The 144,179-nt window shown below is 42.3% G+C and overlaps 4 protein-coding genes and 1 long non-coding RNA gene across 19 annotated transcripts; 1 reads left to right on the top strand and 4 right to left on the bottom strand.

The window, feature by feature from the left end:
* Positions 1-52,207: 52,207 nt before the first annotated feature.
* LOC124307035 (uncharacterized) lies at positions 52,208-52,882 on the bottom strand. The gene is made up of 3 exons (XR_006908737.1): positions 52,762-52,882; positions 52,435-52,516; positions 52,208-52,255 (listed from the first exon to the last, which is right to left on the bottom strand). It is a non-coding gene; the product is annotated as an uncharacterized LOC124307035 (long non-coding RNA).
* A 1,506-nt stretch (positions 52,883-54,388) lies between these two features.
* LOC124306948 (histone acetyltransferase Tip60) lies at positions 54,389-57,624 on the top strand. Its single transcript, XM_046768140.1, has 6 exons — positions 54,389-54,684; positions 54,787-54,844; positions 54,937-55,005; positions 55,240-56,332; positions 56,463-56,567; positions 56,628-57,624. Exons 1-6 carry the CDS (start codon positions 54,589-54,591, stop codon positions 56,677-56,679), a joined length of 1,473 nt encoding a protein of 490 aa, XP_046624096.1. The 5' UTR covers positions 54,389-54,588; the 3' UTR covers positions 56,680-57,624.
* Positions 57,625-58,686: 1,062 nt separating this feature from the next.
* LOC124306947 (uncharacterized) lies at positions 58,687-112,200 on the bottom strand. 5 transcript variants are annotated; one of them, XM_046768135.1, is made up of 22 exons: positions 112,148-112,173; positions 77,786-77,889; positions 77,562-77,625; positions 76,058-76,194; positions 74,966-75,406; positions 74,416-74,659; positions 73,824-74,166; positions 73,471-73,609; positions 73,180-73,363; positions 72,630-72,834; positions 72,438-72,549; positions 70,604-70,706; positions 69,844-70,016; positions 67,502-68,385; positions 67,125-67,359; positions 66,886-67,057; positions 66,548-66,787; positions 66,312-66,467; positions 64,963-65,120; positions 64,763-64,872; positions 64,146-64,667; positions 58,687-64,045 (listed from the first exon to the last, which is right to left on the bottom strand). In XM_046768135.1, the coding sequence occupies exons 3-22, from the start codon at positions 77,621-77,623 to the stop codon at positions 63,902-63,904; spliced, it is 4,764 nt and encodes a 1,587-aa protein (XP_046624091.1). In that variant the 5' UTR covers positions 77,624-77,625; positions 77,786-77,889; positions 112,148-112,173; the 3' UTR covers positions 58,687-63,901. The 5 variants fall into 5 exon arrangements, with proteins under 5 accessions (XP_046624091.1, XP_046624095.1, XP_046624092.1 ...); XM_046768139.1 differs by lacking the exon at positions 77,562-77,625 and adding an exon at positions 77,626-77,632 and having other exon boundaries at positions 112,148-112,165; XM_046768136.1 differs by lacking the exon at positions 77,562-77,625 and having other exon boundaries at positions 112,148-112,183.
* A 12,075-nt stretch (positions 112,201-124,275) lies between these two features.
* LOC124308192 (muscle M-line assembly protein unc-89) lies at positions 124,276-131,864 on the bottom strand. 6 transcript variants are annotated; one of them, XM_046770649.1, is made up of 8 exons: positions 131,554-131,864; positions 129,615-129,728; positions 129,279-129,456; positions 128,806-129,142; positions 128,305-128,608; positions 126,690-128,137; positions 126,086-126,613; positions 124,276-125,979 (listed from the first exon to the last, which is right to left on the bottom strand). In XM_046770649.1, exons 2-8 carry the CDS (start codon positions 129,702-129,704, stop codon positions 125,829-125,831), a joined length of 3,036 nt encoding a protein of 1,011 aa, XP_046626605.1. In that variant the 5' UTR covers positions 129,705-129,728; positions 131,554-131,864; the 3' UTR covers positions 124,276-125,828. The 6 variants fall into 6 exon arrangements, with proteins under 6 accessions (XP_046626605.1, XP_046626606.1, XP_046626610.1 ...); XM_046770651.1 differs by having other exon boundaries at positions 125,837-126,001; XM_046770652.1 differs by having other exon boundaries at positions 125,838-125,979; positions 126,072-126,613; positions 131,554-131,863.
* A 646-nt stretch (positions 131,865-132,510) lies between these two features.
* On the bottom strand, positions 132,511-143,116 carry LOC124308193 (tubulin-specific chaperone cofactor E-like protein). 6 transcript variants are annotated; one of them, XM_046770657.1, is made up of 7 exons: positions 142,941-143,116; positions 142,629-142,769; positions 135,332-136,335; positions 135,068-135,237; positions 134,784-134,892; positions 134,504-134,608; positions 132,511-134,247 (listed from the first exon to the last, which is right to left on the bottom strand). In XM_046770657.1, exons 3-7 carry the CDS (start codon positions 136,322-136,324, stop codon positions 134,095-134,097), a joined length of 1,530 nt encoding a protein of 509 aa, XP_046626613.1. In that variant the 5' UTR covers positions 136,325-136,335; positions 142,629-142,769; positions 142,941-143,116; the 3' UTR covers positions 132,511-134,094. The 6 variants fall into 6 exon arrangements, with proteins under 6 accessions (XP_046626613.1, XP_046626614.1, XP_046626612.1 ...); XM_046770658.1 differs by having other exon boundaries at positions 142,652-142,769; XM_046770656.1 differs by lacking the exon at positions 142,629-142,769.
* Positions 143,117-144,179: the final 1,063 nt, after the last annotated feature.

The raw sequence follows: 144,179 nt of genomic DNA, 5'->3' as shown, positions 1-144,179 counted from the left end.
GCACGCCATACGCGTGTAGGTATACCTGGTTATATTTCACCTCCGTATCACCCTGGACTATTTTCTATATCCGCGGCAGCGATCACCTACAACAGTTCAGCTAGTTTACTAGGCTTGCACGGCACACGCCCCTCTCCCCCCCGTCTCAGCACGTGGCTCTTCGCAGTCACGTCTGAAGGTATTGACCGGTGGCCCTCTTGGCACAGAACGGTACCAAGGCCCACCACCTCCCCATCCTGTCACGTCCCCTTCTCTTCTCTTCCTTCTCCCTCCTGTACCCTCCTCAGTCACCGCTGGCAAACCCTTGGCTATCTCTGGCTGGCACCGACTATCGAACAAACTCGAACTGACCAGTAGTCACGATATCCAAAACGGAGACTACTACAGGGTGGCACTAGCCGCCCCTGGGACGGACTCTCGATAAGGTCGAGTTCAAGCCACCCTCCGCTCTACCGTGGTTCTGTTACCGTTTTCATTATCCTCTCTCTCTCTCTCTCTCGTCCCCGGTTTTTTACACTCCGCGAAAAGTCCGAGGGTCCGGCCAACCTGACCCCATACTCGAAATCCGTCCTCCGGATACCCCTTAGGGTTCTTTTCATTGAAATTACTGGCGATTTAAAACCCCTTAGAGTGCGGAGTCGGGCTTGGATTCTCGTTTCATTAGTACGCAGGGATGCAGGATATTGAAAACCATCAAATTAACAGCTGGTCAACGAGTGTGTCGAGCTGCTTAAAATACTGAATACCATTCAATGTGCACAAGTTTTTTTTTAAATGCAAAGCGTAAGATCGATGAGAGGTAATATAATTTTCAAAGTTCGCGGGACAAATCATTAATGCTGCGTTAGTTGATTCCTCTAAAACCGTATACATGTAATGACGTATGAACGTACGTCTGTTGAAAACCGCGCACTGCGGGCATCCTATCGCGATCTAAAGACTTGACGTATCATAGTCGAGTTATTTTCTTTTTCTGAGGCTATGTGTTATAAATTTTAGAGTCTTTTCATCGATTAATCCATGGACGGTACACGAATGTTTGATCAAGTGGCGTTGAGGACCAACGAACGCTACAATGTCTGCGTATGTATACCGGCACAAGTATATACAGGTATAGCTGAGCTAATGAGCAATTATAACGCCACGGGATGTACATATATATATGTATACCTGTATAATAATGTACCGGCGTGTCCGTCGTCGTGATGTTTTTGGAACTATATCAGCTGTGAAAATTTGTTCAACAAGTGCGCGCGCAGGGTACGTGGATAGGAATTTGAATTGTAAATATCTCTAGCTTCTTTCTTAGCGCGCTTATCTCGCTCAAGGCGTCGCGAGTTCGTAGCTCGAATTCGAGACAGGTATTTTGAACTGTCAATTATTAATACCGCTTGGATAGAAGGGCTTAATTTTCACCGTTTTGAATGCCAACCGCGAATCGAGGAATCGATACAGAAATTTCGGATAACGATGAAACTTGAATGAGAAAAAAGACGGAGAAATAAGAAAGAAAGAAAAACGGATAGAGGATCGGCAAGGACGCCCTTCTTCCGACGACAGTTGCGCGAAACGAAGAGCCCGAGGGTAGTCGTGCAGGGGTCGGATTCTGGGCCCTTGGGCCCCTCTCTCCTCTCACGTAGCCGAGAAAGGGAAAAGGGGTTCGTAAAAAATGATCAGCCAGGATCTGAGATATAAAAAAGATTCGTCCCCCAGGCCGGCCGACCTGACCCAGCCGAACGTATCCTTTCCTTAGGGTAGGACGACGGCGACGAGGAGGCAAAGCTGGATACGTTTTTGCAGCTGTCCCCCATAACGTTGTCCCCCATACGGAGCCGGATGGGTGTCCGATCTCTGCAGTGCAACGACGAAATAAAAAGGATTTACCTTCTCGGGGACAAGATGAAGCGAGTGTGAAAGGTAGAGAGAGAAAGAAAGAGAGAGAGAGAGAGAGAGAGAGAGAGAGAGAGAGAGGAGTAGAAAAAACGTTTTTTCCCGGCATGCTCATCCTCGATCGTCGAGGATGCCCGACTTGCCCCCGATCTTGTGCTGGCCGAATTCACTCGAAAGGACCTGCGCCATCCTCCTTGTCCCCGTTTCGACCTGAACCTCCTGCACCTGAGATTCTTTCAGCTGGAACATCGCGACCTTAACCTGTATTTTTTTCACTCGCAAGAATCCCGATCATGCACCTTCGTGCGTGGTTTTTTTTTTCCTTCTAATTCAGGGAAAACAAACTAAGATAATTTTTTTCAAATTGTCAATATCGCGAAACCGTAATTGGGTAACGATTTTGCATAAAAATAAAAGAACAAGGATAGCCGAGCTTACAGGACTGCAAGCTTAGACCAAGGGTGGATAAATTCACGGGTCAACCAGTTACCCATTGTGCTCTCCTATTTACAAAATCTGGAAAAAACGTCCTTTGAGAGTGATCCTTCACGCTTTTAGGAGCATGTTCGCGTCAAACTGGATTATGTCACATGGTCTAGCACTCTGAACTCAAATGGCTATTATTCGTAAATTTGGGAGGAATAGAAGCAGAATCGAGAGAAAAAAAAATGAAAAAAGGAGAGAGAAACGAAAGCGGAAGAAATGTAAAAGTCTAAGAAAATTAGAGGTTGCCTGGATAATCTTCTATGGATCTTTATACACCCAGGAATCGATCCTCGGATGCGTATGAATTGCTCTATCAAGTAAATGTCCTAGAGGATTACATCACTGGCTTCGGCTAGCTGACGACAATAAGTTGAAATGGTAATTTTCAGATAAATAACCGAAAGTGATTCCGGTTTGAGGTCAGCACCTTTGCGATTGTTGACAATAAACTAACAAGAAAACACATTTTTCGTCACATGCACATGCAGCGTGAAATTTATTGTTAACAAATTTGTGATACAACGTCCTCGACTGGCTTTACGAATATAATTTAGATCATACGTCCGTTGTTTATTCGTCCCAATTTTGTAGCCAATGCCGCGAAAAATTTACTTGAAATTATTTAAACACCTGGGCTCAGAACCGAATACTAAGAAAAGTATAAGATCATAATTAGTAATTGTAGGAGATAGATTCGCGGGGTCAGGAAGGAAGTTGCACGCGGTTACGGTTTTCTTCAATTTCCTAGAACCATTCTCACCGGGGAGTCTATAAATCGTGGCGTGAATGTAATGCGCGGGGTAGAGAATTTAAAAAGAAAAAGTATAATAGGCAAAATGATAGAAAAAGAAACTCGCATATAATTTATTACGTTATTAGCAGCGGCTCGTATCAGCCCGCCCGCTATTCCCACGGTAAAAATCACTTACTAATTTATTAACGTCTCTCCAAGTTGCGGAGAAATATTATTACAGACGGACACACACGCCCATATACATATATATATATGTATGTATATGTACACAATGCATACGTTTATTTGAATAATGAAAGAAACTGCGTATTGAAGAAAACAGGCAGCCGGGTCGAAAACTTCTGCACCAGCTGTACGAGAATTTGTACCGGCTATTTCTCGTTTCGCGTATCGTGCAAACATGAGGCGGCGTTTCGTTTGGAAGCCTTTTCAGACGCTTTTGACTACGTCTTTGCGAAAAAATCGAAGGGGCCGAGAGAAAAATGATCGTATCAAATAATTGACCGTATAATAATAAAAGTACATGCAGATAAGGATCCTGCAAGGTTTGACTAATAGCGAGCGGTTACATCTTGGCAAAAAAATAAAATAAAATAAAAACGAAGTTGTTTAAAACAAATACAGCGGGGCAATCACGCGGTCACTTTGCTTCTTCGTTATCAAAGATAAGGGTGATATACGATTATTTGTCGAGATGTGAATAATTTTCACGGAAATTTTGATAACATGGCACGAATGGCTGGTCCTGCGATAGGCGAAGACGGCAAGTAACGCGGTCGAGTCGAATAATAACAGCGTGAAACGGAGTTGAGGTATGGGTATTTTTCCTAGTCCAGTTTTATTTTAATTGCGAGCCTTACGTAAGTGGCTTGTTTGAACACGTGTTATCATGAAATACAGCGGTGTTTGTACAATTGTTTGCTCTTGTGTCGCCTCTGGTGTGACCACGAGCAAAAATTCCGAGGTGACAAAACGCTCTTGGGATTTCAGAAATAAATTTATTAGGTACGTAGCAGCGGCAGCAAACGGTGTGCAGGATAACACATTTGAGATATCTCAAAGCTACTCGTCGCCTCGTCGCCAGTCTTTGTCTCTTCTTACACCGCGTCTCTCTCTCTCTCTCTCTCTCTTCTCTCGCTCTCTTTTCCTCGTCGCTGCCTCGCCACCGTTTACCGTTTTAATATTTACCTTGGATTAATAATCTCCGCGTATCCAAGACTGCTCCAATTTGGCCCTTCTTCTCAACAGCGATGTCACACACGAGTTCTTGCGCAAAGGAGAGCGGCTCGCTCCGCTCTTAAGGTTTTGCAGATAAGGACTCTTCGAGGATCAACGAGATTCAGCCCCCTGGATCGAGATGATACCGAAACCCGAGAAGAAGATCTTCGGCCGATTCATTTCGAAAATAATAAATCTAAGCCTCGTTAAGTCGCTCTTGAAAAAGCTCGTCTTCCATCTGCGTGTAAAATAATTCAAATTTATTTATTTCAAACAAACTAATAAAAACAATAGTTGCTCTCGGAAATTTTTTGACGTTCCGACATTGACTTTGTAATATTTACTGTATATGTTCAGTGCAATTTTTTCTCAAAGAATCAAGTCAAAATTCTTCAACAATTTATTATTATTTAGTTGAAATCATTTCATTTATTGAGGGGTTACATGGGTTTCGCAGGTAAAAAAAAGGCATATTTTCTTCAATTTTTTAAAAATGCGATAAACGAATTATCTTATTTAAACTTGGGGCATAAAAAGAACAATATTTTTAATAATGTTTTGTAAATTTTCATTTAAAACTTTGAAACTTCAGACGTCGAGATCTAGTTTTCAGAAACTCCGCAGAAAAAAGTGTCCTTGTGGTGGATAGAACAACTCGTGATAGTTTTATCAGAAATCAAACATTGAAATATTTTCTGTTAGTAGGTGAGTATAGTTTATATTTAAGAGAAGGATTTAAAAAAAAAATTGAAACTGGAATATTTGTATCAATTTGCGGTAAAATCTACACCATGTATTGCCTTGTAAAATGAGTTTTAATCGAAGAAAAATAAAAAACGTTCGCTCAAGTACTATTGAATTCTATCTAGAAGGAGTGAACAGAATATCAATAAAATCGGTGCATCAATTTCTGCAAAATCGTGTCCACCGACTTGAAAAATATAGCTTTGAGAAAAGAACTATATAACGCTTCTGGCCGATCTAGCCTGATCAGAGGAATTTCCAAAGGCTCTCTCTCTCTCCTAGACATTTACTCCGATTGACTTGAACCTTTGGGAAAATATTCTTGACATGTTCTACTATGAGATAAAAAAAAAATAAAAAAATTTTGAATAGGTTTTCTGAATTTTCAAAAGCCATGTAACCGCTCGACAAATTACTTTTCTTCGAATGAAGACCGAAGGTGACGAATTAGAAACGCATCTCGAGTGGCGCAAAATGCAGCGAAGGGTGCGCTTAACGTCCGACGTGTTGCGGGCCGTAAGGCTCGATGGTTGAATTTTAAAGAGGGGTTGCACCCTGACGATGTGCAACCCGGGTGCAGAAGCGAACGAATTGCATAGGAGCAGGCGAAACGGGCCCAATTTTTCGCGTTCGCAGCTTCAGCGATATTAAACAAAGAAAATGATTATTTTTCACGAAATTCCCACCGCAAATTATGTCCGCAACGAACGAAACTCGGCGTACGCGAAAGGAGCGAGGAAAGAGGGGCAGCTTGGCGTATCGCGCCTACGTCACAAGCGTACATACACTAAATAACAAAGAGTTTGCAGTAGTGAGCTACGAGTCCAAGTATTTCTATTGCGTAATATTGACTCGGGAAATATTAGTCACGTTACATCGGTGGCCCGGACGCCAGATCTAACAAAAGTCATACCTATGTCGCTGAAAGACTTTGCCGATTGCTGCTTATAGATTCCGCGTTATTAATTCATAGAATCGCGGTTGGAATTTTTTTCATTCAATCATACACTCGATGTTGTAATTATTGTTGAATCATGCTAGGAATATATTATCAAAAAATGTCCTAATCTATCGTCATTGCGTGTATATTCACTCTGAGAAGTTATTATTCTCGAGAAAAAATAAAAATACCATCCAATTTTGAATTATTTTATGCATCAATTAATAATTGAGCTACTCTGAAAGGATTAGCCGAAATTCGGCATTAAGTTATCGCACCGGTTGGCATTAGGACCGACCTGTGCCATAAGATGGATAAATTTGCATGCGAGTTGTGATGTAACAATTCGTATGTCTGTTCGATAGAAATTGATAGGAGCTCGCCATTCGTACGGCATACAACGATGATTAATAGGCGAGAATGAAGGAACAAAAAAATCCAAATGACGTCAACAGATGTTTCTGAATATATGACGTACAAGCGAACTATGCACTCCATTATCAGTAACATATAAGGCCGAGGATTTCTGACCTTATTTGCGGTATAGAAAAACATCGCTTGTTCAAATCGCGAATTCTTCTCTACCAAGCGGTAAAACCGCCAGCCGGTCATTGACTCGTTTATAAATTTATATCGCGAGTCTTTGGCTCTGTTTGAATTGACGCTTTTAATGAATTTTATCTCTGCCAGCAGTAAAAAATTCCATTCACCAAAATGCGTTCTATTTTCAACAATTTTTCACATTTTCTACATCAATGTTTTGCAAAATACGTTTATTATTGTATTAGATTATTTGTCTCGCAATTCTTAAACGATATTTAATAACTACCGTTGTCATACCTAAGATCGATGCGAAATCGATGAATTTCGTTATACAATTCTTTCTCTCTACCCGAATGAATGAATCGATGCATTTCCTTTTCTTGCTATCATCTTGTTTGTCTCGCGACAGGTAGTACCTTGAATCAATAACAATCGATGTGACAAATAAATTCCGAGAATTAGCAAAATAAAAATGGTATGCAAAATAAAAATGAGATAAACTCTGATTTGAAATTTCATCAGCCTGCCGGGTCAGCCTGGAAACGTAATCTAGCACTCTCTGGTGGAGCGATGCCGAAGCTAGTGAGGCGAAATGCTAACCCGGATGGCACATGCGCCAATGTTTAGAGGGACCTGCCCTATCGATCGGAACGCCTGACGGTCGGCGTCCTGCGGCTAACAAGCACATGTGCGAGAGAGCGGATATCTCTGTGTGCGGGATCCTGTGGCTAGGCAACCCAACTTACGCGAGATTACCTGGAGCCAATAGGAGCGAAGTCCCAAGGAGCGCCCCTCAAAGGCATATCTCAATGCGCGCCCTGAGCCGAGTCTCTCAAAGAGGATTAGAATGCCTCCTGCTCCGAGATACCTTACACGTTCTTCCCGGAGGAATAGATTATATATCTTATACGCGTACCTACCCACATGATACCGCTGCGCTCCTATAGTCTGTAAGATGTCAGGGAGCGAAATCGTCAGGGTTCCGACGACGGACGATATTCGAAAAGAAAGTAATCGCCGCGACGATTGATTGGTCGATTTCGGATTCAAAATTCATTTTTCAAGTTTACAACACCTTCGGAGTGCGGAGATTTTATCTCACCAACTATTGTGTATCTGAAAAATTAAATGTCCATTCGATTCTATGGGTTACAGATAGATAGCTTGGAAAATTTTCAGTGAAAGCATTCGTCTGTCTTACGCTTGTCTACTGATACGAGAAATTATGATTCCGAGGTACTTGAGGGCGTGAAGAACTGGGTCAATTTCCGTGTCAAATCTTGTCGGTTAGCACAACCGTGTAACAAAAATGAATAATTCGTGCCCTGATGAACGGGAATAAATCATTACGCGGAATACAGGCGAATGAAAATTTGCTAATAAAATAATCTAGATCATTTTACCCTGGATCGTTGTCAATTTTCCACCTTTAATTATACAAAAAATATACCTACAAGAGTTAAGATTTATACGTACAACGTATTCAAACATTAAAACGAAAGTATGTATATATGTATGTATATAAGATATGTATATACAACCATCGCGTGCTTACTGCAAACTCCCGAGTTCACTTTCTGTTATACTTTTCACCTAGTTGGCGATACGCCAGAAGGGAAAAGAGAAGCAAGGGGGATAAAAAGTATATGTATGAAAAAAAAAAAATAAAAAGAAAAAAAAACAAGAAATAGAAGAAGACGGTGAAACCTTCGCAAGAACTTTCCCGCTGTGTAGGTAGGCTAAACGGAAAGTCTCCCCTTTAAGACGAGTGACGTCGTCGCCGCGTATCGTTTTCACAATATCCCGTCGGGAGGTTAACTAAAATGAGTAAAGAAAGAGGAGAGAAGAAAAATAAAACAAGTACGGCCATGGAAAGTAAAATCCACCAGTTTAATCCCCTCTCGATCCCCCCGGGATGAAATTGTTCCCCATTCCGCTCGCGGTGGACGCTGGTCCTCGGACCTGCGCCCTAGCAGACGTGTGTCCGGCGGTCATTTCGCGTTCCGATTGGTGACCAGAGAAAGAGAGAGAAAGAAGGAGAAAGAGAGAGGGGGAGAGAGAGAGAGAGAGAGAGAGAGAGTCTGGGCGGACTCCGGCGAAGCCGAAGGGCTGGTTTCCGAGACATCACCTGCATTCACCCCGAAAAACACTTAATACCTTGAAGAGATTCGCACTCGAAGAGACAGGTGGCGAAATATACGGGGCAGAGAGTCCGCGCGACGCCCCGCTGCAGCATTCCGTTGACTCTAGCCAACATGGAGGGACGAGAGCTAGGGTGACCCAACCCCCCACCCCCGTCCGCCACCCCCCGACGGCGAATGGCCGAGCCGCCTAGCCGCCAAACAATCGATATATGCGCTCAAAATGGCCGCCGGCCCGCCATCCACCCCCATCCCTCCACCAGCCATACTCGTTCCCTCATACATGTCCTCCGAGGCTCGCTCTCCTCAGCGCGGAGGCCTAGCTCTCTTCTCTCCGAGCTGCGTATGTACTCGCGCCTACTCCGAGGGTCCGGAAGGAGGTGGCGGAGGATGAGGATGAGGATGAGGATGAGGATGAGGGGGGGGGGGGGGGGGGGCGAAAGTCGGTGTGCGTCGGGGCGCGTAGGCGCGAGCTTTACCGGGGTGAGCGTATCAAGTGTAGTCAACGTACCCACCTAGCTACCCCGAGGGTTGCAAGTTTAATGAATGCCGGAAAGGCTGAGAAACTTCACCTCGTATCGCGTTGTACCTTATACTTGGGTTTATATGGGTTTTCTGTGTACAGGGTCGCGTGTGGGCGAACAAGAGAGAAATGGAATCGGTGAGAGGAGAGGTGGATACGCCTGTTTGCGGGTTAGTCAAATTTCTGAGACGATTGGGAATTGAAACTGAGCTTAGAGCCAACGAAGCATCGAGCATAGCTCTTCTCTATACTCTGGAGAATTAACCGACAATGGGAAAAATGGCAGCACCCGTGACCCGGGTGAATTTAAGGGCACTCTGAACGCTACCCAAATTGTAGTATCGCCCTCTTCTTCTTACTCTTCCTCTTCTTCTTTTTCTTCTTATTCCGATTCTGATCCTTGTTATCATTCTTCTTTTTCTCGTCGTCGTTGTTACACCGAGCATCCATCCGAACAACACAATTATTTTGTACGTCGTTATTTCACGGTTTGCATGACCTAGGCAATGCGGCGATCTTGTTCTCACCGAGTCTCTTGTAATCTTCAACTTCCGCCCGCGTTTCTGCAAGCCCGAGAAGTAAACTCGGTTTCTGTAGATTTTTTTTTTTTAACTCGATTGTATACTTACTTCTTGAGGTACAAATTTACACAAAAACACATTGCACCCGTAGCTGGCACAAGTACCCGATACCTCGGGTAGGCAGATAAAAAGTACGAATGTCACGAAATCCGCCACTAATAAGTTTGAATACTTTTCTAACACACTTCGCGACAATTGTAATTTTTTTCCATACGTGATTTCGAGAAGGAAAATTGAAAATATATGATTCGTAAATTTCAGCCAAAAATCGTCTATATGCACAAGACTTGACTGTACATTAAATGAATTTTAAACAAAAGTATGTTACATATCCTAGGATATTTTTAAAAATGAAAACATGAACAGATTGTCATAGATTTCATATTCTTGTTAAACGATTAAAGAAGTCATGAGGCGCGAAGACGTGACTGTAGAACATCGAACTTGACGCTTGAAAGAAACAAATTTACCTAACATTGCGTCGAATAAAATCAGAGCTAGACATTGGGGGTAATTAATCGGTAGTTGGCTGCTCGGTGAAATGTCAGTGAATTTTTACAAGGGGTTATTAAAATATGTAACGGCGTTATCAAAGGAGGCGGAAGAAAGAGAAAGTGGGGAGCGTCGGCTTTAAGAGGGAAGTTTTCTTAAGTGTTCTTAATTAGAAGAGACCTGTTGCTTCGGAAAAAACCAGGTCACGGCCGACGCCGCTCAGGACGCCACCACCAGCATCGGTGCCGGCGCCTTATATATTCTCCATCCCTCAACCGACGCGAAACCACCCCAGACTTACAAGAGTCATTATTTTCTTCTTCTTATTAAGATTCCATGGAATATTTAACAGGTTATACTTTACGCCGCGCTACGGCGTATTATTTCCCGTAGTAAACGATGAAAGAAGTCTTCTCTTCTCCCCCTTGCTCCTCCCCCTATAACTTGAATGAACCTCCGAAACGTACTCGGTTCTACTAAATCGCATCCTAAAATTTGAATCTTCTCATTGACTGTAGCATCCGAGTTTACAGTGGAAGATGTCACCTCATACGTTTCTTTTCGTATCGCTGAAACTGTAATATGACGGTATCGACAATTTGCAGATCATGAAAGACATTCGAAAAGAAACTCTACTCCAAGTGCAGTTAAGAGATCGAATTGCGTTGTTACGGATTATGCACAGGGAAGAATCTTCGCTCCACTGTACCAACGCGCATCCGGAATGCAACGGTGTTCGGATACTGTGTGTACAAATAGAAAACGTCGCACAGCTGTTTCCGTTCTAGATTTTGAGAGAGAGAGAGAGAGAGAGAGAGAGAGATAGAGCTGGTGCAAGAATATAGCGAAAGAGAATAAGTAAAAAGATAGAAGAGAGGAGAGAGAGAGAAATGCAAATGTAAGTATTACCCAAGCCGATGGCGCTGATGTGCAGCAGGCGAATTAAGTATAACCAGTGCAGTAGTCGTATTGTAACGGTTTTCCGTGACCTCCATCGGAAAAAAAAATTTGAATATCGATTCCTATTGAACGAGCGATCGAAGGGTCGGAGAATTCCTTTTGAGGGCAGAAGGGTTGCGATTTGAATATTCAAGGGGTAACTAGGTATCTTGGAACCCCGTCCGTCCCCATTTTTTATTTGTATACTTCGCCGGGCATTGTTAGCTCCCGGAAAACCTAACACCCATTTTCAACCCTCGACCCATTCGGCCCATTATTGACGTAATCAATGTTATTGTAAACGCATTCGATTCCATTCTGCACGAACAGCTACGGGACAGACAGTCTTCGGGACTTCCCTGTGCGAACGGTTGAATTAGCGTCTCGTTTAACGCGAGTTGAAACACCGAAAACGTGGAAAAAAAATTACCGAAACGAAAATTAAAAAATTACACTCGAACGTCACGGATCCAAAAAAGCAGATGCAGGTCAGAGCCAAGCCGATGGAATGAGCGTGCCTTTTCGAAGTCGACGAGAGTGAGGAACGATTTTACGATTGGGGACGTCGACCGGTCCGTCGGGCGTTGAAGAGTCCTAGAAAATAACGCGCGCTATCTCAAAATCAACCCCGCATAGAGAGTAGGGCCACTCGAAGATAAAAATCAAATTCTATACGACGAAAGGTGCGAAAGTGGTCCGCATGGGTGACCTTATTGTCAGGCCCACTGACGTCTTAACTAAGTCCTCTGCATGGAAAGCGGCGTTGCGGCATTTCGAAGGGTTGCGGGTTGAGTCCAGTGCCGATCCTCCACGCAACATTTTCCATCCGTTATAAACGCGGCCCAAATAACCCCTTTCGCCGTCTACTCGACGCCTGACAAAAACAACCTTATCGCCTCGGGCTATCTGCCTCCCTCCTCCACCCTTCCGCCTGTACCGCGACGCCGTTAAAAATCCAATTCAATCATCAAATGAACCGAGGTTTCGCGTGTACTTTATATATATCATCCGAGACTCGGCGCGGCCGTAAAACAGATCCCGCGGATATCCTACGGTTGTGCAAAAATTTATACCCAATTCAAATCACGCCCCGAAAATAGCGCGATATTAAATTAAGCCAGGGGTTGAAGAAAAACAGAGCTTTTATTATTCCGATCTGCGCAGTACACCGCAGAAGGTAATGCAAAATCTGAAAATCGCAGATTCCGATGCAACAAACCGGCTGCGTTTTGTCAGCAGAAACGTTCTTGTAAGCTACAGGTGCATACAAGGGTGATTCCAGTTTGTATTTTGAGTCGCGAATCCAGGATTGCCGCGGTATAAATCCGAGCGCGATTAAATCATAATATATATATATAGTCGAGCTGGCACCGACAAGCCTTTCAATTTGTCTGGATTATTGTTTGCTCGGTGGCTGAACCTGCCCGCTTTTCACACCGGTATCTGAAAGGACTGAAATCGTCCTGGTTTTTTTTTATCACCAATGGAAAACAATCGTATCCGATAAAATTATACAATTAGCTTTATGAATTGTCTGCGTTTGATGTTTGACGTCAATTTGATTTCAAGCCTTATAAAAATCGTAGCGACACGCAGAGAACGAACTAGGACGGAGTCCGACTGGCATATCGGCACCTGCTGAGTCTGAAATGGATTTCAAAAAACGGCAATAGAGCCGGAGGATGTAAGTGATAGGTAACCGCAATCCAACAAGGACTGTCAAGCAATAAAATGAAGAGGGAACCGAACCTCGTGTAAACGATCGTTTAACAAATGGTACTTTTCGAAAGATCATCAATTATCCAGTATAGTGCATGGTTTGGCGGCCAGCGCTAACGTCCATTTCCTTACAAAATTGGCATTAAGGTGATAAAGCAAGCCCTTCGAAATGCTCCAGGACTCGCGATCGGCACGAGACCCCCAAGTCTGGGCCCCCTTCCCCTCCACGTCCGGCCCAGGTAGACTCGCTTCGATTCGCGTTTTCCATACGCTCTGCACCTCCGTCATTTCTGAAGGCCCCACCTGGGCCCCGAAATGCGTGAGTTTCGCTCGCACCGTATTGGTGCGGCCCCGCCACGCACACGCATACATTAACGTGTCCCGCGTCACGCGTCTTTTATATTCAGGAATATTTTAACCCTTTAGTTAGTCGACGATTTGGCAGTGTGACGGCAGCAGCTTGCTTCAACACGGATATAATCTGCGGACTTCTGGTGTAGTCGAGGTAAGATTTTTCTCTTACAATTAGTCGCGATCGCGTCGCTCTGCAATTTTCACAAATCCGTGTGATAAAAGTTGTTGCAAAATTTCCGAACATCTCGTTTAAAAAAGTATCTGTAGATATGCCGATGAATTATGTACAGACACTCGTGCAAAAAAGATTTCGAAAATTCGGTACCAGTTTTCACGGTTTAGATCGTTTAATTTCATATTATCAGTTTTTTAAAGTGATATAGAAATTTTGCGACAACAAACAAATAAATCTGTCCGTACTCGTACAGAGAATTTCAACCATACCTCTTGATCGCAATTTTTACTAATCGCAGCGTCAAATGATTTTGGGTATCTTCTAGGGAATCAAACCTTACCACAGGGAATTTATACGATAACTATACTTTAGTAGGTATTTTATACGCTGGGTACCAGCGCACATTGGGTAATTTTCATAAATACCGGCACAAATTACAGAGTAGGTATACACGCGGCGTGCTTACATCATCCGTTCTGAAATTCAGGATTGAACATATTTAGAAATCCTTGTAAACGTTATAACTGCAAAATTTGTACTATTTACCATAAAAAATTAGCCTGCATTCTCAGGACTCCGCACAATATAATACTAATCTGAAAAACAAAATTCTCTCGTGTATCCAAGATCGTAAAATGTGCATTAATATACGGATACATATAATTTATGTAAATATTGTCTGTTTCGTGTGAAATTCAGACCGAGTGACTTACGTGCATGTACATTACAAGACTCGAGAGTATTCGGGCATTTCGAGCGACTTAAAAGTGATCGTCAAGTCAAAATATATTCAACTACAAGATGGCAATGAGAATTCCGACGCGTCGGCGAGTCGTACGATCGACAAGGAATGTGTATAGGGAATAAAAATGGCGTCGCAGAATATATACAACGAATGAATATTGCTCGTCGAATACAAGCATTCGTATATGTATAAAAGTATGTTCAAACGATATACACGTATACGTATAACAGATATAGCAATAAAGTAATGCGAAAACGACATTAAGGAAAGGCGCCGTCCGTAATAACCGTCTTGTAAGTTACTACCGCCACCTCCCTCGTATACAGCGGCGATCGCGTTGAAAATGGAGGCGTTATAGTTGTAAAATTTAACATCGTGCTTTGGTGCCCGGCGTTAAACTATCCTGAAAATCCCTTATTACCACGTATAAACCGTTTTATTTATTGCTAGACTTGTGGAAACTACCTAACATTGACGAGTCGCGCTTCTGCACCCTGGATTTTTCGCGCTGAGCCGTCTTTATGCAAGTAAAATATATCCGGACGCTAGCTACCGGAACTTGTATGCGAGAATGGAAATTGAAGTTAAGAGTGGAGAGAAAATTTTTACAACTTCGATATAACGCATCGCTGCTTGTAGAAGTCTGCATATCGTCTTTCATAAAATACGTGATCGTTTGTCATGTATAAATATAGATATATTCAGCGAGTATTGCGAGTGATGAAAAATTGACGGAGAAATATTAACGACGATGATGACGGTAATGGATAAATCTGCAGCGGTGATTGTCATCGTTGCACAATATACGTAGCTACAGAAGGACGTTTGTATTCCGCAATGAAAAATCCACCCAACGTAGCGTCGCGACGGCCGTCGGCAGCTAGTCAAAATGGCGATTATACACCCGCGAAATGAAAACTCGTGTCCGACCCCTTTTAAGGTTTAAACACCGCGCCCTCTTTGTGCCGAGTGAACTTCTGCTTTACCAGAGAATCGGACGTCCCGCGGCGAGCCAGTTGACCACTGGGCAGTGCTACTTGACCGTGAGTAAGTTGATTTGACGAGAGTGAATTTGACCGGAAATTACAAGTTGCGCCTGGTGCGAGCGCCAATGGTGGAGAAAACTCGATTAGAGCAGAATGGCGACGATGGGAAAGGGGCGTTTTGGCAAAGTCTCGTTTTAAGTATAACAATCCTACCAAACATCGATTGATCGAGAAAGGCGAAAGAGAATCGAGGAACGTGTTTTTCAAACTTTTGAACTAACCGACCACCAGCGTCACATTTTCTGCTATCTACGTACAACAATTTTCATTAATGGGTTTCCAGTGGTCCGCAATCTATTTGGAATCAAAACTGCAACGAGTTTTCTCTTTACAGGAGTTTGATGTGTCTATGATCAAGGTATCGTTTGTTTCTCCTGTCACTTGCGTGGCTAGTCATAGGCGCATAATATTTGCTTAGAAAGGAAACCCTGTCCGGTTTTGGTTCCAAAAAAAAAAAAAAAAAAAAAAATAGCGAGCCTCTGGAAACTCCCTTTATACCTACTCCTTGTAAGTACCTTTATACTTCGATCCCGAGGCCATAAGAGGAACGGAAAACAAATCAGTTGGTTAATAATCGCTCCGCATATATGCGCTGTAAGACGAAACGGCGATAAATTATCATCATCCCTTCTCGGTTTATACAAGGTCTATAAGGCTGGACGCGTGCCACGGGGAGGAGTGATGCAACCGCGTTCGGGTCGGCCGGGTCGGCGAGAAGTGAAAAATCCGGTTCGCCGGTCAACCAGGGGTCATTTGGGTCCGTGCCCCGACTAGGTGCCGGGTCGAGGGTCAGTCCAAACAACACTTTTCGGTCAGGCGAACGTCGGGGATGGTTCCTTATGATTTATGGGCTGCTACTTTGTACTTTTCGGGGTGCGGAACGACGACGGTTTAATTCGCCGATGAGCGGTGTGATGAAACCGCGGAGGATCAGTCGATGATTTTTTTCTTTTTTCTTTTTTTTTTCGTGCCACGACAATGACAATTAATACATCTCGGGGAAAGCGAAGCCCGGGTGGCCGAGTTTACTCGCGTTCGCAAGAAGATCGCCGTGCGGCTAGAAACGCTGCTTCAGGTGTTGCGGTAAGAAACCGTTGCGTCAAGCTGCGGAGGACAAGCCGCCTAGACAAGCCCTTAATTAAAACGCCCAGCCGTGGCTCGCCTGATGCTCGTCCCGTAGCCGAGTGTCCCGGGGCTTGGAACAAAGTTTCCGCATTGCCAAATTACACGACGCCGCAAATTTCTCAGTTTCAAATGTTCGAGTGAAATGTAATCGCGCGGTAAATTACACGCTGCATTTCCTTATACCTCTGTTAATAGATAATGCAGAGTTCGAAACTACAAGGTAATGATTACGGTAAATGACGATTACGTAAAAATAGATTCAGTTTAATTTATTTTCAAGTTACTTTTTGCTTTAGTTATTGTTCAATCTGAACGGGAATTTTATACGCCACAATCGTTTGGTACCAAATAAAAATATTTATTCGTACGTTTGGAGTAAATATTTAATTACAGTGATGCTATAAAAATGCAGTAAGTTTGAATTGTTTCTTCTACGTACCTCCCGCGTTTTTACATCACAATTAATGATGTAACGAATATTCCCATTCACAAAAAACGTGGGGAATATTTTGCGAATGTGACTGTCGCAAATACTTCAACTTTTGGTTGTAAAAATTATGAAAATAATATTAAATAAGACAAAAAACATTAGTTTGATAATGAACTTCTGTTATAAAGGTTTGTCTTCGCGTTTGAATCCCACTATAACCTCAAAATTAATTTGCTTCTGCTATCAATTTGTCGATAAACAATCAAACAAACAATAAGCTTGGTTCAGATCAGCTCGGCAACTTCTGGAATAAAATACAAACGGAGCTAATGTGTGCATGCGACTTGCACGGTGCACCTGTCAGTCAATCAATTGTCAACTTTTAGCCATAGACAAATGGAGCCAAATTTAAAAACGTATAATCGCCTTCGCATTCGCGAATAAATGGAATGGAAAAAATTTGCAAGCCTGTTGCAAGGGTTAAAAAATATTCATCAACGTCATGAAAATCGTAAAAGTCCTCGATTCATACGCCGCGTTGTTTTTATATTCCGAACAAACGTTTGATCTCCAATTTTTTCCGGATACCAACATCAATCAATTAATTCCATACGGCAATTGTAACCGATCCTGACACGACATGTCGCGGGTAATTGTCAATTCTCTTAAGAATGGTTGAATAAAGGGTAAAGGGCCGACGACGGTAAGTCGACGTAAATTGGCATCAGGCACCTTCCGGCAACGGCTATGGCAGCGGGATATATCCGAACTGCAGAAGACGCTAACGATAAGTCGCTGGCAAGCAATTCAAAGTCTCAACCTCTGCGTGTGTCCGTATCCGTGTATCGAGGTGTGGGTGCACCTCGCATACCGTCAAGCCGGCAGAAGCCTGGATCCCGAGCTGTACGCGCGGCTCGTGTATTCAAGGCGAAGTAAAGGGACCCGTAAGGGAGGACCGCCGAGACGCTGGCTGTCATCCCGGCGTGTGTGAGTCGGCGGGGGTGTACCTTGTGCCACGTATTTATATATCAACGGGGAGGATGTACGGCAGGGTGGTTTTCGCATGCCCCTCGAACGTAGCGAGGGCGCGAAGACGCTCGCGAAAGTCGAACAAGTCGCCCTGCGGAGGCTGAATGATGATACAAGGGAGAAATCACGATTTTTGCATTCTCTCGAAGTATCAGGAAAACTTGAAAAGGACAGATTGCCGTGAAACTCGCCGCTTGTTTATCGGTAACGTGGGTAAAGCTCAAAACGTTACCTATGTAGCTACGGTTGCCTGTCGGACGGCGTTCAGCGGAGCAGTTTCACGGAAAACTCTGGACTCGTATCTACCCTTCGCCAAAATCTCGCGGCGCCCGGCGAACGTAACTTCGAAACTGCTTCGCTGGGTAGGTACAGTCCTTATTGACTGGCAGTGTCGGGCTCCGGGGGATGTAAGGCCCTTCCCAAGTGCGCCCGGCGAACCTCGCTCTACAAGGTTGCCTAGGCAACTTCAAATTAATTTCAAACATAGAAGGAAACAATACTCGCGTATATGCCTCACACTGCCGCCTTCTCCTTACTCCGTGTAGCGAGCAAACACGCATACGGAAACAGATCGGCGAGTCAACAGGCGGTATACAAAAGCCCCGGGCTATGCTCGGTTAATTATGTTCAATCATAATTGTACGCAATGGATTGCAAAAATGTGTTAAAAGATATTTCGATGATAAATCATTCGCTCAATGCTGCAATTCAAATTGCGCCACTGTGCGTGGGAAAATTTTATTGTTCCATAAGAAATGCTGAAAAGCATCTTCCTCACTCTTAATTTTTGGCGAACGAACGTTACAATTAGTACAAAGAAAACTGTATTCAAGCTTCGTAGTGTTGGAATACAAATTTGATCGCGCATCAAATGCACTCTGTAAACAAGATTAATATACAGGGTTATAAGACACGTAGTTTATACGCGCAAAACATTACGTTGTGATAATCGGTGTGGTTGAGTGGCGCGAGCTGGGGTTGATTAATCGTTCCTTCGTCGTTTTTAGCTGAAATTAACGTCTTCACAATTCGACGCGACTGACTCGAGGTGTGAGTAATTTTTCAACCACGGTGATGTATTCATCGTCGTAACCTATACACCTAAAAATTTTTCAATTAATTTTGTCGTCACGATTCGAGGGTATGGGGTCAAAATAACGCTCTCATTCAATCCCGTTCAAATTTCAGTATAGAATTTTGGCGTTTTATAATTATCGATCGTTTCGCGAGGTGTGCCAGGAGTATAAACCAAAGGGCGATTCCCGGGAGAATTAGGAGCGAAGGTTAGGTACAAGGTGGAGGAAGTTTCGTTTGACGGTTTCAGAGGTCATGTAACACCATCGAGATACTTCCAAGGAGGATGATTTCCAGCCACTAGGATAGGAAATCCTCCCCCCCCCTCCCCCCCGTCTCGACAAGCCCAGATGGTAACCATGACGACGACCACCACGTGACGTCACCACCCACCATTCCTGAAACAAATGAAGCCTGCCCGCTCTCTCCCTCTCGCGCTCTCTCTCTCTCTCTGTCTCTCTTTCTCTCTCTCCTCTCCGCGTTCTCGCCTTATTCGAGAGAGATTCCACTGTACGTTGCATACGCGCAGTGTATAAGGTGTAAACGTACAGACGGCAAGACGCACACAGGCGAATTCGCGAACTGAAGAAGGAAGGAGCGACCAGCCCTGGCAAAGGACCGTCGGTTTCTCCCCAAGGGGTGAACTCTGGGAAACTATTGCGTGTCTTCGGTCCTCCCCGACGTGTCGCGTGACACAGGAACTAAGCTTTGCGTGTTGGTGCACGCGAGTCTTCGGCACGTATGCGAGAGCGGCTACGTGACGCCAAGACGTTTCAGTTAGTAAGAAATATGGACAGTTTCGAGATGAGACAGTCCCGCGGCTCCGCCATCAACAATCTCCCGACAAGAATTCAATTTCTTACGGTCAAATTGCTGCACGCAAGCGTTGAGATTCCTTTTGCGGGGAAAAGCTCTATCACTTTTGAAAATTTACAAACCTACAGCACATGCCATTTTTACTGGATTTCAGCTCGAGGGAGCCGAAAAGCGATACGATTCAAACGGCAAGACGTCTCGGACGCGTATCGGGCCGTGTATAAGCCCGAGTATGGCTTCGTCGTCCTTTTACGATCGGCAATCGAACCGTACGTTCTACGGGGCTTCCTCGTAATATAGTTACGTGATTTCATATTCGATACCGATGAGATTGAATCGCCCATGTTAAGCGAAGGCCCTCGACCGTTTTACCCGCTAATGGGAAAACTAATTGTCTTTGAATGAAAATTGAACTCACTTCGCGGAACTTCTTTGCCCTTATTTATTTAACGTAAGTAAATCGTTTTGTTGTTTGAGCAAAACGCCACATCAATTTACATAAAGTATAATTTCTTTCGGAGAAAAATTTACTTTGCTAAATCGATAAAATGTTGTTTTTTTTTTTTTACGAGAAAAAAATTTCTTAAAATATTTTTTTTTCAGGCGGTAAAGGAATTTATTTAATTACATTTCACAAAATCAAACAAAACTGAGTTTACTTTCTATACATTTTTGTTTGGGATTGAAAGAAGAGATTTTTGTTATCTTGTAACAAATACCTTCGTTTCTTTGAGTGTACTTTGTGATCAAGAACACTTTCGTTGAATGAACAAATATTCAAATCACTCGCGAGTAAAATATTCATCAATTTTTTGAACCTGCACACGGATAATAGACCATGATCAGATCATGGAAAAGTATATATAATTAAATGAGAAAACGTCGTTCACTTGTATCGTAGCAGTCACAATTTCAAATTCCTACTCTTTTCGCGAACCTGCAAAAATATTTTTACCGAGCACAGCATGCAGCGCTGATCGTATATTAATAAATTTCATGGTGAAAAATGACTTTGAGGTGGTTGACACGGCGGGATCAAAGTGTCGCGCGAATGTTATAGAACTCGCATTATCCCCCCAAATTGGTTATTTTCGGTAAATACTATTTTGAAAAGCCAATAATGCTGTTTTTTTCTCATTGTGTGATTTTTTTCCGCCGCGTTTTTTTTTCCTCACCGCGCCCTTTCCGTCACAGAGAAAAAGAGAAAGAGAGAGAGAGACTCGGGCTCTCTTTCTACCCTTTCAACAGACGTAATCCCGAAAACGACACAGGTGAAGCTTTTTTCAAAAAATCACCCCGAATCGCGTCAAAGGGCTTACCTGCCGATCCCCTGCACCATAGCCCCCCCATAACGCAGTTCGCAGACTCCACGCGTATAATACTTAGGTACCGATCTTCGTGTTCGCCCCAAAAAGTCGAGGGGAAACCACCGACCGGCAGGTATAAAAAAATAACCAAAGTCTAGTCTACTCCACCGTTTCGAGTGACACCGAGTGTGTACTAGGAAAACAGTTACGATCTGATCATCCTCGTTCGGAAACTCGGTGAATCCACCGATGTGACTCTGCGCCAGGTGGTTTTTCTTCCTCTCTCTCCCTCTCTCTCTGTATCTTCGCTCTCTTTCGTTTTTTATAAATTGACTCCATGGCATTGTGCGTTGTAGAAATCGCACTGCAGGTATTATCTCGGGAATGTTTTATACGTATGTGTTGTATACATATGTATGTACATATGTATATATATATATGTATGTATATAGTATACATACCACGGCACTTATTAGACTTTTTTCAAGACTCTAAAGAGTTTACCGCGGTGAAGTGATGGAAGCAAAAGCTTCGCGAAGGTCAAAGAAAAAGTCGGAATGAAAAGTGTGCAGGAATAAAATTGAGAGAAGATGAAGCGAAATAGGAAAAGGAGGTGTGGGAGGAAAAAAAAAAAAAATAAAGGAACAAGAATAATGAGGAGAAAAAAAAGTTGGTAAAGTTTTAACTCTTTCGTCGAGCGTCGTTCTCTTTAAAGTTGGGGGAGGGGTAGAGGAAGCTGCCGGCTGCTGGGCCGCCTTTTAAAAAGGAACAAAAGAACGTCGACACGTCTTAAACGAACGCGCTACTTGTTGCTCAGGGGCGTGTTGCCCCCCCCCCCCGTGCCCTGGTCGGAGGGCGCAGGGTGAAAAAGGGGGTGAAGAACTGTTTCCCTTTTGTTTTTATCGTCAGGCTCGCGAGCCGTGGCGCGGTGCGGAAATCGCAATTAAAAATGTAGTTCAAGGTTCAAGACTTTGCACGGCGGCGGGCGGGACGAGTGGAAAGGGGAAGAGGCGGAAAAAAGTTTCCTTCCGAATATGAATGTGAGGGAAGGAAAGCTTTCGCGGTTCGTGCGAAACGGAAAACCACGAGCAGGCGGGGCGGCGTACCTAAGGAGTATAAAAATTCCGAAGAGCATGGTCCTTAAAAAAAAAAAAATAAGGGTTGCCTAACAAGGAACGTTAATCTGATTGTCAGGCCCCAGTGCGTGACGGGATAAAATTTAAGCCTTTTATCTGCCGCAAGTTCCACGAGACGGAGTTACGTGTAATACCAGTAAACGTTTTTTAACTCCACCGCTTATTTTTACGTAGTAGTAATCGCGCGTGATAAGATAGGTAAAAATCGAGAGTGACAGATTGTTTTTATTTTTATTCATTCTCTTCGTACACGTGATTGGCTCGAATTGTATTAAATTCGGAATGAAACGTGGGACGAAAGGGTAACGGGAGCCAGGGAACAAGGATGATGTAGATCGGGGTAAAAAAGGGAAAGAAGAGATCGAAACGCTTCGATGCATCGGGATATGAATTTATAATTTTCACGCAACACGTGACAGCTCGTTCTGCATTGAATCCGAGGCTCGATCTCGCGTCGTATAAATCAAAATCAGACGCATTGTTGAGGAGAGAGAAGAGGGAAAAATAGTAGAAAAGAAAATGCGACCGAAGGCAACAAAACGGCGGACGCGCGGCCTCAGGTATAAATTTTTTGATATAGAGACACAGGGAGACGAGGTTTGCAGCATATACATACATACATATGTATGTTGGCCTATGGTACAATGTATTCAAATCGAAAAAAAGGGTTCGGCGAGCGGGTATGATGGGTTAAAAATGCGACAGACTGGTTAACGAAGCGCGGTGGTCCATTCAATATTTCAATGGGATGCTGAGCCGATACCGTACACGCTAACTAGATGGATAACCGTAGCCACGCATATGTTCACCTCGTAAAAAAGCGAACCCTGTACGTGCCACGTAGGTATTCTTCTATAGGTCATATGCGTGCATACACGTGAATTTCTTTTTTTTTTTTTTTTTCATCAAAAAAATATCCCTATACTCAAATCCGCGGTTACAACAACTGCGGTAACTTTTCGTGTGTCACCGGGGATCGTTCGTCGTTTTGCGTTTTGCAAAGCGAGGGAACGAGAGAGAGACGGATAGAAAGATAGATGGATGGATGGATATGTATGTGTACTTATGTCTGTAGTAATATCAGACAATGTACCTAGCCACAGAGAATTGCAAAAAAAAAACAAAAAATACATAAATAAAAGTAAATATTACAAAATAAAAATTACTCTGTGACTAGCAGAGATGGGCAGCACGATGTAATACGCTGCTTGAGAGTAAATTAAACTAGACTAAATCGAGAGAAATAAAAGAAGTAAGAGAGCTTAACACTGGGTGTTCTCAGTGTCCGGAAGATGAAGTAAGAGAGAGAGAGAGAGAGAGAGAGAGAGAGAGAGAGAGAGAGAGAGAGAGAGAGAGAGACGCGTGAAAAAGAATATAAAAATTTCTCCTACGTTTAATCACAAACAGCTGTAATCTTCTCCACAATACTTGACATATTTTTTATGCCAAAAATTACACGTGCTCTTTTCTTATATAACATCACTCGAATTTAATTTAACCTTTTTTCTAGGCTCCCTTTCGCAGACATTTTTTAATCGTTGACAAGGAACAGGATACGGAATAATTAGCAAAGAAAAATCGAACGCCGATTTTCTTGCCGCTTCAAACTAACGTTGAATAAAGTCTGAACAACTTAAAAATGTGAAACAAATAGAATATTTTACGGTACACGCGACGTCAACGTTTCGCGGAGTCGTTTGAGTGAGTGCGAATATCAATGTTCCGACTTGTAGATGAGTATATGTAAGGTGAGACGACGCAGAGAATTTCAATCCGAACTGTATTACTTGCCGAACCGATCTTCAAATGTAAAAACACATTTCGACGATTCCACGATATTTTTGCTTTCTTTAACCTTTCTACATTTCTATATCAGTGCACTTTGCATGTCAGTGTTTTGATATTCAAGGAATTAGATTTTTTCGGTTTGAAAATTCGATATTTCGATCTTTTTATCGCGTGGGCATTCCACTTTTCGATCTCCACCCTTTAACCTGGATTCACGGCTTGACTGTGATGTCGTAATTTCGCTGTCGAGAATGAGGATTAGCCACGGTGTTTATAACCGTGAAATAAAACAACCCTTTCGCGTCTTAGTCCTCTAAATTTAAGCCCTGCTTCGTACGAGGCTTCTTCGCTTCGGGAAGAGGACGAACAATGTAAGCCGGATGAAAGATGTGAGCCGCTGCAGGGATCGAGACTGCCGTAGGGCTATACGAATTTTCTGATCGAATGACACGCGAGGGTCGAAGAATCGTAGGTATATCGCGAAGAATCGGGTGGGTAAAATCGGTGAAGAAAACGCGGGGCGAGAGCTCGCTGCACTGCATCATCTTCCGAAAGGGTTGCGTGTGCAAGCGGGGCTTTCGAAGGGTCTTGGGAAAGGGTTACACTGCATCCGAAGGCAGGTCCATTGACAAAAGAGGCGCCGTGAGCAAAGTAGGTAATTCCAGGTCCACCCCGGCGAAAACCTTCGTCTCGAATTTCCAACCCCCTTCGGATCCTTCGTTTGTTATTAGGAGGATGCGTGCTCACTATTTCGTTGCGGTTCCGTGCCTGCGTACGCGCCGCATGCGGCAGCGGGACGCGGAATTCGAATATATCAGTTATTCGCTGACTGGGTCCGTGGGAATCGCTTCGGGCCAAATTTTGAATAAATCAATTCTCGTTCACACTCTTCGATTTGCTTGCTGCTGCATTTGACTGTAGGATTACGGATGTCAAATTACCCGGAAAAGTTACCCTACTTTATGCGAAGGTTCGGCATGAATATAGTGAAGAAAAGATGAATGAAAAATGTATATATAATACAATACATATGTGTAATACGACACCGCGATGTCGTCGGACGGTTATTAATCGAGCATGCAAAGATTTCCCAGAGAGACAATTGACTCGGAATGGCGGATTTGAATATACCTAAGATTTAGTCGAGTTAGTTTATCTCAATTACGCGTTACTCGACTAAAATTCGTTTCACCCCCCCACCCCCCTTCGGGGGATTGAAATTCTTCCTCGTTTACCGTCTCGGATTTAACTCAAAGGTTTCCGATAGCGATCCTGACCTCGAGCAAGGTGAAAAAAGTTGAGCTCGTCGTGAAAAAAAGGAGAATAAGAAGCTGAATAAGAATAAGGAAGAAGTGAAGAAAGGAAAAAAGTAGGTTGGCGGGTTAATGAACTCGGGGAAAATTGTTGTCAGAGAGCGAGAGCGGGTGAGAGAAAGTGAAAATAAAGAGGTGATGAAGTAAGAAAGAGTAGGGGATGAAGAACCGGGGGGGGGAAGAGAGCGAAGAGGGAGGAGTGTGCTATTCGTTTGGAAATAAAGATACAAATAAGCATCCAAAGTTCGTTAACCTAAAGACCCTGCCGGATGCGACCCTGGCCCAGAAACAAAAGCGAAGAGAGAAAAAGAGAGAGAGAGAGAGAGAGAGAGAGAGAGAGAGAGAGAGAGAGAGAGGCAGGAGCTTGTGAATAATTCAACGTCGCACGGGGAAAATGAGGAAAGAATTTACCGGAAAACTTTCCCTTAAGAATTTTACTTCCCCTTGCGCCGCGTACATCCGATGTCTGTATATAATATCGTATAACCCGCACGCCTCCGGCAAATCCAAACTTTAAACTCGCCGGCAAGAAAGTAACTTGCGAATTACTTTCGCTCATTACACATCTAGTTGAGTATTATAGTATGATTTACAATTAGGTATAATTCAATATCAAATGTCTCGCGGTGATCGAGAGAAGATCGTACATTCACAGTTGTTTCTTTTTCGAAATAACCAGAATCAAAAGAATTTCTTCCTCTGTCCCTTCATCTTCTTCTCTATCTCGAATTCTTGCCGCTTGGTATATTATATATATTTTATATATATATATATATATATATGTATGCATGCTATATACAGCAACGCGAAGGCGCCGTCGAGTCTGAGTTGGTGCCTCTTAATTTTATAGCCATGAAACTTTTACGACATTTTAAAACAGAGACTCCGGAAGCTGTACTCTCGGATGCCCAAGACCTACCGCAAAGACGGTGGCTGGTATAGGGCGAGGAAAAGGGGTTTCATTTCGACAAGTGAGAGAGGGAAAGAGAGAGAGAGAGTGAGAGAAAAAGAGTGATCGAGTGAGAAGGAGATGGAAAAAGAGAGCGAACGTGGGGGGAGGGGCACGTGCTTTCGAGAAACAAAAGAGCGCGGGGGCAAATTACGGATTCAAGCGGGGTCTTTTCGTCTCCCTCGGCCTCTCTCTCTTTCTCCCTTTTGTCTTTTCATGTTTATTTCTTTGTTTTATCCGCATTGCCCCCATTGTTTTAACGGAAGCCAACGGCTTTGTGGGAACTCGCGGTATTGTTTCTGCTGACCGTTATTATTATTATCAATATTATTATTATTATTATTATTATTTATTTCATTTCTTTTCATTTTTCTAGTTCATTTTTATTACTATTGTTTTTTTTCTCTTCTTTTTTTCATTCACGCATTATTATTCGAATCGACCAACGGTCCAACTCGGAAAGGGATAAAAAAAAAGAGCGAATAAAATAGGGAGTCGCTGTCGGGTGTCGATTCAACGGGAATTAATCCCTGCCGACATTCGTGGGACGTTTATACATACATATATACATATACGCGTAGATAAATGTATGTACCTACGTAAAATGACGTGCAGCATGCGAGCGCGAAAAAAAATGATATTCAACCAATTTAAGGGATGTTGGAGAAGCTGCGAGGATCTCCCGAATCTTTCCTACGGGAATCTTATATGATAAAAATACATCTCTGCCACGAGATCGCGTCGTCGCATAGTTCTGACGATAATTTGGTTAATATTCAGTGAAACGGTCGTCGGAAGGTAAGCGAAACTGGTGCAGATTATGGAAAGTAGAAGACTCTGTAAAACTTTGATACGTGACGTGAAAAACGCAACTCCCGAGTTGGCACTTACGCTTGAATGCATGCATGCACAATATACGCACCAGCTACGTACCTGTGCAACAAAACTGCAACGTATCCGTAACGATATTGCGCGTTTGCACACGTAAATACGGAGTTACACGACCTACTCGTTTTACGGTTAGCGTTTAGGTTTAGGTTCCACGTAAAGAAGATAGGATTTTTTCAAAATCTATTATAAAAACGTCCCTGCTGTTTCCTGCCGAATGAGGAAAATTCTCTCCACAACACAATGCACGTACATCGAAACCTAGACGCGTGTACACGCGAATTATTTTATACATTTTACAATTATATGTGATTGTAATAAAGCTCGTTTAACCCTGTATACAAAGATATCAGTGTTTGTAACACGATCGTCACTTATGTACATGTACGGTATCTCTTTGCGAGAAATGGAAGAAAATTGTAAAGTGGTTATGTACGTAGGAGAGGTTTATCCGTCCGAAAAGTATGTTTCACCTCATTTCGCAAAAGCGAAAGCTATAATGGAAAAGCCGAAGAAAAAAATGAGAAGAATAAAGGTAGAAAATAAAAAGAGAAAATTCAGAATCAACCCTTAACCGTGAACGAGGAAAGTTCCTTTGTTTCACGCAAAGGAGGCTTGAAGGAAAATGAAATCACAAGACGCGTGACGCGCGTTTCTTCCAGCTTCTTTCTACAGCGTTTTTTGCCTCTCTTCTCTTCATATATACAGCCGGAAAGGAAAATGGTTTGATAAACTTTTCTTTAAATACATTTACACGTCGCACATCCCTGCATGCGTACCATCCATCGAAATACGCATGTATACATGATCTATACGTAATAGACGTAAGTATTTTCCGCTGCACAGACGCACGTGCGCGCGGAAAATTACGGGGGTGGAAGAAAAAAAAAAAAAAAAAAAACGCGATTCAAACCCGCCGGGACGGACGGGTGCCTTATTCTAAGACGATTTTCAATTTTCGATGAATTTCCCCGAATTCGGTAAGAGTGTTTGGGGTAGCCGGCTTCCATCCCCTGGCGGATGCAGGCTGCTGGGGGGATTTGCGGCGAGGGAGAGGGAGGGAGAGGAAGGGGGTGGGCAAGGGGATAGGGGGGGGGGGGGAGGACAAGGCGCGACCGCGACGCTCCAGGTGGTTACAGGGGGTTAAGACAGCGTGTGTGGGCGGAGGCGTGGCCTCGGGCTGTCCGCTGGCCAATCAGCTTCCTCGCCGGCCACCCCCAACCTCCGCGAACGGTCCGCAACCCGCGATTTTCCCCCCAGCATACATATTGATCTCGTGGTCGCGGCGGGACCTGCCACTCGCTCGCGTCTCTCTCTCTCTTTCTGTCTCTCTCTCTCTCTCGTTCTCCATCTCTCTCGGGCTCTCCTCTCGCCGTTGTTTCTCCACGCGTGTGACTCCGGATGGCAGAAGGTCGTATCTGACCACAGCGTCAAACGTACCAGAGGAAATTTGAGCCCTGCACCACAAGCATCCAGCACGAGCCTTTTGTTTTTCACATTTTATTCGAAAAGACCCCGATTTTTACCCGGCGGGTTGGCTCGAGGACGACGACGAGTCGTACAAGTTAGAACGACGCCTCGGCTTGCAGGGTAAGCTTTGAAAAGCACCGTGAGACGGGATGTAAAACTGGTCGAACCCCGCGTCGCACTCTGAAAAGTGACGCGCGGAACCCGCGTTTCCTCGTAAATCAAAGCTTGAGGGCTTTCAAAACTGATGAAAAAATTATTCTCGCATACAATGCGATTTAGCGTGAGCAATACGCGCTTTCTTTGTCAATGAATTCCGTCGGAGGGTTAAGAACGAAGAGCTAACTTCTTTAGATGTCACGTAATTTTATCAGACACGTCTTTATACAGCGTTAAACTAATTTGACAGTAGTATCAAGTATCTTTGAAAGGATATTCACTTAACATAACAAGGAAAAAAAATTCGTCGTCCGTGATTCTTTGATACCACGAAATAATTAAGTTGTAGCATTCGACGGCAGAAAATGTGTCTCGATTACTTCTACAAGGCAGTGAGTAATTTCTTCTAATCGTTCGGAGGATTGTCAATTTTGTCGAATTATTTAATATTAATATCTATAACAGTATCGTTCTTTTTTGACACGATTACATTGTACGAAGGAATTTCGTAAAATTGTAAAGAGTAAAGCTTACTTCGATAATTTCTAGGTACTTCATAAAAGTATCGATCATGAAGAATTTCTTCGAGAGTTGATTTCATTCGGTCAAATGAAATTCAATTATTTCGTAAAATGAGATAACCACGTCAGCGGGAGGTCAACCAGACATTCTTTTTTTTGTACAGAGTGTAAGACAAAGATTCTTCAACCCAATTGGCAGCGAAATAATTGCCAGTCCCGTAATATAAATCAAAAAAATTGAAAAAAAAAAAATGAAAATAAAAATAACAGGTATATTACGATACGTGTATCGTAAGTATAATACACCACGTAGGCATTGGAAGTTGTTTGCAGAGCAGAGCTAACATTTCCCGCGCATGAATGCGCGCATATTTTACACGTGTAACGATTATCATCTCGAAGATTGAAGCAGCTATATTATTCACGGGTAAAACATATTTGCCAAAGAAATGTTCCAGCTTTGTACACCGACACGAGGGCCGAGACAAGACGAGAGACGCGATATCGTGTAGCGAACGCATACATTATACGTGCATAATACGCATACATGGATTTGTGATGTGTTATACATGCGCGAATGTATATCTTATGAAAAAAACAATTCTCGACGAAACTTCATTCCTGGATGCGTACGAAAATTTTACCCCTACAACTAAATATGTATGCCGTGTGCGTTTCGCAGCTACCACTTTACGCTGCGCATAACTCGCAAAATCTTCTAACAATAAACGTGGAAGAGAATTCGCGTTATGAGTACGCCTCTGTTTCATGTGTAGAATGTGGATCGACGTGCCTAGAGAATCACCCGATCGAACAGGGCCAGTTAATTGTTATGTAATAGAACAAATGGAACGAGATGTGTGGGAAGAAAATTGTATTGAAATTATAGCCGCAGGTGAGGATAAATATACCTAGAAATTATCGAACTAAGCTTTACTGTTTACAATTTTATGAAATTCCTTCGTACAATATAATCATGCCAAAATAATGATACTATTATAGATATTGGTATTAAATAATTGGACAAAAGTGATAATGCTCTGAAAGATTCGTTGAAATTGCTTACGATGTACGGTGAGGAGTAACAATGCATTCGAGTACATCGATACGTGTTTCATGAGTATCATTAAGAGTGAGAAGAAGAATAAAAAAAAAACCGCAACCACGAAGTAATTACTGTGATAAATTGGAGTGCATGGCTGAAGAAATAGATGTCATATGAAATATACGTAAAAGAACTTATATAGGATTTACGAACGACGCGAGGAAAAAAAAAAAAAAAAAGTTCAGACAAAGCTTACGGGAAAAATGTTATCACACTGCACATTCCCATACAGTTAAGTAGATGTACTTGTAGGATAAAATCACTGGGAATAATAAAGTAAAGAACGCAAAAGAAAATAACTTTCTACAACGTACGTTTCGTGACTGGATGCAAATAAGTGCACTGCGCGTAAGTGTACATAACACACGTGCATGTGTTTGCGTCGAAGATCTTTAGCATAAGAAAGTTAAACTTACAGGAATATGCACGGAGAGTGCAAGGTAAATAGAAAAAGGAAAAGAGAGATGAGAAAGAACGAGAGAGAAAGGAAGGGGAAGGTCGGAAAATTCAGACCAAAGATTTTCATTCATAATTAGAGGAAGTGAGAGAGAGAGAGAGAGAGAGTGAGCAGAAAAAACAAAGGGCGAAAACAGAGGAGTAGTTATATAAATATATACATTAAATATATACATTTATATAACTATACACAGGTGTATGTATAGGTACGATATACGTGGCAATGCGAATACCTATGTACGTTATACACCTCGGTGTAGTATAGTAGTACTACGGTGGCGTAGTAAGAAGAAAGAATGAATGAAGAAAGTGGCGGAAGTCTGCAGAGTGGGGGGGATTACTCAATGAATAAGAGCGGCAACCTCGACGTGGCGCTAGCTGAGGCGGGGACAGGGGATCCTTAAAGACTTTCGCCATTCTGTTAATTTTCTTCTTAAAGTGGGTTAAATTATTTTATGAGTTCCTTCTCGCGCGCTCCGCCGAGTCTTTCCTTCCTTCCCACCAGCTTCTTACACACCCCCTCGTCCCACTTCTCACAGCTCCACCCTCCTTATACCGGCATCGAGAATACACGCGCACACCTGCAAACCTTCGTCTCTCCCCCCTCCCTTTCCTGGGGGTGAAAAAAAAAAATAAAAAAATTTCCATATTTTCTTTTCGACCCGCCGTCTTTTCTCAAGGAAACCCTGAAATAAGAGAGTGATAAGGACGAAGAAGAGGGAATAAGAACGGAAGCAGAGGGTACGCTGCTCAAGGTAAAGAGGGGGGGGAGGGGGAGAGGGATTTGCCGAGACAGTGTTATCGCGGTGTACTTTCAATTAGCGTCCTCAGGCGTTTAACGGGTGTCGCCTATTTGCGCGAGACCTCACTCTGCACTCTATGTCTCTCTTTCTCTCTTTCAAATTGAACGCCACCGCTACCGGATAACCTCAGATCGTGTCTCGACGTTATCTTTATTTTATCACACCAGTCGCGTATTCTTATTTTTCTGCCGCTTATACTTTCTCTCATTTCCCTGCATATTTCTATACATGATATATACAACGTATATTTCGCTTCTCGAAACTCGATGTACATAAATAATTGGCAAAGCGAATAGCCATGTATACGTGTGAAACCTGATCAGCAACGAAAGATTATGTATAATAACGTGTGAGAATTATTTCAGTACAACGAGTATTTTCAATTGTATTTCTGTAAAAGGAATACGCAGAATGAAAGCAATCGTTCTACAAATGTGTAGAAGACGTATAATTCGAAACGAAACCCTTGTAAATTGATACAAAAGTATCGTAAACAGTAATTTCCAAGTTTTGAAACGAAACGGACGCGGGCGCATTGAAGTATAAAATTAGTAAAGCCTGTTAAATCTCATCCGAACGCCGTACCTACATTGTAATATGAATTAATTTTTATATCCTTCCAATTTGTTTTTTTCATTTTTTTTTATCTATCAGCCGCCATGGCACGTCACCGGCTGGTGAATGCGAATCAAAAATAGCCAGCACAATATACATATATAACGTATTGTAACAAACTTGAAAATTCGTGGCCAGTATCGTCGGTCACATCTCGAGCTAGAAGATGACGGGATGGACGGATCCCGGATTGGTCGGGTCCGTGACTGGCCAATGGCGTTTCACCCCCGCGGCGAGGGTGGGTAACCATGGCAACCGACCAACACACACGCATGCATGGCCACAGACACAGGTAAATATATACATATATATGTATGTACGTGTATACATATATATATATATAACACACACGCGGGTGTCTCCCCCTTGGACAACCCCAATCGATCGAGGTATGCCTTGGCCGGACGAAACTCACCCCCCGCCTCCGTTCGCCTCACCCCCTCAACCGACCCGCCATCCCCCCAACCGACCGGCGCAAGCACCCCCGCCTGGCCTCTTATTTCAATGGGGGTTGAATGTGACAGAGTACCGCCGCCCCCGAGGGTCTCCAGCCCGACGAAAGTGCGGCGGCCCCCCTCCGCCCCCTACCGTCCCTCCTCGGCCACTTCCACATCCACATCCACATCCCCCGAATGCTGGCAGGGTAACGAGAGGGTGAGGGTGAGGCCGAGGGCGAAGAGAAGGAGGAGGAGGAGGAGGAGGAGGAGGTGGAGAAGGGAGGAACGACCGGGCGGTAAGCGACGGGGTAGAAAGCGGGAAAGCGGGACGTACGGCGCGGACAGAAATCAATATAAGACGGGCCTCTCTCTGCTCCAGAACCGACCTAGCTGTGGAAGAACCGCCGACGTCGTCCTCCTGCTAACACGCGTCCGATGAAGGTACCGCATAAGTATCCAGGTACATGTATGCCGAGACGTATCTCGACGTGCCGACCTTACACGTCTGCAAGCTCGACGGGCATGCCCGCGGACCCCGGATCCAGCCTCAAACTTTGGATGATTTACGGGGTCCGACCACCAACGCTACTAACGATAAGTGGAGACCAACACTCGTCTCTAGTCGCTATAAACAACGGGTGGACTGAATTGCAGTATACACTATATATATAGGGGTTCGAAGTGAGAATTCATTTGAATATGCACGACACTCTGTGTTTCGGATGAATCGACGGATCGTCGATTCTAAACTTGTACTATATTCGTACATCTTTTGCTTTGGTTTTTCACTTTACACTTCGCCTACCTGGGTGAGTGGAGCTGCACAGTTTATACTGCAGCTGCAATGGAACGATGTAAAACGTGTCCCTTTAAACGGAAACGTTACCACGGTGCAGAATGCCGCGTGAACTTTGGCGATTACGACTTACAAGAGTTGTGTTATAGGTATGTACGTACCTAGGGAGTTGGGATATGGTGCTGGTGCCGGATAGGTATTACGGGCGAAAGATAAAGTAAAGCGGAAGCTACTGCAACGTGCTGGTATATCAAGGGTTCGTGATTTTTATTGTAATTCACTTCCACCCCCTTTCACACTCCGGCTTGGCTCCGTAATTTTTGTCGCCTCCGCTTATTTTCACTTCTGCGAATTCCTCGAGTACCTTACAGAGGGCTCTTCCCCGATCTTCTTTAAACTTTTCGATTAGGGTGGTAAATGAGAGGCGGAAAAGCTCGAACGGTCGTTTCTTATATCCGATTATATATCCTGCAGTTTTATCAAGCCGCGGTGGAACAGCTGTAACTGTACTCTTCTTTTTCAAAATTGCACGGAGGTTCCTCCTTTGGCAAAGAGAGAAAAAAAATATATATACCATACAAGCGTATCAAAATAAGCGAAAATAGGAGTACGAACGAGTAGAAAGAGGAGAAAGAAGAGGAAGGTGAAAAATGAGTAAAATCTTAAGCGTCCCCGCGATCAGGGCGTCAAGTCGTAGATGAGACCGTGGGATAAGGGAGCGCGGAGGCGGCGAAGGGCCAAGTTCTTCCAAGACACCCGTTAGGTGCCTTGTACCGTTGGGCCATGGGATCGATAGAGGGATGGCCACCGTGTGGGGAGAGGAGTTCGTATCCTAAGGATAAGGGAACAGCATCCATAAATTACGACGCAACTCTGCAGGGTAAAAGTCCTTTACAAGGGACCTTCCACGGCGATGGCTGTGCGAGAAGCTCACCAACACTCGAGGCCCCCTTTCGCATACCCGCGGATGCCGACGGATGCTGCGGAGCTCACGCACGTACCCTTGGTTAGCTGCCTATACGGCACGCACACATATGCACGCACGTCCATGTGGGTAAATAGACGCCTAAGGCCGTCGACGGAGGCGAAGTACGATAGCGCGATAGGAGGACGCTGGCGTAAACCCCGAGGCCTATGAAATCGGGGGCGAAGGGGCGGTTCGTGGGGGTTGGCGGGATCCCGGGGACGAGGACGAGGACGAGGACGGGGGCCCGCAGGGGTGGGCGGGCTGTGGAACTATAAATTTTATCGTTAAGTTGTTTAGACCGAACGCCGTGAACAGTTAAGGGGGTTCATTTGGAAGAGACGTACTGCATACTTCCTCTGCCCTCTCCCTTTTATTTTCGAGGCCCTTCGACGCCGCGCTGACTACTCCCGGGACATTTTTTACCTATAAATCCGGCCGTTTCGCGTTGCCAATTATTCCCGTCAGAACTCGACCGATCTACCAGAACCTTCGGGCCAATAACTCGTTGTACCAACTTCAAGACGTATTCCCATTTTTTCGCCTTCAAGCTCGTTTTTCTGATTCCGTCAGCTCGATGGAAGAAGAAACGCGCGTTACCGATATTACCGTATACAAAATTGCAGTCTTGAATCATTTTCAATAGAATATTTATTGTCGTTTTCGTTCGTCGAAACAATTTGAGGAAATTTCAATTGATAAACCTTGTAGTATGAATAAAGTAATATTTTTAGGAAAGATTGGTAATTCGGATAGTTGAATTTTCTAATAAAATGAATCGCTTTTTTCGATAGAGGCTTCGAAATTGTTTAAACGGATAGAGTTCGAGGCTTAAAATATCACAAATGAGCAAATAAAACGACGCAAAATTGGTATCTGTTCGAGATTTAGGACACGAGCGTTCCAGCTAAATGTAATTCGCTTCGCAGTCCGTGCCGAAAAAAAAGCTCCCAAAGTATTTAACCGGATCAAATTACGCTGGAAAGAAATTTCCGGCTCTTTTATTAATTTAATACAAAGATTACGAAGCACCTGATAATCGGTAACGTAGATACATGATTCTGAAAATTATTTTTATTCCAGAAACTTCTGTTCTCGGACCATGATCATGGTTTCAACAGACGCTGAGGAAAAAAAAAATATATATATATACATAAATATATATAGATGTCAAAAGCCGCCTGGAAGCTGCCGGTTTCAAAATCATTTATCCACTTAACGGACCGCGAAAAGTAATTGCGTTGCTCGAAGTTTAGCGAAGCTACACTACGTCTCGAGAGGTGAAAAATAGATGTGAACGCACGTAGTCGGCTATAGGTAGGTAGACCTTCCTTTCCGCATGAGAAAAGTGAAACAAAGAACCGTTGGAGAGAATTCGATTTCTCGAAAAACTGTGCGTTTTTCCCGCCGATGGAATGGCCGCGACCTCATCTGAATACATTATGTGTTTCCCTCGGCAGCAGCCCCGTACTCGGCGACCCCCCCACCCCCTCCCGCCTCACCCCCTCGGGGCTAGGATATTGAAATTTTTAATATCGAAGAGGGGCGAGCTTCTATAGGTTCCGAAGCTTCCCTTGTGTCGGGTCCCCACCCCCGCGTGTCTGATTTTGCTGTCAATATATTCTCCGATATATATTTTTATTATTATCATTCCAGGATACCTTATACGTGGAGGAATTACTCTCGAGGCTCTGCAGACGAAATTCCGAAATTCAATGCCAAAAGTTCGCGGACGTATCTCCTCCGTAATCGGAAACTTGGTACTTGGCCAATATTTGCTTTCCGGTGCTGCACCAAACCAATCGCGTAATTAACCGTTAAGGTATCTGATATTTTATTCTTATTTCCACAAGAATACGCACCGTGGAGACTTGTATTACGATTTTCATTTTTATTTCGGTCTTTCATCCCAATGAAAACTTGTGTTAGACCTAAATTTTGGTTTAACAAGTGGGCGTTGAAATCACGATGAAACGTTTTCCAATTTCTATGAACATTTCTGTAAACCGACTAGGCGTCCAAGTTGGAATAAGTGTAATTACGCAGGTATTACTACAGCAATTACGTCTACAGTCGACATAACGTTATTGTAAAACACTCAGTATCGACTCGTAAACTTATTTGATACAATAATGTTCCAGCACTGAAAATACGAAAAATAAAATAAATGTATGAAATATGGAACAAGTTTTTTTTGTTCGAACGAATAAACAAATAAACCAATCACACATCCTTATTTTTCGGCTTCCAATATTCTGCAAAAACCTTCATCTTCCGAATTCGCCACACGCAGCGCGTGATCGAAGCGCCAAAAATTAATACCCGTTAATGTTCCTCCCGCAATGAATCAATTGCGGTTCTTCAGCTGTATTAGACTCCCGGTCGAGTGACCGATTCATCCAAGGCGATTAGCGCGCCGGAAGAAGCGGCCGAATTGATATACGAGGGTCAGGCCATGTTTCTGCCTGTTTTGACCACCAAAGGGTCGGGGCCAGGCTGCACGCCCAGGGTCAAAGACTGACCCTTCGGGCCGTCCGGTCGCGCCCTGGAATTTGCCCGAGGGTCGGGCACGCGCCTTCGGATGGTCAAAGCGACCCTTTCGCGTGACCGGCGTCGCGATCTCGTCGAACGAATTATCGAAATGTATTCTCAGGTAGCTTCGCGCTGTCCGGAAACAGAGCAAAGGGATCGTCGCGCGAATCGACTGTCCGGTCTGCAACGGAAACTGGTTCGTTGACGACTCGAGTGCCTACCTGCAATCTGGACGACCCCCAACTTCCCCCTGCGTGTTCGTTCAAGTTTTTCCATTTCTGATTTTCAATTTTCCCCCCTCGAAAATTTGAATTTTCCTAGCTGGTTGTGTTGTTCCCGCAACTGTTCGAAATAAGGTGTGGGTTTCAAGAAACGATGAGGAAATATATTGATATCTTTGTAATTTTGCCAACTGCAGTTTTGCGGTTGGTCTTTTTTTTCCACGAAAAAAAAGTACGGCGAACGCTGTGAAGATATTAGTCGTTATTGTGACGTTAGTGGAAAGTAGTTTTCGCGAGTGAAAAATTTCTTATACGATAGAATTTTGTACTTACAATATTATACAGACTTGGTCACAGTTCGTTTTATGATTTTTATTCAAAACAATGCTCCGAAACCTTTAGATTGATAAAAGACACGAGAAGTGTCTCTCTAAAAATTTTCTCCGAATTTCATCCGCGGCACGTGTTTGGCATAAAGTAATTTTTTTGTCGTATTTTTACTGCCGCGTAAGTAGGTATCAAATAAATTTCGTTTGTAATCGGCGCTCATTTTAATCCCAAGTCGAAATTATGGTTTGACCAAATTAACGTTAAAATTACGTAGGTTCTTCGAAATATTATATTTAAACAAATTAGTGTTCAATTTCGTTCTCTTGAGCTCGGAAAATCATTCTTACAACTTTAATTGGAAATTAACGGAATTTAGGTGAATTTCTTCGTCAGTTAATATACCAAGCCGTTAAAATTACCGCTACGTCATTACGAAGAGTTTTGATTAAAGAGTTGCTCGATATGGGTTTGACAAAAAAAATCTGAATACATACAGATCATGCAGGATTATCCAAACGGCGAAATAAAGTGGGAAAATAGACGAGACGGGGCGCGTCTCTCGATTCGGTGAGAAGTCGTTTTTCGAAAAGGAATCGGTTTATTTGGCGGGGGGGTTGAAATGACGTAGAAACGCGAAGGCAGACACATCGCCTTGTCGTATATAGTGGATGTCGCTCGTTACAGGAACGAGTCAGAAAGCAGTAGCAGTAGCAGTAGCAGTAGCAGCAGCCATCAGCCTTCATCCAAAAGCCCAGAGAACCTCGACTCGAGATTCAATATTCTAACCAAAATCCCCGGGGCTGAGATCCAAAACTTTCCAAGCGCTCCGCTTGACGGTTTGACGGAGTATATACGGCACGTCAGGGGTCGAAAATTTCCCGGCTGACGGTAAACTTATAGTCCACGCGCGACGTCGGGGCTCGCACGAGTTACTTGACGGACCCGACGTACTCCCGGCGTAGGTACAGTGCCCTCCAAAAATATACCTAACCGTAAAAAAGTTCGCTTGCTTCTTCTCCCCTAGCGTTATACATACATACGTTACACATAAATTGGCGCGATTGGTCCTGAGATACCGATCGCGTCAAATTACCGCATCTTCGAGTTTTCGTAATTCCCCTGCCTAAATCGATCCGTCCCGATTGAATCTCCGTACATGCATGGATAACGATCTGGCAAAAATACCGAGTCGATCAAACGGAACGAATCAAATTTCGTTCTACGAATTCTCGGAGACGATCATTTTCTGGGATCGAAGAAAGCGTGAAATAATCCGGAGACCGATGACTTTTCAATGATCGCGTCGGGTGTTTGGACTGACTGTACGTGGAAGGAGCATAGAACGTTCTGTACAGAAGGAAGGGCCCGGGGCTATAGCTTCCCACCCACCAAAACCACCCTCTCGCTCGTCTTATACCGCGTGTGTCGTGTGCGATATGGATATCAAAGTGTTCGGGGTGAGGTATAGCCGAGGTGGAAGACGCGGGGAATTTCGTAAAACAGGACATATCGCGTCAGGCGATCTCCGTTGCGACAAAGATTAGAAAGCAGCGATTACCTTTTCCGGCAAAATTCCGTAGCTAGGTACGACGTGAATTGGATTAAAAAAAAATTGGGACTATTTTAGCTCTGACGATTCAGCCGCGCCGTTGAAATATCGAGTGAAAATACAGACCCCAAGTTGGCAGCAGTGGATTCGTCGGTAGGGCAGCCCTGCCACTGCTCCGTATTTAATATTTAACACGGTTCTAATGAGGAATGAAATCCGGAGAGAGGCGAACGGCTCTCGCCGTTTCGGCCCGTCGCTGAATGTGTACCATATGAAACGTACGCCGGAGTCCCGAAGGATCCAGGTAGCTGCTGTGTGTCGGTAGCCTAGATTTTAATGGGCCAAAGTATTTTTGTAACCCTTCCGCTACCTGAGATACTCACCTAACCCTCCGAAAATCCGCATTCGAGATTCAAATTCAAATGAGACCGCGAGGATATTCTAATTCCGGGACCCTTTTTTGCATATCGGTCCCACACAGCTGCCTGGCGTCGGTCCCAAATTATATACTTTCTTTTTTCTTTCTCCTTTTTCCTTTCCTTCTTTGATTCGTAACAATTGAGAATCGACAGTATTCAAATGGAGTGCTATAAGCCGGCGCTCGGCGTCGGTGGCTAAAAATCCTGCGTTCAAACCAGGGGTCGTAAAATATGTATACCGCAGTCTTCGATCGGTTTTGCATAAGGGAGAACGAACGCCGATTCTTACCTCGTCTGTCGATCGGTACACCAGGTCTAGTTCAGAAAAATGCGAAACTGTACTGTCAATATTTGAAAAAAAAAATGTATCATGCAAGCCCATATGAGCATTAACCGCGGGAGAATTCATTTTGCTCGACATTCGTTAATATTAAACGTTGTAGGGTGTTTCGTATAAATTTCAAATTGAAAATCAAAATTCTAATAAACAAAATAATGAAAAAATTAGCGACAAGGGAAAAAATTCAGTCTACGTTCATTTGAACACCATTGAAAATACAAACCCGCCCGGAGTACAGAAAAATTAAAATCATTTTTATTTTGATACATTATTATTATTACTACCCAGGAAAGATTCTAGCATTCGACAGAGCGTGACATGTTTTCGTATAATGTACTACGTGTACAAGGTCTATCATCGAATAAGAATAGGTGATCTTTGAAATTCCGCGTACATGTATACGGGATGAAAAAAAAAAAAAATTGGATAGGCGGTGAAACTTGCGAGGCGCGGAAAAGAACCGGTGAAAACCTAGTGGCTGGATGAAAGGAAGTGGGGTGTGTATCTCCTTCTCGTCACTTTTACCATCTTCAAAAGTGTCACAGGCGAGAAGCGATACAGGCGTGTACCGAATACGGTATAGAAAACTGCTTATCACCCCGAGCTCATATTATATGTATGTACAAGATATTCGCGACGTAGGCAGGTTGCTGAAAATAAGGGAAAGAAATTTTTTCCTTTCGTTTCTGCGATCCTAAATGCGTATAATAAATCGATCTTCTACATTGATTATTTTTTTGATTATTTACCATATCGAGGCATCAAAAATATACGTACGTGCAGTTTTAAAAGTAATTTCTCAACTGTAGTAATTATTGCAATACAATTGTTTGAAACTGCCTCGGCAAAATCTGTTCAAATTACCAGATCAAGTGTCAAGGGTCATATTTTCTCACGGTGTGTTGTACACTATATTCAGCATAAAATCATTTGCTTTAGAGAATTCCTGAGCGCGCGAGAGAATGTATGTAATGAATGTATGTATTACATACATTACTTTACACATAAAGCGTCGGCACGATCCTTGAGCGTTACATAAAGTACGTGAAAATAATTAACGTCTAGCCCTATCTTTCCCTTCTCTTTCTTCTTCTTCGTCTTCTTTCGAAAATTAAAGGTACGCGACTGCGAGGCTGAATCCGGGATAAACGCGGTGATTACTAATTATCTCACGGTTTCCGCGATGCTTTAATTATTATCAGATGTATTTATAAGGTGACGTTTGCCTCCGCTGGTTTCAGTTCATTACATCCTTATCCGTTGCATATTGCTTTCATTTTTTACCACCTCACGAATTATGTGTATATTTATATACGCATTCAAGAATATATCTATGAAACACAAGAAAAGGATTTTTTCTTTTTACTCGACCTAACAGACCGATCAAAAAGTATAGGGAAAAGAAATGTTATTTCGAATTTCGAAAATGTTGACAACTATTTGTGTTATCAAATAAAACCATACGTATATGTTCGAATGAACGGAAAATTTTCTTTGCCGTGTTGGTAAGTTTAGAATATATATATATATATATTTTTTCATTCCAATACTCAATCGTAGAATAATGAACACGTAACTTTGGTGCGAAGCTAATGAAACTTTCATCCGACCGAAGACTTTCATCAGCAGTCTGAACGTCATGAAAGTACCAATACACCATCAACGTTGAAAGTATAGACTACAAGGCAGCTCACAGTCGTCTCCCGGTTGAAATCCCTACTATTTGAAGAGTTCTAACAATGCATAGCGAGATTCTTGTACGGCGTACACCGCGTTGCCTAGTTTGGTATCCTCGGTACCGAGTTCCGTGTATAACTCGAAACACCCTCCCTCGAAATAGTTTGGTAAATTCCCGTGGGTACATACACGATCAACTATACGCGTATACGTGTGCATACAAACACCTACGCAATATAGTGAAATCCCGGGAACACCCTAGGACCCTTCGTCAAAATGGACGCTAAACCGATATAACTCTAACAGGATTTTCGATCGCGCGGCGGGCGGGGTGAGTCCTTCAAGATGGCTGCTATAAGGGATGGTTTAGGGCGCGCGAGGGTGGCTACAGAGGTAATATATCAGAGGAAACCCTCTTAGGGGCTCGGGCTGGTAGACCGTTACCCCCCCCCCCCCCCCCCCCCCACCCCACCCCCACCCACCCTTGCCGCCCTCTCGCCGCCCCCGAGGCCAGGCACATAGCCATGGGGTCTGCTTTCGAAATACCGACGAGGGACACCGAAGGGATGCGGAACGTCGAGGGTGCCGAGCTTGTGGGTGTGGAGTGTCGACCGAGGTGGGGTCGAGGGATGCGAGGGGGGCGCGAAAATGGAGGTGCCTAGAGTCAAACAGGAAGCGTATAAGGGACTCGCTCCCTTCGCCGGCAGAGGACCAAGACCGGACGATTTGCAACGCATAGTTGACGTAGCCGCGACGCGACGCGACGTCTCGCGTCTCTTAGCTGCGGAAATGATTCTTAACGGCGTTGCGCACCGTGTCACTGACTCAACGAGAAAGGGGGTGAAATGCGGTGACGACCATGGGCGTCGTCCCGAGGGTTGATCGAACCTCGAACCAAATATCTCTTCTAACCGTTCTGATTCTCATTTATTGTATGGTCGTGGTAATTATGCGTCTTCTGTTCGTTACGGTCGTAAGATAATTTTGTTTCGTTCGTGACTTCAATATTTTGCTTACCGCATGTTTAAGGATTTGTTCTACGAATAATTATTATAACAGCTTGATGCGCAGGTATGAAGTTTATTCGTCATTGACTTTTTGGTGGAATAACATCTTGTAGAAATTGTTTTCATCCATTCTCATCGATTTTATTTTACAAGCCATAACAAGTTCAATGACATTTTCTAGCAGTTAGAGATTAAGGACACAATTGGTTCTCTTTTTTTCAAAGTTGGGCCAAAAAAACGCATCGAACTAATTTTCGAACGAAACTGTTGTTGAATTTGATCGATTATCGTGACAAAATAAAATGATTAAACACTGGTCGATAATTTACGATAGCTTTGAACACAATAACGTGTATCGTGCAGTTTTTTCTGCACAAATGATCTTTCATCTAAGGGCAACAACGTCAAAAAAAAATTCATTCCAAGCCTTATGGATATAATGATACTCTTGCAGACTTGGAAGTTGTAAAAACTTGCTATAATTATTTACTTGTGTTACGAGGAAAAAATTTCTAATACTGTCATCTCATATCTGCACTTTAATCGTCATTTAAAATCTACGGTATACGAATTTTCAGTTTCTACCCACAGCCCACACGGTGTAAAATATATATATATATATATATAATATAAATAACGAAAAATACATGATGGGAGAAAAACGTGCGGAAGAAAATGGTTGCATCCGTATTAGCTGAGAGGATAAAGAGAGCGGGATGAAGGCGAGGGATGCATTTAGAAGAAATAGCTGTCAAATTAGCACGGTGGCGGAGAGGGAGAGAAAAAATCCGTCGAGGCGTAAAAGAAAAAACGCGCGACGTCCTGCGGTGACGGAGAAGTGAAAATTGAAAGGCTCGGTGGCTGGCGGCAAAGGTAGCCCGTGTATAATTCGCTCTTTAAAGAACACTTGGACGATAATTAACTACCCCGATGGTATATACATGCAGACATGGCGGCGGCGAACCAGCCCCAACCTATACCCACGGGGTTGTAGGTGTATTCAGGTTTGCGAAGCAGCTCGAATCGCGCGTGCGGATTCGCATACAGAGCCGCACGTTGAAACGAAACCTGAAAAGGTCCTTTTGCGTTTATTTTTAGCATAACCAAGCTGTGGAAAGACACGTGGGTGGCTCGGCTCTAATTAGCACCGAGGGTGACTACCTGCCGCAACAAAACCGGAGGGATGAAAAATCTCAACCCGTACCTCCGTCTCGTACACATGCGACGCGATATTCATCGCGGACGATGTTCGCCCTTTTGCTCACCAGACCGAACCTCGATAACAACTTGATCAGTTACCATCCGAGCCGGTGGCTGACTACTGCAGCCTAAAGCTGCTGCTGCTGATCTCCCGCAAAATCTCGCTCCGTACGATTAAAATGGTACAAAAAAATATATATATTTATATATATATATATATATATATATATATATATGTACACAACAATATATCGCACATGTATGTGCGGCTGCAAAGCGTTTTTACGTTTTCATACGGTATGATAATCATCTTCATCCCTCTGCAGAATAAACGCGAATTGATGTAAAGGTTACGAACACTTCCTATAGATCTATAATTCGTAGCTATGAGCTTTTGGAAAACGATTGCAAGCATTACTGTACTTTTTTTTGTTTTTGTAGAAAGCTTACGTAATTAAATGTTCTCCCCCTCAATAACAAAAATCTCGAAACTCCTTATGCTCAATGAGGAATCTATTCGTTAAACGAACACAATGAATCTGTATAAATTTCTGAATTCCCATCGCATATCGTCAAGTCAAGTGTTTAATTCGATGTAAATGATCCTTTTCCAGATTACCCGCCGAGAAAAACAGGAGAGCCCGAATATCGATCGATAATCCCGGATTCCCGCAATTCATCCCTCAAGAAGAAGGATGTATACGAAGCAAGAAAACGTATATAATAAACACGCGAAACCGGTGATGTTTCCGGTATCACTGATCAGTGACCCGTTTGACATTTTGAGAAAGCCGCTCGTGCAGAGGTCAGAGCTTCTTGACCCTCGCTGCAACTTTTCCAACGGGTTAGTCATGCGATGGGCGCGGGTGCAGCAAAAGACCTTTAGAATGCCACCGAAACTGGTTTACGGAACACGCGACCCTGCACAGCATATGCAAAACTAGGCAAATGTGTAACTACGTTACACATTGTTAACGCATAACAGCCCGTTATGTAATTTGATACAAGCAAACACTCGTCCTCAAGTGAAGAGAACAAAAAAGAAAAAAAGAACTGATAGAAAAGTAGAGAAGAGTGGAGAACGCATTGGGTAATTGTGATATTACGATTTCGCAGACGATCGTGACCTGAGTTATATCTAATACAACCGAAGATATGAGAATCTAATGCGATTAATCGTTACTATAGGAAAGTACCATAATTATTATACGAGTCAGATATTTGAGCAAGTTGAACGTTTGTCGGCGAGTCGGTTATGTACATGTGCATATATATATATATATATATGTAAGTTGCCGATTTTATATAAATATATACGTATGCGCGCGTGTAAGTAGACGTATAGGGTGTAAGGGAGAGTAACAACGCCATTAACAATAGCTCTCTAACTTTTGGCAATTCATCTTTCACGCTAATTATTTCACTATATTCGCACCGCGGCTCACACAACAATTATACATACGTATATTCATACATATATGCCTATACAGCGAGCACGAGTAAAGCTCGTGGGAGTAAATTGATTACAATTAAAGGGTTGCGCGCGTGTATTATAGGATGAGAGAGAAGACGGCGGTGACCACGGCTCCTCGCTCATTGGTCTAGCCAAGTTTGTGGCAAGATGGCTGCTACCAACCGCGCGCCCTTCTACTACCCTGGCTGATGTCTTCTCAACCCGCGAAATACTCATATATATACACACATATATATACACACGTAACTCAACCTGCAGGTATTCGCCTCCGATGTACCTATCCACCCACCGAGATGCACACGTTCTCCAGGAATAATGCCTTCGTCCTCACCCCACCTCTCGCCATGCCCCGAAGGCCTCCGCAAGATAACTTCATTTCGGCATGACAATTACGACACCTACATTTGTTACTGTACAAGTTTGTAAGAATATCTCGATACAAACGGTCGTTTTGTTCAATCCGACTTTTATCACATTAGACTTTTGGTGAAAAGAAAAGCTCAGAGATTCTCATTGAATTTCTATTTTTGGTAATCTATTATACGCTACTGCATAATCGCGGCATGATTCGTTAAACGGAATTAAAACCAGTTACCGTCTGATTTTATTAACGATAATTTTTACCTTTTTGAAGAGAAAAGATAATTTATTTTTAATGTATCCTATCGAGAGATAATCAATATTTTTTCCATGTTTATGATAAAATGAATTAAGTAATTAGTCTGACGATACGAAAAAATTTAATTGAGTAGGATATAGGCACTTACACGTACGAAATGTCGATGTTGATTTGATATTATTCATGAAAATATACTTGGATGTGCAGAATTAAATCGGTGGTGGTCAAAACATACATCTATAATTTTTCAAACTCGTTCAGGATTTTGGCAAAAATTAAAAATATGTAGCCTCGGTTTTGTTACGAAATTCGCAGCGAAAAGCTTATGGTCTCGGAATTAATTTGTAACCTCCTCGCCCAATATTGAACTAATGGACACATCGAGAACTCCAAAAATACGACCAAAGACTCGTAGGAAAAACAACTGAGAAAATACGTCGGAAACGGATTAATTTCGTAATCACCATCAAATCTTTTCCACTGCGGTACCAAATTTTTTCATAGATAGGACTAGAATATTTTTTCTATTTATTGCCTCCGACGACACAACGTTTCGGTGGATTATAAGTCACCCTTAAAATTTGCCCATTGTGACATAATTCTTGATGTCGAAAGTAAACATTTCACTGAATTGAATGCACTCGCTTTCATTTTCATACTTATGTACCGTATTAAATTTTTTTTCTTTCGTAAGCATCGTGGAAATATCTAAGCGCGTGGTGGAAAATAATAGTGCGGCTAATAATAATTTTCTTTTTAGCGATAAAGCACGCGTTAAACATGAGAAAAAGGGAGACGGCAAAGAGGCAGGGGTATCTTTAGTAAGTAAACAGAACGTCTTATGAATTTTAAGCGTCGCAAGAGAAAACGTTCTTCCTTTGAACAACCTTTTATATTCAGTATATACATATCTATATACACTGCACCTTGTATACATGCGTACATACACCGAGGAAAGTACGCGGCAAAAGAGGGCAATGTAATTTAGAAAAATAGATGCATAAAGATCACGTACGTATATGCGAAATAGCTCTCAAAGTGTTTCCACCTATATTATATACACATACACATTGTAGTATAATACACGTGTATAAGGTGCAGGTGTTTTACAGAGGTAAACGTGGCGTTTCTTGACGACGCGAGTTAAATTCATTTTCATGCAAGATTAAGGGTGCAGCGCTATTCATTTCATGCATCCAAATCGTCAGTTTCCAGCGCTCGACTTATGTGCAAAATTTGTAAAGTTTAGAATTTTCAAGTATCTTTACTCGCACGCGCAAAGAGAGAACAGCACGACATTTGAAACAAATCATTTTCAATTTCTGCACACACTGAATGATTCCAGAATAAAATCTGTTCGTTGTAATGTATAACCTACACGTAGACATGATGAGTAGTTAAATAAATATTTAATTAAATTGAACTAATTCTGCAATAGATTCAAGATACGAAACAATCTTTTTCTTCAAGGTGTACACGATGCGGTAAGAGTATCAATACCTAAAAGCATTGCACAAATTGCAGGTTTCGAAAGTCTTTTTCTCTTCAACACCGACGAATCGTCGTAAAAGAGGTGAGAATCATCGTAGCGAACAACATTTTGTAAAGAAATACACACGCAACTTGTGAGAACGAACCTCGAAGAACATCTCGTAATAGTTTGTTTTCATATTGATTTCCGGGCTACGGTATCTAAGCATTCTAAGCAAGTCAGGATTCTGCGCGATGTGCGACACACGTGTGTCTAATGATTTTAGTACACACCGGGATGCCCATGTGCCGTACAAACCTTCGGGGAGTGTGCAGTTATTCGCCCATCCGTTCGCCTACGTAGGTACGTACGAACCAGTCAATGTGTATAAAGTGTGCGAGTTGGCAAGGGCGGGGATGCAGAGGGTGAGGAGTTCGCGAGGAGGGCGAGGAAGAAGGATAGGGGTGGTCTTGTGGGATTCTTAATGGCAGCATGCCTCCGAGGTAACACTAAAGCTATTAAATACACGCCCTCCTCATTTCGCATTGCTCCGAGAAAATTGGTTGAATAATTAATTTAAAAATCAGCGTTAATTCGATTAGAATTAAGCCTGCAGCATGTACGCGACTAATTTTATATTTAACTTGTTTCTTTTCCATCTCCTCGGACACGGGTTGAACTATTTTCCTGCTCTATCTGTGAAATCGCTATCCTTTACCTGTGACAAGAAATTTATAAGTATTTTAACCCACTTTCGTTACGAATTTGTATATTGGCTGATAGAAGGAAAAATTTTTCTACAGAGATAATAATTATTTTAAGCAGTCTCGTTATAGAACGGAGTTAAATTAACAAGTTATAATCACACGACATCGGTGCAAGTGCACAGAATAAAATATCGACCGTTGGTTGTAGGTACATTAACGTCTTTTTTTTTTTTTTTTTTTTTTTTAAGCAAAAAAAAGGTTCGCATCGCACGTTGACTCGAAGAATAACACGAGCGTCGTTGGGTGATGTGAACGAGACCGAGCGCCGTTCCCTGAGTGGTAAATGCATTGACAGTGAGAGATAAGGTAAAATTTCCGTGGTAAAAAGAATCGAAAGACAGAGCGTGCAGATAGAGAGTATTGGAAGAGCGGTATGCGTGTAGAGGAAGGAGGGAGGAGGGAGGAGGAAAGAGGAAAGAGGGAAGAGGGAAGAGGGATAGGCAGATCGGAGAGCCACGGTAAAGTAAGAAAAATGTAGGTAAGCCCAGATCAACCCTGCTGATCCCCTTACGTCGTGGCGTTTGACACAGCCGCTAAAATTTTTATTTCGTTCGATTTGGGCTTTCGGGGGTTTCCTACGATCCGATTGGCCGGCCGTGGCCACGCCCTGTACATAAGGGTGCCTTGTACGCGTGAGCACTATCAACCCTTATGTGCTCGATGTGGGTACACTTATGTACTCGGGGACTTCGTATAACAATATATGCCCAGGGACGCATATCTACCGGGTGAGAATTCAATCCGGGTGCGCAGGGTGTTTATTTCAGGATGATATTTTTTTTTTGATTATTCGTGTTTTCTGAATATCTACAACGTTTTCTTTTATTTTCCAAGTTGCTTTTTTTAACGCCGTTCGATTGAACGAAACCAATTTTTTTCAGCAATTAGAGAAAAAATTTCTTATTCTCGTATAGTTACTATTGACAGTTCTGAAAAATATCTGTATCGTTTCAATAAGGGTTTGAATGTTGTTAAAATTGCAAGACAAGTTTGTAAGAGCTACTATTTGGTGGAATTATCACCGATGATACTAAATTTTCTGACTATAGGAACGTTAAATCTGCTTGATTGGTCTGCGAAATTTTTCAGATGAAAAGGGCCGTAAGATCAATTTATTATTCTACCAACATCAAACGAAAACCACAACAAAAAATGCTTTCCAGTGTAATACGAAAAATTACTTATCCATTATCAATATATTTGTGAGATTCGATCTTTGTCGATTCTTACATCCATTTAAAAACTTGAAGAAACGATCGTAGCAATCAAATTTTTGATTTATCTACGATAATTCATTAACATCGCGTTAATATTTCTGAACGACGTTGAATTCATAATTGGAAATTCATTTTATCAGCAGCCAAGATTGTGATAAGAATCATTGTAATGAGCAAAATAAAGTATTTTCCATGAACTCCAGTTGTACCCCGAGTTTTGTTTATGGTAATCTGCCACCCTCACGATCTATAGCTTATATTCGTGAGCAAGGTATATAATATGAACCGTCACAGACACTTGACTAAAAATTTTTCTTTTTTATTTTTTGACACTGGTAAGCTGGTCTCAACTTCAGCGCGATTTAACATAAAATGGAATAATCCCGTAATAAAACACTTCCGGTTCATTCGGAGGTAAACACAGAGGGTTAAAACATCAACGCGATGATATTTGGTGAACGTAGAAGGCGGCACATAAATAATTACTAGAAGTAAGCCCGTCGCAGGAATAAATTATAAACAAAGAATAAAGTCAGGTGCGTGTATACCACCGAAATGCACAAGGAAGAGCACGTATCCATATACTAATACGCGTTCGAAAATATGTTCTGATAATTTATGCAAGATGAAAATGAATAAACATTCAGCAAGAAATTACAAAAACGATACGTTAACAGCAGAAATCGTCAAGTTACTCTACAGAAAACAGTACAGAGCAGAAAATTTATAGGTAAGTAGGTGCTAATTCCATGCAATTTGCAAATCATTTAAGAGCAGGCAAATAAGAAACGAGAAGCAAAGGAAATGTATGTAACATATCATGAAACAGTTCTTCGCTTCTGCATTTCGCCCTCGATCTTGAACATCATAACATTTGAACACACTAATTACGGAGGTGTAAAGTATGCTGCATATTTTTAAAAAAGGATTTTTTTTTTCAAGTTGATAACAAACCGCCAGCGAATTGTAAAGAGCAACACGATCAAATTGTATTGTCTTGTAACAGCGCCGACACAGATTTTCGATGTTACCGTCTGTTGGTAATAGAGCTCTGCGCACCGAGTATCCAGTGAAATGTCAGAAAACTTTCAACTTTCACTTTTACATAATACATACGACAAATCAATAATGATGTAGTAAAGCCAAAAAGTCGACAAACATTATGCTACAACAAAATAGGCAAGAGTCAAAGCGCATTGTACTCCATTATGACAGAATACCGTCGCAGGTCGCGTCGATAAAGCTTGGATCCTGGTTCCGACCGACCGGAACGACATGGTACGAGATGCTGGGAACTGCGAGAACTGTTATGGAACTACCGTTGTCGCGAGAACGATGTTTAAATTATCTGACTCGAACAACGGAGACTCGGCTTACCGTGTCGAAGCTTCAAAGTGCAAGAAAAGCTGTCCATGTCGTGTTTGTGGACAATTTTTTGTTCGCGCTTCGCATTTCAGCTCCTGCAATCGCGCTTACTCGCTTTCCTAAGAATTTGATAGCACTCTCTGACATGAAATAGGTTTTTCCAACAGTAAATGCAAGTCGGTTACCGACCCACGTTTTACCGTGCCTACACAAAAGCAATGGATAATACAGAGCATATTTACCATGGTGAAGTTCCACTGTAGTGTGAAACAGATGAGATAATACATAGGATTGGCATGAAGACGGAACAAACAACAAACGGTACACTAACAAAATCTGTGCTTGTCAAACACATTTGCAGTATAGGACTTTAACGCGATTATTGCTGTCTATTAGAGAGCGTTCCTTTTTCGAATCAACATGAATTTTTTTCCAAGAATTATTGAAGTAAACATTTTTAGTAAACCTTCTATATATCTCATTGTCAATCTACTTTTTTAAAAATCGCTTAACTGCCCTAGAATACAAAACAATACGATCAGTAAAGCAAATACTTCTATATACACAAGATTCTTCACTATTAATATACACTCCACGATTTTCATCTACGCGCTTTGAGCGCCGGCCAACAAATGACACGCTTTCTTTCAGGATCAAAAAGTATCAAGTTGACGCGCAAAAGACGCGACCAGACTTGAAGATTTCCCTACTTGAAAAAAATTACGTCACTTTTTTGCACATACTGGCGAAATGGACGCACAAAAGTTACGATCGCTCGACTCACATCATGTGAATCACTTCCGGGAGTGAGATTGGAAGGGCATACATTATTGCGTGTCCTGGCGGCCGGCGGTCCTCTTTGACGCGAAGTCTTCGAGTTTTGCCGATTCAGACGATCACAGAGATCAATTGAATTGAACAATAATTGATAATGACAGGAGGAACCACCCAAAAAAAATGTTAAAAAGAAAGACTCAGATATGTACATAAATATCGTGACGGATCCCGAGACGATCACCTACCTACCCGATTACCTATATTCGATCTACGCGATTCTCCATTCTTTACAACATACATCATTCTTCCTCATTTGCGCTGTGTTCACTGTGACCTACTTTTTTCGTTGATTACCTCTAGGAAGTAAAATGTTTTTGACCCCTGTCTTCTAGCTGCAATGCTATTGTACTTAAAAGAGTTACGTTCAAAAAATGACAATAAAGTATTTTAGACGCGGATTTCAATCAAATTAGTGGCAAGCTTACATTCCCGCCAACCCTATCCCTATAGTTTGTATTACTTTAATGGTTGCTGGTGGACTATCGGTATATGAACTATTTGTAAGATGGATCGGAAATTCCTATGGAATTTGATTACGTTACACTATATCGAACGTTGAAATTGCATTGATTCAATAATTATGTGAATATGATTAAACAATAGTTGGAATATATTAGAACCTCAGATAAATCCACTTAAACCGTTTAAATCGCCATGCTACGTTACAAAGGGGACCAAGGAAAACACCCGTAACCTAAACGCATGCTAACTCACCGGGGTTGCCGAGTAATGGAGAAGTTACTCGGATGTCTCTGCTTCACTCTGGAAAAATAAAAAAATTAACTCGAATTAGTTTGGCAAACTGGATTTTCAGTACTCAAATTAATTATTACTGTTATCTACTTCCATATTTATTCACTGAATGTTACACAAAGACAAAAATTCGTCTCTCAATGTGCCACCTTGAATTATCAAACAATAATTAAGATAGGTATTCTCACCTTCTCCAGGTTGCTCCACACTTTCCATGCAGTAGTTGTTGTAGCATCTCAGGTTGAGTGGTGAGGTAACGCCGTATTCACACTGCAATAAGAAAATAACAGAAGATTACCCACACAATATACTTGGACCAGATTTCGTGTGAGGGTTTTTTTTTCCATATTATATCAGTGATGGCTGCTGCTATTAATAAATGACATGTAGGAATGAATACAAGAAAGCTAATTAAATGAGCACAAGTAGTGAGTAAATGCACAAAATCAACGAGCAGCTAAAATCATTTACAATCAAAAGCGACATTATAAACAATAATCATATCAATTACGTACCTTTCAATTTTCTTCACTGTAGTGGATGGTTTAGTTTTCACTTTGTTCTCAGAGATCGATTAATCGGGTTACTTTATTTACTTCATTACTAAATGCGGTTAATGGTGCTGCAGTGTAGTTTGTTCCTGTAATGGGGTAAGATATAACATTTCATTATTATTTTAGCGTTTAAATCAATACACGTAGCATTGGAAATGCACCATAGTTTTTATAAAATATAATCAAAAAACTAAACAGCAATAAATTTCAAATAAAAGATCAATTTTCCAAAGTGAAAATAGTGTGAAAGGATAAGCAAGGATGAAATAAAACGTGTACCTGTTTTGCGATCTTCCATAACGTTACGACCTGTTCGGTTATTGTATTTTGTTTCCCACATTCATTGCTAAGGTCAAACGATTCAGACTTTAGCTAGAACCTCAATCAATCTTGCTGCAGCTTATTTCTGTAATCAGATGAAAGACCACCCATATGATTTAAATATTTCATATTCAAAATCCATATACTCACGATCAGTGTTAAACAAACGGAATTGTGGTATGTTACATATTACGCTAAGCCTTGGAAAATTTTATCGATTGCCTAAATAATAAAGTGAGAAATAATTTTCATTGTTTTATGCCTGCTACCTTTATGCAATAAATTCATCTGTTCAGCTACCGCATCACATCTTCCAAGATTTATTAACAGAATTTTACAATCCCACTAATTGCTCACATTAATCAACTTTGTTGCAATCTGTTTCTCTAATCAGGTAGGTTGACGCAATATTTTGTTCATAATATAACTTTAAAATCGATCTAAGCAGCATTCAAAATTTACCAGAGTTACTCAAAAAGACAATATAAAATATAAACAACAATCAGCGATTCGTCTTCATTCATTCTCTTCATTAGCGATTATTTTATAAAGTATAAGATGTTGAGTGTAATTTTAACATAACACCTTATAAGCTATCGACAAGGTCAAGACAATTGAAATCACGAAATAAATAGTAACGCTGTAACGCGTCAACCCTTGGTGCATGGAAATACGAATCAAAATTCTCAGAAATGCCTCGGTGTTGATAAACAAACGAAGGTCTGTTGATTCGCGAACGGTGAACTGCGCGAGTCACCGCGCTACGCATTATAGGGACGCGAATACAACTACATGTTAATAACAAAACTCTTTCATTCAGCGTACGTTCCGATAGACTGTTTTTACGGCAAAATAAACCAAGTCATAATAAACGTGCTAAAATTGCATTTTACAAAGGTCCGTTTGATCAGAAATTGAGAGAGAAAATCGCAACAGAAAATTAACGGGACATTCTCTCGTCACAAAAAGCTGGTGAACAGTCAAACGTTTGCCCGAGAACAATCTGAATGTGTCAATGAACTATCTAGAAAACTTAAAAAGTTTAGAAAGAACTCAAATCACCTTATGCAGACCAAATATTGCGGTACGAATTCTAGACGATCAACGCACGTGGCTCTGTCCCTGCTGCTCGAAAGCGAATGACGCCGCTCACTTACAGAACGAAGTTTCGGGCTGCGCGCGGCGAATGCGCAGAATGCGGCCCGCGTCGTGCAAAATTGCTACTCTCCGTAGCGTCAGGCGTAAATATGTATTCTGTATTTTCTGTACTACAGAATCTGTAACGCATTTCGGAATTAATTAAATATTTCACATTAACGCAAAATTAATGGAAAGTACGAGACGAACCGCAAACCTTGTCTCTTTACATTATATAAAACTAACAAGATGTTACCGGCAACGCTTGCGTTTAGTGAAACGCTTCTGTTCTGAGCCAAGAATAGCGCTAGTGTCTGCTCCCCGAAGTGTATGAAAACAACATTGTGTTTAGTGACAAGTTTTGGTCAAATTTTGATCAAAATGATCGAGGAACACGATGAGCGGGAGACGATATGTGATTCAGTGGTAAGTAGAGCTGTATTACAACTACGAAGGATATGAATATTTGACCCCGGAGCAAACGTTGGATGTAATTGTGAATTTTACTAATTCTAACCTCAATTTCAGTCATCACTTGTCGAGGGTTGTCGTTTGCCGGTTAGGATGCAAGACGGCGACGACTGGCGTAAGTTACTTGTAGCCCTGCAAAATTATTTAAAATATTTGGATCTCGTTCCGCTGCCCTCTTCGTTTCTTACACAACGTTTTCTTTTACAGCGCTCGCTGAAATCATCAGCGTCAAAGAGATGCGAGGTGTCAAATGCTACTATGTCCACTATGTGGATTGTAAGTATTCAATTACTGCAATTAGATGACAGGAAACTTTGCAAACATGAATATTCCATAAAACGTACCTTTGTATTATCATGGAATAGCCAGTTGATTAGCTTTTCTGTTAAAAGTTTACTGTCATTAGCCATGAATACTTGAACTGTCACTGCAAACTTGATATATTTAAATAGTGCACATTGTTTCCCTTCGATATGCCACTCCGAAAAACAGGAAATTAAATTATTTCAGTTAACAAACGATTGGACGAGTGGGTGATGGAAAATTGTTTAGATACGCGGAAAGTTCAATTTCCAAGGCGAGATGGTACAGCGCCTGGAACGGGGGCAGCGACACCAAAAAAACAGATTCCTAGCAGGCCGCCGAGTCCAAACAATGTGATACCTGAGCCGGTCAACGGTTCGGCAGTACTGCAAGCAGCGTTACAAAAAAAAATTTCTAGAAAAAGAAAAGCTACATTCTTAGAGAACGAGGATTCTCAAGAAGCACCACCGCAACCTGTACCTGCGGCTACCGGCCCAAGGTCTACCGGTTCACTGGTAGCGCATCACCACGATGATGTTGTAACTAGGATGAAAAATATAGAATTAATTGAATTGGGAAGGCATAGGATAAAACCATGGTATTTCAGCCCGTACCCTCAAGAAATGGTCAGCCTCCAATGTATTTACATATGTGAATTCTGCCTCAAGTATCGAAAGAGTCGAAAATGTCTAGAAAGACACTTGGCAAAATGTAATTTAAGGCATCCGCCTGGAAACGAAATATACAGAAAAGGCTCGATATCGTTCTTTGAAATAGATGGAAGGAAAAACAAGAATTATGCTCAAAATCTTTGTTTATTAGCAAAGTTATTCTTAGATCATAAAACTTTATATTACGACACAGATCCCTTCTTGTTCTACGTTATGACACAATTCGATAGCCGAGGTTTTCATATTGTGGGATATTTTTCGAAGGAGAAAGAATCGACCGAGGATTACAATGTCGCTTGTATTTTAACAATGCCTCCTTACCAGAGAAAGGGTTATGGAAAACTGTTAATTGAATTTTCTTATGAATTATCGAAATTTGAGGGTAAGACTGGATCTCCGGAAAAGCCACTGTCCGACTTGGGGTTATTGTCGTATAGAAGTTACTGGGCCCACACGATACTAGACATTTTACTAAACGTCAAACCCTTAGTCGAGAATGAAAAACCACAGATAACGATAAACGAAATATGTGAACTGACGTCGATAAAAAAAGAAGACGTCATATCAACGCTGCAAAATTTAAACCTCATTAATTACTACAAAGGACAATACATCGTTACGCTTAATAGGTAAGGAGACAACAAATGATCGATTTCATCATCTTCATCGTCATCTAAACTTCTATGAATATACTTGACATCTAACATTGAACGAAAATTAGTGGAAAAATCATTGAGTTATGATTGTATATTTTCACAGAGATATAATACAGCAACACGCCGCCGCAATGGAGAAGCGTCAGATAGGAATAGACCCAAAATGTCTTCATTGGACACCAAAAGACTGGAGCGTCAGAGCGAAATGGTGAACAAAACTAATATCTTGCAATACAAATACGCTAATGTGATTTAAAATTCGTTTCAGGAATCCTGGAACTGATTATCTACGTCACGCAAGCGTGCAAAATTGTACATAACTCTCGAATTTGTGGGGCTTTTTTTCTCGTTTTAAACCTGCTGTGTCTAGTTTCAAAAATATTGCATGATACATATACACCATATGTATGTATATAATATTGTTAGATGTAAATTCTTATACTTGTACAGATAGAGATCTTGTTAATTATTCATTCCATATGTGTTTTAAGTATAATTGGTTTGCCAACGCTCTTTCTTCTATATTATTTTATTGTATTTAATAATATTTAATAATATAGGAATAACGATAATTAATAATAACAATAATAATAATTATAGGACAACGGCCAGAGCAGTTCGACGTCGGTGTGGTGCGCTTGTTATTTGTTCGGATCTTGTATTTTATGGTACCACTCACGATTGCACAGTTATTATATTAATATACAAAATCGTAGAAAGATCATCTATTTGTATGTCTGATCGTCTGCATGCACGGTAGCGTTGAACAGCTCGTGACCAAACTTGAACTGCGTACAACTTGGGCATAAAATAATAAATCTTCGTCTGCGGCATTGAAGAACAAGCAATGTGGTGAACTTGACTAGATTAATGCCGTCAGTAACCGTATAGTAAGAATGAAACAAGAGAAGTATGCTCAAAAAATGCGAATTTTAGTCTCAACAAGGGAATTCAAAGTTTTACAAATACTATTTTCCTTTTATATGATATGGAAATTGCTCTCGTCGCTCAATTTATTCCGTTTGCTTTTCTTTTTCCTTTCAAATTCATTGCCCGGCTAGTTGCCCACTGTTTAAATCCGTTAATACCAGCACTGTCTATACGCTTATTTTTAATTACACCTAAGACTATTTTTAAACGTTGTGGTCGAAAGGTGCAAAGGATCTTTGGTCTGGACATTTCATTCATTCAATAGGTCCAAGTGCACTACCCCATGCATTGATATTAATTTTCTCATACAAGTATGTCGGGCACCAGAAATCAGTGTAGCATGGGGTAAAAAAACAAAAATTATAATAATAACAGTGGTAAGATGTCTACAAATTAAGTATGAACCATAATTACTATCTTTAGTTTATTACAACGTTTAATTGAACCCCTACAAAGTGTTTACCGATTGTAGTATAGTGCCATGGCGGGCTATATCAAAGTTATTATCGATTATCTGTAAATTGTCTTATCATTGCGTATTTTTGTCTGTGTATTAAATTTCACGCTTATAGGAGAAAGGAAGAGAGAGAGAGAGAGAGAGAGAGAGAGAGAGAGAGAGAGCGAAAAAGCAAAAAAAAAGAGACGCTATGAGAAAAAAAATTATGATTTACAATAAATCAAGCTCATTTCGATTTAATTCGACTAGTTACTTATGTGGTGGACATCAATTGTTGACAGAAAAAGGAGGAACGAGAAAAAATCCCTTTTTTCATAGATTTAATCTACGAACATTGTCAAAATCTTTCGTCTTGTATTTCAGCAAATGTGAAAGATGTTTTTTTTTTTAGATTAAGTATTCAATCATGAACGGCGAATCGTAAGATTTATCGACTGATTTAGTCTGTACCGGTGTAAGGGAAATGGAAAATTAAAGGTGAAGATGTACAAACATGTATATTAATTATAATATCAACGAAGCAGTTGCGCAAATTTTGTCGAATATCTTTATACATATAGCTATAAGTATAATTATCTATCTAAATGGCAAATATTCATGAAACCGGACACAGAAATTATTTAATATTGGATAAGTACACACATATATATAAGTAACACATGTATAAAAAAATTTTAAGGCGCATTATCAATGAACGAAATGACTATTATAGCGATAATTACATTACTCTATACAACTTGTACAGCGATACACTTTGAGAGTGTGAAATTGTAAATAAATGAGATTTTATAAGAATGCTGAGACGGGTCTCATTCCTCTGTAAGAAAATAAGCCTCTATTCTGTACTAATTCATATTTTATCAATCTGGATGGTTAATCAAAGAGTTGTCTTTTCTTACTTTTTCTCAACCGCAGGGTACGGAATAAATAATCCATAAGATAAATACATCATACATACATATATATATATACGTATATATATAATATATATAATATATTTACAATATATATATATTGTATATATATTTATTATATTCAACAGTAACATCACAGTAGCTTCATATACAATAAACTTTTGTCATATAATAATTTACTTTAGATTGTGTTGGCTTTCATGTGCGTGTCATTGTGTCGTCGAAAAGTCTTTGAATGATGAGACCTGCCACACAGGAACATGAAAATCAATATCGTGAATTCGTTAACTTTTATAACAACGCCAATATGTATTTTCTCACAAAAGCGAACAAAAAAGTTTTCAATTCTCGCGCATTGCGGCGCCGATAATTAAATCGCATCCTTCTACTATAACGATTATAAAGTTTTTCTATTATCATTACACCATTAATATTACTCATTATTTTTATACAAATCGAATAAACACGCATTATATAGGGATAATATTAACGTTTATTCGTTTCTTCGATGTCGCTGCAAGTATATACGTTATATTGGACTTAATTGAAAAACTGACGCTGGCTAATCTCAACATTCACAAAAGTTTAGATGATCTCCAATAATATGTCACGTGCCCATTATGTAACGGTGTTTGGCAATTTCTATTTATTCTTAAGATTTTCTATTTTCTTCCTATCATCCTTTTGATTATATAACTGTGAATTAACTTCGTACAACAAGAGCTGAAGGGAGTTGGGATTTATTAGGGACAGTTCACATCTATATAAGAAAAAAGATGCTGCGTATTTACGTACAAGTATGTGCATACACAGGTACGTGTGGAAAGGTATAATACACAAAGTACGCGAAATGAGATATAATTTGTACGAAATTCGGTAGAGAAATTAATGCGATCGTTTTCATTGTAATATTATTTTTTTTAATTGATATCTACGAGTTATATAATTCTGGTAATGGGAGAGACTGATTCTAAAGCTGAATCGAAATTATTTGACAGTAAAACCAAGTAATATAACGCAATTATTAACGACGCAAATGGATGGACACATCCCATTGAATCCGCAATCATTAGCGTGCAACATTTCGCGATAAAGTCTGTAGGTACATCTGTAGTAGGTTTTGATCTTTTTGTTTTTCTTTTCTTTTTTCCTTTTGTGGTTGAAATATCCGATTTACATGAAGAAATATACACTATACAGTTATGATTATGTCTTATATTCTATTGCTGATTACACAGTTATAACGATGAAAGACGATGTGAGTCACAGGTTTTTGATTAAAACCGAAACGTCTCCACATTCTCTGTGTGTGAAATGAAAGTTGGCTACCTATACCATGAGTACAATAAAGATAGGCGTGTGCCAAATTCAAGAAATAGGGTAAATTTGGTTATTGTTGTTTCGACAACATTTAGAAATATTATAACAAAGTAGGTATGAGTGTGACGATTCAATTTCAAAAGTTACGTACGAATACTCGAATGATGCGAATAATAATGATGGTTTATGTATAGTTGCGTATATAATGTTGGAGTACGATGGAAAATTCTAACAGGAAATATACATTAATTTTCTGTATAATTCTTTCATCCAGCCTTCTGCCTGAACGATAAGACACTTGTTAACAGTTCGGGCGATTCTTCGATAAGAACCAACAATATTTATTTCACAATATGTTATTATACATGTATGTATAAATATTTGCATACATACATACGTACATGCGTGTACATGCATGTATATTTGCACATATATGTATGTACATGTATATCGTAGTACAATTTTTTTTTCTTCTCTTTATGTTTAACAGAATATACATTATATGTGGGGAATTGGGGCTCGAAAAATTACTCGGCGTTGAAAATATGCTCCACAGCTTATACACGATTATATGTAATAATATACAGCTGCTTGTTCAATCATAGGTATAATATTATGTACTAGATAATATTATGTATTAGAGTTTGTTAAGTTTTATCATTGTTGAATTCGCAAAGGACGATCCCATTGGCAACGGTCTAAATTTATCCGTAGAATACAGCAGTTTTTACGTTAAAGGAAAGGGGAAAAAATAGGAAAGAATATGAGTAGGACAAGACTTGAACACTTCGTATAAAATCTAAACTTGTCACTCAATGTTTCACGTTTTAACAAGTGTTTTAGGTGTACGACGAATAATTCTATCACTCGGAAAAACTCGTTAATTATATTTTATAGACAATAAAAATAGTTAATGAACGAATAATGCAAAAAATTTATGGTGTATCTTAGACGATTATAAGCGTTGGAGAATTGATCCAGTAAAAGAATGGTAACAGCATATAACCTACTTCACACGTAGTACAATATTTTCAATCCCCGTTGGTTGTTGCTGTGTTTTTTTTTCTTTTCTTTTTTTTTTTTTCTTCACAATTAATATTCAAAATAAATTCATTGTTTTACACCTTTGTACACGATAATGTAATTTTCTTCACGTATTGTACAATATTTTATCCTATTGTCTGGTTTCTCCATTGCAGCAGCTACGTTCTGTATGTGTAATTTGTTTTCACTTATTATTATTATTATTATTATTATTATTATTATTATTATTATTTATATTATTATTCTGATTATATGGTTATTACCTTCATCATTGTTACGATTACTATAATTATTTTGTTTTTTAAATGTGTCTGTATTTTTTGTATGCGTGCGTGTCTCCATGTGCGACGTGTAAATTATACATGTACGTACGTAATACATACATATTCTGTGTATGGCCAGATATTATACACGTTAGGCATATACACGGTAAGACACAGTAATATAATAGGTAATGACAGGATCGTCCTTTTCAAAGTATGAATCTCGTGACTTCGTATTTCGATCCAATTCCAAGCCGCGAACTAAGGTGTCGGTGAACCGAGACGCGAAACAATAAATTAACGCTACGAATAATAATAATATGTTGCTTAAAAGCCTGCAGGAATAATTAATTGGCTCGACGCGTCTCGGCCTCCGTTCAGCGCGATGAGTATCTTTATACGAAATTACAGTACAGTCGTGTGATTCAAATTATAGACCCGATCATTTTTATACGCGAACGTTTCTGGCTCTGCGTAACAGCGATTAACAGGTCTTACAATTAGTTTTAGCCTTAGAACCGTTTTGACGTTCCCTATAGAAATGATGATTTTCCAGCCCGTTCCCACAGATTTTAGAATCTCTGTCTTAGAGTATTGAAGATACAAAATCTACGATAGAAAACAGAACAGACTTCAAATATTTTTACCCCACATTCAACATCAACGCTTTCAATAATAATAGTTATTATTATTCATTATCCATTATTAATATTATTATTGTTTTCAATAATTGTTATTGTTAATCATTATTATTATTATTATTGTATATATAATGTTTATTTCATATTTATCGAATATTAGATTTTTATTTTATTATATAGATTGTCATGTTCGGCTTTTTTACATGCCGCCGATTATTTGATCTTGCTTGCAAAGTATATGTAATAAGTATTACAATAATCTGTCTACTATTGGTTTCAAATGCAGACAGCCTGAATCGTGAATTTTTTTTTTTTTTTTTAAGAGACGCGACGTTTGCCCTGTCAAGGTTATACGTATAAAGTTCAGATAGTAATTTTTAACACTTATTAAAACTCCGCTAATATATATAAAAAAAAAATTCTTCCCATTCATGCGCCAAGTTTTTAACCCTGTCACAAACATTTATTAACAATTTATATGCGAGTTACTTTCATTAAAACGGGCGAGATTGTCGTCACATAATTTCAATTTTTATACACACAAGCTCACATCGCGTCCCTTGAGAAAAATTATTTTATACACACAATGCGATGGATTTCAGTTTGCCAAAGATCAAGTTCACATGTATTTTCATTATAATTTATATTTATTTTTCACACCTAACTAATATTCGGCCCTCGTTCGAAGGTGTCGAGGAGTTTTTTTTTTTTTTTCTTCTTTCATTTCTTTTTTGTGTTTATATATTATTTATTCATTTGTTCGTGAGTTTTTTTCTTTTTTGTCGTGTGATTTCAATTTCTTTCACTTTGTCAACCAAGCCATGAATTTTGCGAAAATTTTTTGTGCCTTAGCTTGTCATTTTCACTATTTAGAATACAGCAGCATGTATATGTATGTAATGTATAGTAGTTATACGCAGAGTGTCGCTACATCGATACGTGCTCTGGTCATAGCGTCACCGTCACTGGCTGCCATTAAACAGAAATAAAAAGGGCTGTAAGAAGGTGAAAGTTTGACAATTCTCAATCATACCTTGTTATAACTTTTCGTACGTGTGGAATAAAATGAAAAAGTAACGACATTTTTTTCAATTTAGAGGGAAACAAGAAAAAAAATTGACCAATAAGTCGTACGGGGTGAAAAGAAATATAAACTTTTTGTATTAAATAATAATATATGGCGTGTTCATATATTTTTAAAAAAAATTTATAACGTTTGAATTCTTTTTTCTTATTGATTTTGAGATTGATTGATATATACGCGCATTTCTATTGTTTCGCGTTATTTCTAACCTTTTTTTCTCGCAAACGCACAGTTCAAGGCAGACTTTATTATACGTTTATCGTTAGTATAATCTAGAATTCGTATATATTGCATATATAAAACTAATTCATAAACGTTAAAAACTTCTCACCACCTCCTTATAGTTCCTTTTTACTTGCTGATCGCGGAGACGCATCTATATACACGTCTAGTGTATATACAATAACCAGAAACTATTTCTAGGAACACTCTGTATTGTCTACCAAAATTTTGAATACATCAGACTTACCGTTGTATACGTTACACGTAGTATACGCATTGTTAGGTCTTACTTACGACCGTTGTGATCGCAAGTCTTGATCTTAGCAGATCAACCGCGTCGCAAAGATTTAGAAAAAGCAAATCCCAGTACGTTGAGCATAGTATTTAACGGTCCGAATAAATTTGTTTCGTTTCTCCATTTTATTTCCAAATTTTTTAAAAGTTTCACTCAAGTTTTGGTTTTTCATTTTGCGTTTAGAAATCGAAAAAATCAACGATTTCTGATCGCTCGCGCTTTTATGCGCAAATTGTGATTCCGGTAAAGTATCTAAGTCAAAAATCCGCGACGATTATTTTAATACTCTCGAACCGTTGGTACTAGAGAATCTTTTCCTCGAATAATTGAGGAGTGCAGCATGAATTCCAATACCAAATTAATTTATAACCTTCAATCCAAGCTTTCCGGATTCTGTATCCTTCTCTGGTAATCTTCCAAGAAAGTGTCAACGTTGCGAAAAACTCCAGTGTGCGCCTGGTACATCAGCGTTTCCAAAATCCTTTCGTTCTTGATAGCCTTAGACGGTAAAACGGTCTGAAACAATAATTTCGATTCGCGGACTCATCTCAATGTTCGACTTTCCTCCATCTACATAATCGTTACTGGCCATAGAGGAACTTGGCTCTGGACTCACCCTGATGAGTTCGTGCGGTGCAATATTCTGCAGCTTCAAGTCCCGAGTCAGTCTTTCCATAATACACTTGAACTCCAGCTCGGCGTCGAGCTCCGAAGTCTTGGTCTCCACCCTGTGCTTCGCCCACTCCAGCATAGCCTCGAACTTATGTATTTCAATGACAGTCAGTTCCCGGCACATGATCATCTGGACCATGGATTCACTTAGGGTGAGAAAATCGGGATTCCGAAAGAGCTGCCAGGCCCGAGTTTCAACGAACGCGAGGATCATGTTGACCAGTTCCGAGGCCGAAGTGTATCTCCAGTAGTAGTTCTCAAGAGCGCAGAGCATCACGCAGACTATCTCGATGCGCAGGAACTGCTTCGCGTGATGGAAACATGCCTGAAGCAGTTCTGGGAGGTCGTAATGTTCGGCGGCGCATATCAGCCCCGGTATATTCGTGCAGGTTAGCGGGCATGATCCGGTGTGCAGATAATCCAACAAGGTCCTGAAGGTTTCCGGGTCAAATTCGATTATGTCGAACTGAAAATTGGAAGGGCCGGCCGGTCATTCGCTGGGCTACGTTGCAACCCGCAAAAGGCATTCGATACTCAAAATTGGTGGGATATTGTACGTACCTCAGTTTGAGCGAGCTTTGCTCTGTCGACTTTCTGGGCATCGGCACAGACGCTCAGCCTGGGAACAGCCAGTGACTGTACTCCTCGATCCTTTTCCTTACCCTCTTTATCTGCAATTAGGATTTCGCCAATTCAAACGAATTGAAAGACACTTGCCTTCACGCGGACGGTTGATATAATCGTGCGCGAAATTTGCTTACTGCTGCAGTCCTGAGAGCTGGACCACAACTTTCGGTCTTCCGTTTGGAGGGTATTTCCGCTTCCGTGTTTACGAATGCTGCGACCCCATCCTGCCGTGATGGTCCCGAGACGTGAGAAGGCACGCTTCACCATTGGAGAGGATGGCACACTTTTGGGCCTAAACATATCGGAACGAGTATCTCACAGAAACCGCGGGGCGGCACTTCGGGGTTCGGAGGACAATCAGATATGATATTCAAAAATGGATTTAAGGAGATTTTGGGAGCTTCGGGATGGCTGGGTATGTGATTTCTTGTACGATTAACAAGACGTCAATGCGGATAACTCGTGCTGAAAGAAGTGTCTTTTCTGTTCATCGTTCATTTGTGTCTGCAATGTGTGCGATTCGTTAAATTCTCCTAGGGCAGAATTAGTTTAACACAGAGTGATCCGAGGGTCACAGTTATATGATTAAAAAAAGTGCAGTTACATGGTGCGAAGGGTCACCGTATTCAGTTCTGAAGTCTGATTCTTCTCCAATTTTTTGTAAGTCGGATGTCGTTCGAATACCAAGGGTGAATTAAATTACCATAGAGATTATTTTTTTATTGGGATATATCGAGTATGTTATCGAATGCTAAAATATGAAGTGGGTGGTATGAAGAATGTAAATTTTGAGGAGAAAAAAAACATTCAAACACAATAAGGTGAGAAATATTTCAATTGACAACAAGTTCCGAGCAAGCGTGTTAAAAATCATGAATTAAATATATAATATACATGTACTATCCATGAACGGTATATAAACATGCCTAAATCAGAGTAATTGTAAAAATTTGGAAACATGCGGTGCTGTGAAGATTGGATTCATGGATGTGCCTTGAAAAATACATCGAAATATACATATATGTTCCTATATCCGGGTAGCCCACCTGCCATATTTAATGCCACATAGCATTGGCATGGCTTATTCGTATCAACGGACTATATTCAAAGTCTGATCTCTGACTGTCAATCTGATTACTAAACGCAAATTTTTGAATATATCTTTTGGCATAATTCAAATGAATTCATGTATCGTAATGGCCACTATGTTTGGATTGTATCATGGCAAACTTTACGCCACGTAGTTGTTACCCGGATATCAATCATTCGACATCGATCAAATTACAGCAATCAATCTCACCATATTAACGATAACATAATTCCAAGCCAATCACCATTAAGTGCATTTATTTTCAACGTGAAATCGAATTGAAAAGAGTAATCTCCAATCGTTGGTTTCTCGGACACGCTTGCCAAAATTCCTGCTCCGAGTTTCAGGGAAATTTATTGACGGGTGATTTTAAATACTGCTTCTTCAACCTACCTTGGACTTTCCACGTCAGGAACCTGAAGGAAGTTCGAACTTTTTGGCTTCTGTGGACTAAGTGCAGTGGGGACAGGCCTGGAAAGTAACTCGCCGACCGGAACTTGGGGACTTCCAAATCCCGTTTGAATTCCGTACAGCATTTCTTGAAAGACCCTGGAAAAATGTCGAGACCGTTAAACTCGTAGAACTTTGGGTAAATTTTTGTCGGTATAACTCGAGATTTAATCGCAGACCTGCTTCTGACACCGAGAATAGCTCGAACTCCGATAAACCGAACTTTTTGCTTCTTTTGGCCAGGAACCAAAAAGGACACGTCAAACAAGCTGGCGTTCAGTGTCACGTTCGCTACATTGTTCAGAAATACTCGGGTGAAATCCTTAGCCAGCTGATCGTAGTCTTCGAATTGATCTCTCACGGAGTCCAACAACGGAGAAGAGGGTCTCATGTGACCGATAGGTCTCCAAGACCCGCGTCTAAGCGTTGAGACGAAGAAGATTTTATTTTTTTTTTTACAGGAAAAATCGGTGCTACTAACTGAAAGATCAAAGTAAATTGGAAAGCATTATTTTACCTGTACGGCTTAGGGATTTGCCCGGTTTCCGCGTGATTTGCCAAGTTGGCGACAATGTCCTCGAGCATCTGACTCCTGGTCCTTTCTTGCATCCTCGCAAACTTCGGCGCTGAGTAACTGGCTCGTTCCCCGTTTACTATTTTCGTCAGAATCCACTCCCTGAACATCGGTCCTGTCGAATGATCACGAACTTATAGAATCGGTGTTTGACGATGAGTGGCGTTTTTCAAACCTCCTACCTTTTTCAAATATACTTTGTTCCCACAGGTACGGCTTGTAAGCGCCAACCTCATCCCTCGTCACCACGGACACCTCGTACCTTGTGATCTTACGCTTTATTCTTGGACTGACTCGCACTAAGATGAAAGTATGGAGGAAATGCGACTTTATGCACGCTGGACTGAAACTCGTATTGTCGGCCTCGAGAAACACCACGCAAACAATATCGTTGCCTATGTGCCGCTTCCTCTGCAGCTGTAACCAGAATTTCACCGAATACGTATGGGAAAATGAGATTAGTAGTACTGTCAATAAAAAAAAAAAAGTTCTTTATATTGCTTCAAAGAGTATTACACCATTTAAAGTTGGCAAAAGCATATCTGAGTATCTGAAATACCTTTTGAGGGTCGTGTTTCTCATAAGGAAGCAGCGTCGAGACGTGAAACATGATTTCGATTCCTCTCCAGTTTGTGTAAACGGAATAAAGCCCCGTCAAGTCGTGCACGGTGTCCAATCCACCCTTGTACTTGTCGAAGCCCTTGAGCCTGACTTTGTCGCCGAGAATTTGTAGAAATTCCTCGAACGAGAGCGAGTTGTCGTTGTTGTCCAGAATTTCCTCCTCGCTGTACTGTTCCTCCTGTACGTAAATCACCCCAACCTTGAGTTCGGACTTAATGAAGACCTGGTCCAACTTAAGAAGCTCCTCAGGTGTGTCTGGCAGCTGACCCAGAGTCAGCGGAGGGTTGATATTCACCTCCTTACCGAGGCTACGAACAACTTCCTCGCGGTTGTAACGATCGGCAAACACACAGCTGGCCGGTATCAAGCCGTGAACGGTGTAGCTTATAGCTCTGACCAGAATCCGGAACTGATCTCTACCGTTAATCGTCTCTTGTTTAATGCTGAGTATCACCGGACCGAGGTCGTCGTCGTTGGTGAAATAGTTCCAATGTTCCGATCCGTAAAAGTATTTTTCGTACGTTTCTTGCTCAACCGATGTCAATTCGAAGCCCTGATTTTTTTCCCACTGTTCTTCGATCGCAGTTTTCTTACGCGGCGCATCGTCCGTCTCTATCTCGTTCTCTTCAAAGAGGCAAAAATCCTGCCTCTGCTGCCTCGACGTTGAATCTGCCTGTTCTTCGGCCTGATCAGGATCTGTTACTTCTCTGTCACTCTCGCTCTCGTCCCAAATAGTATCCGAGGCAATCTTTTGACGAGAGCATTCGATCCAGTACCCGGGGGTTGGGATTAGATTGTGAGGAAATTCTTCGCAGAACTCGTCTGAAAGAACACGGATAATTAATTCCGTTCAACTACCACTGAATATAATTAATATCAACGTTGTCTTAATTGTGCAAATGTGCTTCGTCAAACTGCTGCGTTATCTCAGACTAAGTGAGCCAATCGAGAGATGGTCGTACACATAGAGGGAGAAGAAAATCTTGACCGAGATCCAGATATGGAGAGTAGCTTCTTCAACCCTTGAGCACGTATTGTCGATAAATTTCTTCGTTATTTTGTCGAAAGCGATGATGTTATGACCGCAGTCGATTCACTGTAAGGTAGAACACCAAGCTGTTTGGCAGACAGGGCTTGGTATTCGAACTTAGAGTGAACCGCCTGCGGTAGCTTTACGTACGTTTTTTTTTTTTTTGTTTATTTATAATTCTCTTCATCGGCATTGAAGATCACTGTTAACGTTTTCCCTTGTGTTCCGTTAGCTTCGGATATCACGTGAACTCCTTGTAATTCTAATTAAAGGATTACGGGTACTTAGCTTTGAATGAGGTTTGATCGTGATTAAAATAACAATAAATATATTTAACGAGTTGATATTGTAGTAGATCGATGTGATTGGTTGTTTATGTGAAGTTCTCATTGATAGATTGTTACACGAGTATAGATTGAAATTTATTGAGAACAACTCGTGGAGTGAAAACATCCGCTACGGTTATGGGTGCGTGGTCAAAACTAGCATACATTTGAAATTGAAAGAAAGCCAAAGTTGTGGGAGAGGGTAGATAAAGTACAGGACAGGGGTAATTTTGAAAAATGCAGACGCGGTGGGAGAAAATGCAGCTAAGTTCTTGAGTGGTTTAACATAGGAAATACGGATAGAAAGCTGAAGGACTCAGTGAGAGTTGGCAAGAAATATTTGGGAACCAGATGTGAGGTTGAAAACTACCTCTTAAAGCTTAGCGAGGGTTTCGCGACCCAACAATCACTTTGGACTTCTTCGGATTTAGCACATCGTGCGAGATTAAGAACGTGAGATAACTTATAATTCGGTGGCTGGTACGCCACGGAGTTCTTCCACTACTGGAGCGGCTGACATAGTTCAGGACTTTTCTACTCACGCGGTTTGCGAGGCTGGCATGGCTGACATGGTTCAAAATCTTCTACTAGGCAAGCAGCGTGGCTGACATAGCATGTAATACTTCTACTAGCAAGAAGCGCGACTAACAAGGCTGACACGATGCGAAGAACTTCTGCTGATTTACTATCACTTCAAACAGCTGATTAATTAATTTAGAAAATATGCGCAGTCCATCTTCACTTGCATTACGATTTATTAATGATGATTGTATCGCTCCGGCAGACGGTTAAGCTTTTTGAATATCTGAGTACCTGTTGCAGAATAACTTCTACGCAACAACGAGTGCGAAATATTCACTTATTAACATTTCCAGGCAATTGTCACTACGCGGTTAGTACGCTGGAATACGAATTGCTACTAACCTGAACAAGCTTGAGGTGGTAACGGGAAGATCAGGGTAGTCGATGACTTTCGACGGGCGACGGCACAGCCCAGACTCTGAGGCTTGAAGCTGCGAAGTTGTTGCATGAAATCTGCACACTCCATCAGAGCGACGTCCGCAAAGTGCAAGTCACACAGAATGTGGTTTTTGAACCTGTAATAGATCGATTTTAGTAGACTATTAGTTTGTAAATAAAAAAAAATAATAATTAAAAAAAATGATGAGCTTCTGTGCCGAAGAATCCAGCTGACTAAATGTATTTGAAAAGTATGTAAAGGACAAAGAATGCGGTGAGTATGAATTTTGAGTAATAAAATGTCGAAACTGCGAAACGTTTCATTGTCAATACTGGAAGGAATATCGGATCGCTGGTTTAACAGAGGCGTTATTGGCACCTGCGGGCGAAATGGCGAATCCTGGTCGTTCATGTATGTGCAAACATAGGCGGGAAGGGATGATCATGTACTAGAAAGTGCATAAAATGAGAATCCGAACGACATTCGAGATGGGGAATGGCAATTTTATCGTCTCGATGTAGGTATAGGTCAGCAATAGAGGGTTTCATGTCTCCAAGCGGCAAGGTCTACTCCCGCCGATTAAGTCCTTCTCGCTAAACATGCAGACGCGTAACCACGTACTACTGCTGTACGTATACATGTCAGAATAATACTATACGATGCTCTTATCTACACGTATAAGAAGATACGGGGGAATGCAAAAATTGCCATTGGTTGGCTCACCTGCGTGCGCGCTTCTGATTTGGTCCGGTAAGATTGAGGCCGCAACTGTTGCATCTCAGGCACTCCTCGTGGTAATGGTTGTTGTCATAAAGTGGAGAAGGTTCTTTAAATCGAAATAAAGCGTAGGTCCTTGAGTGAAATGCATACTTTGAAAATTTAGGGAATTTCAGCAATAAAGAAGTTGGGTGTGGCTTGAGTACAATGAAAATTCCGGAGCGGTGGGGGTGGAATTTCCCAACAAAGCCTCGGATTTCATCCGTAATGATATTTCAGTGGTGTGTACCGCCGATTAAATTTTGGCTATCTCGCTTCATATCAATTCACCGCCCGCTTTCCTTGATTATACTTAACGTGTTATAATCCTTATCCCGAAATGAAAGGTTATTCAATTACGGAAACCATTTTCGTTTAAAATTTCATTAAGACTGATATATTAAGTCGGGATTAATGGGTGATTTAATTAAATCAAGAATTCACTCGCGCTTTGCAAAGAATGACATTTTAGAATGGGTCTTTTCGTTCGTCCTATACGGGAAGAGCTTATTTCGCCTTCTCGCATCCACAAGTGGTTGTCTATGAAAAGGTATAAAAATTTTCATCTCGTTTTTCTCATCCGGATGAAAAACGGAGACAGACGTTGCGAAGCAATTTATCGGATGGGCAAACGAATTATCATCATTAGCACGAATGACCGAAGGTATCTCACTTTTTGCCAATACAAAATCCCTGAGTTGATAAAATATTCAGAAAGGGCGCCATCCATTGCGTGGCTAATGAAAAATCGAAGTGTTCGTCCTAGGTGAGAATTTTTTAAAATGATTAAGCATATACGAATGTAGTGCGAACGGTCACTTTTAATTAATTAACGGCCCTCTAACTGTTCACCCCTTCAACAATTACGATATACACCACTCTCGGGCGATTGTAATTTTTTTTTTATTTTATTCATCACGCACACCATACACTTATTGACGTTGTTTCACCGCAACAATTATTCAATTTTTCACGTATTCAACCATTTTATTTTTCACTTAATTTTTCCTCTATCCCGTTCAAGACACTATTAAAAATCTATCAACTTGAGATATCAACGACTTATCAACGAACAAATCAATTCACTTTCCAACAAGTCGAATCAATCATTTCCCCGCTTCTGTCATTTCTTCAAACGTTCGAAATCATGACACCTACCCCGTGGTTAGTTGTTGTAGCATTTTTATCACCGTCTTAAGACTTTGCAGTTTTCTTTTATTATTATTATCTCTCGACAGACTTTTCTACTTACTGCTGATTCTGTTGTCAGCTATCGACTGGGATGCACCCTGTTACAATATAAGGGAACTATAACAAGGGTAGCGCCTGCGTGATGTTACCCGCTATGAAAATTATTTACCCATGCGCGTGCACGAAAGGGCTGCTTCGTATTGGCCCGAAAAATTCGAGGTATCATGGGATTTCGGCGTCGTGTTCAAACGTTAAAAATTACGACACGAACCTCGTGTATAGGGATGAATACGGATAAGGTATTGATTCGATCGGATCCAGCTACTTTTTCACGAAATGTACAAAAATTTAAAGTTCAAGGAACCTTATTGCGTTTATTCGGCAACATCTTTGTTCCAAATAGTGAATACGTTCACAATTATACATCGTATCGGAGGTATTTTGAGCCACTGTAGTTATTTCGTGTGTTACGATAGAATATTCGCGTTAGCAATGACGCATGTGAGTCATTCATTCAAACTTATGAAATAGTCCAGAATACCACGATGTTCCAGTCAATGTAACACAGTACGGGAGTCGTTAATTTACTCATTCGAAATTTATAACTCACCGGTCTGCGTGCTGCTGTCAAAAAATGTACTGGTCGTTTCGACCGTCATCGTGGCAAAGGTTCCGTCAGTAATTTGAGCCGAACTGTCCCTTCGGCCTCTGTACCGTTGAACCTGAAACAAATTTTGAAAGGTAGATGACTTGTTCGGTCTGCGATTAATGAATCGTGATTTTCTTAATATTTAAAACCTACGGTGTCATCGCTCTGGGAACTTTGTCTTCTGAAATTTCTGCATCGTATCATTTCCTCCGTTGTACTCTGCCGCCTGAAACCTCTGGCGATCAAAATCTCTTCAGTCGTTGATTGTCTTCTGATCACCGGCGCATGTTGAATGGTAGTTGGTCCACGGGCGCATGGACTCGGATCCCGTGATGAACAGGATGAGCTATCCGAAGATCTGGGATTCACAAAAATTCGGTCCAACGTTACATCCAATCTTTGACTGGGACAGTGAAGCGTGAAAATTTATAAATGAATCTAGTTGACTTAATTTCCGCAAGCATGAAACGTAAGTATAAGAAGCTAGCAACAGTCTTCTCATTATCGTTTTATGTACATCTTTTTCAACATCTGTCAATTCCACATTAACGCGAATGAGAAGCAATACCTCTTATGTTTACCCGATCCTTGGTGAACCCAACAGTTGTCGTGAAATTATGATAAATCATTTCAAGATGTACCGAAATGATTTACCAGGAGAAATATTCTAAAACAATTTATTTTGACGTAAACTAGGATTTACCTGGGCGGTCGACCATACGCGATGGACGTTGATTGCCGTCTCAGCCTGGCTTTTCTCTGTCGAATCGGACTGATGTCCCGTTTATCAGTAGCGTTTCTGTCCGGGCTCAAATGACTCCTAGAGTCACGCCTTCTGGGATAGGAGGCTGAGTCTGGACTCAACGAGTCCCTGCGAGCCTTGCGACCTTGAAACGGACAAAATTTCTTACCACAAACCGTAAAATTGATGAGCCAGTACACTCGAGGCGTTTCCACTGTGGTCGGAAACCCTTCTATACATTCGAGTCCGTACCTCCGTCGTCAGGATCCGGAGAAAGCGTCGGCTGACTCCCTCGTCGACCGGAAGGTGGGAGCGATTCGTCGATAGCAGCTGCCTGCCTCGTTAGCCTTGCCAATTTGCTCGGTGATGCCTCTTTTCCTTTGTAATAGCACTTGAACAAATGTTTCAATGAGTAATTGTCCTCAGATCAAAAGTCAGAATCCTCTTCCGAATGTGTTTATAACGAACTAATGACTACACGGCTGTTTGTCCGAGCGCCTTTGACTATTCAATTGTCGTTTCATTCAGACTTTCATGTTTCGTTAATTGCGTTGGAATATGGATTTGTAAACATCGACGTGGGCCAATTTGGTTGAAACATTTACCTGAGTGGTGGAATCTCTTCTTGTGGTGAGCAGGGGGTGGGTTGGGGTGCTGTTCAAATTCGGAGTTCCTACGGGACTTGAGCCACCGGAAGCGGACATTCCTGGCAAGGGAAGACTGCTTCCGGCCATCGGTGACACCAGAGGCGGCGTCACTGCGGACGTGATGATCGTGGGAGGATTCATCGTCGGGTCTAGATTCATGGATTTGCCACTGTCAGTTGCAGTGGTCTTCATCTCTACCGTCAACGTCGTCGTTGGCGCTTTCACGTCAGACTTCACGTCCACCGTCGAGCTAGCCTTCTCGTTTTTTTCAGCCTGAAGTCTCTGCGCCTCCAGATGTTCCCTGAGCAGTATAACAGAGCGTGTATATCTCGATTTTTATCAACAACAACAATCGTTCAAGTTTCAATAGAATATAACTTCCAATGTTCCGGTTAAATGCAAGGACGCCGCAAACTTGATAGCGAATATACCGGAGGAATCCCTTCCTGTTTTCCGCCCACGCGAAACTTTGTCGGCTATCCGTTTATCGTGATATACGTTCCCACATGCTTCTTGCAAAATTAATGCCGCCAAAGTGAATGAGACGAACCTAACCGCACAGCTGGCCCCACTGTCGGTGCTCGAAGCGCTGGGCCTTTGGTCACTCCGGTAGTATTTAGTAGGAGTGACACCTCCGCCTTCCTGGGACTGTTGGGACTGCCTGCGTCTGCGGTGTCGACAATTGTGTTTCCGTTCTCCAGGGCTGACCGACTGCCCACCAACGACGGAATCTCTCCGCGACTTAGCACTCTCTCCAGACCCACGTCTCGAGTTTTTAACGGATTCTCCGGAGCCTAAAAAGAAATTTGATCCCGGTTAGCAAACGCGCGAAATTCTTCCAGGTGGATTCTCGGTATATCCACGCCGAAGATTCTTGACCTTTAAGACAACTTTGTCAGCAATTTTCTCTCTTTATTACTTCGAACAAAGCAGGGCGAGGCAGCCTGGGTTGGATTGTAACAAAGTTTCGGGAGCTCAAAGAATTCCCGAGCATTGCCAAGGAGCCCACTTCTTTTCGAGAATCGAGCTCCTTGAACAAGATACTCGAGAATCGCTGCAGAGCCCGGATTGTAACAGTAAAATACGGTAGTCGCGATTACCTCTCCTCGTGGTTGGCGAAATGACCGTTGGCGGGGCCGAAGACTGCTGCGAGTCCTTTCTGCTCCAAAATCGGGCCAATTCATTCTTGAAGTCGCTGATGGTCGAGTCTCTCCTTGATTTGTAGGACACCTGACTTCTGATTCCGCTGTCGACGGAGCTCTCCCTCCTACTTCGGAGGCTCGTCATATGGCTCGCGTCCGTTGTCTGTTGTCTCGGCCATGGCATGGACTTCGCGATGTCCGCAAGGGTCTCTCGCCGATGCAGCTTCCCACCCTTTCCACCCTTGCTCGACGTCCCGCCGCCGCCCCATTCCTTCAGGAGTTCCGTCAACTGGGCCAAGCTGGACCGACGCCGACGCTGATTTGGAGGAGACGATTCCTGGATCTCATTCGGTGGTGAAATTGAGGTAATCTGTGCGGCCGAGTCCCTCCGCCCCGCTCCTACAAGTGTCCGGAATTATGAGTACAGTAATAAAATTACAAGGATGCGAGGGTGAAATAGCAAGAAGCAGAAGGCGATGTGGTCGATCTAATATAATTTCTGTTTAATTTACCAAGTGTCTTGTGGCGTTCCAAGGATTCAGAATATTTAGCATAACGCTTCTAACTTTTCAATTAGCTGGTTTGTTTTCTTTTCCCAGCCCAGCTCTGATTAAAATTACTCGGTTGCGGGGGACGCGATAAGGTAAAAGGTTTCCTTGGATACGGCCAACACGATACTCAAGCAAACGCCTCGACGGCGTGACATTAACCACAGGAAATTTCATTTATCCAATTTAAAAGAGGTATCAGATCATCGTTTTCAGAAATATTTTGTTCCTCAATTTTCGATACCAATCAAAGCTGTAGAAATATGTATGAGGATTGCATTATCCACCGTGGCCAAATAATTGCAGAAACGAAGTCTTGAACATTCACACAGAAGTACGAGATAGTTAAAAAGAAGACGATGCGGAATGGAAAAATTCTTCTTTCTATTTCATTGTCAAAAACATTTTCAATCTCATGCGCTAATAAGAAATGCAAGTTGGCTAGTGATTTATAAAACCATGATATGTATTCCTCATGCTTGATTTGGTTGAAAATATTTACCCAGCCGTTGTTTGAGGGTTGATTCTTCGACCTGCTCTCGAAGAAGATCGTCCCACCCATTTCCGCCCTGCCAAATTAGTCCCACCTGATGGCTGAGGATGGGCAGGTTGCACACGAAGCAAATTGCTGTCATGGTCCTGGAAATAAAACATTGACGTGGTTATCGATACTGCTACCAAACAGCAGTGAATTGCTTACATCGTATTTATACGGTGGAAGGAATAGAAATGGGTGCATCTTAATTATAATATAAAGTGAAGTACAGAGTTAACCAGGCCATGCCGAGAGAGCAGTTTTAACAGACTTAGTCGAACGATGGTTTTAAACGGTGATTAACTCGTCTCGCGTTCAAACCTCGTCTAGTGAACCGCGTCTTTCAGCTGGTTCTATGAATCAAATTTATTACATAATTGGAACGAAGTTGATCGAAGCCACAGTCTTGCTTTGGTCTTCCTTTTTTTATATTTCTACGTACATGTGTGCGTGAATACCGAATTGAAAGTAACTTCTTATATGGTCGAGTTACAGTCAGTGAGAAAAAACCGTTCGTCTGAGTTCTTATTAAAAGTCATCAATCGTTCTCGATCTGTTTCTTTCTCTTAAAGTGATCGATGAAAGGTATATATGTAATTTACTTCTACAACATGTGTATATGAAGCCAATTATATGTTTGCAAATAAACTTAAAATCACATTGTACGAAATTTGTTGAATGGTTAGCGACCAACTGATTACACAAGAAAAACTCTACTACCTTAATGTATTGTTGAAACACAATCAACAATGTATACAATGCTGTATGTAATGCTGCAAACGTATGCAAAAACTGTTAACTGTATAACAATGATGTTACAGTTGAAACGTAATACGTTGTGAAAAAAAATATGTGTATAAAATATGCGTGTAACTCGAATCAATGAATTTCATTCCAAAGCTTAAGGATGCAGAGCAGAAATATTTCAGAATGGAAAATACGAGAGTATAGAAATTTTGAGAAAATAAGTTTTGATCTTGTGTTTTCGACCTGTAATGTCGAAGTCTGGGGCTGGGCAACGACATCGCATGGCAAGGGCCTGGCCGACCTGCAAAAGATAGGTACACACTTTTTTCGAATAACCGTTCTACAAAGAAGTGAAATGAGGGAGAAAAATGAAGTTGTATATTAATTCAACGCCGGTGGCTGTTGGATCACTCTCGGCATTGTGAATCGCAGGGCTTAGAGTTCACTAGCGTATGGTAAACGAGGAGGTATGAGGTAAATTCCAGACGGATTCCCAATTGCTCGTTACTGTAGCGCCATTATACAACCGCTATAATGAAATAACTTTGCGAAAGAATCTTTCGAAGCCCGTTTAAAATCGAACGCAACGTATTAATAATAAACGTATATACCGATCAATAGCCAAGCAAATTAAAAGTTCACAACACGTAGAACATTTTATAATTGTATAATCAACTACCCTATGTGTGAAGAAATTGTTTTAATAATTCAGAAAATTAATTACCAGTCAATTTTTGTTTCATCAACAAAATCAATAAGCTTGCTGGATACGGAAAATCGCCCCATACCTGTAAACTGCCAACTTCATCAATTCCAATCAAACATACATAGGTGTATATCATATAGATGTATATAATGGTGACCTTGAGACAGATGATTAATTTCCCGAGCTACAGTCCCGTACGTAGACGGGAATAGAAGAGCTTGTACGATAATTTGTATACCTACCGTAGATCAGTCTGTCTGATCCACACGTGCAACAGCCACTGGTGGAGTATCGGGGAAGTGATCTCTGTGTTCTTCCACCAGCATCTCAACCGCAACCCCAATCCCTACGCTCAGTCAGCAGTCGGTAAATGTGGAAAGCAACCCCAAAATCAGCAAACTCGAGTATACGATTTTATGAGACAGTGATTTAAACTATTGCAATGGTCTCGAGCATACCGAGATTTTGCTCGTCGGTGAAATCGGAGAGATGTGTGAATTGACCTAATTGTTTGTTTGTTTATATGTTTTTGGTTTTTTTTTCTGCGATTGTTTGTGTAATTTTGTGAAACAGTCGGGCAGTGATCGCTCTCCGTTAAATACGTAACACAGACCTGCGAAATACAACTTTTAATTTCCCCCTTAAGTATTGATGTTTTTTTTTTTTTTAGGTATTCACGTATGTTGAGTTCAAATATAGCGCTGGCTTTTATACAGCATATCGCGATTTATTCTTATGGAAGATACGCATATTTACTGATTTTTGAACAATTTTTATGAAAAAATAAAAATGTAATGAATATAGAACTGTACGCTTAGGTATAAAATGAACAGTATTAGTTTTAATCAAGACTTAAGAGACTAGATAAATCGAAACGACCTATATCTTTTTTTACTTTCTTCAAAACTTCTGTTCAATCTTTTTCTCTTGTTCTTACGTATCTCTAAGTATGCTTAAAATCACCCTAAACAACATCTAGTGAGAGTAAATAAATATTTAAATACCAACACTACCATTAATACATATATTTAACACAGAAATTGAAAGTTAACTCTAGGAGTACTAGGAAATCAGAAAAAAACGTTTGTTGGAAAATTTACGCGTAGAATTTTTTAAACACTTTCTTTCATAGATTCGTATCTAATACCTGCCGAAATTACTACTCGGTTTTACCATGGGAAAATCATCGCAAGCCTGTGTAATCGTTCAATACAACCGGATAAGCCGGTCAAGCCGGTAAAACCGGAAAAACAGTGTATGATTGGATTTCTACTTTGAAATAACACCCGCCTTTGACGGACACGAGCAACAAGGTTAATTAAGTTCGAATGTTTACAAACTGACCCCTTGTGGTCGGAATATATGGTACATGCATAATTTGTTGAAGAGACCGCGGTTAACTGTAATGGAAGGGATGTGCAACGTGCACTCCGTTGTGCGCTCATTTATTGTTAATTATGGAAGCTACGTTCAGGAGAGTACACCTGATCCAACGAACCTGCACTCTCATATCTGATCGCTACAAAGATTTTTATCACTTTCGAATTTGTCATTTCACATACATGTGTGAAAGAATATTTCACCAATTTCGCAAATTTCTTCTTAGTCCTAAAATACAGTCTATGGTTGGAAATTTGAAAGTTAACTAGACTCAAAGGGAAAAACAGTAACTTGTTCAGTGTTCGATTCACAATCACCGATCAATAACTTTTCGATACGTCCGCCATTGTTTTGAAAATAAAAAAGAAATAAAGCAGATCCCTACCCAGTGACTTTTTTTCAAATCCTGCCAGGTTCGGTACTCTTCTCAATCCCCGAGGAAGCATTATTCTAATCATACCCTTCATTGGATAGCAAGTTTTTTCGGTACTTCCGAAAAATCTGAGGTAGCGCAATTTCGCTGGAATGGTCGTGGTAGGTTATTTGGTGCATCATGAAAGAATCTGCCAACTTAACGCTGTTTCATCAAACCGAAGTATAAGGTTAGAATAAAACTCCTGAAAATAAACCGGGAGAAACTTGGGAGAAAGACCTGCCTCACCGACAAGATGGGCTCGACCCCATCACGCGATATGGATACTGTACTTATTGTTGAAGGAGGCGAGAAGTATAATTTGAATTTATTGGCGTAGTTATGCCGGTATATGACACTCGTTGAAAGTGACTTTTATTTCTTCAACTTTCCCTCCATTGTCATGGGGATAAAGAGGGTACCTATTATACAGCACCGAATACACCTCTGTGATAGTATAAAGTGGTAATAACTTGCTCCCTGAATCGTGTAACGCATCGATTCCGTTATGATTCATAGGTCAGGATTACCGTGAGCAGAATCACGGAAATTTCGACGAATCTTTACGGTGCAGTAACATCACTGGTGATTTAATCAATAATTCAATGCACTCTTCAGTTCCGGTGCCCCGGATGTGGAGAGTCTAACTATGTGAGGGTGAACGAGCATGCGAATGGCGATAAGCGATCCCGGTTGGAGATTGCCAGTTGTCGAAATGTTAATTTCGAGTAATTTTCGAGCGAAGCTAATGAATCGTGATTTGATCAAACTCGCGTCACACTAAACCATTGCGCAAACCATGCTCGAGACTAGGCACAAAGGAAGTATCCTTGAAGTGAATGTTCCGGAGGACAAGTATCTCGAGAAGCATTCAAGGTGCTCTGGATGTACCCTAACGGAGTAATGAACGCTTCCGCGTCCCGGCAGGTAGACGGTGAGAAGAATGAAGATAGGCTAGGGACTCGTCGCCATGGGAACAAACGGGACTTTCTAATAATTGCAAAACCGGCTCTTGCCGAGAGAAGAACGGGCCGGATCCCGGTACCGGTGATGAAAGAAGTTCAAGTCCTCCCGACCCTCTTAGTTCTCCCGTTACTCCCGCCTCTCCCTCTCGGCTTGACGTCCCGAAGGTTCTCTCGTCGAAAAGTTACGTGTAAGCAAGTTGAACTACCCTTCTGCCGACTATGGCCTACATTTGTAGCGCGTCTGTCGTGCGCACCCCAGAGTGATGAAGAGACGGGCTTCGCCATTTACTTGAAGCATTCGCTCGCTCCGAGATCAAAATAGATGTTTCGTCTGCCAATCCTATTTACAGCGCGAGCCAAAAGTTGTTCTCCAATGCTGATCATAGGCGTTCTCTCCTGTCTTCGCGTGACCCAGACAATAATTCCCATCTTGTTATCTTCTTCTTCTTCTTCTCATTTTTGCTTTGAACGGTTATCGAGATTGACCCATCTTACTCGATCTTCTGTACCATGAAACCCGTCTGACGATACGAGGCAGCATCGAACTGACAATCGCAGTGCTGTTCGTGCAATAGTAAACTGAAAAAACTGACAGATTTATAATCTGGATCAAAACATTGAAGGTTGTCGATTCAGTTCTCGCCGAAAGCGCGCTGAGTGAATACTTCAGAATCACAATGAACATGTAACACAGTTACCAGCCACTAACAATACGCACATACCTATGACATACGACGGTACATTTTACTTGTTAAAATACAGCAGCGATATGCTATTTTCAGACAAAGGCGTTGGGGAATTGATCAATGTAGTCGACAGTCTCTATAAAACCATGTGGTGAAACTTGGGGTTGGTTTTATTTCGTAGGCATAAGTTGACAGCGTGATTGCCTGTCCAGGACCACCAGAGGAACAGGGAACACAGAGAAATTATTTGAGACGTGAGACGAAAAACAGGGTGCCTTGCCTTTTGTCTACTGTCCTCTTTGAGGGTACTTTTCCTTTGTGACCACGCAATAGTCGGCCCGACGCACGCGTGCCTTGACCATTGACCTCTTATGCTCACGTCGTATCCACGACAACCTCAAGTTATTGGCTAGTAATAAGAGCGAAGTGCTTTCTACCCGTGAGATGCCCGAACAGATTCTTTGACGTGAACGTGTATACCATGCCGATGGGACTCTGCCTCCCATGAAAGCTTTTGTTCTCCTGCTGCATTATGGGCACAATTCTATTCAGTTTGGTAACCTTCACCATGAGAAGGTATGAAAGGCTTTCCGAATGGATCCGCGCCAATAAAAGCAAATTACGAGTCACAACTCGTTTGAATCACACTCCCAGGAACCCATTACGGTATCAATTTAGTATTCAAAATACTCCGCGAAATGTGAAACGGGTTTGCGTGGAAGTCAACTGCACGATCAAAACGCTTCTTCTTTTCTCTCCGAGACTTGAGGTTCGGGCCCCAGTTGGGCTTCTGCATCTTTGAAAGGAACCCTTTCAATTACTCAAACGGAATGATGAAGTTCCTCCGCTTCAGACGAACCCTCAGCCTCGCTATATCGTCTCTTGTCAGAACTCGGTCAGTATAATTTAGGCTGGTTATTTTGATTAATCCTGCGAGGGGCCGGGCCTCGTGTATGCAGAGTGCTGGCAAAGCATATCTTACCAGGTCCAAACTGTGATCTGCGGACCCTTTCAAGTTGGGGAATTAGGGTAAAGAAGATGACCAGTTTTCCATCCTTTCACAACTTTAAATTCCCTCGTCGACATCCAAGAGGACTTTTATGTCATCGATACCCGACTCTGACGTCCCTCATTCGCTTGTAAGAGGGTGTAACTGACACGGAGCGCGATAAGCGAGGAAACCCTTGGAATTCCTACAGGGTGGAAGGGACAGAAATTTATGGGAGTCAAGTGAATGTGGAAAGAAGTTGTCGAGTCAAGGACTAGGGCATGGGTCGTCAGTGATATTCAATTTGCCGCTATGGCTCGGTGGACACGACTGTTAATAGCGTCATATCGAACATTAAGTTTGGAATTTCGAGTCCACAGATGCGAATTGTTGAGGTCAAGCCGGTATAAGGAGCGCGGAGTTTCGATACGGGGTAGATTACATCGCGGGATTGGTAAACGTAGAAATTTTATTAATGGCAACGAGTAGACGCGTGAATTTATTTCATCGCCGGAGAGATTTTGTTAGCGCAGAACGGTCTCAAGTAAATTTCAAAGAATTCTGTAATTAATCGCTGCGAAGATCAGAGGAAGGTGAAAAGAGCACAGGGTTGTTCGGACAGACTTTATTTTCCTCATCAAAATTACCTCCTCCTCACCAGCCCCCTCTTCCCACCCTTCCATCCGACTCAGATCAGCACAAACTCCAGACTCTATCAACTAACAATAAGCGTTAAGCGGTCCCAAGACACACACTGCCGAGGGGAAACTTGTGCGGTGTTTTGCGTTGCCTAGCCCTGCCACATTAACCTGCTAGACGCGCATCTGCTCGTTATAATAACCGAAACCAAACTACAAACAAAGTTCACCCCCTCCCCCCATCTTGCTACTTTAAGCCAACTAAAATTAAATTACTCAGTTTCATTTTGCAACTTGATCGGCGCCCGCTGGGCTGAAAATTAACTAGACAATTAAGGCGCGTATCTTATTTCGTCGATGCAGAGGCGAAAGGGAATCCGTCGATAATTTTTACTGATCGTAAGAACGTGTAATGAACCATGGATGGGCGATTTGAGATGTGACACAGAGTGTTCTAGTTCTGTCGTTGAAAGCGCGAGATACGTATCTAGGAAACGTCAGCTCAAAGGAACGGCAAGGCTTTGTGTACACGGGTTGCAGATTTCAAACGAATACCAGAAACTCGACACAAGGTTCTTTCGTGCACGCTATGTAGTTTTATCTTGTCATTATGTGGTCCGGTTGTTAGCTACAACAGTCATATGCTGGCTGTAGGTAATATGATATAGCAAAGTCGTCTATACAGGGAACCATTGGTATCAATTTGTTGTTTCTTTTACAGAAAAATAATATATACCCTTGCTCGAGCACTGCAGGATATAAACGAGAATGTGAGAAGGAGCGGTGTGAGAGAGACATGAATCACGACTCGTACACGATCAAAACGGTAAAGTACCTACCTAGCTGCGACGAGCGCGGCTGTTAAAGAACAGCGGTATCTCTTTGCTGCGTAGTAGATTTATACGATATGCATGTACTAGAAACGGATATTTGACGTTTCAAGCAATTTATTGGAAATTTTTTGCCGGGATTTCATGCGAAATAATAATCACATACACCTACAATGGCTTTGATATTTGTTCGAATCTACACTTCGATATTCCCTCGATTCACAACGGCCATATAACTGGCGCTGTAGAATCGCCGTCAGTAGAATATTTGAAACATTCTACACCCGCTGCAAGATATTCATTTCTCTCTAACCCCGAGCATTGTGAGCATTAAATTCGGTTCACCGATTCACCCCATTTTAGCCAGTTGGACAATATCATCGACAACTTAGGATGTAAAAATAATTCAAAACATTGGAGGAAGCAGCATCGAGGTTTCGAAATACATTCGATTTACGCTTGGTAAACAAACGCACGCGGATAAACAAATTTCTATGGATACGAAAACAATCTTCATTCACCCCTGTTTTCAATTGCGTTTTGATTTTTCCACGGGAAATTCGTTTTTGGGCGCATATTACTGCCTTTGACTCGATCTGCGAGTGATTATAACGATCGAGTTGCCGGTATGATGTTCCCTGTTTTCCAGGGTGACTTTGTGACGGTGGTAATTGATTGTGAAAGTGGGGGGCGGGGGGGGGGGGGGGGGGGGACTAACAAAGACGGTGTGAGCGTGGGACGGAAATACAATAGAAGATTAAAGGGTACACGCGTTCGAAATTTCTTTTGTTCTCATTATTATTCATTATAACGGCTCCATCCTTGACGCGCATTTAAGCGGCCGCCCACTTAAAAATTCCGTACATCACGGAAAGTACAGCAAGAAATTTAAATTACTGAACATCCTACAAATACTGGCAACGAGGTTTCAAACCACCGCGCAAGGGTTGAACCTATTGTCCGTAGCTCACTGATCGCAGGGCAAGTTTGTAACAGGACCGAGGTCCCAGCTTTTGTAAATATGGACAGGAAACTGATTGATAGAGATAATTTTGAGAAACAGTTTGCCGTACCGCTTGAAAACGTGAGGGAAAGTTAGAAGTACATTTTCCGAAACTGTATTCGTCTGAATATCATTTAAAAATGGTATAAAAATAAAATTCCACCAACCGAAGAAAATAGGAATATAATAGCAACTCTTTTCTACCAACTAGCTAACTTTATTAAGGTAACGAAATGAATTTTTCATATTCTTCGTGAAATATTAAAACTACGCGGTATCTCTTCTTCATTAGAACTTGGCCGATGATTAATACGTTTTTTTTTTTTTTTTCTCCTACATCGATGTCTGAGAACGATGCACAGAAGTGTAACGAATAAACAACGGTCCCGCCAAATTAGTAATGCGTGGTTCTTTCATTTCCGTAAAGCACCGGAGTCGGTAAACATGCTTAATAAACCTTGTGCAAAGGTTTCACCCTTACCTTTACTCGTGCGCTGGAAATGACAGCGTGGTAATCCATAGTTTATTTATAGTTAACTCTCCTCTCTTTGCCTGAACATGAATATTGACAAGTAGGTACTCATACGGTTACGTACAAGCACCGAGGTGTCGGTAAGTAAGTACATACATATGGAAATAGGTACGAATGCGATGCATGCGTACGCTGCTCACACACGGGGTGAAAAGCTCCTCCACCCTCCCCCCCGATCCCGACCTCGACCTTACGACCCCCGTACCCTTGTTCTCGTCCTCTGTCTGCCTCTGACAACCCTTTGAAACCGGGGCTCCGGCTACGCTCAGCGCTTACACCAACCGGCACTAATTAATATCAAATAACCTGCTCGCGTACCCGGCATTCCTCGACTGCCGCGCATTATCTGAACTTCGCTCGCGCTATACGAACAAACATTAGCCAGCTGGCCTCACGCAATCGCGCAATAGCGCAGGCTTGCAATGATCGGTTGTACTCTTCGCATTGGCCGACTATCGCAACCGCATGGATCGGGACCACTGGCGAACAAACAGGCGCTTCCGGGATGAGCGCGGTTCGTATACGCGAATATTCATTTGACGTGCTGATCTGACGGTACATCGGATACGGCGGGCTGCAGGCGGCTCGCCGACCTGAGTGCTTGTGGCAAATACATCGGACAGAAAATGGTACAAGAGTGAAAACCACCCGAAACCAAGGTAATCGGTCGTTTTTCCATGGGCGGAAGCTACCCGTTTAATGTCTCTGAACTATCTTGTGGGTGTTGATATTTATCGCGTTATGATTTGCAGAAAAATAATAGTAGAATACAAAACTTTTGCCACTTTCCATCCTGAATTACGAAATGTTATGGATAAGAGAACTTTTTTGCAATATGTATATACATTATACATGAATACATGATATACATGGCTTCTAGGTATATACCTTGATGTTATCGTTATACGCGTTGGTCTTCTTTTTTTTTTCTTTCTTTCTCTCAACAAATTTCAGTGGCACACAACAACTTCGGTTTATCAATATCGCATGATCGCTGAAACGACAGGCACTTCATCTGAAAGAAAGTGACGGCTGTAATATGAAATAAAATAATATAACCGGTCTCTTTCGCATTTCAAAGTGAACTTTTACGACGTGTCTCTCATTCTCACTTTCTCTATTTTCTCACCTTTTTCCGCCCTCCGGGTTTCGTTCTCCTTCGTTCTCGGTCGGTCTTGTATCGGTAAAACTTGTCCCTGACGGTTGAGGAAAAGAGGGTGCAAAGTTTTATTCACACAGCACACCGGAAGGATGAGACTGGTTTTTCTCGCGCAGTTCTAATTGCTTCGTTTTCAGTTAGGGAAAAATGAATCTCATGATCACGAAAGATTCAGCCAGGGGGCAAAACGATCTATATATATTATATATAAGTGGCTGACTTCGCAGAAGTGAAAACTAAATCGACCTTGAATACTTTACGCTTACGCGTCATCGAAAGGTCGAGAAGAAGGAGATCTTCGTTGAAATTTCATGTGAATGGGAAAGGTAAGACGATTCGTTTGATGCGAGGTCTTTGCAGAACCGAAAATCGATGCTAGGGTGAAAAGGAAAAGAGCTTTGCCCGTCCTAAGTCGGTCAGAAAGGCTTGAATCTCCATACTCGCAAATAAACGCAAAGAGCCCGTTGCAAAGAGGACTGTACCTAGTATGAAACATGAAAAGCTGCACGACCTACTGCTCAGATTCAAGGTGGTAGTTTCCGCTCGGGAGCCATTAATATTCCCTGTTATGAAGTAAGGTCTACGATGGAAATCGCACAGTCATGTATAGAAAAAAGTGGTTATCGGAGGGTTTTCATTTCGAGCATTAAAAAATTCGTTCATCACCTTTCCTCTTTGATCTGCAGAAAAGTCGGAAAACGAAAAAATTTTCACCCGAGTTATAATTCTTGTTCCGGGTCTCGTACCATCTGCGTTCGTTGGAGACAAAATTTGGCCCAAGTCCGTGGGTGGGATACTTAGGGAGGATGGGAAAAATATGACGCCATAAAGTAGCCCCACAGCTGGGCCACCGCCCACATTGTACGTCATCGGCGTGTAAAGAAGAGGGAAAAAAAATCATTACACGGCTACTTTAGTTGGCCTTATTATGTATATATGTGTATTCATTTTTTTTCCGTCAAAATTACAGCGAAGGTGGTGTTTCATCGAACGAAACTGTTCGTGTGAAAATAGAGCGTGTTCCGGCGAGGGGCAATTTCCAGCACGTGTAGGAGGGCATAGTATATGTAGGAAAAAAATATCTCTCTCGATTTCAGAATTCCAGTCTGCGGATAAATGAATAAGCTTCTTTTCGCGAGCTTGATGAGAAAAGAGAAACGCGTATACCTCCGTCGAGTTTCATCGGGGTCGAAAGCTGAAAGAATGAAAAAGGCGGACGCAAAGGTAGTCTGATTTCATGGAGCCGAAGCCAATGACGAGGGTATTATACGTACGATGAGGACGAATATGACAATCAGGTTAAAGGCAGCACGGGGGTACCGAGATCGCGTGGTTTGAGTGTAGGTACTGTTTTGAGGGATGCTAAAACAATGAGGGCATTGTTTCAGTGTTAGCAACTTCCCACAATGGATCTTCTAAAAAAGTCAGAACAATATACTCTCAGTGGGAGTGGACCTGCCTACCCGATGCCCGTATCCCGAATTAATTTAATTTCTGAGCACTTTAGTTAACGAGATAGATGACACCATTTTTTTCCCTCTCCCACTTTTTCTCAACCCCCCCCCCCCTCCTCCTCCTCACTTCGATTTATCATTTTCCATTTTATCTGTCCCTTTTAAACACCGCATTTGTTATCCGGCATTGATTGCGTACACCTCGAGCTCTCACGGTCGTACTATTTTCCCTTTCAAATATTATACACCCTCATTTCCCAAAGCACTGCTTTGTACGAGCAATGCCATCGTTCTTCTCGTCGTTTCCCTCCTTAAACACAGGTGATTCATTCAACTAATCGTTCTGAAACTGCGAACGAGAGGACGGGAAAAAGGCTGGGGTGTTAACATTTGCTCTCCCCTCTCAGAGAGGGTCACTCGAGGAACATCAAATTCGCAGGTACGATACTTTTCTCTATAAAAGATTGAATGAAGTAACAGAATGCATCGTTATTCCTTCTTCGACTCCGTCTACTTGTCCGACTCTGCTCGTGACCTTCTCAACTGGTTTATTCTGTACGAAAGCGGCTTGCAAAGAACCGGAAAGTCATTCCGAGAGAATAGGGTCGTGATCCTAAGCGGCGGTCCCTGCGGTCGAGGTAAGCCATCCTAACGAATTTCTTGTAAAAACGTTGCAAAACATACCGAAACTAGTTTCTTCTTAGAGGTTTTCTTCGTATCTGTACCAAAGACTTGCCGAGACGATTACTTTGTTCTAAATTCTTGCAGCGTGTTAAATATAATACACGATTTTCCGAAGAATTTGATTAAAAATCCATACAGCACTTATTCTGATCCTAAATTAGTTTCTGCACAAAGACACATACTAATCATGAGTCAGATTCCGTAGGAGATGAGCATAAGCAAGACCAGCGTAGCGTCCTGCAATTATGAGTTAACGTCATTTATAAGCGTTTTAACATTCACTTTGTTCGGCGTTTTAAGTGGAAAATGTTGTTATACCGTAATACGTAATAATTGATGGCGTATATGTACGAGGGGAATAATTATTTATATTGAATACGGCGAGATTTTCGAAGGCTGATATGCAAATTCCTTTAACTTTAAATACATCAACGGTGATTCTCATCCCGGAAGTGCAAGTTTATATCACAGCTGTCAAAAGACACGGTTTAATTTGTTGGATCTCATTCGGAATAATTTGGCAATCTGTTACACGTATTTCGCTGAAAATCGCGTTACGCATAAATGTTCGCAAATGAAAACAGTTACCGCTCCCAAATCGTTCCTTGTAAGGCCATACCCTCTTCTTCATGCCTCGCGCACATCTGTTTTCGCTACGATAATGAGATTTATTACTTTAAAAGCCGTTTTAAACATGAATCGCCGACGTTGGATTCTGAAAACTTTAACGCGCAAATGCAGGAATTCCGAATAGCTAAAATTGACGTATTCGTCACGATGAATGCGTACGCACTTTGAATGGGAAAGTTAATTAACAAAATATTGAAAGGCATAATTTAACAAAAATGTAGAATATATATATATATATATATATATATATATGTACACAGCACATTGAATAAATTTTCCATCACAACGGCACCTCCTCTTAATTACCTTAAATTTTTCACCAAAGTAAACGTACACTGTGTTGGTAGTATAATGGCGAATACATAATAGATACGGAAACCTTTTAAAAGAACGTTACCTTAACGACAGGAACGGCAGACAACCTCTCTCCTCTCTCTCTCTCTCTCTCTCTCTCTCTCTCTTAGTTTAGTTTTACGACAGTTGTTTGCAATGGGTAAACTATAAAGTCGTTTAAAATATTTGCAACGCGATTACTAACGCCATTAGACAATTTATTGAGTTAGCAACTGTGGCAGTGTATAGCTACCGATGGAGGAAGCTGCTGTTTCGAACGAGGTAGGGGAAAGATCTTAGCGGCAGAAGGGCGGAGGACAGGTGTGTGCAGAGGCTGGGTAATAGCCAACTCGGTACACCACCTAAATCAATTACGTATTCCATCTACACCGGGTGCTCGAACAACAGCGAAGCGAGCCGAGATCTAAAGTGTCTCTTCATAGTCCCAGTCGACCTTCGTTCGTCTCCCACACACGCGTTCGTCTTCCAAGGTACTTTGTGCCTCGTAATTGTGTCGCCGAAGGGGCTTTCAGGCCGGGGAATTCTTCACTAAAACTGATGCCCCGGTGGTGAAATGTATGTAGGCACTGGGAGCAACCAATCGGTTGGCAATGCTTACCTACGACACTTGGTGGTATCATTTTCAAATTATGCGAAGAGCTTTTATCACCAACCCGCACGTGCACTGCTTCGCGACAAATAGCTTGCAGCTCTCTATTTTACTCTCAAAATCAAACATCATTCTGATCGGGTGACCGGACCTCTCACACAGGGTCGAAGTTAGCAAGGTATGTACAAAAATACACGACGGGCGATCGTTATTTGGTGACAAAATTTTTGTTTAGCGTATACAGGTAAGTGTTCGACTAACGAGAATAATTACAGTAATATGAATCAGGCTTCAGTCGTTTCAGAGCATTTTTTTCAATCTATTAACTGTCAGAAATTAATTTTAAGTGTGTGGAAATGATCAAATTACCAGTTTTTAATTCAATTACTGCAGGGACTCTGAGTTTTACCCGGTTGAATACACGCGTGTATCATGTTGTGTAGCTAAAAGAACAAATAGGGATGAAATTTTTTGCTTCAAAGCATATCAACTCCAATCAGAGAGAGCTTGGAAATATGGAGGAAAAAACAGCGATAGAATGAAAAAAAAAACAATCACATCAAAAGCTGACTCGTTTTACCGCCGTTCTCTCAAAAATAATATTCATCAAAATATTTCGGTTCCAGTCATCCATGCAACGCCTCACATTTCGTTGAGCTTGTAAGTAAAAATTTCATCGTTTTCCATATTTTCCTAATTATAGATCTAATGAGACGCCATTTAACAATCTCCGATGAACGGTGAAATTGTTTAGGTTTTCGATATTCAGTGTAAATTAGTTCGACTTCGAATCTCATAATAATTAACACAAGGAATCAGACTAAAGCACGATCATTAAAACTACTGTTGTTCATTAAAAATTTGTTTGATGAAGAAAGCACTGCAAACGGGACACGGAATGCCTGGAATATCGATAATTACGTCGACCTGAAAATCCCGTGAACTATAAGCAACGCGGGTTGTGTATTTCAACGTACCCAGAGCTGTTAGCATTACCTATACAAGAGAAAGAACAACCGCGTACAGCTAGAATACAAGCAGTGGTATGAAGCATCTAGAATGTATCGCTGTACGAAGAGACTCCCCCATTTGTATCAGCGATTCTACTTGCGAGCAAACATTAACAATGCTCCGCCTCCTCTGTCCCTCATTCTCCCGCTGTCTCGAGATAAAAAATTGACGTCTCTTCGCCGCAAGCTTTCCAGTTTACGACATTCTGTCTCGAGCTATGCCGCACGTCATTCGGACCATCTATTACAGTTGCATGTACAACGTGTAAGATATCAACTGGTGCTTAACGACGGTGGTGAATAATCACACGCCAAGCAGGAAACTGGGGCTATTTTAGACCGTCTAATTCGATCTATGCAAATTTGATAACTACAGCAAAAATGATATTTACTCGAGGCAAAGAGGACTCGTTATCAACATCTTCCAACCTTCTTCTAATTCATCGTCCGTCTGTCGTCGGCACAATAAGCAACTTTTGAATGAAACCCCTGCACACGATACGCTGGCCTTTAATATACGTATATCGAACGCAATAAACTCGACTCGACTGTTAATCTGTTTTGCATTTGTATGATTACACGCGACGGAGGTAGGTCGAGAAGCAAAGCTCACCTCCGAGTCGAATTTATGGTGAATTCAAAGCTCGCGTTAAGGACTTGTATGATTTACCTCGTCGTTGGTTAGTGAGTTGAAATGAAAGGAAATGGGAGCTACAACGACGGCGGCATTAGACGGGTACAAAGCCGGGGAATAATGAAGGAACGCGATGTCATCACGAGTTGAAACCTTCCCAATCCAACGTGACATCGAAAGGTGATAAAAATCTGTTCAATCGGCACGAGTTCCGAATTGAGATGCGCGTACTTCGCGGTTTCCTTCGCCATTCCAGGCTTAGCCGGTGCTTCATTTACCTCAATCAAGTTTAACCGACACGCCGTTGTCCACCGATTGGAACACGGTCCAAGATAGAGCGAAACTTGTTTTCTCCGTGTCTCAGCGGCGCTCTTTTTTCCAACTTGTAAAAGCATTCCGCCGTACGTTGTCGAATACACGACGAAGCGTTGCACGCATGACCGTGTCGGCGGCACCCTTTCCTCAATCCCGTACTTCCGGCAGCAGCTAATTGACTCTCCGCACGTGCCATCTCGGTGGATAAAGAAAGGAGTAGAAAAAAGTACAAAAAGAAAAAAAAAAAAAATTAAAATGGATATACATTGTGAATGAGAAAATACAGGCGGTTGTCTAACGTCGCAAGCTCGAGCCGAAGCTCGAAGACGCGATCAGCTCCGACATTCTTACCCACCCTCGAGTTTAGTAATGGCAATTTCGCGTTTCTGCGGAATCGATCTCGCGTTAGATATCTCTTCGTACATCTTATTCCCGGCCGTATAATCCGCCGCTCTTGCGTGGGCGCACATTGAACAGGCGGAAAAATTACCCGTACGATAAAGAACGGTATAAGGCTTGAAGAAATGCGTGGGAAAAAAATATTGCCTCAATGATGTCCAGCAAGAGCTTATCCGGGAACCTTGAAAATATCAGCACGGAGAGGTAAAGGGGGTTGGTATCCTGCGGTAATGCGAATCGGGACGTGAAGCCCTGGGAGCGTTCTTGACTCGAGGTCGTAAAGATCACCCTTAAAGATCGGGGCAATTACATGTCGCGGATTGCCACCGTTTTACGAGCCCTTGGTCCTCGGTGTCAAGGCAAGCGCTCCATCTTGTAATTGTACTATCGAAAATCTCGCGCATTTTATACGCGCTCGCCTTCCGTTTTCAAACGAACAGCCGATACGCTCTCGCTGGATAAAAGGTAGAGAATTCTTTAAATACGAACTGTAAATACGAACCAGCTAACTGTGAAGTTGTATCACGTTTTAGCCGTGATCAGCGGAAGCTATCGCGGTAGAGCAAAATTTCCGCCCTTCCGACGGAGGAAATAACGGAAATGAACAATCTCGCGGGGGTTGGTTCTTGAGGTAAGAAAAACACTTACTATGTCAAAAGAGCCGGCTCAATGCAGAGACACGAAATTAAATTAACATATCTCAGCTTCTTGTGCGTATAATGTTACCTCTACGCTTGTAATTAGGTACGCGAACACGATATGAAATTTTGTAAAGCCGAACGGAACCAGCCGGGTATATATTCAGCAAATCATTCATTTTCAATGTGAGCGAGGAAAATTCACGCTTCTTTAAAAATACATCCGAGCGTTGACTGGGGAACGAATTTTTTTCCACCCAACTCTGTACCAATACATATAATATACAAGCTATTAACACCCTTGTTACAAGAACGTTGTATCGTATCGCTATGAATTGTTGCGTAGAGTTTTGCGAGAGAATGAGGGATGCAAGAGGAGAAGGAGAGAAGGAAGGAGATATCCAATGTAAATTACAGTCGCACGTCGAGTCGCCGAGGCACTTTCGACGCTGTCAATCGAACGCAACGCACACACACACATACACGATACATACGTATTATCGTTACACGCGCGTTTTGAATCAAAATCTGACGTCTTGCGGGCGATTCAAAGCTCACCGTGGTCCGTATACTGAATTTCAATATCGATTTACTGTCAGGGAGCAGCCCTCTCATCGCCAACAATGCGAATGAACGATAGTGTTGTTCCTATAGAAGTTTGACAGCCTTTACAGAACGTTCACGCTAAGTTCTCGTCCATTATATATTACGGATGTTATAGGTATACACATAAGTATAACGAGGAACTCGACGAGGCGAAGAAAAGCGCAAAAATTGAATCAAACATTCATGTCTTTATAGGAATAAATCATCCGTTCGTAACGGCTTCTGACTACTTATACCATTGAAAGTCAACACGGTTTAAAATAAATCTTTCAAAGACCCGGGAGGGATCTCGACTTCGAAGGTATGCCGTTGGGTATTTTCATCGTTTTTATCTGATGAAAAATGCGCCAATTTACGCAGTCGCCGTCCGACATCCAGCCTAGAACTCGTTTGAGATACCGTTCAAGCTCGAATCTAGCCCGGCCGATTGTACTGCGAAGATCGTGTACATACACACACAGACACACACACACGCACGCAGAAGCACCTGTGCTTTCGAGCCAATAAATCGCAGCTCTTTGCCAACGGCAAGTGGCAGCCATTGTGCTCTGCAGTGTGCTTCGCGGTAATGAGCCGAACGCGAAGATAAGAAAAAAATAAACGCAGTGCAAACAAAAGTTTCAGGGGGGGGGGGGTGCAAACAATGCCTGGAAATCTATCGGTAATTGCTGTTCGAGTTTTCCAACGCTATTCGACACGTGATTGATTCGGTCAAAGAGTTTCGCGCACGAAACCTGCATCGTTTCCCGATATTATCCCATGTGACAAATCATTCAAAATACCGCGTCGCGATGTTATCTACCAACGAAATTTGCTCTGCAGAGCATATTGTTATTATTTAGTACACGGCTCGATCCCCGCAAACAGGGGATTCGGTCGGCATGCATCATTTTAAACGTAATACACTCAGGTCCCTACGATTCGAATTGTATTCGCTTGACTTGCTTAACGTTCCTGGATTTTACTTCGTCCTCGGTGGAGGGTAAAAACACTCGAAGAAAATACTTTCGTTTGTTTGCTGAAAAAGTAAATGAAAATCTATTATATTCAATCAACTGTCTCCGCGTCGTTCTCGACGAACCAAGTACCGAGTATGAATCTTGGTTATAACGACTGACGTTTAACGAAAGCTCATAATGATTATATAAAAATCACTCCAAAAGTCTGCAAAAGAACCCCGACAATATCCATCGAGGAGCTTATTAAACTCTAGACGGCTCGGCGTTCGAACAACCGGAGGGGAATAAAGTAAGCGAGAAATGTATGTCATAAGAAGGAAAAAGACGGCACGATCTGTAACGCGAGGGAGACATGGAGACATCTTCGAGTATCAGAGATATGAAATTCTCGAAATTTGCCGAGATTTAGGGACACCGGAGATGGATGCCACCCTTTGTCCTCGTCCCTGCTGCCTGCCTGCCTACTCTTGGCAATCAATAAACATCCCGCGATTCCATCATGAATTTTTGTAACGTATTCATGACCGTCGGGGATTTTCAATATGCTTCAGCAATGGAAGAGAAGGGTGTTTCAACCGCGGAGCGCTCGCTGAAAGGACTCGTACCTGAAACGCTGGTTTTATAACATGTCAAAAAAGTACGCGCAATTTTTCAATCTGGTACCACCGTCGTCATCGTACCCCCGCAACGATAATACACCTGCTCCTCGGCGGAATACGTTACCGATCATTAAAAATTCGGTATCCAACCACCGCACGAGGATCCCTGCTTTGTATTCGGCGGTCGAAACGCAGAATCCGAAGCTTTTCGCATCAAGTGCACTATCAATTTTTAACAATCCCGAAATGTTCTTACACTTTTATAACTGCTTGTTTCTGCCCTCCTAGTACCAACATTTTTCCTTCTCCCGAAGGAAAAAAGCACAACTGGAGACCAGGATTCCTTTTCTTGAACCACGACGCAAAGGAATATAAGAAACCAAATTTCTGCAGGTTCTAAAGCCCGTTGAATTGAGAGTAAATCCTTGACCAGAATTACCGCCGACGTAGGTATAAGAAAATCAGATTGAACAAGAGAGAATTTCAAACTAGTATCGAATACTGAATATACGACACATACAGAATGAAACGAGTTGGAAACTTTGTAAAAATTGTTTACAGGCTCGGGTTGGTGAAAGTTAGTTCATCCCTGATTCATTACAGCCGCAAAAGAATTTCACGTGAAAGTTATGTGGAAAAACAATAAATACTTGTTACGAACCCGCCAGATGGGTTTCTTGCGAAGAGAATTCGACGCTGAGGTCAATATCACCGGCATTTCCACTTGTACTTCTGTTGTTTGCGCATAAATATTTATGTACTGTATTAGAAACGAACGACCATTTCGTTTATTTCCGAGTAAACTTGCCCTCGAAGTGAAGGCAATATTTGTAGCCCGCAGAAATTCGGGGGGGAGGAGACAGAAATCAGCATCAAAAGACCGCAGGAATAAAGTGAGGGTCAAGAGGGTTGGTTCCGTTGAGTTTCCGACCGCCTTACATAGAACCCTGCGGTTATTCCGGAACTTAGGCTCCATCGATTTCAGATGCGGCAACGGTTAGCGATATTAACGGAGTATCACGAATGACAGAGACTCGGGATCTCGGCCTTTATGTCACCGAGGCAAACTGAGCCCTTTGCACGATGGGAAGATACACCCTGTCGGAATGGCAAAAGCGCGGGGGTCAGGACGAGCATTTATTCCACGAAGAATGAGGTCAGGGTGAAGAAAGGTTTTCCGAGCTTAAATTGCACACGTGAATATTAGGAGGAACTTTCCATCCGTTTCTAATGCGCTCAGAATGGAGACGAGACAGATAAGGAATACTATCTGCGTCGTGATCAAGGGTACTGGCCGTAAAAGGGACGGCATGGACACCGTGTACACGGTGTTCAACGAAAAACTCGACAAAATTAAACGAAGGTATGTTTTACAACGGGAAAGAACGATACGAATTCCCGCAGCTAATTGTTCAATAACACATGTGTGTGTGTGTGTGTGTGTGTGTGTGTGTGTGTGTGTGTGTGTGTGTGTGTGTGTGCGCGTGCGCGTGCGCGTGTGCGTGTGTGTGTGTGTGTGTGTATGCTGAAATAATAATGTAAACGTAAAACAACAAGTTCTATAAAAATCTCTTTCAAATCAGAGACGAAGCTTACTTTCCATTTTCTCTTCACGCGTCCAATCGTATTCTGGAAATTCAGTATTTATGATCGTCTGTAGATAAAAAAAAAAAAAAAGTGAAGGAAATAAATGGTAACTTGTACCAATGCTTAATGCTTCAACCTGGGAGATGCAGATGTCTTATTTATTTAATCGCAGATTACTCTCGATCTGTTTGTTTTCGTCTTTGTTTTATGTCTGTAATTGAGAACTGCACCCACGTTTCTTCAACAGAACTGAAACGTTCGCGTGACTACTTATCGGCCTTTTGTTAAACGCGAAAAAATATAAGAAGAAGAAATTCACGATAATTGGCATTAGACGGACAAACTTTTCACTAATCGCAATAAATGGCGGGGAAATAAATTGAACGGAAACTTTTGAAGGTGGTTCAATTTATCCGACGGTATCGCCTAGTACTGCAGGGCACGTTACAGTAGGTACCTTATGATTCAACTCTCGCATTTGGTTGTTGCCAGTTCCGTGCAATGTTTGCTCGACGAGGAAGAAGTCGAAATTTTTTGGCGGTACCTGCGATATTCAAAGGACGAACCTTCAAGGCAAAGTTAACTCCCGAAGAATTTGCTTTACAGATTAGCCACAGTTCCTTGAATAATAAAACGCACTTCGGACGAAGCTATTCCGCGTATATAATCGAACCCCTGCCTCTGCGACACCACGAGCAAAAGTATCGAGGAAATTAAATTGGCACGAGAACTAAGCTTTCTTATTTCCTATCGACTGACGGTTCAGCACTAAATCCGCGAGAGTAATGCGAATCCCAGGAAATTCCTCAGTAAACATTTATAAGCCGATTCTATCCCGTTTCACGATGACTTAAACCACGTCGCAGCGGTTTAAAAATTTTCACTCGCCACCCGATTTGCACCGACCGCTTCGATGCAGAGAATCAATAACCCCCGTTCGAGTTGAACATCAACACTAATTAAGCGAGTGACCCAGACGTAAACATGCGACTAATTACCAGCGCAATTTACGATTAGATTAAGTTCGTGACAAGTTCTACGTGGCAGAGTTTATGCAACTGTGGAGTGTTTGCCCTGAAACTTCATCCACCAACGTCCCGCACGTATCTCGAGTGAAAATTGTTGTCATACCCGCGCTACGGAATATCGTGATAAACAGTAAAAAAGGACAAGAAAAATGGAAAGAAGAAAGGAAGTTGCTCCGATCACTTCACTTTCTTGGAAAATAACATTGAATTTAAGTCGCTCGCTCACCATTGGAAAAAGTCGGCCTTAGTATCCGGGCGGGAATCAACAGTTTGCTCTATCGATTCGCACAGGGTGTAGGTATGCATATACCCGCCGAGCTCCTTGCTCGTTTGTATGTACAATGTTATAGGTACATATACAGCATTGCGAAAATCAGCACAACCGGCATGGGATTTGCGCAGCGCGTGTGGGCATGAAAATTTTCGTTGCACATCACCGGGTTGCGATGCGAATTGAACTGCGATGAGGATAATTGGATATCAAGTAATATGATGCGTCTTGCCAAGCATCCAAGTTGAAAAACTCCGGCATTCGGCCAGGAGGCAAGATAACGAAACGAGGGGTAAAATGAAAAAGAGAAAAAAATCAACAAGTAAAGAAACACACAAGCACGGACCAATCGCTTCTAAATGAAACTTCATTGAACGAAAACTGTCAAGATTGCCTCGAGCAACTCGGGATACCCAGAGAATATATCGCGCAAAGAAGTATCAATTTCCGAACGTCGCCGGATAATTAACCAGGAAGGAATGGCTCGGTACTGGCTAACCGAATCAACCTCATCATCGTCCATCACTTTGATCCCACCCTTCAGCGACAGGAATCTTCGCGCAGACGATAATAACGAGCATAACATAAGAGTCTCGTAACCGCTTTTCTCCAACAAATGATCTTGATCAAGCACATCGGCGTAGATTAATTTGCGGAAACACAGATAATTGACCAGTCATCGACGATCGAGCATTCTTCGTTGTGGGAAATAAACGGCGTTGAATACGAGTTTTATCCAAAATCGGACGAGTCGTGCTAACGGAAGCACGATGTGATATCAATATAGCAGTATTATCGATATCGAGAACGTTTGTGCCAGTTGTACCTTATACGCTCGAGTACCTAATCGATTTGATAGTCCGAATTAGAATATTCCCATGCTGCGTAATAACGCTTAAGCTGTACCGGGTATTACACCAACCGACTTAAGTCTTTGTCGCCGAACAGAGAGCCATGATTAATGTGGTACAGAGAGGTGACTGCGACCTCGGATTAAAAAGGAGTAAGAGTAAAAAAATAAAAAATTTTCTCGAATTTCCAATTTAGAACATTGACACGTGCTTCAAATATATACCTTCGCCACTTGGCCATGAAAAAAGGAAGAGTTTCGCGTGCAATTGTTGTACAACAACGTGTGAATGTGAAAACTGATCCATGCGATACGTTCAAGAAACCGCTAGTCGCTTGTGAAATAAAGAATCGCGAAACAAAACTCGCACACAACGTGTATCCAAATTTCGTGGGATCGCAAATTTCCATGTACGATGAAAGAAGTCGAAGTAACAAGGAAAACAGCTTTCAACGTCCTTCGACCCTTTCACCGTGAAACACGCTTCCTCAAGGCACAAGGGTATTCTCTCAATTTGTGCAGTCTTTACTGATGAGGAGGATGATACACTTGTTGCGTTCACCCCTAGAAAACAAGTTTGGCCTTCCCTGTGGATTCCCTCGACTGCGCGAAGCGTAATATATGTTACAGAAACCAACCCCTGTAATACACGAACGAGGGCGAAAAGATGCATCGTTGTTTCTACATCGCGGTGAGAGGGTTGAGAAGTGTTGGGCGATGCGAATTCAAGGGTGATAAACTGCGGCGGTTCACGGCCTGGTTTAGGGTTAGCGATCAAGACGATAAAGAGGCTATAAAAAATGAAACGGACGCGATCCCCGGGAAGTATCGAGACGGGCGGTATAACGTGTCGAGAATCATTCAACTTGATACCGGTCATAATCGAGGAACCGTCGGACCGCGGACTTTAATTTCATAAATCCCGAACGAACCTCATCCCGCGTAGCTGGGTATTAACGGAGATTCGTTTCGAAATATAATAAGAGCCTTAGATTATAATTTCGTCCCGCAATATCGTCTCGCTTGAAACGGTGAAGCGTAATTTGAATAGCGATTGATCTGCAACGAGTACATATATCGAGGGTCTCTTTTGCGCGTTGTGCCAAAACTTCGCGATGATAGGGGAAATGAAATTTGTGTGCCAGCCGGTATTATAAGTAAGAACCGATTAAACATCCAGCGAAGAGAAACCTGAAACGAGGTGTCGTAAATTAAAGCTGAACCGTTGTTTAAAATATATGAAAAAATGATTGAATACGTGGCTCGCGGACGTGGATCAATGAATTTACACGAACTAATACATGCTCCAGGTGGTTCGGTTCCATGGCGTGATATCTTCGAATGAGCCGGTGGATCAAAATTAAACGATTAGTCCGGTAAGCCCCGGGGGGCACGGCTGTATCAAAGGTACCGCTAACTCGTCGGAGTAATAATAATAATTCCGCAAAGTTGCCAAACGAAAGGAAAGCAAGGATGTTTCACAAACGGCTGGGGAACGGTTTAATTTCGTAAAATACACGGCCGTCGCTGCATGTTCGGACGAAAATGCCTCACGCTGCAGGGAATGGCGAAAAATGCGGTGAAAAATTGTGGAAATACACCGCCTTACAGAATACCGAAGCATATTTGTGCCCAGGGTACATGTATTTATACCTTACCGCGAGTACGAGTTAATCAGAAAAATGTCGTCAGAAGAGGAAGATAACTACGGGATTAAATTTCATTTTATGCAGGTACGTATACACCCACTTTTGAAAGACGCTCGAGATTGAAAATTAGCCGCCTAAAAGCTCCGCGTCTTATTCGCCGGTATCTCAGACGCCCGAAGAGGTTTTTCGCTTCTCATTTCCACTCACTAAAAAATGTTTCAAGGAAACTTCGCAGCAAGAGATGATACCCATTAGCTATTGTAAGTTGCGTGACAATTTTTTATTTTTTTTTTTTGCACTTCCATGTTCAAGCAGCCATGCGACGCTCGCAACGCCTGCGAATAACTGCTGCGCGAAGCGGAATCGAGCAGAACTTGCGTGGTTGAACATGAGTTTTGTATAATCGTTCTGCGCGAAAGTAAACGCAACCAATAAGGCGAGTTGCGGTTGGTTTCTTTTTATCGAAGTTTTTTTAAAGCCTATTCGATATACCTGAAACTTTAGGGATTTCCATGTTTTCGCAGTACTACTGGAAAGCTACAGCGACAATTTAATTCTTGGAATCCGATTTGTTTCGTCGCATATAAAAGCTCTGGCCTACCATGAGCTTTTAATCACTATACACTCCGAGTACCGACGATGACGTACCTTCAGCTCTGCAGACTCGGGCTTGGGCTTTGGTGACCTTAAATCGGCTTCCAACGTCGCATCTGCAACGACCCCAATTACCAAGTTAATCCTCGGAATACAGATCCACCGCCCGCCGCCTATGGTTCGTTTTCTTCCTTTCGTTTTTACTTTATTAGTATCTTTATTGTTAGTATCGTTACTATCATTGTCTGTTTTCGGCTCAAGCTCGTCTCTACTCTCAACTACGAGAATGGAAGCAGGTGTAAGAAATGATATGATGAAGATTTATATTTGAATGTATAAATGATTTATTTAAACAGTAAGGAGTGTGAAGGTGTTTGGGTGAACAAAGTGGATATCGAAATACGAAATCCATAGTTGGAATTGGTAGTTGGAGTTAGGAGTTGGTCTCGTTCAGTTTTGGGGTAATTAATTGAATATCGAAATAAAATTTACTCAGATTGATGTCGAAATAAACATGTTTTAGAGAAAAAGAGTAGGAATGCAGGAAAGGTGCAAGAACAAAAGTTGCTGAATTAGAATGATAGCGAGTGGCGTGAGCTTTCAAGGCCTAGCTTGAGGCCGGAAGAAAACAATGTGACAGGAAAGAGACCATAGGATTACTGTGAAGAATGTGCGAGAACCGGTAAGCATAAGTAATAGATAATAAATGATCGGAAGAGATGAGGAAAACCTGCGGCTGGCAGCCCAGACGTAACACCAACTTTACCTCTCCGCTTCTGCACGCTCCCTGTCGTTTCCACCGCTTCTTAACCCCCGTTACCCCCCAGGGCAACTGTTGGTATCCGACGGTGAATTAAAAAGTTATACCTCAGCTATATCCCGATGATTGGGGGAAAACAGGAGAGAGAAAAAAAAAATCAGGGAGCAAACAAAAAGGGGGAAGAAAAAAGGAACAACGATGATGTTGCAGTATAATCGATATGCGAATTTCACCTCGAACGAAAAATTCTATCCTTGCTAGAATTTCCTGCTGTAGTATATGATCTATTCCGTGGATATTTCACACGTCTGCACACAGTTGAAGTCACACCGCGTCGATACAATCTACAGGGAATTTAGATACGTGTAACCAGGTCGCGACTAGAGCAATTCGTCTATCCGGTACCGATCGAAGGATCTGCAGCTTGAGGCGATCGGGTTCCACGAATATACAGAAACGCACATCATACAAAACTCCTCGCGAGTTTGCTCTGCAGGCAACGGGTTTAAGGGTATACGTAAATACGTAATTCAGCCGGAGGCCCGGGGATGAGCCACGTCCTTAATGGATTTCGAGACAGCCCCGAGCGAAAGAGAACCGAAATAGGCACCGGGATCTGGTGTCGCTCAAGCTTCCGACCATGTCGCGTAAATACACCGGTAAATACGAAATTGGCCATACGGCCCCATCACGGGGGTGAGAATTGAAGCGTTCATCGATGAGGATGGGAAATAATCGAATTCGAAGCCGTGAAACCTGGAGTGAGGACGTCACGACGCCGGGGATACACCAAGGCCGATGGATTTCAATCCCGTAACGGTTATCGATCCCATTCTCGAACGGTCCAGCTCTCCGCCTCCTCGAGTATAAACATATAATGTATCGTCACCAATAAATATCGCTTTTAATTTCCTCGCTACCACGCGCCTACGACGAGGATATTTTCACCCGACGATTCTCCGCCCGTGTACAAACGTATCTATTATACCGATAAATGCGAATAACGCGCGTGTAAACGTACCTACTCAGTCACCGGAAGTAAACGGGGATTTCGAATGTCAGAGTCACGCTGTCCTCTGCCCTACATCTTCGCACCCTCGCGGCTGTTCACGTTCGGAACAATATTTTTCCCGACCCGAGAAAACGTCTCCAGATGGGGTTCGCGAGGGAGGGAATCTGGACTTGTTGCGTCCCGGTGACAACTGGGTCATCCGCTGGTGGAAGGGGTGAAAGGAGCTGACGACAGGGCTGAAAAGGGAGGGTAAAAGCCGCGCAGAAATTACATCTTATACCGACTTCATTCCTAGAATAAATACCGGAAATGAAATACCCGCTGACAATAACACCGCGGGAAATTATCGCGGTTGGCGCTTCTCGCGGCGAAGCTCACTCCACACAAAAATCACCCCTGTACAAGTTCGTAATTCAAGTTGGATTGTTAAGACTTCACGATCACCGCGAGATGAAGCAACGTGACTTTTTATTCTGTAATTTTTTCATACCAATCTTTGCCCATGCTGCAGCTTTGCTGACGATTCAGAAAACGGCTAGAACATACCAAATATTTTTCCGTTACCTTCGATATTTTACTACTTTTTATCACCCAACGGTATTGACTATACTGGCAGTACCATGGAGACAAAGGTTTGAAGCGATTGAGTGAAAAGGCGAACATCGAACGAGCTTGTAGGTACATACGTGTTTATTTATACTCTGACTGAGAGCTATCACACGACGAGTATCAAGAAATCGTTAATGTTGTATACATGAATTGCCTTTGTGTAAAAAAAAAAGTAAATAAATAAAAATAGCAAACAGACGCGGTTATAAATTGAACCGATTTCAATTAGCTGATTACGGATATTTATTGGCGCTCCAGGTCCCGGCCATGGTTGAAAGACCGCGGTGAATCACAGGAGGACTGGCTAAGGGATTCCCGACTGCACGCCCCAAGGTATATTTGAAGAACGGAACAGGGAGGGGGAAGGATAAATCTGTCCGGGAACGAGGTTAGCCCTTGCAAAGCGAAGCTAACGAAGCTAAAAAGCAAAAAGAACAAAAAAAAAAAAAAAAAAAAAAGGGAGAGGAAAAAAGAAATTTGAATAGCGGAGCACCGTGCGTCGAGTAAATCGACCTTGGCAGATTACGCTTTCGCCAAACTCGAGGCGCCCGAAAGTGCGACGAGGTGCTGATGTAAAATCACTTTTATCACACATTTTTGGATCTAATTTTCATCAGATCACTGAGGCGTTATTTAACGCGACGCGTATATAAGAGCCGCTGCCGGGGTGGCGGGACGACATCGAGAAGGCGATTTCATCGGAGATGGCGATAAGGACGAGAGTCGGGGGCGGGTCGGGAGCGATGGGGGCAAAAACGGAGGGGTCGGAGTGGGGGTTGGGGTGGGAGCTGGGTTGACCCAGTTCCGCGGGTCGGTTGACCCACTTCCCTCGCCGGGGGTTGTTCGACCCAGGTGCACGTAGCCAACGCCAACAACAGGTAGTCTCGCTGAACCCCTCGTTGGCTATAAATAGACGCGACCTCCCCGTACCGCGGGTGGTCATCATCTCTGGACCAGCGCGAGTGGTGCGAACACGCAAGCTGTATCCACACATTAATATACATGTATGTACATCGGCTCAGCCAACCAGACCTGAACGAAATTTCACAACGGCCACCCACCCCAACCTTCAAGATTTCATCCTAAGCAGATTAATTCGATTACCCGAACGCCCTTACACGACTCTGCTCTCTACCCTGTACAATCCAGCCCAGCCTCTTCCTCTCACTTAGAACGAATTCCATCCACTCGAAGTAATATTGCAGTACTTTGGAACCGTATAATCTGCCAAATAAATTATTGTACAGCTGATTACCGGAGAACCGTATACTATCGATCGGTGAAATGTAAGCTTCTTTCCCTCGAGCAGCTATTCACTTGCGCTTTGAGTCTCTCGGTTGATCACTCGAGGATCGAATGGAAGAAAGGTTCGTACATTGAGCCCTTTGCTTTCGCGGAGGAACACGCATCCGTCATTTCGCGACGCGTGATTGCCAGCTGACAGCGCGCGGTTGACTGGTCACGGCGACTTGCGTGTTGATCGTGACGAAATGACGGATGTGTAGTATGAAAGACTGGGTGCTTTCGGAACGATTGATTTCGGAATTGATTGATCACGCGGGAGTCGGTTCTACAACTCACAATCTCCGTCCCTGGCAGGTTGCGACTATTTTTTAAACCCACTCAATTAGACAAAGCCAGGATCTTCGGTAGCTCAGCTTTCGGCACGATGTAGCGAGACGCATCAGTCTCGCGAAAAGCGACTCTTTGCTAGCATGATAGTAAAGAAGCATCGAACGACCTTAACGAAGCCGACATACCACAATGAAAAGAAAATATATTCTTCGAAATACACCGCCAATGACAAGAGTATTTGATGCTCGTTCGCCGAAGGAACCCGGGGATCATCTACGGGTCGGAACGGCTTTCAATGTCGTCGACTGGCTGGTTTCCACAAGGCCCAAGCCACGCGAAAGACGGCTCGTTATCCCTGCGGCGAGACCATCGGCGTCGAGTGGTGGCGTGGGGTTAACGGAGACAGAGTCCTTCGCGTTGCCTGGACCCGCGGCGAACGCGTGATTCTCGAAGGCATGACCCTCCTTTGACAGTTTGAGACAGTTTGAACCACGGCTGAGACTTGGTATCGTGTTCAGGAGTTGATTGAAGAGGTCTGCTGGACCTTGATGGAGGCCTCTGCAAAGTCCTGCGGTTAAGGCTTCACGGGTGTCTTGAACTCCTTGAAACCGACGCCAGAAACCAAATCAAGACGGTGTGTCTTATTTTATATATATATATATATATATATAATTATTAAATATATATACATATATCACGATGTGTAACCAACCGGTTACTCGATTCGATTGACGACGAAAAACTCCATTACAGTAAACGATTCCTCTGATACTTATACGGCTCGTAGAAAAGCTTCAAGCTGAGATGTCCAACTGGGAAGCTGAGCTTTGCCGACGCGGCTAATGCGCCCCGCGAGTCGAAGCCCGATACAGCAATAAAATCACTGCCCCGTGTTTCGAGAAATCCATAAACGTGCGCGGCAAGTTTCGCGAGGAATATCATTTTTCTTGTATTCTTTTTTTCTCCTCATTCTTATTCCGGATTTTCATCTCTCTTTCCATAATTTTTTTATAATATTCTCGCAATGACGAAGAGGACGGAGTGAGCTGTCGCGACGAACCGTTGTGGTGAGAATTAAATTTCGTTCGTCAGCGATGCGCACTGAGGGATATTCAGTGGCACAAGGTATTCCAGGCATGCTCCCAGAAATCTTGGAAATTTACTCGAATAACGAACCTTTATTGGCTCGGATTCAATTCTTCGCTCTTGTCCATATTGAATATCCGCGGAGCGTCTGAACCCGTCGTCGCATCAGAGCTGCGTGGATTTAGGACACGTCAGGGAGTCCCGTTTAGTCGGGATATTTCTGTCGTGAAGTTTAAACTGCAGGTATAATCAGCCAGATCGACAAGGGACGATTTTACCTTGACCAGACAATTGAGAAGGAGAATTTGACTCGGAAATTTCCTCCAGAGTTTGTTCGTGGGATCGGTATAAGGTATATATGTGAACGTCAAGGGAAATCTTATGCGGGATGTGTTACATGTACGTCTGTTAAGGGTTCGGAGATTCCAACGAATTAGGAAAACCGATCGTAGCAATTATTCAGTGAGAAAAATTTCAGCAGCGTTGGCAGGAAATTCGCTAAGGTTGATTAACGGAGTACAAAGTAATGAAACGCTGATATTCCATTTGGGAAATTGCTCTTCTGTCTTCCCTGCGAGTCTGAGAGTTGAAGGTAATGAAAAAGTTCACGAAACGATCAAGTGACTTTTGCAAATAGCGTTGACCTCTCGGAAGAGATAAACAGTACGTCTCGTTATACCCAAGAAAGATTGTATATAAGGTAGACAGCGAGTTTAAATTTCCCCTCGCGTACCCCGAAGCCGGTAAATATTGACGAGTTGAATGTAAAATATTTTTCTGATAACCATTCCTCGCCGACCTCTCGAAAATCCATCGAGTTCCGCCCCCTCCGGCATTAAAGCGTTCAATTTAAAAGAGATTGCGTACACGAGGTTTCGGCTAGTGCATGTAGCAGCTGCGTAGGACGGACGCCCGAGTAAGGGGGTGGTATGAAAAGGTCCAACCGAGCAAAGAGCCAAAAAGCCGAGAGACGTGACCGCGAATCGATTTCCGAATTTGTTATATCTAGTATATATCTGGTATTTCGCGGACGACCCCCGAAAAAGGAGGTCGAAAAAGGGGCAGGAGCGGGGCTGCCACGGCATCATCCCCGGGGAATCCCCAGGGCCACGGGGCCAACGTGTCTCTTTTATCCCAGTTTGCAGTCCCCTTGGCAACGCTGACCTTGGACATGTTATACGCCCAGATATCGACGCACACAGTCATCACGCACGGAGAGCGAAGAGATGCGGCAAAACCGACGGCTAATCTCGCGTTGCGGCCTCTGTCACCGCAACATGCAGCGCAGAGTTTACTTTGGCCCGTAATTGAGAACGGTATGACTTTCGCCCCGAAAGGAGCTGCCCACTAGCTTGCGGCACAAAAGCGCGGTAATTTCAATTCATGGGGAATTAATTGCAGGTAGACGGTACCCGGCTGCAAGCTTCTGAACGTGTTTCGCAGTCTGGAGTGTCCGGCGCCACCTGCACGACGAAAAGGTCGTCTCTGGCATAGTTTTACACCGGGTGAAACTTGGCTGGGGAAAATTGAGCCGGCCGAGAGTGCAACGAAAGAGTTTCTCGCAACAGGTGGCCCTCCACTGGCGCCCTGCCCAACTGCTCGAGGAGTACGCGGATCGGCCCGGATGCAACTGGTCCTAGTCGTTTGCTGCCAGTTTGCAGCGCAGTGCGCAGCGTTAAGTTTCTCGCGTGTCGATTAAATCGGTTCTTCGCAAATATGTCTTTTTGCAAGTACCATGTGGTGTGAGTGTATGTCGGGAAAATCTTGTGAAGGAAAACCCAAAAATTTGAGGAAAAAAAATTTCTTTCGGTGTAAACTGCACTACAAACTTAAGACGCGTTTTTCCCGAAACAATCTTTTCAAAATTGGTAGAAAAAATATCTCAAAGACTACTCGAGCGATTCGGCTAAAATTTTTACAATGCAGTTCCACTTCATACGATTGTCCAGTAGTTACTTAAGAATCATCCATTTTTTCTATACCAAGTATAGTTGTTTTGTTTTTTGTAAATACTAAACGACTTTAGATAAAATATTGCGATTCTCAAATCATCGACTACCATTTTCCAAAAACTTGGAATATCCTAATTCCAGATCGCTGCTTGCTAATTCTAGATACTTTCAGGGAAATTTTTTTTTTTTTGTTCATCTCATACAAAATAACGAAAGTACATCTGATACCGCAACTGCTGACTAAACAAAAAAAATGCATCTCGGACGGACGCCGGACGGCCGAGACTTTTTAAGTTTTAGGATTTTGCCAACGAAATTTTAACACAATCAACGTAAAATACTATACTCTGAAATGTATGTCATGAATGTCGAATAAAAGTGGGTTTCATACACTAAAAAAAATCTCAAAGATAACTTTTTTTTACTCGTCTCAGATGTGACGAACCTCTTAATGTCGGACAGCGTGATCAAATTTCGAGACTGATATCGTAAGCTCGATGAACACGCGGAGAACGAGCATGATAACAATTTTGCCCCTCGGCGGTGTAATTTCGCCTTCAAATACTGACCATCCCATACCTCTTGCTCCTAGAGCTAATCCCTAATGAATAAATAAGTGATCGATTGATCCCCCTGCGTATCCTCTGGGTTCACGATCAGCGCGGTCTGTCGAAAAAAATTCCCCTGCGCGAAATGAATACTCGATCCGCTTAATACATCACGCGAATTGCTCTACTGAAACCGGTTTATTTCACGGGAACTTCTCGAGAAAGGAATTGGGGATGATTTTTGAGCACGTTGGTAACCGAGTGGCGAAATCCTTTTGACTTGTCGCTCCTTACATTTCACAGTACAATATTTGATCCGTTTTTTCTCTCTTTGTGTTCGTTAACGAGGCCGCGATTCGCTGACTGTGGATGCGTGCGAATTTAATTACCAAGTGAGAAAAGCTGCGATTTGTACAAAGCATTACTCACAATCGAACGAAAGCTTGTTTCATAATGTGTGTAAATTGGAACAGTTTAAGCCACATTGCTTCTGCCTGATAACTACAGCGGTCGAACGATCGGAAATTCCATCAATTAGTTTCACGTCTGTCGAACCAAATGAATGGCTCAACTTTTTCCCCCTGCGTTCGAACGAGACGCAGTGTTTTCGAACGGTGTAAAAAGAATTATAATCGTCGCTAAGCCACGAGCATGCAGATTTAGAAAGAAAAATTTAGGTCCAAAGGAAAAAAAGAAAAAAAAAAACAACGTAATATTGACATAACGGAGATCAACGATTCGAATTGGACTGTTGTTAATCGATGCGTGAAATTCATAAAAATATGACGTACACTGTATAAAAGACATTCGATTTAACGTGGTCGAGCGTTCTTTTGCCGGACCCCCTCGGTCACCTCAAAAACTCAAAAACAGAATTATCGTTCAACCATCCGATGGCCGGATCCGCGACGCTTCAAAGGATCGAAAGTGTTTGCCACCGACAGAGAAAGACAACCATTTTCGTGATTGAATAAAAGGTTTTCCGTCTGGCTGTCGTTTTCTACGTTTTTTTTTTTTTTTTATTTTTGTTACAACCTTGCGATAAAAATGAAAAATACCAGACGGAATGTCTCGGGGATTGACGCGTATATACGTATAAATACTTATGTACCGCTTCTGCTCGTATCTAAAATCCTGCAGGTGCCAACCAGAGAGGCGCAGGGATTTCGAGAAACGGGAGATACGCACTCGCACACAACTACGTGTATCACGGATGCATGCACGCGTGTACAGAGGCGAGGGTGATCTCCGGGGCGAGCTAAGCGACGTTGTGAGTTTTACGTACGTACGCGGTGAAAAGGTAGATATACAACGGTTACCGATAGCGTATCAATTCAATTCAACGAGGTTCGATTAGATAGTCGCTATTGACAAAACTACCGAAACAAAAGACGCACTTTTATATCTCTGCATAGTTTGATTCGGTTCGAATGAAAGGTGGAAAAAATAAAAAAAAATTCCACCCGCGGATGCCGATTTCAATATCAAACGAATCCATTGACTACAAAGGCAGGGGGAAACATGCAAATGGACGCAAACAATGGACGTTCAGTTACCGGGACTCCGGTTTGAAGTGTTACCATCTAACGGCCAGGGTCTTGGTCAATCTAAGTCCCAAATAGCCAAGGGGAGCAAAGATCAGCTTTAACTCGAATCTAAACTCGATTTCACCGATCAACCGCAACCCTTATCCTTCCTTATCGTAAATCCTGCCGTGAGGATCCACGCCATCGGATACAAAGGTAGCGGGATCCGGCCTGAGTCACGAATTGCTATACGTATGCAGTGAGCTGGTGAATTTAATTTTCAGCTTTTGTTTCTTTTGCCTATACACACAAGGGACACGCGAAGATGTTGAGGGTCCAAGTATACGCGTCTAGCCCATTGTTGTCTGGCCGTATATCAGGCCACTCTACTGTCGACTTGCTGCATATAATTCATGAAAACGGTGCTGAAACTTTTCACCTTCCAGACTTCACACACTTTCTCTCTCTCTCTCTCTCTCTCTCTCTCTCTCTCTCTCTCTCTCTCTCTCTCTCTCTCTCTCTCTCTCTCTCTCTCTCTCTCTCTCTCTCTCTCTCTCTGTCTCATTCTCTTTCTTTCTCTCGCCCTGGGGTTAAATTATGCATTTCGTACCGCGTGAAAACCGATTTACAAAGTTATAACCATCCCTTGCGCCGTCGCCGCTTTGTCAGGTGAAATCCAACGTTCTTCGTCCTTTGTCTTCCGTCCTCCCATTATTTATTTATTTTTTTCAATCGCATATATTACACGTACAACAACCCCGGCAATACTACATCGTTATTACGGTTTTTTCACCCGATGGTCAACCGAGCAAATCCACCAGGGTCGATCGCGTTTGAAGCGAGAGATATTTTCACAGGGCAGATGCGGCGTCATCCAATTTATATACCACGGATGAACGAGCCGACAACGTCGACTCGGGCTTAACCTGATTAAATAATAATGCTTTAAAAAAAAAGGGACGAGATACGAGAGAAAATAAAGTTGAAAAAGAAAGGTAATAAATGAGCGTCGTGGCCATGCGAACGCGCTCAACCCGGTTTAAGGTAAACATTGGACTTAATGGTGGCGCGATATATTCATGAAAATTATACCGGCAGAACGGCCGCGCGGTAAATCCCAGCGGGCCAACCGCACCAAGTATACTAAAATGGTGATTTCACCATCCCGTGAGACGATTTCATGCTTTTGGCGTCACCGAATCGCCTTGGTTGCAAACGCGCGCGTCTCGCGTTACACGACGCGACATTAGAGAATGATCATGCCGACACTTTTGGCTAATCGGTATAACTTTCGAAGTCCTTCGCAAGTGCTAATTACCCAAGTTTGGTACGCGTGTTCAAAGAAGGCTGCTATTAACCGCACGCCGACCTCGCAAAAACGGTCTCGCTTCTCTTTGATGTCAAGGAGCAGCTTGAACAGTCGTTACTTTTGTATAATCCGTCGCGAGGGAACGATATCGCGTTCTTTGATCACTCGACCGTAGACAAGAGTTTTGAAAGTTTCAGATTTTTCAGTTTTAACCCCACTCGTCGCTAAACATCCACATACCTGCATTCGTACTATAAATATTATTTATTCGTATAAAGTGGAGAATAAACGTACAAAAATAGCAAACTACGACTCCCTGGAGAGATCGAATATTAAGTTACACCGTTCTCCCGCCGCTACGAACGCAGATATATACATGGATCCATAAAAAATGTCGTCTGTCACATTTACAGGTATACTGATAGTCCTGATAGTGAAACAAGCCGATGGAATGTGGTTAAACAAGTATACGCGATAAACAAAACCGGTACATCTGTAACTGTACGTATAATGCTTTATCAAACTTATCATATACCCGATTGTGCGCAGATTTTTGCAACACGAATGGTTTTTTTTTTACATCTTGTTTACCACGTTCGTCCATCTGCGTACCCACAGACGATTTCGAATCGAGACGTTTGTCAAACGGTGGAATAACGTGTTCTTTTTTCGCTTTTTGTAAAAAATGGCTTTCGTAAATTAAATAATCATTTTCTTTTTTCCGTTGTGGAAAGAGAGGGAAAAAAGCAAACGTATACAATTACCCATAAAATGAGTTACTCACAATAATGCCTGTCGCGGATTGGTGTTGCGGCCCTACTGTCGCTGCGCTCCCCTTCTCACGTCTACCTCCAGCTCGGCATCCACCACCAGGTCTGCGGTACAAGGTTTGAGCGCGCAAGCGCCTCGCCGTCTTCCAAATTCACGGGGTGCTTTCGGTTAGTAAAAAAGTCAAGTGAAATAGAGCAGAGTTATAACGAGAAGAACGAAGAGAAAAGATTCCTTTCAAACAGTGACGAGATGAGAGAAAAAGAGGTTTGAAAAAAGGCATGCAAAAAAATCAACGTAATCACGAGGGAAACGACCCAGCATCCGCACATTGGCGACACCGCGATAAGTCTGTCAGATTTCACTTCATCTCCGTGATTCGCACTCTTTGGACGCCGGCCTTATCAGGGTCGGTTCTGTAATGATCTTGGCTCGCCGTCGTGATTCGCGTAATTTTTTGCCGTGTGGTAGGGGGTGCGGACGCCGGTTGGAAAGGGGGTGGTGATCTTGCAAATGCATTCCGGCGGAAACCGTCGACTATATTTTCACCCCTGTGGTATATTGAGACACTACGCAGTAAATTTATAAGCGAAAAAATGCGTCAAGAAATTTTATATCACGCATACCTTCTTGACCGAGGGTATAAACGTGAACGAAGCAGCCTCGTGCCGAAAAAGTAAACGTAAACCCTCGGTGAAATTTAAAACACGGAAAATCATTTTCGGGGATGAAAGAAATAAACAAAATCCTAAAAAACGAAACTTGCAACGCGCGAGGCACCTTCGACTCTCGGATAGAGAAGATTTGCGTTTCAATCTCGACGATTCCGCGGCTTCTGAGTGGAAAATTCAAACTTGAATATATATATAGGGCAACGTGCCTTTTCCAAAAAGTTGGTCACAAATCACTCATACTCTGTTTACAAACAATCTGGATATAATCGGGCCGATAGCGTTTCACTGGTGTCCCAGCAGCAGCGGTGTTCCGCTATCAATTTCCATCGATAAACGTTACCCACGTCGAGTCGACTCGGCTTACGGTAGTAAAATTTGACAAGTTTGTTAGGGTGTATTAGAGAAAGTGAAGGGAGAAGGAGTACCCAGCTTGTGTAAGACGAAAGTCCTCCACTGTGAACCCATCCGCGTATCGTCCGGGAACCGGGATTCTGACGACGTGAACTCAGACCAGAAGATCCGCACAGAAGGAAACCAGAATTCACATCTCCGTGAGAGTCGCGTGGATCCGCTTGTTGCTTCCGCTGATTCGAGGGCAGCGGGAAAGAGGGACTCGAGTTGCTTTTACAGCAGTATTCGGGACCGAAGCAGCGAACCCCCGAGATCGGGTGACCGTTGTCCACCTTGTACTCCGGGGCCAAACAACGGCTCGAGTAAAGGCGACCACGACGGGTCGACAGTCCGACAATCCCAGCCCGAGGGATAATCCGGACTCTATGCTCCCCCGATTCGGGGGCTACCGGCAAACGAAGAGGGGGAGAATCCGGATTTGACGCGACTCGTGTCCTGCAGGAATAATATCTGCCGCGACATTGACAGAGGTTTCGATTACCGAATGTTCGCGTCGCGATGCTGCGGATGAGCGTCGAGGGGCTCGAGTGGGAAATGAAGATGAATAGGAAGCGAAATTAGTGCTTTGAACCGTTGCGGCGCGGCGCAGGGGCGGTGCAATTTCTCTGAATTTAAATTTCACGAGGGAAACGGGGCGGGGGGCCTCGAATCGAAAGGGGTGAGGATGACGCAACTCGATCTACAGGTTCGCTTCGAGACGCCGGCAGACACGCGGATGGTGCACGCCCACGCCATCGCGACAGACGGCGAGACTCCGAGACCGGATGTCTGCAGGGCAACGTGGGGAGAGATCAAACATTCAACATCGAATTACGTATGTAGGTCAGATTCAGCCCCGCAGAATCAGCCGACTTTCAATATTATGCCAAAGACGTAATACCGCGTAGTTGTCCGGCGTTTCCTTTAGGAATTGAACATGAATTTGCTCATTTTTTATTTATTTCTTATTATGTTTATATTAATTTTTTCCATCAATTTTTTTTCACAGCGAGGAGACCCTTCTCGCTCGAGGGTCGAACTTCGAAGCGATATATTGCACTGGGATTATGAGTTCTCCAAAGGAAAATAAAGGGGGGTCCAGAAATGGTATACAGGAAATTTGTTCAATGAGAAACAACCCACGTTTAGAAAATGAATTACATTTTGTAAACCGAGTTAAAATCGCATGCGAACGATTCAAATATTTATCCCGCAAAGTGGAATAGAAATACGTACACCGAGCTTTCAGCTGCCGTTTCCTGCGAGTCAATTGAATAATCCACCCAGACAGATGATCCTTTTCCGATCGTGTACGGCTTTGCTGCCGGGTTCGACACAGGTTTGCCTTATATACTAATGCAAATCGACTGATTCGAAACATCGAATAAGTATATGGAAATTTTTGGATCCCATATGGTGATACAACGTGGTATACCACGTTTCTTTGCTCCCACGGATACGCGGCTTCGTAAAAGACGCTTGCAGCTTTGCCCGTTTCGCTTTCGGAATCACGACGTTACCGTGTCGTTGAACACAATTTCACCCCCACGACAAACAAGTACAAATCCAATAGGGGGGTGAGGGAGAGGAAGGAACGAAAACATCGAATAAAATTCAACCGCGAAAACAAATACTAAATTATACATTGAATGTAGATAGAATCCGTTCGTGCACACAAATATCTTCGCAAGGTGTAAGAGAATATTTTTGAGTGACCGGGATATTAAACAGCACGAGGCAATCGAAGTACGTAAAACTGTACATGTAGGGTAATTATTTGTTAAAAAAATTCACGACGCGAAGAATTCTCAGATTGTATTTTCCATTCTAGAAATCATCTCAAAGGAGCTGAGGTTATCGAAAGTTTTCCGATATTTCGGCGACATTGAAATCTATTCGCGACCTTCGTAAATTTGGTATCACGAGTAAATATAGACAACTCAGAGCGTAGAGTCAGTTAACGCTCTTTGGTTACCATCGCCGAAGGGCCGTAAGATCCCCCAGCGATTTGTTTTTGCTCGATTGTCTGAGGTTCGAGTAAACTCTCGATATAGACGTGACCTCCGGAGAGATTCCGCCCTGCGGTTGCGGCGCGTATGGATAAACACGAGGTTTCTTTTCTTATTTTTGTTCACTTCCACTTTATGGTTATACGATCCATTTCATTTTCTCCGTAATATCTTTCTTCGTCTTATTTGCCTCGTTTATTTATAGATTAAGTTTCAAGGAGAACGGCCGCATCAGCCGTATCTCGCGATTGTATTTGTACAATGAAATAGGCATTCCAGCATCGTCATTATCGTTAGGTATATTTCCGGGCAACAACTCGGGAAAGCTCAGCTGCTTACGCGGAGCTGGTTAAGTGGTTCATTAACCGAATCCCAAAAAGGGACCGCCGTAACGGACCACCCTAGGTATACGACGTAAGAATCTCGGAATGAATTTGCCGATCGTTATAGACGGGCCGGTTCACCGACAATGAGCTTTTGTCATTACCTGCATCAAGCTCCCGATTTCGTCAACGGCGAACACACACGGGCGATTGGCGTGTTGAGATAAATTGATGCGCCGATAATCTTCAACCGGAACTTCGTACAACATAATCCGCCCTGTACAACTACCGTTAACAAAGTCACGGAACATCGTGGGCGTGCGGTTAAGTGAATTTGCAACACGCTGCGCTGTTTAGGAAGTAACAAGTTTACCACGCTGAAGATCGTTCGCTGGAAACTAAGTGCGAAATAAATGGAAGGTGTGTTAGGAGGCAAGTGACTACAGCTTGTATCACGGTTGTGTGAAACTAGATCCGAATCATAGAATATCGCGGAAATTTCTCGTTCCTGTATCTCCTTTACATTTTGTAACGATATCTCCTTGGCAGATTTACGCGTCGACTCTAGATTGACTTGACTCAGCTTTGCGGTGTTGAATTCAAAATAATTGTCGGATCAAAGAATAATAATTACGATTCCGTTCGCGGATCAGTCTTGAATAATCGCTTTGGGCATACGGGCATCGGTGATGAAACTGAAACGTTATCCATTTCTTTGACAAAGCTTTTATTAACCGAAACGCAAAGTTATTCATATCCTTCGCGTATATGAAACAGCTCGAATGGCGCTTGCGCCAGAGAGCCACCTGTAGCCCAGCTTCCAATCAATACATCATGGCACCTTGTACACCCATCTAGTGATGGCTACGAGCGCTTATTTTTACTTTTACGCAAACATTCGTTCGTGATTTCGTCGAAGAATTTCATAAACTTTTTTAATTCATTTCATTTCATTGGTTCTCTTTTGATCTTGTCTTTTCAAGCTCTTATACAGACCATAATTCAAGCCGACCCCTCAGGACCGAGACTTGCTCTCCGAAACACTAATTAGTATTGTTTTATCATCACGCTATTGTTGTTGTTGTTGTTGTTGTTGTTGTTGTTGTTGTTGTTGTTGTCGTTGTTGTTATTATGATTGCGTCAACTAATTAATTACTTAATTGGAAAGATTATTTTAGGCACTTTTGCCCGCTGTGCAACGAGGTTCCGTTCAATTTTCGATAAATTTAATTTAATTAAAAGATCTTATAAATTGGAAGAGCGCGGTGTAATATTGCGGCGAGGATTCTACAGTCAACCCTTATTATGGAGTATCTCATGCATATTCACGGCTCAAGTCTCGAAAATTATTTTTACTTAGGTATATAATTTCATATTTTCTGTCGCGGTTATATTCTTCGCAAATCTTCGTCATTTCAGAAGCTGTCAATAAAACGGCATAAAAAAGACCTAATATATCTCAGGTTACGAGACAACTATACATATAATAATACGATACCGCGATACGATATAGATTTTAACAAGGACCTTACCAAAAGCTCTTTCGTTGCCCCAGACTTCGGTTGCCTTCTGAAAGCTTGGGCGGTCCCCGTACCGAGACTTATTGTTGATAAGCCAGAAAAAACGTTTTATTGCTTAAATTGCTGTTGCTTTAAATATGCGTATCCAGCTCTACACAACGATTTCATAAGTATATTTTTATGCACGGTGAAAATGAAAAAAAAGTGTCTACAAGCTTGGGGGCAAACATCCGAATGAATTAAAAAAGTAATTATTCGTTCTCCTCTTGAGAAGTATACAACTTGAACTAAATTTAAACTTTAATAAATCTGAGCGAAAGCCTCGCTTCATCCTTCAGATAATTTTCGAGGAAAAAGTTACGAATTGCCATAAAATGTAACATTAAATTTCCATTTCTTCTATGCGTTCTTGGTTTATTTTTATTTTTTCTCTCAAACTCATCTTATTAATAGTAATCAAAGCACGACGATTATTTCTCAAGGAGAAATTCGGCAGCTGGTGAAAATCGTACCTTCGAAAAATTCCAATATTCTGACAAGAAAAAAAATTAATATGAGGGAAAAGAAACGTTTGACTTACCAAAAACCAGGATTTAATCGCGTTGCGGTAAACACCAGGTGTAACTATACTTTTGTCCATTCAGTCAGAACCTTCGGGAGGGATTCCAATTTCCAACCAATAAAGTGCCCAAGTTCGCAATCTTTGCACACTGGTGTCCCTGGCGATATACTTCTTCACAATAGCGTTTTGCCAACGCACTCTCTCGGCATGTTCGGCTCGGTGCTCAATATCGACTGACGATGAAAATTTTCCAGTATCTGATACAAAAGCATCTTTTTGAACAGTTTCCTCGTGATCTTCGTATCAAATATACGGCCGATGATCGGAAGGGGACGATCAAGGAAGCCTATCACGATAAAACAAATCATCAGCATTCCTCGGAGAGAAACACGCATGGTGTAAGAAGTTTTTAAAGTGGTTCGAGAAAATCTGGTTAGTGTCGTTATTGAGATTATGGAATGGGTACGTTGGCTGGATATCTCAGAGATGATTCTGCCCCCTCTTTGTAATAATTCAATTCTCAAAGTCTGAGACATTTTCAGATATACTTATCCGCAAATTGTTGGAGTGGCTTATCGATCCCCAAGAATCCGATGAATTCAATGTATTCCGAATTATGCTTTTCAACCCTCGAAAAATTCGCTTCTACCACTTACCAAGTAAAAGAAATCAGAATAATTGTTGTGGCGAAGTGAGAAAAAGTAGATATGTATATTATAATGGCTTCTGGCGATTCGTCTCCGACTTCAGCCTTCGTCCGTATCGAAGATACAACTTCTGTGCCTCGGATTAATTTAGTGCGACCGAATATCACACTACAATTGAGAATAAAACGTAAACAGAATACTCAAAGTGTAAACACGAACTTACGTGTATGCTAGTACTAATTGTAAGTGATATAGTACAAGACTCGTTACTCACCTCTATCCTAAGATATAAGGTCCCAAGTAACCTGGAAAATAGAATTATACAATGGTCGTATTACCAATTCTTAGCGATTTTTGAACCGATATTCTTGTTCCAATAGCTTCCTGTCCGATCTCTTATAGCAATGTCAAGACGTACGCACGCCACTTCATTTTACTTGTAATAAATATTGATCAGAATGAATTTTTGACATGCATAGAACGACATTTTATTGAAATGTAAGATATATCATTGCAGCTAATAGTCCCAACAGTTTCGTTCTAACTTTAGCACAACAACTTTTGAACTTTTTAGGCAATCAGTGTTAAATATTACCACCAATATTTTTACAGGACGTTTACAAAGTAGCTTGGATAATGATGGAAGTTTTGCTAGTAGAATTACGTAAATTGCGGAGTGAAAACCGTCCCAGTTTTTGCCTACGCGTGTCAGATGATCTACTTGTGTTTTAAGATTGTTTTTTTTTCTTCCACGCTTGGAATGTATCAAGTATCTTATACCCATAGTGAGTACTGCTTTCCGAAATTGAGATATTTCCGAGCTTCTAATTAGGCTTTTTCGTATCGACAAGTTCCAGTTTCACGTTATTGTTCGAAAATATGCGTGAAACACCTCGACTGGCTGATACGGCTGTGTCACAATTACAGGTAATCCTGTGAACTGTAATTTCAGAGCCAACGTTCAAACGAATTCTGTAATGCCCGTACGTCACGACCGAATATTTTTTGAACCTCGTATAAAAACTTCAAATCGACCATAAAGCCGGGCTTTTGGTAAAAAGGAAGGAAAAAATCAATTATACTCTCTCGGTCCAGGCTCGCCCGGGAAAAACCGTAGAAGGACGAGAATTTCTCCATCTGTTTGCAATTGAATGTAACGTTCATGAGCTCTCATGACGCTCGAAATTTATGCTTAAAGGCAGAACCTTGTTCGCCATTGTGCCGGTGTGTGTATTCCATTCTATTCCGGGGCGAAAATTATCCTGGCATTTTAAATTATAAAACACGAAATAAACAGCTCAGTGCTCAAGAGGCATTGTTCCCTGATAAAAATGAAGTTCGAACGAACTTCAGATCGAATTTTAGTTTCTTTTTAGCTGTTTACGACAAATTAATCAGATGGCTGGTTCAACTTTTTCGCAGATACGTTATACGTAACGAAGGTCTGGTGAATCGTAAACCCGTTTACCCCGGGGCACTTGTATTTTATTCCCAATCCTAAAGTAGGAAACTTTGAAATCTCAACGCGAGTGATGAAACACTGTGGACGGCCGCCGTCTGGATTTCGTAATATAGCTAGCTGTATAATAATTATTACTGGATTCGAGGCATATAATATTCTGAATTTTCAGAGATCCAAGCCGTCGTCTCCCCCCCCCCCCCCCCCTATACGACTAAAGCCGAGGCTCAAGTACCTCATGAAAGAGAGAGGGGGAGAGAGAGAGAGAGAGAGGAACATGGTGGTTGAATGGGTCTGAAATTAGAACGTGTATCGCGAACCATTGTGCGTAAGAAATTGTTCACAACGCATATTACATATAGATCCAGCAAATTGTGCGCAAACTTAGCTCTATTGTAATATATGAGCCGAATAACGTTATGTCTAATGATGTTTTAGACCGAACAAGGGTTCCTCGAATAACCACGTGCCTCTCTGCTCTTAATTCGCACTCGCCGCATTCTGCTGGAGATGGATTGTTCGATTGACTCGTTAGTTAGCGCTCACCTATTCAAACTGATTGCGAAATTGCGGTGGGTAATTCAACAGATTGGCAAAGCACCGACTTGATTTTTCGCACACGTGTCTTTACGCTGCCCGCAGAGAGAGATGGACAATCTTTCGTAAAAGAAACTGCCGGGTTCCACCCCTCATTTTCATCACTGCGTCGTCAACGTATCTGAGAATCTTTCCCAGCCGCAGCCAGTCAGCCATGAAAATCAGGGGGATCTCTGACCCGCCGTTAATACCAAAGCACATAATTATTGTTGTGGAAAGCTGTACATTCGTGCGAACGTTAGCTGGCAATTAGTGTGCCATTAATTAACCCTTGTTAAAACAAGGAAGACGTATAGCGGACGCCGAGAAACTTGACTCGCGGATTACGATCTGGGCAACTTAATATCGTCAATGTGATCGTCAGTTATAAATTGAACTCGGCTATCGTGAAGCAAGCGGATTTGCTCGATTATACGCACGAATTAACGTCCGGTAATTATTTTAAACCAATCGGTGAAATCGAGGGTGATCTTTGACGTGAGTAACACCTTTAGTTAATTCCACTTTCAGTGCGCATCCGATTCCATGTTGTATAAGAATTTCGAGAGAGGTTGTACTTACAAATTTTTCAATAACTTATTAATAATTTCTCCTTCTTGACACAATTTCTCATCAAACACCGAGTGAATACCACCTGGCATAAATTGTAATGGGTCGTTCGAAATATCCCCCCAGCACCCACTGACTATTTTCACTGCGAGCTTTTATTCTCTGTTTTGTCCAACGACTGATTCTACACTACCTTCGGGGCAAGTTGGAAATCCGCACGGATATTTGAGATATAAACATTTCTGAGAAGACACGTGATTCGAAACGTCCCTCCAACGTGTACTCAGAGTTTTCACTGCCGAGCTTGTTTTTTTTGTATCATTACAACGGCTGGTACCTTCTAGGAACATCGGAAATCCCTACGGATAATGAGATATAAACATTTCTCGGAAAGCATAAATCACGAATCGAAATTCTCCACTTACTTTTACCGAAGACGAACGGTTATCGAATTGCAATATGAAATTTCAAGCGATAGCATACTGGCTCGAATCAGCGTCAGCCTAATTCTCAGTAAAACCATATCCGCCGGCTCTAAAGCTCATTCCGGTAATGAAATTCTTGCAACGATATTGCCGGATGTCGATCCGCCACCTCACGTCGGACTTACCGTCCCCTCGTTGAACATCTGGAGTGGTCTGGACCTCGACAACCGTGTCAAGTGCAACAGTAATGAAATCCAGAAGACCAGGCCAGACCTTCTGACATTCAATTTTCATTAAGCTAGATTGCTCTACGGAAACCGACCTCTCTCCAAAGTTCGGCAGTTCAATTCGTAGCTAAGCGATGGAACTTGCAAAAAAAAAAAAAAATTCCACGAGAGCAAGATGGCGCTACCGAGGATTTTTGTGTGCTTGCACAACTTCTCCGAATTATTATACTACGTGCCTGACTACTGGTGCCGAGGAAAAATCGATGCTAAACACCTTTCGTAGAGGATGCGATTGCGAAACAGGGTAACTTTGGTGGGTCGTTTCGTACGTGTAGATGCCGAAAGTTATTGAAGGTAAAAGTGGTTCAACGTTTCGTCGATGGTTACGTTTATCACCAACTGCGTGTAAGACATTTTTTTTTATCTTTCTGTTCTTCCTTTCTTTTGAAACTTGTTGCAATGCGAAGAACAAGATTTACGAGTTTCGATTTGGTCTTGATACCAGAAGTGACTTTCCCTTCCCAGAGTAGGTGAAAATCCATTCGAAGCACGTAGAAAACGGTGGGAAATATGATATCGTGCCAACCGACGAGCCACAACTCAAATAAAACGGTGTCGTCGTGACTTGTCATTTTTTAATTTTTAGCACCTTTGGTGATATAAGATAAGTATTGGTTTCGATTGGATATCACTATTTCTAATTTCAACAAATCTTTACGTTTTCAAACCTCTAAAATCCTAAAAACAAGTTTTTAACGATTATCGGTCCGTCTTTCGGTCTGTCCAACAAACTCCCGCGATGATCTTGGAAACAGCTCAACGAAAAAATTTCAAACTTACGGAATTTTACAATCAAATGACGAGTATGAAAATTTGCTCTGTCCCATTTGATTTGAAGGTCCGGTTCAACCGGAAATGAATACATTTTCAATATTTCAGCGATAAGCCTTTTTCCCCTTTTCTACTTTTTCGAAATTAACGACTACGTTCTTTCGAATTTATTTTATTTATTTGAATTATTTAATATTTCAATAATTTCACCTTTTTCTCTCATAAAACAGGAAATTTTCTTTTTCTGGTGATGATAAGTCTCGCGAAAGAACTTTTTTGACGATTTTGTCGAGGGCTACGAGAAGTCTGCGTAGTTAAAATCTTGGCTCGCTGACTTTTTTCACGCTTCGATTACTCTCGCCAATTTGACCAGTCGAGGGTTGCAAGCCAGTGGAGAGTAGGGCTGCTACTGGGTTTCAAAAAGGATCTTGAGCTTTACGCACCTAGTGGGCGATGGACCATGTCACGCAGCATGACGCGAGGGTCCATCTAAATATAACGTCGCCGAGAGCTCGCCTTCGCTTGCCTGGCTAAAATCGATTTCCCTGCAGACAACCCAGGCGATGTTCGTGCAGCGGAGAAAGTGTAACAGATCGATTGTCGGTAAGTCGGTAAACTTTTTAAATTGTAATTACAAAAAAAAAAAAACCCAAAAATACTGTTATACCTTTTTAGAGATCAGAATTTTCTATGCATAACAAATTATTCATCATTTCTCATTTGGTTTTGGACAATTTTTACGTGAAATTTTTTTTACCACAAATCAGGAACCAATAATGGAGGATTAATTTGTTTGTAAATTTTTATTACGTCCCATTGCAAGCGGGATGGAAAATTTTATGATATGAAATTCTGAATATTGGAATTAAGAAGGCATTTTGAATAAAACACATAAATATTTTATTTTGCGAACATGTGAGGTCGTCAAACGTACGTTATAGTTATATTAGCATTTGAAAATGTTTTGTCAATCTTTTCATAATTTTATGTACACAAGATTACAAACATTTGAATATTTTTTATACCTTATGCGTTAGAAATAATAATCATTAATCATTATATTCATATTGCTATACGGGGTTGTCACGCCCCGTTCGTGGAATTTATTAAACGACTAGTAACAACTGATGAATTGTATCTTGCATATTATAATTACTCGATTTCTTTTTCTTTTACCCAAACAGTCCCCAATTGAGTTTACAGGGCCATAGCACATCAAGGACATTATCAGGGCCAAAACGTCGCGACTCTATAAAGCATAGTTTAAATGTCTTTCAAAAAATTCAAAGAATACGGATAACATCCTCAACGAAGCGCACGAGGACCGACCACTCGTAATCCACCCAAAATCTTTCCTGTTTTAATTACTGATTCGTCCTAGTCACTACAAAAATAGATCAATCTACAATTCATACATCACACCCTGAAATACAATTTTTGTACGTATCCACATTGGATGACAGAATTTAATGATCGTTTCGCTTCGTTAATCAAAACTTTGAAATTGGCCCAAGATCTAAAGATAATTAAATGCAGTGCTATTTCCGATGTGCAACAACCAAATTTGGCGAAGTAAATCCTCCATCCTTCAATTAAAAGTAACATTTTTCCAGACTAGAAAGTACCATGCAATCGGTCCCGTCACTTATTCATCCAAATACACTAAACAACGTATCATTATGTAATTATATGCGTACCAACGCACGGTACGAAATGATTTAATTTTTTTTTTTTTCTTCACGAAGCGGAACCAGCCCAGTGCGAATACATGTTAACGTTTCATTAGCTAAACATCAAAATCTCAAAAAGATCGTATGGTACACTAACTACATTTTCTTGAAAAGCGTTTTCAGTTTATTTGGATTAACATCTTTCTTGTCGTGTTCGACTATGAGAAAAAAATACACTCGGTCACAAATTGAACGATATCCTTTTTAAACGTTATAGTTTTATAGTTTTATTTCATTACTTCAAGATTATTCTCGTTATTACTTGGATACAATATGGTAACTCTTCCGGGTTCAATCAATTCCAACACCACGCACTCTGGGAAATCGGTCAATGTTGGTGGCCCAGAGTGAGTAATTTCCCTACCCTACCAATTTTTTTCTACCGTTTGTAAAATATTAAGAGACTCTATTTTCTCTGATAAGCGTCATAAGTAGTAATCATTCAATTTACTGTTACTCGGTGTCTACAAATAGTCAGTTCACTGCAAATGCTGTCTTTGTCTACCAATTTTTCCCTGTTTGCGATTCACTCTGTTCACAAGCAGAGTTTGATGTTGAATTACGTTTCAGTATTTCCTCTTCATCGTACATTGTTTGTTTCTGCTTCTTCTCTCTTCATTTGAACACAGTACAGTTTTCGTATAGAAAATACGTCTAGAAGAATTACTATGAAATAAAGGCATTGAGCGGAGAAAATATCAATGTTGTATCATAATTACAAATGACTTCTTCTTTTCATATTTAACATCTCACATGCACGTACCTATGTATGTTTATTGAATGCGTTATGTTTACCACTTTGTTAATGTGTGCTATATAATGGTGAGAATGTTCTGCGTATTTCATACGACGAGAATATACTATAAATATATGTATAATGTAGGTATATGTATATGTATGCGATTTAGCTCAGTATGAATTTCAACATGAGGAATCTTTTCTTCTTCTCTTTATCAGTGAATGTCGATAAATTTTTTTCATTTATAATTATTACTATTGTGTAGTGTCGCGTCACGTCACGTTCATCACGAGCACTTCAAGGCATCAAGCGTGTTGATCTTGAAGACACTGCGTCCGCGGAATTGGTCCTATCTTAAATTACAAACGCGGTAATCGCTAAGCCCCGCAAACGAAGGTCGGAGTGTAAGTATTGGGGAAAAAATACATCGAGAGAATATATATGTATATATATATATATATATATGCGTGTGTGTATATATATGTATATGTAGAGAAAGTAGAAAATATAAAGTAAAAAATCGAAAGTAGAAAATGGGGAGAATGAATGAATAATCTGCTAGAATCATTACTACGATTGTATCCCGAGAGTTGCTCACTTTGCCATCACTCGTCATTATCGTTATTACTTATATGGATTGTTTAATTTTTTTCTTTATTTAACACTTTTTTACATACCTATAGCAGTTAACCCGGTCTAAGTTTCAACCAAGGCAGTGACGCGCCAATCAATAAACCCACTTTTCACGATAATTCTGTTTTCACGTCAAAGGTATATTCGAATCTAGCAGAAGATATGGTCAGGTGCACCGATCGATGCGACTTCCGGTAACCAGTAAGCCCGGGAACCGAATAAAACGAAGCCGAATCGAATGAACGCAATAATTGTGGCAATAGAGAGGAAGCTAGCTGTTCCATTACCAGATTACTGACAAGCTCGTTCTGTATCGAAGCTGAACTTGAGTCCCTATTACGAACCAAGTTCGACTTCGACGAAGGGGGGAAGGTATGCGTATTTACTGGTGCGCGTCGTCGGCCTCCTCCTGCGAGATTATGCTGGATCGGTTGGAACGCACGTCCAGATCCATTCCGAAAGGTTTCATGGGACCCAGGAGAGGCTGCGCGCCTGGTTCCTCTATGCTCAAGCTGTAATCCAGGGAGCTATCACTGGAAGTACAAAAACAGACTCCTACTCATCAACAAAGTCTTCGACGTACCTCCGACATGACTGTGGTAAATAAATCCGAAGGCAATCGTACCCTAATGCGTTTACCTGACGATGCTGGCCCGGTCACCGGAAGTCGCCGCTACTGGTCCCGTGCAATTCTCACCGTTGCAAGGGCGCTCGCCGTTGCTCGTGCACGAGGTCGACTCCTTCAGAGAAGCCCTCCTCGACTCCTCGTGACACTCGCACCTGCATTCCTCCGGCTGAACGTAGCTATACCCGCCCTTCGCCTCGTCGTCCGGTCTCGGAATCGTTTGGATCCTCTTAGGAGCCTTCCGCTTCTCCGGTATCTCCTCGAAGTTTATCCAGGCAGTGGGTCTGGCTGCCGGTGCTCGCGGCGGAAGTGGCGGTGGACTTGGAGACTTTCCTGCGTTTCTTGGCACTCTACCCGCAAACTCGGTGAACGTGTTTGTCATCTGTTTTCTCGGGCTTTTTAGCTTGAAGCTGTCTTCTCTCGGCAGTGATATCTTCATCTTCTCCACCCTTCGCTCGTCCATCGATGTCTGCATCACGAATTCGTCAAGCAGCGTCGGGTTTATAGGGGTTGTAGACCTTGGTCGTTCGATTGGAATTGTCCTGAAACATACGAAACAGCGGACATGTACTGTCAAAGACTCGATTCGTTGCACAATTTCGGCGAATCGGTACTCACCTCACTTCCTGAAGCCTCTGTTTCACCGGCAGTATGGGAACAGCGACGCTCTTCTCCAATGGTAAAGTTGTGGGTACGTAAGGGAGGTCTTCTTCGAAGCTTTCGTCGTAACAGAGGCCTTTCCTTTCATCCGGCAACTCTTCGGCCACCTTCTCAGCCTTGTTCCGGATAAATTCTATCTCCGAGTCTCGCTCTGACTCGGAACTGTTGTGATCGAGGTCTGAAACAACGCTTGGTGTTTTCACCAGCCCATCGGCAACCTTCAGGCAACCTTCGTCGTCGACGAAGCCGTGCTCTCTGGAATTTTGCGGAACTTGCGGTCGAGGTGGTTCGTTGCCATTTATTTCAGTCTTAAGCGATGTATCGTCTATAGTCTCGGAGGGTTCGATCTTCCGCACTTCTTTGCTCTTTCGTTTAGGCTTTATTATTTCCGGTTTTTTGACGGGCGGTTCAATCGCGCTGCCATTTGCCAGCTGCGTGGTGTTGGGCTCGAGCTTTGACGCGACCGAATCAATCTTCGTGTCCCTCAGTAGAGACTTTGTCGTCTGTACACTGATCTTCGAATCCTTCGACGAGCTCTTAGACATCTGGGACTCCCTCGAGTTGCTTTGGGGTATTTGACTATCCTTGGAAGACGACCTGTGCACCGATGCCTCGATACTCGCCTCCGTCTTAACTTGGCTCGAGTCATGGTGCTCTATAGAAGCCTCGGTCACGATACTGCCGGAGCGTGGTTCCGATTCGTACTCGTCAAAGAGTTTCGTCGGGGTTTCCAATGGGATGGAAACGCTCTCCGAAGGTAGAGCCACTTCGTAATATCTGTCGTCGGCATGCAGACTGATGAATATCGAGTCCTCCTTCTGCTGGCTACTCCGTTCCGAGTTGAAGGTGAATTCCACATTCCCGATACTCTCCAAGGAAGGATTATCCCCATCCAACGGCGTCGTTGGATCACCGCAACTCTTCTTGCGTTCCCGTTTCTTGAACAAACTCAAAGTCGACGAAAACACACCCTTATTTTTTGTCTCCTTCTTCAGCGTCGAACCTCTGTCGGTCGACACCCTCTCTCGGGACTTTGACCTACTTCTAATGCTCTCAGTCGTGTCTTTGATCTTCGAAGTGAGACTCCTTCTCGACTTTCCACCAGGAGTCGGTGACTCGGGACTCAGAACGCTGCCGTCAGTTCGGGCTTTGAACAACGAGGTGAAGCTGCTTTTACGTGAAACCGAAGATGGGCTCGGCGTCCTCGAGCCCTCCAGTTCTCGAACCTTCTGATGTCTAGGCAGCTTTGGGCTTCCCTGGATTCCACTGGACGTCGGAGTCGTCTGCACGATTTCTTTGAAGTTTTGAGGTTTCTTTCGTTTATCAGTCAAGTCGAGGGACGCCGGTTTCTGCACTTCCGACGACGACTTTGACTCTGGCTCTTCGTACTTTTTAGTGATAGGAACCTGAGAAATATGCATAATATCACTTTATAGCTGGTAAAGGTGAAAACATTTATTTTTTTTCTTTCTTCTTTTCACTAAACAATTTTTTTTCTCGAATGATTTGCAGTAATTTTCTCGTTATTCGGGCATGCAGCTGTAGGTGAAAAACGGTAACGAGCGGAACTCACGTCGATGTGGACTCTTTCGAGAACTCGTTTCGTTATCTCAACTTCTCTTTTGAATATCTCCTTTCGGTCCTCGCGCGCTCGTCGTCTCGGCTTATCGAGTGGATCCGGTTTAAGATTCCCTGCTACCATTGGCACCCTTATACTGTCCGGAATGAGAGCTCTCGTAGTGTCAGCTTCCCTCTGTAGGAGAACTTTTTCTAGGTCATCAGTTTCCGGCTTTGACGGTTCAATCAAGTTGTCAGCCAACATCGGTTTGTTGCCGCAAAACGATGTTTCCAAGAGGCATTTGTGCGGGCTCGGGGACCTTTAACAATAAAAAATAAAACGGGAAGTTAATGTGTATTGCTTTGAGAAAAATCAATCATTTTTCAGTACTGCCCACTACATAACGCCGTAAGCATAAACATCCAGTAGATAATTGACACTCCCCAATCAAAGCCTTACGGCAACCAAGTCAGTTCACTTCAGGAGAGTATTTCCAGTATCCCACATGATCCATACCTTGAAGAGGTGGCTGACATGACTGACAGCTTTCCGGATACTCCTGAGCCCTGACTTCCAACCGAAGACAATCGTGAGGTCCTTCCACTGATGTTGAGCAATATGATCTCCGAACAGTTACTGTCCTTCCGTTCACGGTCCAGAACCTTCGTGCCTCCACTTTCCGACTGAGTTCCATCTTCTTTAAGCCGTCTCCGCGCCAGCTTTCTGGAGTGACTTTTCAAGTCCTGTTCATGGACCGGGTCCTGCAAATCCAGTTCCTCGGTGGACGACCTTAGATCAGTAACATCCTCTTTGTACCCAAGAGTTAATTTGCTTCCCGGAGGCGGCTCGGCACCTAAAATTACTAGATTCTAAGCCAATATCGATAACGAAGCCATAGTTAATATGCGTCTCTGGGTCTCGCAATTTGCTTGAAACGGGAACTTCCTCACGCTGGAATGACTTGTAAAAAAAGACGTAAAAATGCCTACCAGCTAGAAGTTCTCGCTCGGGCGAAGAGTCCCTGGAATTATTGCTGTCTTCGTGGTGCGACGAACTGCTGGCTCTGCTGATGTCGATCCTGGGCGTGCTCGGTGTTTTTAAGGAACTGCCCGGTGTCACCGGAGTTGTAACTTCGACGATTCCAGGCATTCTTGACGCCGCCTCTCCCTGCATTGCGGAGAACGAAATTATCTTGAAAGGTTTGACGAAGTTTTGTACATTGCCCGTCGCGGATGTAGGAGACAAGTTAGCTCCAGAGCCAACCTTGGCCTGGTTAAACCACGAAATTGGGGCGCGGGAAGGCTTCGGTCAGACGTACAACTTACGTTCTCTAACTCATCCGACAGATCTTCGAAAGATGCGATCGGAGCAGGTCCCAGCTTCCGTTGATGAACGCTCGGGAATCCTGATGCCATTGTCAAAATTGTCGCTGGCTTGCTCTGCAAGAAACGGACGACTCATTATTACTAGAACAATGAACAACGGGGGTAAAACGCTAAGCGATCGAACGACCGTTTTTTCCTGACACCTAATTAGCGAAGCATTAGAGCGATTAAGGTGAAGGACGAATTATTTACCGCATCTTTCCTATCCGTAGCCTGACTGACGGGGAACTAGGTATTCGAAGACATACGGCATTAAAGGTGAAAAAAAAGTCTGATCCCGCGGGTAATCCAACCCCGAATTGATTTGTTCTATTTGATTATGCGAGGGAACTAAAACCTGCTCTTCTATTTCTATTCCCTGGCGCTGAAACCAGAGCTGGATATGTTTACTCAAAGGGATTATTGAGTTATTGGTACGACTGAAAGAAGCTGATTGATTCAGTTTATCACCATATTGATTTTCGCGAAGGTTATAGGTCGGTCGTTCGTCTTCCGAGCCGCAAATCGCGTTTTCATCTTTTCCTCCACCACGTGAAAGTGAAAGATTGTATAAATCTGTGCTTTCTGCAGCGCTTGCGGTAAGCCCGCGGCGTTCACGGCACCCTAATTGTTTAAAAGATTTCGCAGAATCTACTGTGGATAAAAACCTCCAGTCTTCACAAAAACAGAGCAATCGATCTTCTTCTCTTTCTCTCCCTCGCTTCGCGCATTATAGGTATACGTGATGTGGCCAAGACAATCACTGTGCCAGGAACTGGCCAACACCGTAGCGTCGAACCTCTGGGTATAACCCAGCGCGGCTGCATCGTCGACGCTCGCCCTCGTGGGCCACGACCTAAATTAGCGCCATCAGTCGCCCACCACGCGTCCCAATTAACGCTAAACGCAATCAATCCGTTCGCCACCCGCTGCGAATCATGCCCTACCCAGAGGTACCGAGGATTACGCGGGTCAAACGCGGATGTAGAGAGACGCACGGAGGGTGAAGCATCCATCGATGGGAAGTTCAGCTGGCTGAAGAATAATTTTAAAATAGCGGATCAGGGAATGGATAAACTAAGCTTGGAGGGAATGCTTTTCGTAGTTTCAAACTTCGAGCTGGATGAGTTTCGACTACATTGCAAAAGTTGAATGTAGTACAAACGTAGGACCCAGGATATCAAATTTACGGACTTTCGCTGCTCGCGGCCAGAAGCGGAATACAGATATTTTTCTACCGCGCAAAGTTAGATTGCTTCTAAAAAGGTAAGGCCAGGAGTGGCTAATAGCTTCTGGCCATGGAAGCATGCCAATAATATCCGAAAAATCGCGTCAGCTACCAACACTGAGGGAAAACGATGCACGCTTGGCTTGTAACGCGGTTCTCGGTTTTAACTCGAATCGCGCAGTGCCATGTTTTGTTCAACGTGTGCCTGCTTCGAAGCAATACAGTCTATTAATACATGCTATTTCTGACCTGTTATGTTTTCACCGAGATTCTGCACTTTTTAACTCAGGACAAAAATCGCTCTGCACAAACAACCGAATTACCAGTTTGAAAATAGAACCGTGTTCGTTATTTTTATACAGCTGAACCTTGAATTATCTTAATTGATAGCGGAATAATAGGTGCACGCATGCATTAGCTATCGGTATTCGTACGAGCGTTCCAGCGCTAACAGAGAAGATTTGAAGCAACAGAGTAAAAAAAATTTAGATGCCGTATTAACACAAAACGCGTCGATATTAGTCTAACTCTGAGACGCAAAATAAATTGGAATTAGCAAAAGAAAACCAGTCGAATAATATCGATCAAATTTAAGAGGTTTTACACCCGCACTTTGACAGGGTAAACGGTTAAAACGCTTAGGGTTTTTATTAGCTGCTCAATTCGACTTACCCCAGTTGCGGTGGCTACGTTCCATTAAGGGAGAATCGATTGTCCGTTATACCATGCTCCAGTACCTCTCAGCAAAGCTGGTTCTTCGTGATGCCAACCGGTGTGAACTCACATGGTGATCTAGCTGGGTGCAAAAACACGTCCCTTCTCTCTTATCACTCTTCAGGATTCATCGCTTCATGCCTCTCTACGCTATACGAGGCTCGAGGAGGCGGCGTCGGAGAGGAGCGTCGCGACGTCCGCTCCTCCGGACTCTCGCGACGTCACGTTTCCGTTTCATTCCGTCGCGGCGCCAGCCATCCACCGATCGATCGATGGATGGAGCCAACCCACCCCCGCATCCAACCCCGGTGTCGCCCTCAATGCAACCCACGATTGCCAACCACCGGACCTTTAAAACACCCCTTATGCGCGAAAGAGTTGCGGATAAAATCCGGTGTTTGTTGTGAAATTTATATTTAAATGCAAACAAGTTCTAAAAGAATTATTAATGACTAAAGAAGACACAGAAGCAACAGTATTTCGGAAAGTAATATGGAACATTTTTTGTGGAACTATTCTGACAACCTTACCGTAAAAGAGACGCTCGGAATCTGTCCAATATTAGGAAGGCTGAAAACATTTTTTTACACATAAATTTTTTTTAAATCAAACATATTTTCTCAACAGGGCCCACCTATTTATCCTTTTAGCCTCGTTTGAACTTACTTTTCTCGGGTTACCTATACCGTGCAGGTCTGAGTAGATTGGGCAATTGTTTTCTTGCAGTATTTTTTCTAATCCTAGTCCTGCCGATAGGCATGATTTTTATTTTTTAACGAGGACGAGTCAACGTTTATTTAAAACTTTATCACATTAAGCTGCAATAAATGAAAAATCCTGATGCGTCTGGACACTCGGTCCCTCGTTTCAAGGTAAACAAGAACCATGCCAATGAATTGTACATACATCAACATATCGTTTACAAATGGTTTATTTTATTGTTAGTACGTACATTTGCGCCAGCACAAAAAAGGATAGATAACGAGATTTTATTATAAAATGAGAAACGTGAAGAATTTTTTTTTTTTTTTATCTAGACTAGACACATCACAATAGGGTTTTGACGCCAATGTACCTTGCTAACGAATTGGTTAACATATTCGATAAAATTGAAGATTAATATTCTTATTTCCCATTTTTTTTTTTTTTATTTTTTATCTAACCACAGCAGTTTTCAGCCGTGAACACACATGTATGAAAATTTCGAATAATTATGAACATTTGATGTAATGCTATTCATCTTTGATTAAAGTCGAGTTTCAGTTTTACTAGATTTCGATTTCTTCAATAAAAGTCTTTTTTTTTTATTCTCATCGCTCCAACTTTCTAAGTGTAGCGTTACAACTTGTTGTTTCGTGGTCGATGAAATTTCCTCGACTCATTTCAGTTCTCGCGTGAAAAACATCATATGTATGTACAGAGCCTTGACAAGCTGAACGAATTACAGTATGTACAGGGCAGTGTTAGTATTATTCAAATTTTACTATAATTAGGCACTAATTGTAAGTGACCCTTCAAGGCTTTCCTTTTTTTTCTTTTTTCCAGACCAGTGCCTACCTAACTCACGTTTATCTAATACCCAAGCACCAAAATGGCGGGGAATAAAATACCTTGGTTATCGTCTAGGCGGTATACTCTACAGCTCTGACCGCGCCAAGGATAACGAAATGCAGTTGAAAGTTTCGTAATCTCCTACAATGACTGCTAATTAACGAATACGAAGTAGGGATCTCGGGCCGCAAAATTAAACGCGGGACGGTCGGGTTCACGTGTTGCTTTGTGTAAACTATGACTTACTCTTCACTCTGGCACTTGGCACTTAACGATTAGGCGGGCTTCGAAGACCGATTGTGGCAACCTTATTTTCAATCAGGGCTCGTAATCACTCGTCGCTTATTCGACGAGAATAAAGTACGATAACTTGTATCGCATCGTGTCGTTGAATGACCGAATCCCCCTGGACAGAGTTACGTGCACATAACTGTACGCTGACTTCTCTACTTTCTCTTATAACATGGCATAACTAGAGTAACGGGATTGTTAAGTGCCATAATTATAATAATAACAGCTAAGTAGTATTATTGTAACGTTATTAGCGATATATATATTACGATTAATAATAACAATAAATTAGTAATTGAAATTGTAGAGCTACACTGAATCGATGATAACTGCAGCGTGCCTTTCTCTGATTACGAGAGGGAATCAGCCGCCAGTCCGAGGAATAACACGAGCTCGTATCTATTCTTCTTGTTGCAGATATCTCTGTACGCGACACGCATTCAACCCCGAAGAATCAATAAATACAGCCACTAACTTAACCCTTAGAACGTATATATCAAAACTGTTGGACCGATTTTCAACGTATACTCGTCAACGAATAGAAATCGCTGCCTGCGATTGAGGGTCCTCAATCCGAATGGTGAATTGCGGGTTCCCGGCGTGACTTCCGACCCTGCGAATCGAATCTCCTTGAGATATATATTTCGCTGGACCTCTTCAAGATCGAATCGAAGACGTGCTTGAAGACGTAGAAACGAAACGATTCAACTTGCTGTCGATTATTATCTCGTCTCCGTGCCGAATGTTGTAGCGGTAGAGCTGTTTGTTCGGGTAAAGCATCTCTTCCGGTCCGTACGTCGTTTTCATTTCCTGAAAAGCCAGAAGATATACCTTCAGACAATTGATCGGGTCCGCGGTAGCTTACCTTTGACAATTTTTGCGGAGAGTTAGGCGGATATATATATATATTTTTTTTTTTTTACTAGTGAGGACTGGATGGGACGTTGACGTGAAGGGAGTGTAATTTTAAATTGCGATCTCGCGACTCGTAACGCGTCGTTCGAGAAACCAGAAATTCTGAAAAACACATGCACGTTTCAAATTAATTGAAAAACGACAAATTTACCTGGTCTACGTAAAACAGCCTCATCCGATTCGCTGGTATTTTGACCATGGATTCTAGCTTTGTTTTAAGCTCGAAAACCGTTCGGTAGACATCCACGCATCGTACCTGGAATGAATTCGTACATATACAAGTATTAATTCACTCAAAGCTGTGACGTAAAGTTTCGCTGTTTACGAAAAGTTCCCAAGACAGTTTGAAGATATGGTTGGCAAATAGAACGGGAAACAAGACACTCCGCAGGCGAGTTATAAGTTCGGATACTCAGGTTGATTAAATTTACCTCGACAAGATCTCCGTAGGTAAATGTGACTTTGACACGTTTCTCCGGTGTCAAATCTACGTGAACCAAAGGATCCAGCTTCCCGTGAATTCCGACCAGCTCGGCGTATCTGTTGCAAACAACAAAAATAACGGATCAAGCCTTTACCAAAATTGGAATTTCCAGAAAGCAAGTCGATAATTCTCTCTTAATTAATCATAGCCCGAATATAATTCCTGGTATTCAATTAAGGAATATTGTGCGAGAGTTATCAAAGAGCAAGGTATAATTCAAAGGGAAATCACCTCTCGGGGCGATCAGCCTCCGGCTTGTCCATGTAGTATCGGATGAAGGCGCGTTCGGCATCTTCGCGTTCCTGGGCCGAGATAACTCCGCCTCCATTGAGCGTTTCCACATTCGGGAGCCTGGCGATCAAAAGCTGCCGCCTTTCGTGCTCCGTATATTCTTGGGGGCTCTGGAACCAGGTAACGGGGAAATGAGATTCCGAAACCTAGCGACTAATCGGAGATCACTGTAGGTGAGTCACCGGATCGCCGTAGATGATTTACCTCGAACAAAGGACACCCTTGAATCCTTAAGGACTTGAGAGCGGGGAACCTGGCGAGCCTCTCAACGTCGTCCCAGGTAGAAAGAAGCGTCCCGTTGACGTTGAGGAATCTTAGCATCCTGAATGGATCGTGAGGTGACCTGACTTTGGTGCTGCTCGATTCGCACTCCGACTCGGTTCTGTTGTACGCTTTTTCATCGACGAATATCCGGTTCTCCTGGCACTTGTCGGACGTCTCGGAGTCCGGTAGATTCTTGTTCTCGTTGTCGTCGCTCTCCGACGGCAGTTTTTCGTGGGACACTGATCTCGGTAAGGTGTTTCGGTTTTCTTCAAGGCTCAGAGAGCGTATCGGGCACTCGGCCAAAACCAAGCTTTCTAAGCTCGGAAAAACGTAGCCAAGCTTCGATATTTCCGACCATATCTCTATCGGGTTACCCGTGAAATGCAATTTTTTTACGACCGTGTTTTTGTTCCCTGGCTTCTCATACTCGAGATCGACAGTTTTGTACTCGTTCAACGAAAGATGAAGCTCCTCTAAATTCTTGAGAAGCTGAACCAGACCCTGAACCGTCGACCATGACGCGTGTGTTCCGTTTAGAACCAGATTCTTGAGAAGATCGTACTTTCCGTCTTTGGTTTCAAGCCCGTCCGCGAGACTGTTGAAACTCAAGTTGACAAATTTTATCTTCGGCATGTGCTGAAGAATGCCAAACACTTCGGTCCATTGGGTCAATTTGTTTTGCGCCAAGTCAAGCTCCTCGACATTCTTACACTTGTTCTTCAACTTCTCGTCGTCATTTCCGGCAGACTCTATATCGCAGTCCTGCAGGACGAGCAACGCTGGAACCGTATGACGAGGTGATTTTTTCGGTACAAAAATGCTCACTGACAACGCCGTCTTCGGAGAGCCTGACTCTGTTTCTTCGTCGGTCAGAGAACAGTCGGTCGTTGAACTGCCGTATTTCAGCTCCAAGGCTTCCAGTAAAGACGGCATCTTAGTGCATTCTGAAACAAAGAAGCAGAAGACGATCCTTCGTCAATTACGAACGCAACCGTTAGAATCGCTAAAATTCAAACGATTCACCTACTCTACACCAGGCTGATTGAATATTTACGAACACTATGCCTTGCATCTGCGTTAACTGCAATCACTTTCAGACGTAGCTCAAGGTTGCGGAAGCCGTAAACTTACTCCTATAGATGATTAAAAAAGTGCTGCATTGTCTCGCATTGGGATCGTCTTCGCTGAAGCAACAAATTCATTAAGAATTAACAGCATCACGTATCCGAGACAAGGATTGTCGTTCGAGGAGTAATGTAAATTTTCCGCATCGTCGACGTTATCGTCATGCACCGAGTTCGCGTCGATCGAGAAAAGCTAAACATGATCTCACACGAATCTCATGTAAAAGCAAAATTCCGGAAAGTCGAGTAAAACATTGAGGGTCGTTTTTAATCTCCCGGCGCGGAACGCGGTTCGCATTTGCCGCAGAACCTCGTCTCTCCATATCTGTTAAGGTCAACCATTGTCTTTTTGCGCCGCAGCTGAGAACCGGTCCGAGTATCCCGATATGGCGAAGCGGCTCACCTACGCGAAAAATAACTCCGATGGCGGTTAAAATTTAAACGCAACTTGGCCGAAGATCCGGCAGGCAACTCGCGACGCTTGATAAAGTGGCAGTGTTATAGTAGTTATAAGTGTTTATTATGGGAATACATATTTTTTTATTTAATTCATTCGCGATCTCGTTTTCTACATAAAGCATGATGTTTAGAGCCAGAAAATGCAGTATATATTTTCCATATTTTACTTTTTGAGTCTATATTATACGTATATATTTTGCAATTTTAAATACTCATTTATCAGAGCCCTAGTTATAAGTCTGCGGTTCGGTACTCAAACGCGAGGGATAGCAAAATTATGGACACATAGCAGAAATTACATCGGGTACAAGCTAATTTATTATAATTATTCTGTATACACGTTACTGCATATTGCAGTGTTACGAAAGCAAAACTTTCCAGGCACAAACAGGCCGCGATTATCTTTGTCTACATTACATATCCACATCCATAAGCGTTTCCAGCTCGCGTGTTCTATCAGACTGATCGTAAATCGGCGTGTGAAATGCAAAATTCACAGTCGAACTGCCGGGATTGAAGATACGGATAAGATTTTTTACGCCGAGCGCGATATTCTTATTTGCTTCAATATCTTTTGTCCGCGTTGCATCCGTTCTTCATATTACCGCAGGCTGCATCGATCCTCATGCAAGTGTCTTGAAAATATCACATATAATAAAGCCTCGTTTCAAATCGTTCAATTTCGAGGCAATCGGGCGCGCGCTCCCTGCCTTTGTCCATTTCTATTTTGGTCCCGAGTAACTGAACTGCGATTCGAAGAGCATCTAACGATTACGTCACGGGAAATCTGGGTTAAAAAATCGAGTGTGTTGGGAGCGGGCCAGGGCCACGCGGACTTTAAATATTCGAAACGCTCATCTGCCCTCCCTCCTTCTGTCAGCAACGCACACGACTGTCAAAATCGTAGTAAAATTATTCATTCAAATTTTTATCGAAAGAAAAAAAGAAAAAATCAAAACTACGGATAATAACAACGTGAATAGTTTAAAATCGAGTCTCTAACAGAAAACTATGTTATTTCCCAAAAAACGGAAACACGAATCAGTGAGAATGAATCAGGGAATTAAAACAATAACAATTCTGCAAATTTCATCGTCGTGTCCAAGGAAACTATAAGATAAAAAGAATTTAAAGAAAAATAAAAAATAAACCACAATTTGGGGAAAGTCTTTGGGACGAATTATAATGTTGGCTGGTTGCATTAACTCTTTATTGCAATCTAACCCGTATCTTTTGCAATGAACGTGCCGCCAACTGCCCTACGTAATCGTAGATTGGTTCAACGGCCATGCAAAATGAACTTTCTCTATAACCTAGGCTCCTCTCTCTCTCTCTCTTTCTCTCTCTCTATCTTTTTCCGGCCCGTTTTATTCTTCTCCCTCGCGATCTGTCTCCTTCTCTTTTGGTGTCGGCCACCAACAAGCATGTGCATTATGACAACTTTGTGGTCAAGCATCGTTGGTCAGAGGAGAGAATGTCTAATGGGTTTTGTCACGTGAGACAAACACGCTTACAGCTTGGAAAGGTCTGTTCTCCACCTGCTGATACCGTATCTATAAACTGTACAGCTACTGCGAGCCGTACCAAGAATAAAATTTTAAAAACATTCTTCGTCAAAAGGTATTACTTCTGAGATAATATTTAGTCTGTTTCACAGCTACCTGTTGCAAGATCACATAAATGTTTCAACCTGGATTCCACATTTTTATACATCTCACTCATATGTTAGGATGTATGCTAAAATTAAATTCTGCTGCCCTTCTGCGAATCTATCTGGAAGATTGAAATTCAAATGCAAACATACTTTTCACCGCTAGAATACCCGTGCTCCCATATAACTGTGATCGTCGGTAATATTTTCGAGCAAATTTAATCATTAAGAAAACACTGCTGATACCCTTTTCAAAACATTTTCTACAATGACAATGAGTGTCATTTACCCAAGGATACAAATTACCATTCACTTTTCCACTCATGTCCTCGATAACGACACGTTAATCGGGAATCTAAACGTAATTTGCATTTTTTACAAAAGGGCAGACATTGCCAGTTGAGAATTCGCAAAGCCAAGATCGAAAGTAAATAGCTTGAAGCAATGTTGGAACAATGCCATACGTTGCTGCTCTATAATTGAGATGGGAGTTAATGGCATTTGCTATTGACAATTCTCCATCCATTATTATCGCTATATCAGATCAAACCATAATTGATAATGATTAATATTAGCCCATTCATTTATTATCAAGTAAAACTGTATCTATTACCGATAAAATCTGGTGACGATTCTTCTCGCCACCTCTCCGAAACACCGCATATGATTATAAATAATCTCTAGAAAAAAGCATCATCATAAATATATTAATTTAAATCTAAAACTCTTATCACGAGGACTGTAACATTGGATAATCACAAACTAAGTGGAACGTCTCGAGGCGATAACGATAGCATTAATCAGATTAGGCAGTCTGACGTTTTATTGCCAGCCTTACTCATGCATCGTTTGACTGCGAATATTATCAGACAAAACTTCCGATACAGACTTATTGACAATAAAGCGCGAATCAACTGCTACGTAATCTCGTGTCGATTCAGCATTGCACGCACTATAGTAGAAATCATTGAATAACAACTCTGCCACAAGCATGAAATACAAAATGAACAAATCATGAAGTTGGCTAAAGAAGTCGAATGGTTATCGTTATATTACGAAAATAGTACGAATTTCCACACAAGAACATCGCATTTTTCAAACCGCGACGCGACCTCAGCTTCTGATACTTTGATCGGCAGCGTTCAATTCGGAGATGGCAAAGGCAGATGTCTGCTTCGAATTATTTATGAACATCCAGCAGCCTTCAGTCCCTGATTTGTAATGCTGATATCGGTAGCACCGAAGAATATCTTGGTACGAAACTTTATTTTTTTGCGTTTTAAAAATTTACAAGCAAAGAACAGAACTTGAGGAAAACGGCCGAGAGGTGAAAACAAAAAGAAAACAAAAAAAAAAAACAAATCAGTATCTCGACTTCGTGCCGAGTGCCTACCAAGATTGTTAATTACACCTGCGCCGGTGATTTATGGGACAACTATTAACCGCCCAGGTTGTACGCGTGTACATCGACGCAAAACAAGAAATATATGCGCGATGCATTTCCAGTCACGGTTCTAACGTATTCTATGTTTTCCAATAGTTTGTTTTAACGACTTTATCGATTAGCAGCAGATGTGCCAGAAGAAGTGGGTGCACCTGGACTCGTAGAATTTGAAAATTGGAAAACATCACGCAGGAAGAACAATCCGAGGGTCAGCGACTAGTAGCACGCACACACTGAAGGATCAAGTTGAGTGCATTCAAGCATGATTGTACGCGGTAACTACGATAAACCTCTATCTCTGTTTGTATGCGTTTCGGTTGCATTCCAATGCCTCAACGGATACGAGCAATTTTGAAGCCTCGAGCACCGATGCGCGATCAAACTGCAGTCGTCGAGGAGTTATTCGGGGTCAGTAATTGGACTTAGCGTCGTAGAAGATTGGTGAATGAGACTGACACAACGCGTGACAAAGAAATAAGATAATTTTAACGTGCGCCACACATTCGCGCTTGCCGGTGTGCGTCAGTCGAAACGCGACGACCTCGTCATCGTGTCGCGGATGCGAAAGTGAAAAAAAAAGAAAAAAGAAACATTCAACGTCGCAGAAGAGGATCGTCGTGTTGTTTCGAGCACGTGCTCGACCCGGAGTCTTCGTGTCTAGAAATTTTAATTAGCGTTACGTATCAGCAGCGTAACACGAGCTACGAAGCGAGTTACGTTCTGCGTTTAGTTTTGACGAGAAATTAGCTCGCCTCTTTTAATCTTTACCTTATTTAATCTTTACCCACGACGAAGAGAAGGCGTACTATTTTTCACGGATCCCCGGTGCACTAGATTCTCCGGATTTATCCCACGCCTCCGCCACTTTGCCGAGCAAAAAGGACACGATAGTGCAGGGCGTATGACGAAACGGTATCAGGGGTCTTCTGTTTGCGGTTAAGCCCACATGGAAGACCCCCGATTCTGACACTCGAGACTAGAACTCGCACATTGCGGCTAACACCGCTGTGTGCTACATTGCTAAATATACGGGAGTAGAGACGATTACGAAATGTCAGACAGAGGCTTTCGCGCAGTGGGTCATTTGGTGCTCGAGTTAAGCTCGGTTTCCGCGACTGGCGAACACTCATCGGCAGAAAACGAGCAATTGACTAGATAGTGCGAGAAACTTGGGAAACTTTCGCAATTCAACGCTGCAACTTCCTTTTGCACCGCGATACGACGAAATTTTTCGACTTTGATTGCGCAATAAGTCTGTCTTCGGAACGAAATGCAAACACGACTTCGCAACTGGGAAACATGGAACATAAGTTCTTGATATTTGAACTAAATTCTTGCAACTTTTTACAACGCAAGAAGATATGTTAAAAATCAATTCAAAAAAAAACGTAGAAATTACGGATTACCAAATGTCCTACTTTTACAATCCGATCAGCTAAATTAGGAAAGTTTCAGATATAAAAATTTTTCGTGAGTGGGCGTCGCGGTATAGAAGACCCTCGTCGATTTTCACAATTGCCAGAAATTGGGGGACTCTGTAATTAAAATATTCGTTGCGCAAATAGATGATTTCACACACCAGAACAGCGTTGTTGAATACCTAAGTCACATGAGTAGGTAGCTTATCTCGAAATCGATCTGCGTTTCGCAATGATTTACGCGGTGTTTATACCGAACGGAATAAAAATTGCGTTCGAGCCTCTCTTTTTACGGCGTATTTTCAACGGTCTGAGGTTATCGCTGGTCGGTGTACTATTCGGTTATCAGCTGATACGTGCAATATCCTAGAAATCCGGAGTGTGGACTGGAGTTGAAACGCGTGCAGACCCGAATAGAAACGGCCTGTGCATCTACTGCGCAGAATTATTATTGCACCGTTTACTCGTTCTCCAAGGTTGCACGGTGTCCGAGAATTCTTTGACTCGCTTTGTTCGTCGTTCATATCTGTTCCTTGTCAGATAGCAATTGATTGCACAAAGAAATACAGAATGCGGTGGGTAACCAGCAAAGATATCCTCCGAATTATTTAGCATCGAGTTACCTCTCGCAACGCAGTATATTTACACAGTAGTCGTTAGGTTTATTCGACTCCTCTATTTGTTGTCGTTGAATAAATAAAACTCGAGAATCGAACAAAGACCACCTCAGTTGCAGCCGTTTCGCGAATGCAACAAAACGGCGATCACCGGCTGTGACGACGTTACGTGAGCAAAGGAATACGTATGTACGATGCTTCAACGAAACAAACAATAATAATTAGTATCTTACTCCGCGGCGTACGAAACGAAACTAATTTCACCACGTAATCTTCAAACGTCACATTCAACGCTCGTCGGATCGAGTTTCGAAATAAATTACAAACGTCGAACGTTACACCGTTTGAATTCAAAACCGTCCATAAAAATCCAGCGAAAATATACAAATTCCCATATGCTTAATGCCTGTTTTCCAGCTACAGATGAAGCGGCAGTGAGACTGCGCGGAATGACGATCGGCGCACTGGGGATATTCTCTTACACCAAACAATTTACACCTTATAATATCCAAGGATTGACATACGTCAACTAGGGCTACGGCCTTACGACGTTAGGTCGATCCGCGAAGGTACGAGTAGACGTTCAGGGAGCGTTGACCCGTACTACTTGCAGGAAAAATCATCCCCCCGCGATTCCAGTTAGTCCAATTTGGCCGCCCTTGGTTCTGGGATAGAGAGGAAAAAAATTATCGCTGCGATGCGGGACCTAGGCCGCGGTGTTCTGAAAGATCTATCGGCAAATTGGGTCGAGGCCTGTACGCGTACGATGCCCGGGAGTAATTGGGAGGAGGAAAATGTCCCTTTCAGCGTACTACTGCACTGGTGGTGCTACTCACTGCTTGTCAAGTTATGGGCCGGGTGAATCTCCTCAGGAGTGTGTCGCGCCTCCTTGAACGCGGATCCAGGATCGCGAATATACTCTTGGGGCAAGGCACTTGGGCCGTTGATAAACGGTGAACCGACCGACGACGAACGGCTCCCTCGCCGTTCGGATTTATACTGACGATCGAGTAACTCCTTTGTTTAGTAAACAGAAACAGCTGACGGTCTATGCCCGTTGCGTGGGTGCTCCGATAAAAAACGAATCGCGCCGAACGGACCCGAACGCAGTCGGTCATGCCCGGAAATACACGATCGAAGTCTTTGCTCTCAGACGCGCGTCGATACGACTTTCTTTTCCGAGACTGTACTACACGAGGTCTACCGTGTTCCTATGCAACCGTGCCGTTCTATGCTGCGGTCTCAGGATTTCAACAGGACTTTGCTGCTCCATTGCGACCGATAATATGACAGCCGATATCTTGCGGTTGCGTTCGCGATAAACTCCACCGAGATTTGGCAATCCTTGTTTGTAGAACTTTAAACGCACAAGTTTTTTCCTGTTGCCACTGCACGTGAATCTTCTTTCAGTGATTTCGAGGTCAATAGAACGTGTTTAGCTCGCGTAATGCAACCAAGAGTCTTCGCAGTTAGCCTTCCTCGATGTTGAACGGTCATTCTGGCCCAGAGATGAACTGCGTAATGTCGAGTCCAGAGTTCAGGGACAGAGACCAATCGGAATGTCGCTTGAAGAACCGCCTAGAAATGTTTAAATTTTCTGCTATCGCGAAGGGTTTCAGATTCGATAGTAAGATATTTTTTTTTTTTTTTTTTATTTCCTGGTTCCGAATCCCGAGACGTGAATCATCTAACACGATGACGACAATCTTTATCAGCAGCAGAGATCTCGCAGCTTTCCAAAAAGATAAAACTTCAACCAGATGACCCCGAAGAACGAGATCAACCGCTTAATTTAACTGTCCCAGCAAATTAGTACATCATAGCGCTTTGCGTGGAGCAAAAGTTTAGAAATATCCACAGAATAGACGACGAGTCGAGTTGGCTCGCCGTTTGAAACCAGTCCTTTCGACCTATGAGATCTGAGCACGAAAGACCCGGAAGTTTTGCCTGATATTGCAGCCTTGAATACACGAGCTATACGCGCGTAGCATCCAACATACATATCAATAGATTATTTTCTATGGTGGTGATAAGCTCGTAAACATTCGCAATCGGTTCAGGGTCGTGGATATCTA

This window comes from Neodiprion virginianus, chromosome 6, assembly GCF_021901495.1.
Source record: "Neodiprion virginianus isolate iyNeoVirg1 chromosome 6, iyNeoVirg1.1, whole genome shotgun sequence".
NCBI lineage: Eukaryota > Metazoa > Arthropoda > Insecta > Hymenoptera > Diprionidae > Neodiprion > Neodiprion virginianus.
Note: the sequence above shows the minus strand (reverse complement) of the source record. Positions and strands in the feature narration are given on the sequence as shown.

Bases quoted from the DNA above. Each gene is read 5' to 3' on its own strand.
- LOC124308192 (XM_046770649.1), bottom strand. From the start codon at position 129,704: ATGGCATCAGGATTCCCGAGCGTTCATCAACGGAAGCTGGGACCTGCT. The intron at 128,609-128,805 runs GTATGGATCATG...TTATTGTTAAAG, and splicing joins ATGTCAGCCACCTCTTCAAG to GTCCCCGAGCCCGCACAAAT. The intron at 125,980-126,085 runs GTAAACGCATTA...TTGTACTTCCAG, and splicing joins GACCGGGCCAGCATCGTCAG to TGATAGCTCCCTGGATTACA.
- LOC124306948 (XM_046768140.1), top strand. From the start codon at position 54,589: ATGAAAACAACATTGTGTTTAGTGACAAGTTTTGGTCAAATTTTGATC. The intron at 54,845-54,936 runs GTAAGTTACTTG...TTTCTTTTACAG, and splicing joins GCAAGACGGCGACGACTGGC to CGCTCGCTGAAATCATCAGC. The intron at 56,568-56,627 runs GTGAACAAAACT...AATTCGTTTCAG, and splicing joins TGGAGCGTCAGAGCGAAATG to GAATCCTGGAACTGATTATC.
- LOC124308193 (XM_046770655.1), bottom strand. From the start codon at position 136,463: ATGCAAGGCATAGTGTTCGTAAATATTCAATCAGCCTGGTGTAGAGTA. The intron at 135,238-135,331 runs GTAAATCATCTA...ACCTGGTTCCAG, and splicing joins AAGGGTGTCCTTTGTTCGAG to AGCCCCCAAGAATATACGGA. The intron at 134,248-134,503 runs GTAAATTTGTCG...CTGGCTTTTCAG, and splicing joins GGCTGTTTTACGTAGACCAG to GAAATGAAAACGACGTACGG.
- LOC124306947 (XM_046768134.1), bottom strand. The intron at 64,668-64,762 runs GTACGTACAATA...TCCAATTTTCAG, and splicing joins CAAAGCTCGCTCAAACTGAG to TTCGACATAATCGAATTTGA. The intron at 64,046-64,145 runs GTGAGTCCAGAG...TTATTGTTTCAG, and splicing joins CACCGCACGAACTCATCAGG to ACCGTTTTACCGTCTAAGGC.